Genomic DNA, 144,179 nt, shown 5'->3' with positions numbered 1-144,179 from the left:
CAGGTAATCACAGGTAATCCTACCTATGGTAATCAGCTCACCACCCATGGAACAATTTTATTCAGATTTCGCATATGTTTGAATCATGATCATTTCCAATTGACACTAAGGGCCTCATTATAAGGCTGGCGCTCCCGTAATGAAGAGGGCCGGTACGGGACCGGCCCCCTTCATTCCGGGAGCGCCGATTACGAGCTTCCCATCGCGGGACCCGGATCGCACACCTGGTAAAACCAGGCATGCTTTCCGGGTCCCGCAAGGGGAAGAGGGAGGCAATAACGGCCAGATGTAATCTGCCCATTATTACCTCCCTCCCCATTCGCATTGAGCCCTATGGGGGCTCAAATGGGAATGGGGATGGGTTCCTGCAAGGAGGAATTACCGGGTCCTCCTATGTCGGAGTAACCCGGTAAGTCCCCATTGCAGGAACCCGGTAATGGAGCCTGGAACGGAGGCAGCAATGGAGCTAGTAGCTCCATGGCTACCTCCATTCTCGTAATGAGACCCTAAATTTTTAAAGTCATTTTGACCTATTTTGCTCCTTTTTGCTAACTGACCATGATGTTTTCATAGGTGATTTTTCCAATTGGAATTGATATTTTGGGGATTTGTGGATTGTTCTTTGATTTTAAAGACAAAAGTCCTTCCTCCAGGACCAGGTTCCTGGCATCCAGCCTTCAGATCTCATCTGCTTACTATCAGAGGGCTTTAGAGTATGAGAGTCAGTTTTACCCATTTTTAATATCACATTGGGAAAGAGGAGAGATATTAAAAAGGCAGATCATTTATTTTATGAGGCTGCTTCATGCGAATGTATATGGTATTAAGAAGGCAGTTCATTTTGTGATGGGGTTTATTGAGAATTGACAAGCTATTGAGAAGGCAGTACATTTTATGAGGCTGTTTAGTGAGAATTGATGAGGTAGTCTCTGAAGACTGCTTTGACCAAACACTTTCAGGCACTTGAGTGCAAATTCTGGTTGTAAGGCTTGATTAAAGTGAGCTTAAGGAGTTCCCATAAGGATGTGTTTTCGGCGGGGAGGGGCAGACACTGGGTGGGAATGGCGATAGGGATTAGCATGGTCATGGGCATTCAATGGGAGAGGAAAATAACCAACCAACTCCTACAATCTTTTTGCCCCTTCTCACATGACATTTTTCCCTATCTGTACTCTGCAACAGTTTCACATTATGTGTGGCGCTAAAGTGCCACCTAATAGCCCAAACTAAAAAATGAGAGCTAGTCTCCTGAAAGGACTGTAAACCCAAACCCCAAAGTTCTATAATAACACAGTTCCTGGTTGGGGTTTCCTTTCCTGGCTGATGTACCAAAATCACTCAATTATTAATGTTGCAGGGTTTTCTCTTACCAGACCATACCATGCGGGTGTCCCTCTGGGCAGTGACTGCTGGCCTTGTCAATGAAAGCCTGTTGAATCCAATTCAGCCTGAAATATCCCATTTCCTGGTGCCATCTGGAAACAAGAGTTAGTAGGAACATGTTCCAGGAAAAGGATAAAGCAAAGATGCCACAGAGGAGGCTGCTGAAGCACAATTTAGGTGAGGGTGACCTGCAGGTGCAGGTGGCTAAGGTTATCACTCATGCGGATGAGCTGTATGGAATCCGACAGTGAAGGACCTCTGGCCAGAGGAAGGCTGCCATCTGAGCGAGCATACGGGACAAGGTCGTGTCAGTGGGCATTGTCCCATGGGACAGTGAAGAAGTGGAATAACCTGAAGGCCAGAGTCTGCAGCTTCATCGCCAAGTACAGAAGTGAGACTGCCGCCGCAGGAGGTGTCCCAGTGGAACCACTCACCCTAGCTCCTTGGGCAGAAAAGGCCAACTTAATCTTCCATATGGAAGGGATAGTGGGGAACAGCAGTCCCGAAGTGGGAGCAAGCAGCCAAGGAGATGCCAGTGAGTCTTTAAGTTCCCAATCCCATGTGAATGCACTGGCCAAAAACATGCATCCCCCCAGAATAGATGACCCCAATGCTCTGTGGAATGGGCAACCACATGGCAATCAGAGACTACATGCATGTGCAAGGGAAGGTGGGGTACTGTTGTAATAGACATTCATCGAAAGGGGAAATGGAATCATGCAAAGCATCCATGTGTGCTGTGAAAGTCCAGGTTGTGAAGTGAAACCCATGCGCCACAACAACAAACCATATTGGCAGGCCAATAGGCAATGAACCCATTCATGTGCCATCGGCATCCTCATCAGACACTACTCCCACTTTGCATTAGCTGTACTCATTGGCTTGCAACCGAATATGTCACTAATACAAAATGTGTGTAGGATGAAAATACTTCATGTTGCATGAGTGTCTTGTTAGCCCACTTACTAGTAGGCATGATGGCTGACAGCCCAGGAGACCTCCACCGCTGGCAGCACATCTCCCTTTCCCCTACACAGGCCAGTCATGTGAGTCGTAGGCAGAAGAGCAGGAGGGAGGCACCAAGGCCACCTGACACCAGCCACATGTTAGTCGTGCCAAGTGTGCAGACAGCAACAATCCCTACATGTGTGCACAGTGGCCCCGCCACTAGCACTGCACCTGGGACAGAAGGCACTGCATGCATTGCTGAAGGCGCAGCCACACCAGCAGCTGTGACTGCCATACCAGAGCCGGGCCCAGTGAAAATCCAAGAGGAGCTACATGGCACCACTGTCACACCTGCATCACCCATCTTCCCCCTGACACCCTCTCATCACTTAAGGCAGACAGCTATTACCAGCAACAGGCTGAGTGAGACACAGGGACTGATGGCACGCAAGAAGATAAGGAGGATGGCACTGGCTTCAGGTCGCCCTGCTTAAGCCCTAGATTCTACAAAGTCCACAGCAGCACTCACTGGCTGCAATCTGGGTGAGGCTGGACTCCATGGAGCAGCCACAGCTCCCTATAAAGAAACTTGTGGAGCTACAGGTGCAGCCCTACAGACCATCAGGGACAGCCAATGAGGATTTCCTGGTCCTTGAACCTCCAGTGTCAGCAGCTGTCCATTGCAACTGCTGCCATCATATCTGTGGACCAGAGGATGATGGAGTACACAGAGGGCATGTCGGCCTTTGCCGAATCCACTCATGCTAGCATGCTCCGTCCTCATGATGCAACACATACAGGCCAAGGAATCAGAGCTTTTCAGCTCCATCACCCCCACAGAGGGGTCATTGCCTGTGACTTCAAGGTGGTGCTCATTGCACAATCTGGCCCAAACAGTGCCTGAGCAGGCTGGCAAGGGCAAGAGACCATGAATGTGATGTGACGCTCTTTCACTGGGCACAAGGGAGGTGGGTGGAAAGGGCTTTTGGGGTTTGGGGAGGAGGGTGGGCATGGGTGTTGGGGATGGGTTCTCAGCACAGTTGATAATTAAAAAATACGTTCACTAGAAGAAATGTGAGGACAGTAATTTTTGTGTTAATGGGATTTGTTCAAAATGTGCATATCTGCTAAAATGTGATGGATGTGAAAAGTAAAATGTCTAAGGAAATGTTTCTATTGGTTCTTGCCAGACCGCATGTCCGTCCCTGGCTGTCTCATGCTCAATGTGCGGCAGCACTGCACCTGCAGACAGTGCATCATTGTCTGCTGGGCGTGGCATGTCTAGATCAGCGGGCAGGGGGACATTGCGCCTGAGGCAGATGTTGTGCAGCATGGCACAAGCAATACATATCTAGTACATCAGGGCCCCTCCATTACTATCCAGGCACCGAAAACGTGCCTTTAGCAGGCCAAAGGTCCTCTCAATGCAGAGCTTGGCCCAGACGTGTGCCACATTGTAAGCCAGCTACTGTGGTGTATGACGATTAAGCGCAGGTGTCATCAGGCAAGGGAGCTGGGGGTAACTAGAGTCACATGCAAGAGCATAGGGCACCTGGGATGGTCGCAGTGTTTTGAGGATGCGTTTCATGGTGCATGTCTTGTTGATGGACGTTCTATTGATGCAGTTATGTTGCATTTGTTCAACATGGTTTTCATTTCCAGTAATTTAATAATGTGTAAAATATTTTTGATCCGCCAAAAAACGTATTTATTTTAGTCCACTGAGGGGGATGTTTGCAGAGAATCATAGACTACTTTAGTCACTACCCGATAGTGCTCAAAAGCTTAAAAGAAAGGGGGACGTATGTGACGATGCTCCCTTCTTGGCTCTTAAGGTGTGTATGAGGGTGGCTAAATGGGAATGGGCTTCACCACACACTGCGTGATGTGGGGCCCGGGTGGGGTGTTGCTATGTGGATGATCCCCTGGTCTCCCCAACAACAAATTGAGCCTGGGTCATGGGACTGCCACATGACCTATACTGCCGCTCGTAGCCTTTTAAGAAAGCAGACTCTGAATTCTATATTGAAATCTGCAGGCCTTATCAAAGAAGACCTTCATCTCTAGACCACGTTGGTACTACTACAAAGCTTGCCAAAACAGAATCCCTCAGAGACAGGCTCGCACTACCGTTGAGTAATTGCCACAGAAAGTGGAGCAGATGCAGTTTCTCCTGGCTCCACTCGTGGAGATGAGCGTGTGTATCCCAGCATGAACGCACAACTCTACCAGTTCTAAGATAGCAGGCCATTTTTTTTGCACTTGAGAAAAAGTTGAAAAAATCAAAGCAGATAGCCATATTAAGGAATTAGGTTGCTGCATCAAGACTGAGCATTCAACCAGCACCTGAATTGGGAGGATTGTCAAACCCAGCTCCAAGTCCCTACTGGAAGCTCGGCCCAGAGTGGGGCCGGGGGGAAGGAAGTTGTATAAAACAAAACACGCAGGCAGGAGAGCAGTGTGAGAGTTTGGAGTAGCAGGGCAACAAGTGGAGGAGCAGAGGTGTTTGAGGCGCAGAGGGAGTCGGGGGTGCAGGGGGAGTTGCTAGTGTAGTAGGAGCTGGAGGAGTGGGAGGATGGGAGACCACAAAAAAGAATAAAGGAGGAAAACAAAAAGTGGAGGGAAGGAATCAGAGGAGAATGAGGGAGGTGGAGGAGGGCAACATAGACAACCACCGGACGAGAGGAAGGTGGAGAAGTTGGAAATAGAAAGCAGAGGTAGTTGGAGAGACGAAGCAATAGAAATGAGAGATGGGGACAGTGAGAAGTCCCTTTGAAGCATAGAGGGAGGGTCAGATAAAGAGTAAGATAGCACAAGCCTATGAGAAATGGAAGGAGGAACAACCATGTGAAAGAACCTCGAAGAGGTTAGTCAGCATCCAGTTAAAAGGCTAGAAAAGAGGCCTAAGATTAGATTCCTGGGCATGAGTGAGCATTGGCTCAATGAGAGGGGGAGCAAGACTTGGTTCCGGGCCCTAGGACAGACAGATTAACCAGAACCCAATCAGGCAAGTAAACATTATCCTTTTCCTAGAGCTGAAACAAGAGCACCTGAGCCATATTGGAAACACTATCCATTCAGTGTCTACTCAGGGTGGCAACCTCACTCACCAAGACATCATTCAACAGATACACTCTATACAAATGATTGTAAGTGACACAGGGGAGAATTCCAGAAGAGACTGTTGGAGAACCATTTTGCCAGTCTGACACTTTTAGTTAGTCCGACATGTACATAATTCCAAATAAACATGGTGAGACAGATCCTTGAGCTGCATCCTTTGTGGAGTTCACTTGGCTTTATAACAGAAGGAAAGGCGAAAGTTCATTAAATACCAACATCCGCCAATCAAATTGTATGACCTCTTAATATAATACAACAAAAGGGTGAACAACTTGAAATAAACGTCTATGCAATACAATGAACGAAGAACAGTGTCATTTCAAATGTCCTATGAACAGCCCAATTCATCCCATCTGACACAAAACATATTTCCAAACTTTTACATTATGCAGTGGGAAACAAATCTTACATTTGTGTCTTTAACAGAATCAAGACTTGCCTATAAGGTCTTTAGAAAACCTTCGTTCTGTGGGTGACCAGAGAAAAGCAAAAGACTCATTTAAATCTTACTCACACTCTTCACAGATGGCATCCTCAAATCAGTCAGGTACCTTCCCAATATCCTCCAGTAGAGCTTCAGCTGGAACCCTCAGGAATCCATAGTTACCCTAGTGTGCAATCCTGCCTGAATGAAAGCCCAACATACTCAAGGGGCCTCATTACAAATCTGGCGGTAACCCCGTCGGTGCTACCAGCCGGTTGCCGCCGGACTTGCAATATTTACCGGCGCCTGGTTTGCCGGAAACACCAGGGGATTACGACCCTGGCATTCCGGGAAGGCAGGCCCTGGTTAATGTTAATCCCCATTCCCATTTGAGTCCCATACGACTCAACGGGAATGGGGACCAGGGAAGCATTGGCACCATTCATTACGGTGCCAGTGCTTCTGTGAAACTCTGTGGGCGGGTACCGTTCTGCCTGCCAGGTCTGACTTACTGGCTTACTGGCACCGGACTGGCATGGTCGTAATGACGCCCAATGAGTCTGTGTCAGATAAGAAACAGCATTATGGGGTTTCCTGACTGCAATAAGCATCTGCCACCTAATATCCAGCAAGATATCCACGGTGCTCATTTCATAACATTTCAGATAGGAAACCACAACTATCTGAGGCTGATCTGTAAAACTGGGTGAAGTTATAATTTGAAAATTACATTTCATCCTTCCTGAAGTGTGGAAGGTCATTTCAACCAGGGCATGAACCTTCACAGGTAGGTCGAGGGCATATGTTGGCCTAGCATCAGATACATTTCTGCAGACCACTAGACATAAAAGCATTGTGAACTTGCAGGACAGAGCCATCCTGGATAGCGCTTCACAGTCCGAATACCACTGAAAAAGGTTTAAACCCATGTTCACATCCCACAGTACTGTAAATGTTGGGCCTGTTGGGCTGATTGTATGAAGTATAACACACAAGGAATCCGTGAAGAACACAATAAATTGATATTATTTAGTGTAGAAATAAATCAGGCTATAAAACGACTAACACTGACCCTAAACAGAAGTCCACCCTACCCCTGACAGGGAGTGCTGTCCCTAGGTCCGCAGTGGAGTGCCGCCTGTCTAAAAGAAAAGAGGATATATAGATGACATCATACTAATCTTTGAAGGGAAAGAAAGTGAACTAAACTCCTTCATCGTATGGCTAAATGAATGTAACCCACACTTACATTTTAGCCATGAGGCTAGTAAACTGGAAATTCATTTCTTAGACCTTCACATTATGACCAGGGAAGGTAACCTAATATCTAAGTTCTATAAAAAAAAATCTACAGACCGTAACTCTCTTCTGGCATACACCAGCTACCATCCTGAGATTTGCACGACAATCTCCCCTTCGGCCAATTCCTGAGGTACAGGCGCACATGCACCAACCCAGACGACATACTGATCAGGCAGGCTGTCTTAAAAAACAACATTTGCAGAGGGGCTATCCAAAGATAATTGTGAGAAACACATATAAAAGAGCAAGAAACATTTCCAGGGACATTGCCCTATAACAGTGACCTAAACCACCGCCCAGAGGTGACATTGTGGCCTTCTTAGATACTCTCCACTCTTCAACCAGCTGAAAAGAGAGATTAAAAACCTCTGGCCGATCCTGAACACGGGTTCTACCCCTCTAACTTTCCTTGTTTTGCGATCAAACGAAGGCAGTACCCGATAGACTAGTGCACACCCTGCAAAACAGAAAACACTGAAGACAAAATGAATGGACAACAGATATTATGGCCACAGTACCATTGGCAGGGCATGCACCAAGTGGACGGTGTTCTGTTTGTTGACAGACACGCCGGAGCACCAGCATCGATATTGGTTGTAAAACCCTATGGCTGCAGAAGAGTTTTACCAACTGCAACAGCACAGAGGTGGTATATCTGCTTACGTGCCCATGTGCACTACGTTATGTAGGCATGACTGCGCAACCAATAAAAAAGAGGCCTCTTGAACATAAGTCATGTATAAGAACACACAAGTTGGCAGAACAGATGGTATCCCATTTTGACGAGATGGACCATAGTGCAGAAGATTTTAAATGGACCATCCTAGAAAAAATACACCCAGAATGCCGTGTGGGTCATTTCAAATCCATGCTGCTAAAAAAAGAACAACAATGGATATTCTGCCTGGCTACCTGCAGGAATGGCCTCAATGAAGAAATTCAAAGGCACGATTGGCTGTCATGCAATAAGGCATGTATAGGCACTCAAGACTGGTACCCATTCACACGTCTCCAGCGTACATCTCCCTTGGTATTTTCGTGGAGTGCTGTAGACAAAAATGTGAATTAATGCAGATTTTGCATAGGACTGACACACCATATCAATTACCAACTCTCAAAAAACTGTATTAAAAAACGGTATAATAAGTAAGCATAGGAAATGTATCACAGCCTTTTTGATACAATTGACTGCCCATATATGATTGACCGCCATTGAACTGCTGTGTGGTCTACTTAAAAATAGGAGAATCTGGCAGAAATTACTGTATGGTTTCTCCTCCTTTCTAATATAGAGGTACGGTGAGAAGGCATTGTTGCTCTAAATAGCTTTGCTTTCCCTGACTGTTATGTTGTTTACTTTGAGCAGTCTCACCTGACTGTTGGGATTGAATCATACGGGCCACGGGAGAAGACACCCTTATCCTGACATGCAGTATTGCAGCTACTCAACTACTTTCCCAGGGCACCACTTGGCACCCTCGCAGACCACCCACTACCCTGCCAGATAATCGACGATGGCAGACCAAAACTACCTCGCTTTCGCAGAGGAACTAGTAGAGGGAAATTTGGCTAATCCCTCCCTTGTGGGAACCAATGCTACTATACATTCACTTACCAACACAGATGATTGGAATGAATTAGAGATTCTAAAGAAAAAACTGATAAAGGCTGAACTTCGTGGGGCATTATTGACAGAGTATTTCCGGGCCCATGCAGCACCTAGTGGCCTGATCATCTGCATTGAACCCAGAAATGCTCTGGAGAATCTGCAATTTTGCAAAAACTGGTCGTTTATTTTCAATAAATATACTTGCGATGGGTTGATTTTGATCATCAACACAGCGAAACTGTGTCTGAGAAGTTGATGCGTGAACTAAAAGAAACACTGGACGCGATTAAAAATTGTATGACTCTCCAGAACTTTAAAACCAAACTGATTGCAGTAGAAGCAAGTATGAAAGAGTTTAGAAACCTGAACCTCTGCCAAAAAGCTCATTAAACTTAAAAAAAAGTCTAACAGCATTCAGACATATTTGTATCTATCCCTACACTTCTGAGGACTGTTATACAACAGAAGCCAAGCAAGCAAGAAGAGATGCTTCCTTGCAAAACCCACAGTATTCTTATAGAGGATATACAGTCACAGTCCTGGTAATCCGAATGGAATTACTCCAGCAGTAGCTCTGACGAGGAAACACAAGCCGGACCCTCACTGGAAGACCCACAACAGGGTCGTCAGGTGCACTTCAATGCACAAGGGGACAGCAATATTGAAACCAATTGCCCTTTTTTAGACCAGCATAGCAACAACAGAGGCAGACAGCGGCGGCAGACCAAATACCCATGAGTCACCCAGAGCAGGGGCGGGGGATTCTACACCAGACCCCACATTGATCGTCGACTTCTCCACATACTCCCTTTCTCAAGCAGAACCAAAGATTTTACAAAATGGCCTTTCATCTGTGCCTACTGCAAAGTACGATGCCTTTCAAACAAGGATATAACTCACACAATGGATGCGAAAGATCAGGCTTAAGCAATTTTTTGGTACCGAAGAGATGGATGTACAGTCTGACACCACTGGTCTACGACCTCCGTCACTATTTTTGTCTCCATCACACATCAATACTCCTGAGTCTGTCACCTTTGAACAAGCTCTGTTTAAGAAAACTGAAGATCTAGAAAAAGAAATTCCCTTTGCTCACAATAACTGTTTCAAACAAGAACTAGCTGCCCTTACCGAATAGCTAAATTGAGATTAAATCGGCTGATAAAGGCGGTGCCACTGTCATTATGAGTACAACCGATTATCACAATATGGTAAACTCATTGCTTTCCGACTGCAACAGCTACTGGAAACTGCCCATAGATCCTACTCCAGCCATTGGGGCTCTGATAGCTCTAATTATCGAAGAAGCAGAAGCCGAAGGCTACATCAGTGGAAGAGAAGATGCTTTTCTCACACTCAGTCATCCACGAGTCCCGGCTTTCTGTGCTTTACCCAAATTCCACAAGGGAATCTATCCACCTCTGGGACGACCCATTGTGTCTGGCATTAACTCAATACTGTAGGCTTTATCCCAATTTGCTGTCTTCTTCATTCGATACGAGATTCCAAAAATTGAGTCATTTGTGAAAGACTCCACTGATATGTTGAATTTCTTGAATACTTATACATTTGATACAGAGACCCAATGGCTGGTCAATAAGGATATTGAGGCGCTCTACACCAAGATCCCTCAAGTAAAGACTTTAGCTGCATCTATACCATCTTCTTAACTCAACCATTAAGTTGGGCGATATGCCACCAGGATTCATAGCACACTGGCAGAAGTAGTCCTAACTAGGAAATTCTTTCTGTATGAAGAAACTTTCTACCAACAGATTTCAGGTACAGCCATGAGTGCAACCTTTGCCCCGAGCCTGGCCAACCTGTATGTACACCTTTTTGAAGATGAACACATATATCCAGTGACCAATCCTTTCATGTAGCATCTCGCCATTTGGCATTTATATTTAAATGACATCATACTAATCTTTGAAGGGACAGAAGGCGAACTACACTCCTTCAACGTATGCCTGAATGGATGTAACCTGCGCTTAAATTGTAGCCTTGAGGCGAGTAAACAGGAAATTCATATCCTAGACCTTCCCATGATGGCCAGAGAAGGTCTATAAAAAATCTATGGACTATAACTTTTCTGGCATATACCAGCTACCATCCCGAGCTTTGCAGAACAATCTCCCCTTTGGGCAATTCCTGAGGTACAGGCGCATATGCTCATATAATAACGTTTCAAATAGGAATGCACATCCTGCTGAGGCTGATCTGGAAAACTGGGTGAATATATAATTTTAAAATTACATTTCATTCTTCCTGAAGTGTGGAAGGTTGTTCATATGAAGGCCGATCAGCATTCTGTAAACTAAGGGTGTCCCCCAACTGGACTCCCATCAACATCATCATGCATTGTGGAAATGACAGAATGAGAAGAATGTGTTGTTCTGTGAGCCTTGCATTCCTCTGCTAACCAAGCCAAGAAGTTCAATAATACCAGCAAATGTGCTGAAACCGAATGCCCTCCATGCTCAAGGCACCAGCGAGTCCACGCTGACCAAGCAGATCTGCAAGATTTGCAAGTAGAGAGTGCTCAGCTATCTTTAGTAAGGCACTATGTCTTTCTCAAAAGAGCTAGTATTTTCCAGTGTGCCTGAAATCCTCCCTATCTTCAACACTAATGTCTCATGCCTCAACATTCGAAGTGAAAGACCTGAGTGATCTCTCAGGAGAAAAGGACTCTGGGGTAGTTTATTGGAAAATCTTTAGATAGTTCTAGTGGAACTGGATACCGAACATGTGTGGCCCAAAAAAGACAACACCAGTTTGAGTTCTGCTAACCCCTGATGCTCATTTTCAAGCTTCAACATCTTTGTGAAGAACCAGTTTGCAGAGGAAAGCCTGAAGGGCAGTCTCTCGAACTCCCAGAAACAATCCCCTCTGAAATTGTAGGAAGCAACAGTGAGGTTCTAATAGCGGAATCGAGAGGGTGGGCGTCCTTTAGTCCAAACTGTGCCAACCAGCCACTGGAAGAAGGGTGTGCCTGATGATATGGATGCCCTCCGTTTTTAAATGGCGATACACGATAAAGTTGTTAAAGTATAAGCCATTAAGCACCAGTTTTACTTTTTGCTTGCGCCGCGCTTGAAAGAGATTGCTGAGTAATCCCCTAGGGTATCTGACTGAATCTTATGAATAATGCCTGAGATTAATTCCAGTTGGAACCCCTTTAATGTTTGCACACCTAGGCATCCCTTCACAGCACATTCCAATTCTGAGCAAATTGTCCTGTCCAATCCTGTGCAAGTTAACCTCACCTGTTGTTGGGGCTTGTTGTCTGTCCAGTCTTCACCAACCATGACCAATGCTGCTCTTACCCAAGTAGAGGAAGAATATACCTGTGTTGGCTCCTGCCAATACTGAGAATCATTCCCACCTGCTTGGGGTCTTCTTTCCGGTTGGAAGCGACCAAGGGAGTGGACCCTTCATCTTCTGTTTCTGTAGAATATTTTGGATAGGAATTCCCTTTTAATGGAGCACTGTACTTCCCTCAATGCCATTGTTAAGGAGTTGCCAAGAAGATGATCCTGGGCGGTAGGCACACATCCGACGAGGCTAGCTTCTCTAATCTCTGGAATCTATTTGTAGCAAGATAAACTTATGCCTTTTTAAAAAAGAATTATTTTTGTTTTTAAGTCGTTGCACAAATCAACCTAAAGCAACAAAAACTCCCAATGATGCCCCTTACACCGTCTCCCCCACTAGAGATCTGGTTCAGACAGGTTTCATTATTGATGGTGAAACGCTAACATCATTCATTCTATGTTCAAATTTTTAAATCTTTGGCGGCACAAAGGCAGTATGTAGTCATCTTTCAAGAAGGACAGAACATGCTTCGAGTTCCTCTTAAAGACAGCATGGTCTTGCTGTATCGAGTATGTTACCCACTCTAAAGCAACATATTCCTATATCTTTCGTATCCAATCGTGTTCTGTGGGAACTTGGTAGACCTTCCATCATTGAGTAATTAGCAGCCATGCCAAGTATTTTAGACACTAACATTTTTTTAGCTCTGGAATGAGAGGCTATCTCTGGGTCCCACATTCCCAAAAGGTAAAAAGACACAGACTCTGGGAGCGGACAAGTGGACATCTTCTGAATTGAAGCTCTAATTGCCTTCCAGAATTCATGCAACTTTGGACATGTGCACCATTTATGTACCCAGATCCCTTTATCATTTCACCCCGCCCATCAGCGGGGCAAAGACTGGGGGAACATCTTGTGGAGTATAGTGGGGGTGTAGTGCCATTGTACCATCATCTTATACCACATTTCCCCAATCTGGATTGGCCCAGCCTGTTTGGGAATATTTCTCCATAGACATTCCCATTGCTTTCTGGATACTCCCTGGTTGACTATCCCCTCCCACCTACTTGTATTCAGCAATTCTATCTCAGTAGCTCTTTCCAACACAGTTTCTACAGTAAAGAGATTAGGTTTCTAGCACGTGTGTGGCAGCTGATATGGCTTCGATACATGTTTGCTGTTCTATCTACTTTGAGGAGCCATAATATTAAATCTAGAGGCCAACCAACTATTCCTGCACACATGTTAGTTCAGATTCTTGCTAGGTTATTAATGAACCATTACCTAATTACCAAGATCTGTGCTAGTTCATAGAAAAGCCTACATTTAAGGAAAGCAAGGCCCCCTCTGTTCCTTGGTGCCATTAGGACTATGTGCAAAACCATGGGCTTCTTACCCCTCCAGACTAATGCACTTATGTTAAGTAACTCTTTAAAAAAGGAATTGGCGATCTGAATCGGTAAGGCCTGGAAGTGTTAGAGGAGTCTCGGGAGGATTGTCATTTTGATAGTGGCAATCCTTCCCAACCAAGAAATGTATATGGGTCTCCATCTAAGGAGGTCAGTTTTAAAATTCTGTAGTAGCATAGGGAAATTGTCTCCATATATTGAACTAAGACATTAAGTGAGGGTAATCCACAAGTATCCCTCTGCCGCACACGTGAAAAGTGAGCTTAAGTGCGTCTCTGGAGATCGTGTCCTGGTAATGCTAGGTTGAGGATTTCTGACTTATCACGATTAACCTTTAGTCCTGCTACCGCCTGAAATGCTTGTAGTTCCATTTGTACCACTTGACGGGAGTTAGGTGAATCAGACAAGTGTGAGTAACATGCCATCCACAAATTTCTCCCCCCCCCCCAAAGGGGATTCCCTTGATGTCATCCCGCTTCTTAACTGTGTTAAAATCAGTTCTAAAAGAATTGCAAACAGAAGGGTGTTAGGGTTCAGCCCTGCTAAGTGCCTCTTCGCAAGAGGATCTTATCTGAGATGCTTTTGTTTACCAGTAGGCACGCCGATGGGGTAATATAGTTCACATGAATCATTTGTATACAGGATTCTCCAAAGCCCATGCATCTAAGAGTAGTGGACATGAATAACCATTCCACATGGTCAAAAGCCTTCTTGGCATCTAAGGCTAGGAGGACCGTCAGGGTAGCCTTCTTTTCCACCTTCTCAATAAAATGAGCCACTCTGCGATTGCTGTGAAAGGTTTGGCTGCCTTTCACGCATCCTGCTTGGTCTGAGCCTATTAGTTAATACCTTTCTATACATTTTGGCATCAATGTTAATTTAGTGGGGTCCTTTTGTGGCTTAGGGATTAAAATGATATTGGCTTCTTCCATGGACGGTGTAATCCTTCCTGAGGCATGGAAGGAGTTGATCAGGGCTGTTAGTATTGGTTTCAATTGACACCCACATTTTTATAAAACTGAGCAGGATGGCATCTGGATCCGGGGATTTATTGCTAGGAAGGTTTTTTTATGACTGTGATTAACTCGTCCTGAGTTGTTTCTGCTTCTAGGTATCCCCTCAGATCTTGACATATGTGCAGGAGGGACATGCTCGCTAGATACTCGCTTTGGGTTTCACGCGAGCAAAATTCTGAGGAGTATAGCATTCAGTCAAATTTGACAAATTTGGCTGTAATTTCCTTTGTCAAAATAGTCCTCGTCCGTTGCTCATTTTGCTTTTATCATCTTGGAGCTTCTTTGTTCTTGTAGGGCACTAGCTAATCGTTTTTCCGGTTTGTTTTCCTTAACATATTATAGTTATTGTATGTGCAATAGCGCTTTCTAGACTCATCAGGTTCTCATTAATTTTAATTAAGGCTTCCAGTTTTCTGTTTTACTGATTTTTACACGTAGATACAGACAAAAATCAATCTGTTTTCTGTCTGTAATTATTTATAAAAACGGAAAAATTGGGAAAAACGGAAAAACAGGTCTTTCTGTCTGGTTCTCTATGATCTTACTCGTACATTGCAGGCCAATCGCATTGCAGATTGGCAGCATGGAGAGTATAAAAGCTGTATACAAATAGCATTAAAGTTCTTCAAATTGCTGACAGCATATGGCAGCAGCAGTCACAGGAGCAACCATTAGTTATGGAAAAAAATATATCTGTATGTGTGCTTGAATAAATGCATTTTGTTATTCATATAAAAGCAGAAAAATAGTGGTTGCGAATTATCTTTGTGTATGACAAATAAATAAATACAGTTAAAAAAGGCCACAAAATAAATATGGATAAATACAAACGTAAATGGCAGAAAAATAAATACCATAAAACCGGGAGCCTTCATTTTTATTGACCTGTGGATCCTCTATTGGTCCTACGGTTGGCTCTGGATGGATTTCTCCCAAGCACTTCCCTTAGCTCTTGCAACACTCTTTCTCCCTCTGGGGTCTGCTCTAGGGCCTTCAGTTGCTTCTCCTTTTACAATTTTGGTGCTGTCAGTTCCCCACTAATAACCACCTTGAAATCGTCCCAGGTCACACTTTCCAGTGTGAGGCTTAATGGGATATCTGCAAAAAAGTTCTTTATCTTGTCTCTTAATTTTTGAGACGTGATTGGGTCTGAAATAAGTTCCACCAGGAAGCTCCGTTTCCACATCCCTGTGCTCTCTCGAGGGAGGGAAGATGTCTCTTACAGCGGGGCGTGATCTGACAGGGAGAAATTACCTATTATAGCCTCAAACACTTTGCCCATAAGTGTTGTTTAGATTCAAATGTAGTCAGTCCTAAAGGACTTTTGACTAGGAAAAAAGATAAAATCACATTCCTGATCCCTCAACTTTATCAATACGTCTCTAGGGTTTAGCCTTTCCATACTCCTTTTAAGATGTTTAAACATCACCCCACTGCTCCTGAGCCTATCTTGACCTCTGTCAAGCATTTTGGACCAAGCCACATTGAAGTCGCCAATCAGGATTAGGTCACCCTCTGCAAACTCTCCTAACTGGATCAGGGTCTCAAAGATGAATCCCTCTTGACCTGAGTAAGGAGCATACAAAGTGGCGATAGTAATACGTTGCATCCCCATTTGCACACATAAAAACAAGAAGGGCCCATGTGCTTCTTCTCAGACTTTGTCAACCTTCAAGTCTACATTATCCTGCAAGGCTACAAGGACTCCACATGTTTTGCAGGTCGTAGTTGAACAAAAGACTTGTGTGTATTCTCTAAATTTCACTCTATTCCGTTCTACATGGGTGGGTTTCCTGTAGGGCAACTACGTCAGGTCTACTATCATTGAGATAGTAGTCCACTTTCTTTCTTCAACAGGGAGTTAAGTCCCCTTATGTTTTGAGTTAGTATCTAGAATGTACATCTTTATGTTGCGTAACCTGTGTATGGGCTTCCTTAGTTTGTGAGTTTCTACAATTCCCTAGTGCCTCTTCACTCTAAGTTAGCATTAAAAATTCAAAAATTGTGCGGTCCCCTCCCCCGATCTCCCTTACACCCACCCAGCTTCTCACCAACCACCCCCAACAAATTACAAATCTAACAAACCTAAACTTGAGGGTAATGGTCCCTTCACCATAAGGTTCCTGAGCAACCTAAAGTTCAGGTATGGACTCTGATGACACTGCAGAAACTACATTTTGAAAGGCACCTAGGGCCCTAAAATTGATTCAAGCAATAACTAACAAGAGGCATAGCCTGGATTGTCTAACAAGTGGGGCCTGGAACCAATGTAGTGCAGCCCTCCCCAAGGGGAGCCCGTAAAGAGAAGGAAGATTGTACTCTGCCCCTGGCCAAATGAGTGACCAAGTGTAGCGAAGAAGCCCAAATCATTCTAGGTGGGTTCGGTGTGGTCACCCCTCCAGATATTTTTTAAATAATGGGTTAAAATGGCACATTTTACAGGACACTTTTGGTGATAAATTAGGTAAAAAGCCACGGTTTTGTATGGTAAATCCTGGAAAAAAAATCCATTGGATGCTGTGACGAATCCCAGGATGTTGTGACTGCTTCTGTAGGGATGAGCCCGTTCCCATGAAGGCAGGGAGGTGAGGCCGCTAACTGATAGTCCATCTGGGGGTGGGACTCAGCTGTGGATCTCATTGGAGAATGCGGTACCCACCTAACACCTACACCTCTCCTTCACCCCCACTCTCTCCACCCCTACCCTCCTATACCATATACTTCTATGACATGCAAGAAGTAGAAAGGACTGAGATGTGGAAGGAATGGAGTTGGCTATCATGAAGATCCAAGCCAAGAAACTGTTACGATGAAGAGGTGCAGTTCCGCAGGGGTCAATCCGAGGAGCTTGCAACTAACGACCATACTGGAAACCAACATAAAAACTGACAATGGACTCACCATGAAGGCAGAGCCTCATGGGGGTACTAAGAGCATGGCAGACACTCAGTGTGGAAACCCAAAGGGTGAAAATGGAACGCCACAAGGCAAGAGATGAGGTGTCCCAGGGACACGTGAAGAGATGGAGAACTGAAAGGCTGGCTTAGGAGAACGCCAGCATCGCAGCACTGCAGGACCATGCCGTGTGGCAGAGAGAGACCCGCCGAACAGGGTCAGAAGGCACAGAGGCACTGCAGCATGCCAAGGAGAGTCGCAGAGTGCCAGCAAGCAGGAGAGAGACACAGGGAAGCCTGCGACTGCCCAGAGGGCTGCAGCTAAGACCCTTAATGTATTTGGGTGGCTGAGCCTATGGTCGGGGACCCCCGAGGGTACAAGGAGTCCTTAAAACAGAGGTGCATGGAAAGTGGGGCAAAGAGGATAATGCCTACAGAACATCAACAAGAATATAATGAAGACACTAGAAGGCAGAAAGTAGGATCTGGACATATCACGTAACAAAGTTACCTAATCTTCTTTGTGACAGTACTTGGAGAGAAGGCAAGCCATGGCTGTAAATTTCAGAAGAGGGTGTGAAGAAAGCTGTGAGAGTGATTCCTGTGAATGCAGTACTTGGAAGGAGAGTAAAACAAGTCTGCATATGAAAATAAGAGACTCTAAAGAGAACTGTGAAAACAATACATATAAAAACAGAACTTGGCTTGGGAGTAAACAAAGTCCATGTTTCAGAATAAGTACCTGGTAGAAGGGAACCAGGTCTGCCAACCAGAGCCAGGGACCCACCACGGTTTGGAGAATTATCCAAACCAGTCTTCTTCATTGCAATGCCTGGTTGAAGGAAACCAGGTTTGCCAACCAGGGTCAAGGACCCACCACAGATTGGAGGAGTATCCAAACCGCTCTTCATCCTCGCATTGTCTGGTAGAAGGAAACAAGGTTTACTATCCAGGGTCAAGGACTCATCACAGTTTGGAGGAGCATTGATACCACTCTTCTTCGTGGCAGTACCTGCTAGCAAAAGAAACCAGGTGTGCCATCCAGGGTCTGGGACCCCCAAAGACAGAAGCCATAGAAAGGAAGAATGGGGAAGGGGGACACTCCCCCGCCAATTGTTGAACTTTGTCATAAACATGAGGAAAGCTGGCGAAGGGAGATATTCCCCTAACAGTTGATGAACTGTACCGGACACCTGAGGAAGGCAGACATTTCCCCAACAGTCGAGAAGTTTGAGAGCCTTCAAGCAAGAACCTCCTTTTGTCCAGGAAGTCATCTCTCTGGAGCAGGAAGATATATTTTATTTAGTTTAGCACATAGTGGGAGGGACAGCGATAGGATTCTGGCATAGAACATTGGACTTTGTCACTTTGGACATCCTGACTGTGATATTATTATTTTGGTTGAGGCAGGGATACCCCTCTTAGAGTTAGGGCAAGATAGGGTTTTCGTTTCATTGTTCCACTTGAATAAAAGTCTCTATCAACCACTATGACCTCTCCATGTCAAAGTCTTACTTCTGCACCCTTACGTATGATGTCAGGAGTGGGATTTGGCCTGGTTGATACAAACTGGGGAACCCTAAAATTTACCAAGCTTACAGACAAATCAACCACACCAACAGTAGCCCCCTGGGAATCAATTGGGTTCGACCTGTGTAGTAGCCAAGACTGTGCTATAGCACCAGGAGAAAAACAAATAATACCAACTGGCCTAATTCTGACTCCACCTTCTGGTACATATATCTGGTTAACGTCACAATCTGGGTTTGCCTGGAGATATAGATTGGATGTCATAGCTGGGTCGTTGGTCCCGATTACAGGGGTAATGTCAAAGTTCTTTTGCAGAATTATGGAAAATACTCCTATCTTGTTAAAATTGGGGATAAATTGGTCCAAGGGATCTTGGAAAGGCAGTATTCCCTGAGGCTTTAGAAGTTCCAGACCAAGATCACACCGAGAGAGGAACAAAAGGATTGGGTGAGGCTGACCACATTCTAGACCCAGACTCAGAAGCCCCGAGCCCTAGGACTGACCACCAAGATATAGAAATAATACCAGCAGAATGATCCGATCTTAGCTCAGGCCTTCCTCAAGGTAATGTCAGAAGAGGAAGGAAAGAAGAAAAAGGGTCCTTTCTTCTTTGTCAATCAAGGGTTATTGTACACAGGGTATAATACCACTGATGAAATACCTCAGTCCCAAATAGCAGTCGCGAGATGTCTCAGCATGGTGGTTCTGCAGACTGCACATGCCCACCTTACATCTGGACACTTAGGGGCCTCTAAAACCCAAAATCAAGTAGTCAGCAGGTTCTTCTGGCCCGGAATTTTTGCAGACATCAAAAACAATTATTGACATGCCCATTGTGTCAAAAGACTGTCCCACAGAAACCCCCCCCAGCACCCTTGCAACCCCTGCCCATTATAGACATCACTTTTTCTAGAATAGGGATGGGTATTGTCGGGCCTTCAGAATTTTCCGAACTTGGGAATCGTTATATACTTGTCATATTAGACTATGCAACCTGTTAGCCGCAGGCTTTCCCCATGCAAATCAATACCTTGCAGAAGATATTGAAACATCTCATCCCATTTTTATCCCAGGCAGGCTTCCCTAGAGAAATTATTACTGATCAAGGTACGACGTTCATGAGCAAGATCAAGGCTGAGGTGAAGGAAATCCTTAAAATGAAAACCCTCCGAACATCTACATATGCCCTCAGACAGATGCATGGTTGAACGGTTTACCCAAACGCTCAAAAGGATCCTTTAGAAACTAGTCAAGGCAGATGGGAGAAACTAGGACATGATGCTTAGGGAGACCTGAGATTGGAGGGAAGAAATTACATTACCCCTATCCTAAACAGTGCAGAGAATTAAAGAGCATTTGGCTCTGGTTAGGGATACAGTAAGTTCCAATCTGGGCAAAGTCCAAGAAAATCAAAAGGGCCAGTATGTGTCACGCCACTTACCGGATCCACGGGTCGGTGTCCTCGGGTCCAGCAGGCTCCCTCGTGGAGACTCTATCCACGCTGGCGAGTCCATCGGAGTTCCCCGATGTGGGTTCCCGGCTCCCTGGGCGCCACCTTTGTTGGTGTTCTGCGCATGCATGGTCATTGGTGTTCGACGCTCCGCGCAAGCGCAGTGACACAAGCTTGCAGTCCAAGCCTCGGTTAGGCCCCCGGGCTATTTTAGGGCTCCGCAGGCAGGGATCCAACGTGTCTCAACGCGGTTGGTTCCTGGCCGTGTTCTTCGCTCCTGGGATTGTGCCTGCCTTGCTTGTGCTCCCAGTTCCCTTTCAGCTTCCTTGCTGCTCAGACCCTTTCTTGCCCTGTGGGATCCCCTCCTTGCCTTGCTACTAGCTCTTGCCTGGGTCCTTCCTTGTTCCCTGCCTGGTTCTTTGGGATTCTTCCGGCTTCCTCCTACTTTTCTGGGTGTTGGTCCTGAGGTTGGCTTGTGTCCCATTCCTCTCCTGGTTCCTTCCTTGCCCTAGTGGGTCTGCCCTCTCTTCCTTCCTGGCCTATCTTCCGCCTTCTGCCCTGCCGGTATCTGTGCCTTGGACTTCATCTACACCAGGATTCCCTCTGCAGTCCTGTGCCTTGGACTTCATCTTCACCAGTGGTCCATCAGAAGTTACTACCATCTCGATCTGCATCATCTCGCCTGGCTATCAGTCATCCTGAGCTGGCACCGGACATATCGCCTGGCCTTCTCTGTCAGTGTTTACACTGTCTTGACATCACGATAATCAGAGAAGCGCCATCCGTGGCGTTGGGAGCTGGTTCAGCCCTGTCCTGTTGGCTACTGCCAGGAGGGTGCTGGATCGGTACCTTGCATCACTCATTCATCTAGTGAAGACCCACGGACAGACTGGCAGCCTCATCCCCTCGCTCTCCTGGAAGAACAGGTAGTCAGCGGTCACGAGATGCCTTGTATAACAGATTGAGACAGCTATCTTCCAGTCCAGACATGGATGAAATACAGGAATTGCGGTAGGAACTCCGGACCCTTCGCTTTGAGATGACCGCTCATCACCAAGAAAACATCTCCCTTCGGCAGGCCAATGGTCAAGGGTTGAATATTGCTCCACAGCCGGAGAATGCTATGGCCCATACAACTCCCATGAAGTTCGATGGAGACCTTCGTCGAGTGGCAGAGTTCTGTAACCATTGCAAGATCCATTTTCAGTTCTGATCAGGTCACTTCACTCAAGACAAGGCAAAGATTGGTTATATCCTTGGGAACTTAACCGGCAACACTCTAGCCTGGGCTGCTCCCCTGGTTTCCTCTAACAGTCCAATAGTCCTATGTTAAGTGATTTCCCAGCTTTTGAGAAGGCCTTCTTGGACATCTTCAAACTGCCAAACTTGGCATCAGTCACTCAAAATCAGCTGTTGGACATTAAACAAGGATCCAGCGATATAATCACCTACATCAGTCGGTTCCGTCAGCTGGCAATGGATTCTCAGTGGCCTGAGGTTACGCAAAAGACCTTGTTTCATTGTGGACTACGTGATGAATATAAGGACAAATTGTTACACATCCCGGAACCTGATATACTCCCAGCATTGGTGGATCAGGTCCTACGCATCGACCACAGGCTTATGGAGAGAAGGAATGAACGTCGTCAGGCGGAAAGATGTCAGCCTGTATTGTTAGCACCACCTTCAGGGTTGGCGGGTCCGGCCGACCTAGGTCCTGAGCCTATGCAGCTGTGGGCTATCCGGGGATCTTTGTCTGAAGCAGAGAAGAAGCGAAGGCGTTCGCAAAGCTTATGTCTGTATTGTGGAGGTGCTGGTCATTATCTGGGGTCCTGCCTATTGCGCCCTCCAAGGAAGTCGGAAAACTAAAGGGCCCGCTGTGTGATGAGAAGGCAGCGGCGGGACCGTTCTTCTGCACCAGACCTTCCACCCATGCAATGTGTGCCCTTGTTAGTTCTGGATGTTGGGATTGCATAGCCAGGGAAAAGCATAAAGACAGTGGCTCTTTTGGATTGCGGAGCGTCAGCAATTATATTGATGCAACATTCGCAGTTTCCAATGGCATACCTCTTCACCGCAAGGAACACTCAGCAGTAGTCGAGGTTATCGATGGCACCCAGCTGTCTATAGGTCCTGTTTGCCAGCATTCTGGGCAGTTACCCTTATCGGTCAAGGGGCACCAGGAACTGATATCTTTGGATGCGATAAAATCTCCCTTCTTTCCGGTGGTGCTCGGCTTGCCTTGGCTACTATACCACAACCCACAGATTAATTGGACATCCTGGAACTTGGTTTTCACTTCTGTGCGCTGTTCTCAGGAATGTTGCTCCCCAGACGCTTCTCCAACGCACTTTGGTGAGCGTTCGTCCTCTCCTGGGAATTCCTTAGTCCGCCTGTGCGCTACCCAGTCCATTCCGCAGGAATACGCTGGTTTTCTCGAGGTGTTTGCCAAGCCTGAAAACATACCGCTACTGCCTCACAGGCACTATGACTGCTCCATCGACTTGTTACCCAATGCAATCATCCCTCATGGCAAGATCTATTCCTTGGCTCCATCTGAGAAATGCGTCTTACAGGAGTACATCGAGGATTGCCTTAAGAAGGGCTACATTGTGCCTTCGAAGTCCCCTGCGGGATTTCCCATTTTTTTGTGAAAAAAAAGAAGGTACGTTACGCCCGTGCATTGATTACCGTCAGCTAAATGAAATCACATGCAAAGACAGATACCCGCTGCCGCTCATTCGTGATATTATTGAGTCCTTAAAATCTGCTTGGATCTTCCACAAATTGGGCCTAAGAGGGGCCTACCACCTGGTCCGAATCAAAGAAGGAGACGAGTGGAAGAAGGCCTTTAAAACTCTATTCGAGCACTATGAGTAGAGGGTAATGCCGTTCGGCCTATTCAATGCCCCGGCTGTATTCCAACGTTTTATGGATGTCGTCTTCTCCGATCTTGTCAGTGTGTTAGTATGGGTATACCTTGACGACATCCTTATATTCTCTTCTAGCCATGAGGCGCACATCGGACATGTTTTGAAGGTCCTTCTTAGATTGTCCTCTAAACATTTGTATGCCAAAGCTGAGAAATGTCAGTTTCATCAGGAGAGCGTGGAATCTTTGGGTTATGTGGTCGGCAGCACGGGAGTTTGGATGGATACTGCAAAACTACGTGCAATACAAGAATGGAAGCAGCCACACGATTTAAAGGCACTTCAGCGGTTCTTAGGCTTTGCAACTTTTTATCGGCGGTTCATTCCCCATTTTTCCCACTTGACTGCGATGCTGTCTCATTTGACCAGTGATAAGATACCTTTCTTTTGGGATTCTCAGGCTGAAGAGGCTTTTCAGGATTTGAAGAAAGCCTTCATGACTGCGCCCATACTGAAACTTCCAGATGATGAGAAACCTTTTCTAGTCGAAACTGATGTGTCCGACTATGCCATTGGCGCAGTCCTGTTACAGCGAGATCCAGATACGGAGGTGGAACATCCTGTGGTTTACTATTCTCGGAAGCTATCATCTAGTGAAAGAAATTACACAGTCATCGAAAAAGAACTCCTGGCCATAAAAACAGCCTTTGAGGAGTGGCGGTATCACTTGCTCGGTGTAGATATCCCGTAGAAGTACGCACCGACCACCGTAATCTCCAGTTCCTATGTTCCCTGCAATGTATAACATCCTGACATGTGCATTGGGCCTTTTTTTCTGTCAGTTTGATTTCCTTGTGACTTATATACCTTGTTCCCAGAACTTCAAGGCTGATGCTCTATCACGTTCTTTGGAAAACGACATCGAGAGAGCCAACGTCAATGAACCACTGATTGCCTCTAAGCATTTTCTGTCTATGTTGACCCCTCATCTTCAGCAACTCTTGGATGGTATATGGACAGATCCAGCCAGGTTTAAACTGCTACAACAACCGGAGGCCTGTGAACACAATGGGTTGTTGTTCTTCAAGGATCGCCTGTATGCTCCTACTGCTAGTTTGCAGAGGACTGTCCTTCAGAACTGCCCCAATTCTGTTGTCAGTGGTCATCGCGGGGTCAAAGCCACTCAGGAGTTGATGACCCGACAGTTCTGGTGGCCGGGATGGGCCAGCCAGGTTATACAAAATGTCGATTCATGCCACATTTGTGTTCAGGTAAAGACTTCACGCAAGAAACCTCTAGACCTTCTGCAACCCACTCCTACGCCGCCTTACCCATGGCATATCATTGCCACAGATTTCATCGTCGAACTACCGCCCTCGGGTGGGAACACATGTATCATGGTAGTGGTAGACTGCTTCACTAAAATGGCTCATTTCATTCCTTTTCCGAGTCTACTGACTGCCTCCCTGATGGCACAAAGATTTTTACACGAGGTGTATCGCCTTCACGGTCTGCCCGAGAATATTCTATCGGACTGTGGTTCTCAGTTCATCTCTTCTTTTTGGGACCAGTTGTGTCATCATTTGGGCATTCAGCGGGCTTTGAGTTCTGGATATCATCCCCAGACCAACAGACAAACCGAGCGTACCAACCAAACTCTAGAACAGTAAAATGCCACACAGGTCAACTGGTTGGAATGGCTAGACACAGCCGAGGTGGCATATAACAACGCAGTTCACTCTGCTACTGGACTTAGTCCCTTTGTTTGTTCCATTGGAGTGCACCCCAAACTGCTGCCTGTCCTTCCTGCAACGCCTAGCACCATTCCTACCGCTGATGCTATGGTGTCCATCATCCGTGAGCAACATCGTCTGGTGACCAGTACCTTAGCAGATGCACAAGCACGTATGAAGGCTCAGGCCGACAAACGGCAGACCCCCGAACCCGAGCTTCGGGTTGGTGACATGGTGTGGCTATCCTCAAAGAACCTGCCGGTCCACAATTTTCCCTTCAAGTGGGCTCCCCGTTACTTTGGCCCCTTTTTGTGTCCTGAGACATGTGTCTCCGGTGGCCTTTCGTTTGCAATTGCCCCGCTCTTGGCACATACACCCTGTCTTCCATGTCTCCTTGTTGAAGCCATGTGTGCCTGATGTTTTTGGTCGCACCTGTTCTCGTCCTGCCCCAGTTATGGTCCGAGGGGTCCCTGAGTTTGAAGTCCAGGAAATCTGCAACTCACAGATTCGACGTGGGGTGCTTCAGTTTCTGGTCAGCTGGAAGGGCTATCCGGCTTGTGACCGTACCTGGGAGCCTCATTCCTTTGTGCATGCCCCACGTTTGGTCTGTGACTTTTTCCTTCACTTTCCCTTGAAGCCTGGTGCCCCGGGTCTGACCGGGAGGGGGTATGGTGCCCCGCCACTTACCGGGTCCAGGGGTCGGGGTTCTTGGGTCTGGCGGTCTCCCTCGTGGAGACTCTATCCATGCTGGCGATTCCATCGGAGTTCCCCGGTCTGGGTTCCCGGCTCCCTGGGCGCTGCCATTGCTGGCGTTCTGCGCATGCACGGTCATCGGTGTTCAACGCTCCGCGCATGCACAGTGACACAGGCTTGAGGTCCAAGACTCGTTTTGGCCCCTGGGCTATTTTAGGGCTCTGCAGGCAGGGATCCAACGCATCTCAACGAGGTTGGTTCCTGGCCGTGTTCTTTAATCCTGGGATTGTGTCTGCTGTGCTTGTGCTCCCCAGTTCCCTTTCAGCTTCCTTGCTGCCCGGACCCTTTCTTGTCCTGTGGGATCCCCTCCTTGCCTTGCTACTAGCTCTTGCCTGGGTCCTTCCTTGTTCCCTGCCTGGTTCTTCTGGGATTCTTCCGGCTTCCTCCTACTTTTCTGGTGGTTGGTCCTGGGGTTGGCTTGTGTCCCATTCCTCTCCTGGTTCCTCCCTTGCCCTGGTGGGGCAGCCCTCTCTTCCTTCCTGGCCTATCTTCCGCCTTGTACCCTACCGGTATCTGTGCCTTGGACTTCATCTACACCAGGATTCCCTTTGCAGTCCTGTGCCTTGGACTTCATCTTCAACAGAAGGCCATCAGAAGTTACTACCATCTCGATCTGCATCATCTCTCCTGGCTATCAGTCATCCTCAGCTGCCACCGGACATATCGCCTGGCCTTCTCTGTCAGTGTTCACATTGTCCTGACTTCACGATAATCAGAGAAGTGCCGTCCCGTGGCGTTGGGAGCTGGTTCAGCCCTGTCCTGTTGGCTACTGCCAGGAGGGTGCTGGATCGGTACCCCGCGTCACTCATTCATCTAGTGAAGACCCGTCGACAGACTGGCAGTCTCATCCCCTCGCTCTCCTGGAAGAACAGGTAATCAGCGGTCACGAGACGCCTTGTATAACAGTATGATAAAAAGACAAGCACTCACTCTTTTTTTCATTGGAAAAAATGTCCTAGTCCTCCTTCCCACATCAGAACATAAGATGCTGTCCTATTGGTACGGTCCTCATGAAAAATCTAAGAACATGTCTTAAATCACAAGTCTACCACATACATCTCTTAAAAGAGTGGAGGAATGATCCTGTAGAACCATCCTCAGTGGTAATGACCAGTCTGTAAACTGAAGAAATTGGGTGCCTTAATTTAATAACTAATGACCTTCCTCTTCCACAATGGAAGAATCTCTAAGATCTTTTGAATCTGTTCCCTGATGCATTCAGCTGTCAACCCGGGAGAGTCAAAGGGATCTATCACCGTGTCTGCACACCACTTGCAAAGGTTATACATTTAAGACCATACCCAACACCGGAGGCTCAAAGGGGAAATAGTCATTCAAGAGGTGGAGATGTTAGTCGATGATATTATAGAGCCATCTCAGAGTCCATGGTCTTCACCAATAGTCTTGGTAGCCAAACCAGATCAATCGTGGTTGTTTTGTATGACAAAGTTGAATGCGGTGTCCCAGTTCGATAACAACCTGATGCCAAAGATTGACAACCTCATTGATCGGCTGGGCACCGCCGTTTACATCTCCATGATTGATCTGACCAGGGACTATTGGCAGGTCCCTATGAACCCTGAAGATAAAGGCAAAATGGGGTTCTCCAACCCTAGAGGACTATTTCAATTTAAGGTCCGTCCCTTTGGGCTTCACGGTGCACAGGCCGCTATTCAAAGACTAATGGACCAATTGCTTCAACCTTATGCCAGTTTTTTGTGGGGCCTACTTGGACAACATCATCACACAAAGCCAAACTTGGGAGGAACACATGATTCATCTCTACCAGATCACACGGGCCTTACGACTGGCTGGGCTAACCGTCAACCAAAAGAAATGCCACCTTGCTTAGTTGGCTGTAAAGTACCTGGTTTTCTTTGTGAGTAACGGGATGGTCCATCCCCAATTAGAAAAAGTTAAAGCTGTGAAAGAATCTCCCATACCTAAGACCAAACGGGACTAGGGGTCCTTCTTAGGGCTAGTAGGCTATTACAGAAGTTTCATTCCCAAATTGTCATCTATTACTTTATTCCTAACCCGTGGTAGAAGAGTACCAAAAAAAGTAGTGGAGCTGTGGTCTCGACAGAGGAGAGGGTAGGCAGAAGCATAGTTTTTATTTTTTATTTTATTGTTCATTTATAACACCATACCAGCGAGTGGTTTCTAAGCGCAGGATTGGATTTCAAACCTGTGGTGCGCTGCGTTGTCTTGTTTGCAAGACAAACGCGTTGCCACTGAGCTATCCTTCCTCCAAGGAACATGCAACATGTGAGAAGGTGTTGCAGCTGGGGCACTGCAATAGTCCAAGTGACTTGTAACTAATGCCCTATTACAACTTTACACTTGTACAAGGACATGAATGGACAAATCATCTGTACAGAATGTGAATATGGTTGTAAAAAGTAGAGGAATGGTAATCAGAAAAAAATAAAAGTAGTGGAACACCGTTCCTGACCGTTCCCACTCACTTCAATCACTGCCCTGTAGTGGCGTTTCTTTTTATAGTTTTATAGGGTGGTCGATGCATTTTTGTCACTGATGAGTCTCCTATATATTCGACTAAGAGTTGGGAAAAACGATTAAATGGTTTTATTTAGAAGCTTTTTACACTGAAATAAGGTTCATGGAAAGGCTGTCCTCTTCCCTGCTCCTGTTCGCCGTAGCACTCGAGGTACTGGCTTGTTTCTCAAGGCAAAAACATGGTGACAGAGGCATTAGGCTTAGATTCCAGTTTTCATATTTATGGATATTTATGGATAATGTGTTGGCATATGTCACTGATTCTGAGTTACACTTTGGACAATTATTGACGTGTAAATACATTTGATTATTTATTTTCTTAGCTGGGCGCTTGGGCCATACCTCCCTCTCTCATCTAGAAGTAGTAATTGTCACCCTAACCCAGGCATCTCTAGTGACTTGGTTAGTATATACAGAATATTGACCCTACAGTCTATTTTCTAAGCTAGGTGTTTGGGATGAGCTAAAGGCAATTGACTTCGCTATGTAGACTCCCTCAGGTACTTTCTAGATTAGCCCCATGCTATCAGTTTGTTAGTAGAGGATCCGAGGATGTGCATTCGGACATTCTGCCCCACGCAGTTTTCTTCCTCTCATGGGCTCTGATGTTCCTCTCCCTGTCTCGGTTCCATGTGTTAATCTCTCCACAAAAATATTGGCATGTTTTTTTTGCATCGCTATTAACCCATGGAACCTGCGGGGGACACCCCGCAACCCTCATATTTTTTTAAAGGGCGCCGGGGACCCCGCCACAACCCCTGCTCCCATTTACCCCATAAATTATCCCCACCAATATTATCGTCTATGGCCGTTCCTGACAACCATATATATGGTGATGTTATTGGTGGGGATATTATTACCTGATACCCCTGTCTCTACATACTACTCTACCCTCTCTATTCTCTGATCCCAACTCCACCCACTTTCCCTGCTTCTACTCCATGTGTCTGCCTTCTCTGTCCTTCTAATGTCTCTCATTCCTTTTATGATTTACCTCAACCCTTCAGTGTAACTACTCCCTCCTCCACCCTACTGCTTCCTCCTCCATACTGCTAGTCCCGCCCCACACTACTACTCACTCCTCCACACTTCAACTCCCACCTCCACACTACTACTATCACTCCTTCCCACCTTCTCCCTAGTCACACCCCTTTCACTCTCACAACCGCTTCACATTCACTCCCTACACTCCCTCTAATAATATCTCTCCTTGGTGTTACAGGTACACTCACTACTCTTTGCTATCCTTCCTCATACTGGTCTATTAGTCTGCTACTTTCTCCTCCTCTGTCCTGACACAAACAACCCAAAATGTCAGTTTCCTGTTGTCTCACTTATACCCTCCCCATCTTCTGATTGGTTTGCTGATCTAGGCCAATCTGGGCCTGTCTTCCCTGCCTGGAAGGGGTCAGTGGTCGTATGAAAAGAAGTAGTTGAACTATGTTCCCAGCTGGCCTGCACCCATTCCCCACAAAACCCATCACCACGCCTCCTCCAACACACAATACAAACCCCCAAACACATGCAACTGCTGTTTAAAGGAACATTCAGTCTAGTACTTCTTCCTACACTTTTATTTTAAAATGAAGCCATTCCGGAATGGTTTCTTTTTCAGATAAAAGTATTGGAACAGTAAAACCTAATTTTAAAAAGTAGAGGAGTACCGCTCCCAACCGCTCCTGCTCACTTCGACCACTGTTCTTAACTATTAAACTGAAAAAAGCAGAACCACAAAAGATAAAATGGGGAAAGGAAGATCAGGACTGCTTTGACTGTATTAAGTCGATTGTGTGCAGTGAACCCATCCTAAAAGGGCCCAATTTGAACAAGGAGTTTGTCCTCCAAGCGGATGCCTCGAAGTTGGGTCTAGGAGCAGTTCTGCCCCAAGTCTATGATAGAACAGAACATCCTGTGCTGTATATGAGCAGGGAGTTATTCCCTAGAGAAAGAAACTGTGCCATGATAGAACTAGAGGCCTTGGCAATCAAATGGACAATAGGACATCTCCGTTATTACCTCACCGGGAGAGAGTTCAGCCTAGTTACTGACCTCTCCCATCTCCTGTGGCTCAGCTTGATAAAAGACACCAGCTCTTAGATTATGCATTGGTTCCTCGACCTACAACCTTTTTGATTTAGTGTGGAACATCACCTGGGTAAGGAACAGGGGAATGTGAATTTCCTGTCCCAATTTCCTTTAGGAGATGAGGTAGCCAATATTGTAAGTGGAAGAATATGTGACGAATCTCAGGATGTCGTCACTACTTCCATAGAGAGAGCCCCTTCCCATGAGGCCAGGGAGGTGAGGCCACTACCCGATAGTCCCCCTGGGGTTGGTACTCAGCGAGTGGCTCTTATGGGAGGGGAAACCCAGCATGGGACCAGTGATGACTATCATGGGAGAACGCGGTGTCCACCTAACACCTACACCTCTCCTTTATCCCCACTCTCTCCACACCACCTTCCTACCCTATATACGTCTATAACATGCAAGAAATTGAAAGGATTGAGATGAGGAAGAATAGGGATGGCTGTCATGAAGATACAAGCCAAGAAACTGTGATCATCAATCAGAGGAACTTGCATGAATGGTCTAGATTGCAACTACAGACCGTACTGGAAACAGACATAAAACCTGACAACACACTCACCTGAAAGGCAGATCCTCCCTGGAGAAACCAAGAGCGTGGCAGATGTTCACTGCAGAGACCTGGAGAGGGAAACGGAACACGGAAGGCAAGTGGCAAGGGATCCCGGGGACACACAGAGACAGAGAACCAAAAGGCTGGTTGGGGAGAAGGCCAGCATCGCAGCACTGCAGGACCACGTGATCTGGCAGAGAGAGACCCGCCGAACAGTATCAGAAGCCTCAGAGCCACTTGTAGAGGACCAACTGTGTACATCTGCAGGTGATTCCGCCCCCCTGCCTCCCCTGTATTGGAGACATGATATCGTGCCATGCCTGACACCACCTTTAATACCAATATCGCAGCGTTTGAAAGGAGATACCCGTTGAGACAACACTACCAAATGTACCCTCGACGTGATGATAACCTACAGGAGGAAGACCCAGAAGGAGTATAAAAAGAAGCTAAATGGGTGAATTGATGATGTCATAAAGATGTGTGCAGTATATCTCAACATAAAGAGGTATGACAAAGTATGAGGCCTAACTGACAAACAACAACGGAAGAGGTCAAATGAATTATCAACCTAAACAAGAAGAAGACTATGAAGTAAATAAGATGTTGCAGAAAACAGAACTTCAACACTTATACAGATGCTGTAATGTAAGGTAGATGAAGTCATCACAGAGGCCAGCTATAAGTAGTAAATAGAATGCAGAGGAAGCCACCATTGTACAGAAGTGGACATTGGTATTGTGAAATAAGTAAGCCAGAAAACCATGAAGGGAGATGGAAAGTTGTGTCGCAGCTGACTAGCAGGCTCATGGAGCTCCGTGGCAAGGCTGTCTGGCCCAAAGTCAAGACTGAAGAAACCAAAGTCAGCTATCTATTCTGAAAATGAGCGAGCAGGCAGACGATGAATCCTCTCTTGTTAAGGTGCAAGAAAGAACACCAAGGATGCCAAGTTTTAATTAATTTTGAGCATTTAAAATGTACAAAATGGACAGGATCGTGGTCACCTGTCACGTGAGCCAAGGATGGAAATAGAGTTGGAACTTGGAGTCCCAGACACGATAGCGAGTGCCCTCACTCCTGTGCATTCCCAAATATGAGACAATTTCATGGCAGAAGGCATGGGCAATGAGAGATGCAGGGCTAATTGGGTGGTGAGGTAGTATCATGTCCCATCTCCCTGCAACTGGGTCTGGGCGTATGTGCTGCTAAATTAACCGAATGTTCCAGACAGGGCACAAGCGTGCCAACCAATTATATTAGTCCATATAACGAAGGACCTTAGAGTTTGTAGGACCAATGAGAAACTATGAATCTAATGTTTTGGAAAATGACATGTTTTAGAGGTAGGCATACATTGTCCACCTGATACTGGACAGCCAGTAACAATCCTAGCTCCTATACAATTGTATATCTAGATGTTACCTTTACCAATCCCGGCCCTTGATAGGTTTTCTCACTTTTGTCACATAGTTTGACGTCATTCTTAAGCATTATCACTAAAAGAATAGTGGAAATCATCGAGAGACTGAGCGTACGTTCGTTGATGTTCGTTGTAACCTCATTGTTTTAGATAACTGTAAATAAAACAGTACTTTGCCATCTTCCTGAGTTGGTTCCCTTCTTTGGACTCACAAATCCCATCCATTCCATATGCATATTCCTAAGGGCCATATGCTCACACTGCAGCTTGCCAAGGAGAGCCGCAGATCACTGACGAGCAGGAGAGAGACACAGGAAGCCTGTGACCGACGGGAGGGCTGCAGCCAAGACCTTAAAGGTATTTGGGTGGCTGAGCCTATGGTTAGGGGTCCCCAGCGGGTACAACAGCCCTAAAGGCAACAGTGCAAGGAAAGTGGGGGAAAGAGGATAAGCCCTACAGGGACATTACCAACATTATCATTAAGACACTGTAAGGAAGAGAGTAGGGTCTGTGACCGTTACAGGAAAAGGACATATCACGTAACACAGTTACCTAACCTTCTTCGTGACAGTACTTGAAGAGAAGGTGACCCAAGGCTGTCAAATATCAGAAGAGGGTGTGAGAGTGATTCCTGTGAATGCAGTACTTGGCGGGAGTCTTCATAGGAAAATAAGATACTGTAAAGAGAACTGTTAAAACAATACACATAAACCCAGAACTCGACAGGGGAGTAAACCAAGTCCATGTTTGAGAATAAGTGCCTGGTAGAAGGGATCCAGGTCTGCCAACCAGGGTCAGTCACCCACCACGGTTTGAAGGAGCATCCAAACCACTCTTTTTTACTGCAGTGCCTGGTAGAAGGGAACCAGGTCTGCCAACCAGGGTTTGGGGCCCACCACGGGTTGGAGGAGCATCCAAACCACTCTTCATTGCAGTGTCTGATAGACGGGAACCAGGTTTGTCAACCAGGTTCAGTGACCCACCATGGTTTGGAGGAGCATCCAAACCACTCTTCTACATCACAGTACCTGGTAGCAAAAAGAACCAGGTTTGCCACACGGGGTCTGACGAGAAGCGAGGGAAAGGAAAGTTGGGGAAGGGAGACTCTCCCTCACTACTTGTTGAACTGTGTCATAAACCTGAGGAAAGCTGGGGAAGGGAGACATTCCCCAAGAGTTGATGAACTGTACCAGATGCCTGAGGAAGGATGGGGAAGGGAGGCATTTCCTCAACAGTGGAGATTGAACTTTGAGAACTTTTAAACCAAGAAATGCCTTTTGTCCAAGGGATGGAAGATGGAATTGCACCAAAAGACAGAGAAGACAGAGAAAAAAAGAACAAACAGATGTTTTTCCCACATTCAGTATAGCTAGAAAAGACCAAACCTGAAAATACTGAATTAGGTGAGAAGGAGTTGTGGGGTGTTCCCCACTCCCCTATTTCAGTATTTTCGAGTTTGGGTGTTGCTGGGGTGTCCCCTGAATACAGGGAAATAAATGGAGGGACACATTTTAAAAAAACAAAAAGCTCAAATTGCAAAATGCGGCAAAGTGGGCCTCAACATTTTGCAATTCAAGCTTTTCGTAATCCTATATGATCTCGTACATCCATGGGAGACATCCCTCTGGAGCAGAAAGTTATCTTTTGTTTATTTAGTTTTGCCCAAAGTGTGAGGGACAGAGATAGTATTCTGACATAGGACTTTGCACTTTTTGCTTTGGACATCCTGACTGACATAATTATTTTGGCTGAGGCTGGGAAACACCTCTCAGAGTTAGGGTAAGATACAGTTTTCTTTTCGTTTTTCCACTTGAATAAAAGCCTCCATCAACCACTATGACCTCTCTGTCTCAGAATCTTACTTCTGCACCCTTACATTGCCAAGACACCACCAATGCACAGGAGCATTTTCCAACACATTTTATAATGCATTGCCCACTATATGCTAGTAATCTGCAAGGGTAAAATATGTTCATACTGATTGTTCGCATACATGGCCATGCTAGTGCACCTACATACTCCAGCACTCCTACATAAAAACATACTCATGTTTGCATTCCCATAATACCAGTAATGGTACTATAATAAAATATGTTCATGCAGGCTCTGCCAATATATGCCAGCATGCCCACTTAAGAACATACTGCTGTTGGCTTTGCCTTAATGCCAGAAAATGCCAGTAAAAAAAAGCGATGTCACTGTAAGAAAACCTGTCCATGCTGGCAACACAAATCTCCCTCTCCCCATATAAGAGCACTGACAATATTGTATTTGCCCTGTAATGCCAGTAGAAAATATAATGCCACAGTAAGAAAACATTGCCTTGAGGGCTGCACAAATGCCCCCTCCCATGTACGAACACTCGTCATGTTGTCTTTGACCTTGACACCAGTAAAATAAATACTATACTGCAGTAAGGGAACATACCCTCCCCTCCCACATGTAAGAAACCTTATCATGTTGCATTTGTCCCTGAAGGGAGTACAACATTCTGTGCCACAGTAGTACTCAGCCAGCACCACTGCAGTAAACTCCACCCTAAACCACCCTGGCATGGAGTGCCTACTCAGCTCGAGCTCAGCGGAGGAATTGGGGCTGATACAAGTCATCTGCGATGTCACGGACACCTTCATTGGATCGGGTGTCTCAAAGACAAGGTGGTCAAGTTACACATCGACATGACCATACAGCTCCAGGTGGCGTGATAGCGGAGAATGTCATTCCATATGCGGGACTTGGTATCGAAGGAACTGTGTGAATTGGAAAAGGCCAGAATAATCAAAGAAGTAAAAGGACCCATCCCTTGGGTCTGCCCCATGGTTGTGACCAAGAAGCCCAATCAACCAGGGAAAATATGAATTTGCATTGACATTCGAGTCTCGAACGCTGCTATCATCCGGGAGAGACACATTACCCCAACGCTGGACGAGATCATTGCAGACCTCACAGGGTCCAAAGTCTTCTCGAAGATAGACCTAAATGCAGGTTACCACCAGCTCAAACTCCATAAGGACTTCAGATACATCACAATGTTCTTGAAGTACTTATGACTGAGGAGATACAAAAGACTAAACTTCAGTATCTCCTTGGCACCTGATGTTTTACAGCAGACAATACAAACAGTCTGACACGGTATCCCGGGTGTCTTAAATGTCAGTGATGACATTCTCATCCATGCAGAAAACAGAGCGGAGCACATGAACAGTCTAGCAGCAGTCCTTGACTGACTAGACAAAGCCGGCCTAACCATCCACAAGGAAGAGTTAACCTTCCTTGGCTACATATTTAACAGTAAGCGCATGTCTGCAGACCCCACGAAGGTTGCCAATATCAAGGGAGCGATGCAGCCCACCACGCCCACAGAATTGCGCAGTTTTTGAGGAATGACACATACTGTGGGAGGTTTATTAACAACCTGGCTGCGATTTTGGAACCACTGCGACTACTGACCAAATCAGCTGCTAAATGGGAATGGAGCAAACACTGTCAAGATGCTTTTGAGTACATCAAAGAGTCCCTGTTTGCCAGCACCACCTGTCATGATGCCTACCCCCGGGGGTCCAGATCAAGTCCAGCAACCCCAGAAGCAGGCATCAAGTTATTCCAAGCAAGCCCAACAACCCCTGCTAGGGGCTATTTGGGTACAGTCCTGGCGTCTATGGCGCCATGCTGATATGGAGAGTCAGTCCTGGCGCCATAGGCGCCAGGCCCATAGATTAAAACTTACCGGATGCAGACCATGCTGCAAACTTACCTGATGCAGACCATGCTGCAAGAGCTCCAAGCCAAAAGAGGCTTGGAAGGGACTACTTTATCTAGGGACTATTTTTTACTCGGGTGGGGTCGAGGAGGAATACTTACCTGGGACTACTTTAGAGGCTATTTAAACCACGCCCAAAGAGCAGCACACGCTTTGCGTTATTCTGCATCCAGCAGTGTAACGCTCACCGTGTCTGCAAGTCTGCATCCAGTCTTCTGCCACGCCCGCCTCGAGTCTGGAGCTCCTAGAAAGAGGGAGAAAGAAGAAGAAAAGGTTAGAACAAGAGCAATACCTTTGATCCTTACCTGAATTCCTGATCCACCGCGCCTTCGAGCTGGAAGAAAGAAGTTATTTTATGCGCGTCGCCTCGCCTGCTGCAGCGCCGCGCTCAACTCACCGGCCTTCGCAGCATCTTCACAATCCACCGCATCCTTCTGCATGTTCCCGCCGCACTCCGGCACCTAAGGGGAACACAAGAACAGCAAGGTAAGCCAAGGGAATAAACAGAGGCAATATTAGTTACCCCCCATAGACTTAGCTGATTTTACCGCTGGGGGTACAATTCCTCTTCACGGGTCGGCGCAGCCTCCACCGCATCTTCGCCGCACCCCAGCCCCTAAGGGGAGCAAAATGACAGCAAGGTGAAACGAGGGACAAACAAGGGGAATCCTTCTCACCACAATAGACTTATCTAATTTTACCGCCGGAGGCATTATTCCCCGAGACTTCATAATTTCTCTCAGCACCTGAATAAGGGAGAAAGCCACAGGTTACATACAGACATTATTTTATTGAACTGTGTTGGACTGTACAAATCCTTACCTGAATGTTACCGGTTGCCACAAGGAACTCTTCGCTAGGGTCAAGCTGCAACCTGCAAGGAATCGGACAAGAGTGAAAGTCAGACATTTGAACTCTTATGAACTATATACTTATGGCATCTCGCCGGAAATCTCAGAGTCAATATTGTTCTGGAACTCACCAATTCCTTCGAACCAGTGAAGCAACTGGTTATCTACGCGCCCCTGTGCCCAATGCAGGATGGAGAGCTCATCTTTCCAAACCATCAGGTGAGACTATAAGAGGGGACATTAAAGGCGATCAGTGGGGAGAACAGCGGGGGTGGGGGTTAACACTCAACTCCACGGGTGGTTAATTCCCTTTCTCCATTTGCAGAAGAGTACTCCTACGGGCCAAGCAAACGAAGGTAGGTGGGCCAGTCCAGTCTGTCATCTCGGCACTACGCGTCACATTGGTGGAGACCGCAGCTGTCCAGTTCAGATTGATGCCCCTGTGGGAGCCAGGTGAGCGTAACAGAACGCGAAGCCTACCCACAAATTCCCACCCGGGCGTTATGGATACCTCAGAAACTGACCAATTGGCCCAATTACTAGGGGAACTGAGGGCTGAAGTGCATTCCGCCCGTCAAGAAACCAATGCTCTTAGGAGAGAATTGATTTTGTCAAAGGAGCGAACTGATGACCTTGCTAGGCAACTACTGCAAAGCCAGGCTGGACAAACACCCCTACCAGGACTCGGGGGAAATCCAGCTCCAGTGTCATCAAGTAACCCTGTGCAAATAAACCTACCAGGAACTATTCCATTAGCTCCGCCCGAACGCTTTGCCGGGGACCCCAAAAGGTTCGCCGTGTTTATGAACCAATGCCGCTTGCACTTTTTATGCAACCCTGGAGCCTTCCCAAACGATCAAGCCAAGGTAGCCTTTGTATTGTCATATCTCAGCGGCAGTGCAGCTGATTGGTCAATTCCACTAGTTAATCAGGATGACCCAATTCTTCGGGATTTTCAGGGCTTTCAAATGAGCATGGAAAGGCACTCCCAAGGACAGGCCCTGGATAATGAACTTTTGTCCCTACTACAGAGTAACCAGGACCTTCTATCCTACATCGCGCCCTTTAATAGGTTGATAGTGGAAACTGGATGGCCCGAGGTAAAACGAATCACGTTATTTCATCGAGGGCTTCGAGGAGAACTCAAGGATGTCTTGGCTCAAGTTGTGAACCCACCTCAAGACTGCGCTGAATATATAGACTTAGTGGTCCAGTTAGATCACAGACTTCAGAACAGAAAGGCTGATCGAGCCAAGTTTGAGAATCGGGTGTTGGTCAAAACCCATGCTAACCCCAAAGGAGCAGATGCTTCAGAATCCATGCAAAACGATGGGGTTAAAGGACCCTTAACCCAGAAGGAAAGAGAAAGGAGACGGCAAATGCAATTGTGTCTATATTGCAGAACTTCTGGGCATTTTCTACGGGATTGCCCTGTAAAATCACCCAAGAAGGTGGTAGGAGCTGCTGATAAAAGCCATATGGAGTCAGACTCGGGAAACGACCACACCCGACAAGCGTAGAGGTCCGCTTGCCAAGCTTGAAGAAGGATACTCAGACCTCGCATTTCATCATACCAATGGTCCTTATAGATCCAAGGCAGCCATCACGTATGCACGCAGTAAGGGCCACAGGTTACTTACAGACATTATTTTATCAAACTGTGTTGGACTATAGAAATCCTTAACTGAATGTTACCGGTTGCCACGAGGAACTCTTCGCTAGGGTCAAGCTGCAACCCTCAAGGAATCGGACAAGAGTGAAAGTCAGACATTTGAACTCTTACGAACTATATACTTACGGCGTCTTGCCGGAAATCTCAGAGTAAATATTGTTCTGGAACTCACCAATTCCTTCGAACCAGTGAAGAAACTGGTTATCTACGCGCCCCTGCGCCCTATGCAGGATGGAGAGCTCATCTTTCCAAACCACCAGGTGAGACTATAAGAGGGGACATTAAAGGCGATCAGTGGGGAGAACAGCAGGGGTGGGGGTTAACACTCAACTCCACGGGTGTTAATTCCCTTTCTCCATTTGCAGAAGAATACTCCTACGTGCCAAGCAAACGAAGCTAGGTGGGCCAGTCCAGTCTGTCATCTCGGCACTACGCGTCACATTGGTGGAGACCGCAGCTGTTCAGTTCAGATCGACGCCCCTGTGGGAGCCAGGTGAGCGTAACACCACCATGGCATACCAAGACACCCATCTACAAATAGAACTATACGTTGATGCAAGCCCAGCTCGACTGGAAGTTATTTTGCCGCAAAACTCCTGCATGGGAAAAATTCAACCAGTGGCATATACATCCTGGGCTCTGACCCCCATGGAACAACGTCACTCTCATATCGAGAAAGAGGCCATTGCCGTGCTATGGGGTTGCAGGCATTTTCACTTGTACTTGTACGGACAAAAGTTCAGAACACAAACGGATGACAAGCCGATAATTTCCATCTTCACATGCTTTGCACCTCACCCCCAGGTAAAGATTGGGAAGTGGCTGTTGCAGTTACAATAGTATGATTTTCACCTCCTATACTGAACAGGAAATGAAAACCCAGCTGATTTCCTGTCCAGACATCCCTGTGCTGCAACAGCGGCAAAAATAACAGAGTCCGCTGAGACAAAGGCGCACATCTGCCTGATCATACAAGCCATGCAACCCAAGGCAGTCAGTGTGACTGATATCGTGGAAGCAACAAACGCGATACTGACAGGGGGATGGAATTCCTTTCTGCAGAACAACCACAACTGCACCACAGCAGCAAAAAACTTCCTAGCTGGGGTAGTCATGGTTTAAATTGTCCATCACGAGTGAAGGACTCATATTTATTTATTCATTTACTTAAATAGTGCCGGGGCTCATATTAATTTTATTTATTTATTTATATAGTGCCGGTAACCCACGGGCATCAGGGAGCACAAAAACACAGAAAAACTTTCAATAGATGGGACAGAACATGGAAGAGAAGATTTAAAAGTTACTTAGTAGATACATATTAGCCCTTTTTAAACAGTAAAGGTTTCAATTGGGTACAAAAACTATTAAGATTTTGTTCCATTCAAGGTTTGCTTGGGAGCGCATTCCATATCTGAGCGGCCCTCGTTCGGAAGTCTCTGCCAAGTTCTCTGGCCTTTCTGAATCAGAGTGTTTTAATAGTTCCCAAGTTAGCCGATCCAAGAGCCCCGTTCGGAACGTAAGAAAATGTCCGGATCTTTAGGTACTTTGGGGCATGCCCATAAAGGCATTTGTGAACAATTTTAGCTGATTTGAAGTTGATACGAGCAACAATGGGCAACCAATGGAGGGATTCTCTCCCTGCGGAGCTATGTTCCCATCTAGGGATGCCCTTAATGATCCTGACTGCATCATTTTGGAGAATTTGCAGTCATTGGATACATTTCGTTCACGCCCCAATTAGCAGGGAGTTACAGTAGTCAATTACAGATAGAATAATGGCTCTACCGATTGAGGCACTGTTTTCTTCTGAGATAAAAGGTTGAATATTAATGATGTCAGCGTTAAAGAATACCGCTAGGGTCTGACTTTATCTGCAACTGTGATAACAGCATCTTTAATACGCCAATGATGGTATTAATGATCCAGTTTAGCACTAGCCCCATACCGTTACCACTCAGCTTGCAAGACAGGATCATCACCCTCGCACACGAAGGCCATCAGGGAATCATCAGAATGAAGGTGCGAATACGGAACTGAATGTGGTTCTCACAGGTGTATGCCAAAGTGGAATAAATTGTGTTGTCATGTCTCCCATACCAAGCCACAGGTGCTCCATCAAGACCTGAGCCAATCAAGTCAGCCCTGAAGGGCACCTCATAATGGGAAGCAGTTAGCATTGATTTCTGCTCCGTACAGGAAGGGGTATATCTCCTCATGGCCATCAACGTTTATTCCCGCTATTCAGAAGTGGAGGTTATCTCATCAGCACTTGAGAAGATGTTCGCGACACACAGGCTAATCAAGTCCATCAAAAGTGACAATGGATGACCTCCACAAATGCCACCACGTCATCAGACCTCGATGGCCCCAAGATAACGGGGATGCCGATCGGTTCATGAGGACAATCACCAAGGTCCTCCGGATCGCAAAGTCTCAGAATGCCCCATGGAAATTTGAACTAACACTACATGCATCAACTGACACTCCCCCTGGCTGACCTCTTGTGTGGCACTACGCTAAACTCATCCATACCACACCACTGCTGCAAACAAAAGGAGGTACATGATCCACGGCACACACATGTGAACAGAATCAAAGCTAATAAACAGATGAGTGACAAACAGCGAGCCAAGGAGTCCCACCATAAAGTCAGGGGTGTTAGTCCTCCAGAACACCTCAAGAGCAAAACTAGAAAGCCCTCATGTCTCCCATGTCAAGCCACAGGTGCTCCATCAAGACCTGAGCTAATCAGGTCAGCCCTGATGGGCATCTCACGATGGGAATCAGTTAGCATTGATTTCTGCTCCGTACAGGAAGGGGTATATCTCCTCATGGCCATCAACGTGTATTCCCGCTATTCAGAAGTGGAAGTTATCTCATCAACGGCGGCAGAAGTGGTGCTGCCGAGCACTTGAGAAGATGTTCGCGACACACAGGCTAATCAAGTCCATCAAAAGTGACAATGGATGACCTCCACAAATGCCACCACCTCATGAGACCTCGATGGCCCCAAGAAAACGGGGATGCCGAGCGGTTCATGAGGACAATCATCAAGGTCCTCCGGAAGAGAATCTAATAAACAGATGAGTGACAAACAGCGAGCCAAGGAGTCCCACCATAAAGTCAGGGGTGTTAGTCCTCCAGAACACCTCAAGAGCAAAACTAGAAAGCCCTCGACACTACTACCGGGACAGTAACTCGACGAGAAGGGACCATGATAACCACTGGGCGAGGAAGCGAGTCGATAACAAGAAATGCATCATGGTTCGAGAGAATCCCAACAACAATGTGGAGAGAGAACTTTGATCAAGCAGACGAGAGGGGAACAGAAGAAGAAGAAACCATCAGAGTCGGCCAAGATCAAGAAGAAAGAATGGGGCACATACACCCACGGGAAGAAGGAGCGTAGCGACCAGCCTTAGTTCCAGAGGAATTCCAGCCGGCCAGCACTCCACCCTAGAGGGGGGCACAGCAGCACAACAGGTACCACCTGAGGGTGGCACCAAGGCCCCCAGGAAAGCTGGACTGTAATGTGAAGGACAGTAACAAGGGCTAATTTGTATATAGTTTGTCATGGGAAAGAAGAGGGATGTTATATCTACACCACGTCAATGCGCACGGCGGGACGTGGAATAAACAGAATGACGTTTGGACTTCTTTGCGGAAGCCGACACTGCACCTGTTTGGGAGTGTTTTCTTTCAGCGCTCCTGCAGCCTGCCATCGCTCCTGGCAAACACACACGGGGTAGGAGCTAGCAGGAACCTGTGGTTCCAATGGAACAATGGCTTCATATACAGACTAAACTTAGTTTAAGAATGATCTCAACAATTAAGTTATCATGAGTTCCCAAAGGACCAGCGGCTAGGTTTTGTGTTTAGGGCGTGATCTAGAATGTTCCAGAGTGCAAGACCTTGCACTTTGATCTAACGGCCCGTGCTGTTTTGAACTTTTGCTCATGAATTCGCTCCAGACGACCTAAGTGCTCACCTGCTGAAAGTAACCTAACAGTATACAAACATACAATAACCTAAATATTAGGGTGAGAATGCACCCGTTATCACTGATCACTATCAGACATGTAGAGAAATGTGGCGCGGAGAAATGGAGTGCTTCTCTCAAGAGTGAGAGCCAGGAGCAAGGACCCTGGCATCTCCTGCATGTGGGTGTAGGACAAGTACTGTGCTTAAACATTTACAACAGCCTACGACAAAACAGGTAATGCATGGACGTCTGTTTTTCCTCTTGGATGATGCTTGTGAACGTATTTCTTCTAGTGCATTTGCAGTGCTCAAGGGCGTAAGGTGCACGCGTGTGGTGTAGGGAGACTTTGCTACTAAAGGGTCTTCTAGGCTGGCCCAGAACCTTGGTAAGGCTCCAGGTGGGTAGAATCTCAGGGTGTCCTCCAGTTGATGCTACCATTTTGTGTAACTCCCCTGGTAGTGCTTATGCTCGGCGCACATGCCCCTTCACGTGGAGCCCTTATTGTTTCTTTGAGATGAAAAGTGTAGAAGCCCCTCCTTAACACCTAGGTCCACACACCCTCCACTCCCCACCTGACCCGGCCCTGGGCGATTTGCTCCCCCCTGTTTCGTGCCCTGGTGGCTTGTAGATCCCTTGTTGCCAGCATTCCCGCCATCCCCTCCCTGTGGTGAGCGCCCCACTCCTATGTATTGATCCCTTGAAACCTGCATCTGTCACTGTGTACTTCCCCCTTGGCTTGTAAAGTGCTCAGTTGCCGGCACTTCATAATTACCCTAATAATAATAACAGTAAAGGGGCTGAGGGGCTGCTAAATGTTCCAGCACACACCAGGGCACTACCAAAGCTTAGTGAAACGGAAGTGAGGAGGACGGCATTCTTTTCTTGTCTTAAGAAGTCTTTCTTCTGATACCAATGTGGGACAAGACCCACACAGTGTTTCATTTAAAGATCTCAACATTTGCTTTGCACATTGCCGGATGCATTACAGGCACATCCAAAGAGGAAACATATTTTCCTCATTATTTCTATTTGTCTTCTCTAATGAGCCCTGCACTTTAATATGTTTTCAGAATGTGCCTCCAGGCTTCGTGGAAATCCCGCGGCTGGATCCAGGCAGACACACCCACAGGAATCCACTCCTACCTGAAGCCACGACGGCCTTTTACTGGGGCTGGCGGCCAGCCCTCCTCTACTCCTTCTGGAAGGTTCCAGGCAGAGCAACGCGTGCCCGGACACACTGACGGACAGGTGGCTTGTTGACTGCGAGATCTTGGCAAATCCAACGGCAACATGAAGGCCCTGCACATCTTCTTCACAACGGTCATCTTCATGGCCGGCGTCACAAGTAAGTCCCCTCATTCCAGAAGTGGCAAGGGGGCGGTGTTAAAAAAAAACTCCATTGGTTTGCCCCAGCAGCTTTTTAGCGGCTCTAAAATGCATTGTATTGTTAATCGGAGTGACTGTTGTTGCAAGCGAGCGAGATATGAATTCACTGCAGAGCTAATTGACTAACGTGCTTTGTTAGCTGTCACATTCCAGGAAATACAGTGTTTAAGCCTGAGGATTATTAATGCTTTGTGATCTGTTCATTGTTCCGTTCTGTTCGCCTCAAGTAGTGACGGTTGTTTCACTCTTGTGGTCTGACTTCGTTGCAGCCATCTGCAGGCGCTTTGAGAAGATGGGTGCAGGCCCATGTGAGAACCCTCAGGCGGTGATGTTGGGGAATAGCCCTCGCGTCCACCATCAGCCGGAACTGTGGCTGCCTCCAACCCACCGCCAATTCACCTTTTCGTTTCCGGGTCGAGCTGTACAGTGGATATATCCCAGTGAGGAATCGCACCTCTTCTTGGCTTTAGCGACCCATCAGATGTGCACTTCCAAAACCCTCTGCATACAACAGGGGCTACTGTGTACAGCTGAATTCACACGGCGGGGGGGGGGGGGGGGGGGGCGGCGTGGACGGCGGCGTGGATCTCGTTATATCCCATAAAATCCTGGGCCAGGTTAACCACTTAATGACCTATACCAATTCACACCCTTTGAAGCCATCCCACCGAGCAGTATACTTCTACACGCCAAGGTCATTCAATGTCATCTTGCGGGGCCCCCACCTTCTTGCTTTTACGTTGCTAGGGTTTAACCCTACCGCCCTGTCCTTGGGGTATGTTAGGCGCTGGGGCGGTTACATCATGGGTCACTGCTCCTAGAAGTACTGTGTCTGACCCCAAAGTGAGCAGGCAAACAAAATCCATTCAGAGAACTGGGGGGCATCTTCTACCAGAACGACTCTGTCTTTATCTCTTAAAGGACAGTCATTATAGCTCAGGTGGCTGTGCTAATAATGTGCAGCGCTATGAGGTCTTCTGGTTGGTCAGCACTACATATGTAAAGCGCTTTGCTGCTCTCGAGCTAGGTCCGTTCTCTAAACAATAAAATAATAAAATATGGATACTTTGATATACCTATATATATATCTATTTATCGAGATGTATATATATATATATATATATATATATATATATATATATATATATATATATATATATATATATATATATATATATGCAAATACACAAACAAATGCATACAAAAATCGACTGAGGAATATGTTAACTTCAAATTTAGTCATTTTCTTCAACAATTGTTAGTGAGCCGTTTCTAATTGTGTGTATGAGAAATGGGCGACTACACCCTGAAATAATCACACCACAATACATATGTGTCATGCTAATGGGGCATTATAGAATAAAGCACATCTTTTTGTAAGATGGCTTTGAATACCCATTTGCTGTGTAAAGTATCTCCCACTACAATGATTCGAAGTTTCTTGTGCTTTGGCTGTGTCACACTTGTTATGTCCGGGTAGATTAATCACACTGTGGACACGTAATGTAGGGTTTAGAGAAGGGTTCCTAGTCTGTGCACTAGAGGTTCATGTTAACTTCCAGGGTCGCGGCCAAGTCCCAGAACCAGGATGTAGCTGACCCCTGATCTGTGATGTGTGGTGCACGGTATTGCTAGCCCTGCTGGGGTGGGGGGTCTGCCCTGTCTGCGCCGCCTGGCTATTGACTTCCCTGGGCAAAAGCCCAGCTGTTTCACTGTCCCTCGGGGTGCTCCTCTGCCCCTGGCCGCCTCCTCCACCAGTCAGGCTGCTGTTGTAAGAAAGACATGGCCGAGCTGCTTCTGGCACACCAGTCCTCTCGCGGTGTCGCGCAGTAAAGCGCTGCTCATTGTATATAGGTCCTGTGGGCTTTCTGTACACCGTGAATATATATTCATTGTGTACGCGGTTTTATAAGGCGCCTAGTGCAAAACTTGAATTGCCTCAATGCGCAGTAATATGGCAGGGAAGAAGGGTTGCACGAGGAGGGATTGGGGCAAAGGGGAGGGAAAAGGAACGTCATCATATTGAAAAGGTCCAGTTAATCAGCCTCTGGTGCTGCCCCCCCCTTCATCTCGCTGAGCCCCGGTTCTCATATCTCTGGAACTTAGAACCACTTAGAAACTGGGCGAAAGCCGGCATGAGGTGCGACATAAGGGCACAATTGCGAGAATTCACATATGATTTTAGTATATATGAAATGTATGAAAAGACATTTTAGGTAGTATGACATTTTTGTATTTGAAACAAAGGATTATTTAATTTTTTTTTAGAGCATTAAGGGTTGATTTTTAAGGAATTGGTTATAAATATTGTAAATTACTATTTGTGTAATGTGATTATTCTTTGTGTGTTAAAGGGTTTTATGTTTAACCACATTAACACGTAAATAAAAAATAAAAAAAGGACAATTAATTTACTGCCACAGAAGAACACACACAATGATCATAGCAGGCAGCTTTTAAAAAAATGATTGTTATTTTTTTTAGCCTACAGCACCTGGCATTCCCAGGCGGTCTCCCATCCAGGTACTAACTAGGCCCGACACTGCTTACCTTCCTGGATCAGACGAGATCGGGCACATTCAGTGTGGTGTGCAGTTTTTGAGCGAGATTGAAAAATAATTCAACACATACTTTGTGAAATGAGTTCCCTTCATCAGTCTGTGTACTTTCAATGATGTTTGCATTAGTTAAGTTCGGAACACACGTGGTGCATGGCCAGAACTGAAGGTGGTCGTGCACTGCTGTGATGAAACTGTGCCCCTGCCTCCTATGACATGAGGATCTCCGAAGACGTGCAAGGGCACGTGCCCGCATCTTCTCGCCGCAGGTATGAGGGATGCTGTGAGGGGCAGGCACACGTGTGCCTGCTTCTCCAACTCAGTGCATCCACAGGCAACAGGGATGCAGTGCTAAGCAGATGTTGTTGTGCCTGCTTCGCCTCCCACTCCCTGTCTCCCCAGGCGGGAGGGATGCAGTGCTGAGCAGATGTTGTTGTGCCTGCTTCGCCTCCCACTCCTTGTCTCCCCAGGCGGGAGGGATGCAGTGCTGAGCAGATGTTGTTGTGCCTGCTTCGCCTCCCACTCCTTGTCTCCCCAGGCGGGAGGGATGCAGTGCTGAGCAGATGTTGTTGTGCCTGCTTCGCCTCCCACTCCTTGTCTCCCCAGGCGGGAGGGATGCAGTGCTGAGCAGATGTTGTTGTGCCTGCTTCGCCTCCTACTCCTTGTCTCCCCAGGCGGGAGGGATGCAGTGCTGAGCAGATGTTGTTGTGCCTGCTTCGCCTCCTACTCCTTGTCTTCGCCTCCTACTCCTTGTCTCCCCAGGCGGGAGGGATGCAGTGCTGAGCAGATGCTGTAGCGCCACCTCTCCCCTCTTTCCTTCTTCACACGTGATGTGGACATATATAGATACTGTACTGCCATCTATTTTGAGCTATATTTTTGTATGAAGCCGTGACAAGGTCTGTAAAAAACCAGAACACTAAATAAATAAACAAACAAACGTAACGATAATAGCAGTATTTACAAATGACCAACATGAAGCAATGTAATGTAATTTGCCATTTGTATAGCGCCTTTTCCCATTGGTAGGGCCTCAAAGCGCTGTAGGTGAACACCCTCGGGGCATCCAAGTCCACGGTGTGGGGAAGTTGATCAGAGGAGTTTAGAATGTGTGTTGCAATTTTAACCAAATCGAAGTTGGGTAGAGGTGGCCAAATCGCTACTAAATACCCATATCGCGCACGGGTGCTAGAATACCTCTGGATAGTAGGCGAGAGTAGGAGGCTCATTGTGTGTCCAGCTAGACCACATTTGCGTTGTGGGCAATAGCTGCAGTCAAGTGGCGGAGGTGTTGTGCGATAGATAGTTCATTGAACATGGTATGTGATCAGAGGTGGATTTAGCACTCGGATGACGGGCAAATGGTGAGCAGGCCCTACCATGTCCTGGGCCGACACCTTCCCATTCTCTTCACACTAGCCACAATGCCCACGCCCTCATCCTTCCTTGCTGGCAGTCAGGCACGCAGTCTAAGCACTCGCTCACTGGTTCCGGCTAAACATTTGTCATTGTTTGTGGGGGCCTAGTTCAATAAGATTGGGTCGCCTTTGCTTACAATAGGGGGTGGTGGGCATCCTTGGGTTGCCTAAATAACAATGGATGGATACATATGAATGCTCTTTAATGTCAGGGGCAGGTAGCCTGATGGGAGCTGAAACACCAAACTGCCACTGAAAAGATAGTAATTGCAGAGTAAAGGCAAAGAGGTGCTGGATGCTGGGTGATATCAAAGCCAGTCTGTAACCTGCTGTAAAGCGCACATTTAAAGACAGTGACCAGCAAAGTGCAGCATGTAACATTCATACATGGAAAAGTGCACATTTAATGCCATGAAAGAAATGTGTTGCTGTGTAGTAGCCCAAACAGGGACAGCTGCTTGGGTGCCCCCCTTCCCCGAGGGTCTTGAACACATACACAGAACAACAAAATCACACTACTGTGGGACTGTTAGGCATACAAGGCACTGATATGTTCTAATTTGTCTTCTGGACCTGTCCAGCAAAAGATATGCAGAACACCAATTTGAACAACATGGATTGACATGATCACACACGACATCACAGTAAATAACATTACAAGTTTCCGTGAAATCAGTATTTGGCCCCAGGCTGTGATTTAAGTACTTGTCTACATATCTTCCCAGTGATAGGTCACAAATATTCTTTCAAATTCGGGTTTCCAAAAACAAAATAATTCGTTTTTCTATCAATGCTTTGAAAAGTGCACAAATCCCATAAGAAACCAACCTGGCATTATATACATTCTTATAGAAATAGATCACGCAAAAAGACATGTATAGTTTTATTATTATTATTATTATTATTATTATTATTATTATTATTATTATTTTCACCACCCTAAATGCACAATTGCAGTAGCAGCCTGCAAAGGAATGTGGGCCTAAAATGAATATCATTTGGTTTTAAAAAAGGTATTCATAGTAAAAGAGAATAAAATAAGGTAATCTGCTTGAGCCATTAATTGACACAACATGCAGCGTTATACTCCCCTTCCATTTATTATCACCCACCAATTGCACCTTTTAAAGCACAACAGGCCTTACCTAGGTGCCCATGTGCTTGGGTCATCAACTTCTAATTGGTTTATTTAAATGAGGTTGATACAAAGCTGGGGGTGCTGGGGGAGCAGTGGGAAAGGCCCTGTACTTCCCTGCACTTTTAACTGTCACACAAAAAGTGTGAGCTGGGAAGACGCTGATGCTGCTTCAGAGGAAAAAAGCCAGGCCTTATTCCTGTCCCACACTTGCTGTGTGCGAGACATAGGACACGGTTTATGAAATTGGGATAGTCCCAAAAAATGTAGTATGGACACACCCATCCCTTTTCTCCGACCTTGGGACTCATCCGGGCTTGTTTAGCTGCCAACTCGATATAAGGTGAACACGGCGAACTCGCACAAAGGGGATTTTCGTCAGCCAGGTGGCTCTTTTTGGCCCATTTCATTACAACCTTATCTAAGTGGCTGCATTTTAATTGTTTCCCTGTTCATTTATTGCAGCTGTGACTGCGTATAGGCGGGAAGCTAAGGCAAGCACCTGCTCACCTCACATCACAAATATGCTCCTTTCCCTCATGCATCCTTTTTCTCCCATACAGCATTCTTTTTGCCCTCCCTCTTTTTTCATTTCCCCTCTACTATCCCACTCTTGCCTGCTGTTTTGGAACACTATGTCATCCACTGTTCTTTCATCATTCCCCTAATCTTCCTGCCTTTTTCTTTCTCCATTTCTGGCAAATGTTATTCGTGATAAAGATCCCACTCTCCTCCTCATTTTGCTGCTATTCGGATACTCACCTGCCTTCCTTCCCTCAATTTTTCTTTCCCTCATTTACCCACGTCACACACCATTTGCCTTAAAATTGCTGCAACTCCACTCTCCATACCTCACTCATTTGCCTCCCTCCTCTCCCTTACTCCTGCCCTCCTGCACTCTTCATTTCTCCGACTCTTTACACCTCCTTTATTCTCCATTCTCCTTACACTCCTGAACCCCCTGCTCTCTATTTTCCCTCCCTTTAATCCTCTTTGCCCTGCATTTCCCCTCACTCTGGAGACTCATTAACTATTACCCCATTCTACTGCCCTTGTTCATTCTCTGTACCCACCCACCCTTTTACCTCACCTGGCTCCCTTCAATCACCTTGTCTCCTGCCTTCCCTCACTTTCAATCTCTCACTCACATGTCTGCCCTCCTTAATACTCCACTCCCCTGTCCCATCAGTGTTCATGTTACCTGCCCCTCCCCTACCTTCCTTGCTCACTATCCTGCCCTTATTCCCTCTCTATTTCCATCCACTGCCCTGCAGCAGGGCCTTGTGGAGCTGGAGAAGATATGGAGCTAGTGGGGTGGAGATAAGGGGTCTTTCAAGTGCCACAAGCAGTACCCACAAAAAATGTAACCCCTAGTATGATTTTGGATTAAAAGGTGAACTCCTTTAAGTCTGTGATGTTGAATGATATTCAAGTGCGTGCAGTAAGAATACTGGGGACATGCACAAAATGGTTCTACATGATGTGGGAATTATCCTGTGATATCATCTCCTGTAATGTCCCTTGCCATTGCCCGTTTTATTGGTCATTGCCTTGAACCCTATCCTTTCCAACATCAGCTTCAGGCTTGATCATTCAATATTACCAATATTGACAGCAAAACCTTGCAAAGAGGCCCAGATGTCTCTAGCTAGAGTCAGACCGCTAAACACAGAAAAAAAACAGAACTACCACAAATGAAGAATTTGTCCCTAAAGTTCATCATTGTGCAAACCTCCTGAGCCCCCCACCCCCCCTCTAGGCTACGCCTCCATGGCCCGCCCACCTGGGGCCCTCTGTCCTTTTTGTCCACTGGGCCCTTTGCCTTAAATCTGCCACTGTGTATGATTGCCGGTGCGCGCAGGTGGGTGGCCTTGCCTTAGGCTATATTCTATAAGCATGGAGTGTGATACGTACCTGTGTGTTCTGGAAGGTTCTTGGTTTCGTAGATGTGGCATGGCTTCTTTCTGTCCTGTGGGCTGCTGGAGAGTATTAGAGTAATCTCACCTTCATTCGTTGATTACATAGAAGTTTGTTGTTGCCCCGGCCTACCTCAAAAATGGTTAACTAACCCAAAGAGGACAGGGTTCGTCAGGGTGCTGGGGGGAATCAAGTGCAAATTCTAGTCACGAAGAAGGAAGAAGAGGATGTTTAAGAGAAGAAAGGAAAGATGAAAGAGTCACAGCAGCTCTGACAGAGAAAAGAAGCGCTGTGTAAAGGGTTGGAGCCAGAAGCGGAAAAAAGAAAAAACAAGATTAACAAGGAACTGTTAAAAGGAACAAGTAAGAGTAGCGAAGTGTACAGGCAGGCATGAAAACCGACACCAGAGAGGAAAGATAAGGGGGCGAGACCAAGGCTACATTTGAAAACAATACCAAACAAGCATGGCAAAGGCAATCGTTTTGATGTTTACTGCTTTTCTTTGCATTTCGCACCAGGGTACATGGAGGAGAGAGCAAACCTCCAAGGGAGGAGGCCACAAGGGAAGCAGGTGTGCAAGAGCATGCAGAAGAGCAAAGGAGGAAGCCATTGAGAGAGGGTCCCATCAATGATGAGCAGGAGGAAACACGAATGAGGAAGCCTGAGAGTGGGAGGGTAAGAGAAAAAGGGAGGGTGTGAGAGGAAGGATGAGAGAATAAGGGCTACGAGCAAAGGTAAGAGGTGGAGAAGATGGAATGAGGGTGCAAGAGACGATATCATCAAGGGTGCCGGGGGGAGAGGTAGAGGAAGGGTGCAAGGAGGAAAGGTGAGAAGAGAGAGTGACAGTGGAGACAGAGAGAGTGACGGTGGAGAGAGAGAGAGTTGAGAAGATGGAATGAGGGTGCAAGAGACAATATCATCAAGGGTGCTAGGGTGAGAGGTAGAGGAAGGGTGCAAGGAGGAAAGGTGAGAAGAGAGAGTGACAGTGCAAAGAGTGAGTGACAGCATGAAGAGAGAGTGACCACACAGAGAGCGAGAGAGTGAGAGTGCAGGGTGAGAGAGTCAGAGTGGAGAGAGAGAAAGAGAGAGTTACACAAGCCAAGAAAGAGAGACAGCAAAAGAGAGTGACAGCACAAAGAGAGAGAAGAATGACAGCACAGAGAGAGAGGGGGGACAGAGCAGAGAGACAGAGTGACAGCACAGAGAGTGACCGTGCCGCCAGAGAGTAAAATTGCAGAGCGAGTGACAGCACATAGAAAAAGAGTGTCAGTGGAGAGAGAGTGACAGCAGAGAGAATGAGAGAGTTACACGAGCAGATAAAGAGAGAGAGGCAGCAGAGGGAGAGAGAGTGACAGCACAAAGAGAGAGAAGAGTGACAGCGCAGAGAGAGTGGAGAAGATGGAATAGGGTGCATGAGGAGATATATTCAAGAGAGCCAGGGTGAGAGGTAGAGGAAGGGTACAAGGAGGAAAGGTGAGAAGAGAGAGTGTCAGTGCAAAGAGAGAGCGACAGCGTAAAGAGACAGAGAGTGACAGCACAGAGATAGCGAGTGACAGTGCAGAGAGAGTGACAGCGGTGAGAGAGAATGAGAGAGTTACATAAGGAACGAAAGGGAGAGAGAGTGGCAATGCAATGAGAAAGAAGAGTGACAGCGCAGAGATAGAGCGACAGCACAGAGAGAGAGCGACAGCGCAGAGAGAGACCATGCAGAGAAAGAGAGAGACAGCAGAGAGAGAGAGACAGCGCAGAGTGAGTGACACAGATCAGATAGAGAGTGACAGCGCAGAGGGCGAGAGAGAGAGCACAGAGAGACAGCACAGAGAGAGACAGGGAAGAGAGAGAAAGTGACAGGGCAGAGAGAAAGAGCACAGAGAGAGAGAGAGTGAGAGACAGCGCAGAGAGGGTGAGAGAGTACAGAGAGAGAGGGAGAGAGACAGCACAGAGAGAGACAGTGCAGACAGAGAGAAAGAGTGCAGAGAGAGATGAACAGCTTAGCAGGAGAGTCAGAGAGGGAGATAGGTCAGAGAGAGGGACAACACAGACAGTGACAAAGCAGAAAGAGTGACAGCGCAGAGAAAGAGTGACAGCGCAGAGAGAGAAACAGTGCAGATAGAGAGGGAGAAACAGCACAGAGAGAGAAACACCACAGAAAGAGAGAGAGAGCGCGAGAGGGAAACAGCGCAGAGAGAGAACCAGCACAGAAAGAGAGAGAGAGAGAGAGAGAGACAGTGCATAGAGTGACAGCGCAGAGAGCGACATGTATGGCCTTGGTAGATCTGAGCATTTTAGAGTTGCTACGTCTACTACATAAGTCTGTGTTATTTCACATTTACCCATGCAACTACATTAATCTTTACCTGGAAGCAAAATAAAGTGTGCATGGCTAAGCCCATCTATGCGCCATTGAAGTTCCGTTCCCATACGCACATCCTCAGCCCTCTACCCTCTCACTATGTGACAAGGGTTCCACGTCCGCCTCGTCAGTACTGCACCTCTGCCTCCCAGTACTGCACTACCACCCATTTCTCTTCTTCCAGTCTGCATACTGCTGAAGCATTTCTGCCGTCTCACCCGAGTAGGTGGAATGTACACTTCAAAGCCCCTGCAGTCCCAGGAAAACATGAATTCCCACGGGAATGCCTTGCCAAAACCCTCTCCCTAAAAATCCCAGCTCCCTCGATCTTTATAGACTACCTTCAGAAATTGCTCTAGGACACTAATATGCGTATTTTTATTCTGTCAAAACCAGGGAAAGCGCCACCTGGCACCCTCGCACTAGACTCCTCCATCCCCATTTGCTCACCCCTACCGACAATAACTCCCTCTCCCTGCTCCCCTAATTACAGCATCCACAGCCACTAGTCGCCATGTTGAACATTGCACCTGTGTTGGATCAATGTGGTTTCTTACGGAAATGATTTGAATTCCTTGCATAGAATCGTGTGGTCGACTTCGTCTGTCAATAAGAATCATTAAACACATTATCAGCAATATTCTGCAAAAGTTTAACGGTCACTTTATTTTCCCTCTTTGATGGATGACCACATATACTGGAATGCACATCTGTGTGATGCCTGGCAGTGGCCTGTGCCTTCAACAAATGCCACCACCAAAGCCCCCCACGTCGCTATCATTTAAAATGTGGCTGTTTTATTTTTTTTCAATAGCCACCCACGAGTGGGTTTTAGGGTAAGAGGGCCTATAGCTAAAAGCAGCACCCTAATGTCACCCGAATACTTACTAGGCACTTACAGCTTAGTCCACCCTGTTGGCCTATAGCCCGTGGGACTGCCACGGGGTCCTGTGTATTCCCACATAGCGCCTTCTAAGGCAAGAAGGACGCAGAGCCTGGAGCACTCGTTAACACCACTTTATTCCTCGGTGTCTAGCTGGCACTCTTCCTGCCCATGTCACTTCCCTTCATTCTCTCTCCCTTGTCCCCACCCCTTCCCTGAACACTAGACCGTTCATTATGACAGCACAACCTCCCTCCTTTCTAAACTGGCAGTCCCCTTTACTCCATTTCTTCAGTAAGTCGATGGGGTAGCCCCCAAACCCTATGTGGCCTATCCTGTCGATCTCCTTCTCGCGACTCCACGCTGGCACCTCCCTTTCATCACTCTCCGGATCCTCAGCATCTCCTTGAGATGAGGCATCTGAATGATGAGTATCCTCTTTACTGTTGTCTTGACTCCTGTTCCTCCAATCACCTCCTACCACCTTCTTAAAGTGTGAGGAATTTCTTGTCACCTGCCTCCCACACTAGAGGTGGTGGCCTAGCCATCATCCACAAAACTACACTGGATTTAAGAGTATCGACCAACACCAAACTCGAGTCCGCTGAACTACTATCAGTCAAACTCACACTAACACCCAATCAAACAGCCACCCTTCACCTAATCTACAGGCCCCCAGACCCTGCAACCTCCTTCATCGGCGAAATCTCTACCCTCCTCCGTGACAATGCAAAAACAAACTCATAAATTATTATCCTTGGAGACTTCAACCTAGGACTTGGCTACCCCAAAGATCCCATTGCACTAGAGTTGGAAAACACCCTCTCGAACTCTGGCTTCACCCTGCACATCCAAGAGCCCACGCACTCCAAAGGCAGGTTAGTCAGCTCTAACTGCAATATTAATGTCCTGGCCAATACCCCTGCCTGTGGTCAGACCACCACATAATCACTTTTAATATTGAAGCTTCCGCCCGTATCCCGACCTGGATAGCGCCTGCTCTCCCGACCAGAAACAAAAAGGACATAACCAAGGAGAAACTTCTCCCTCTGCTACTCCCTTCGCTTAAAGCTGCCACTGACTCCGGCAATGACCCCACCACTCTAGCTGACATCTATAACTGCAGCATGCTCACAGCTATAGACGTTATTGCCCCCATCAAACTGAGGAAGGCCAAACCACGGGCACACCTTAACTCTTGGTTCACACCACAGCTAAGAGTACTCCGCAAAACCAAACGCTGTGCCAAAAATCGTTGGAAAAGTCACCCTTCTGACGCGCACAAAGATGGTTTCTTCTTGGCATCGCTCACCTACAAATCAGCCATTATAGAGTCAAAAAAAGAGTCCCTCAATAATCGCATCCTGCAAGCGGACTCCAATTCCAAGGAACTCTTTAAGATCCTAAAAGAGCTTGAAATTCCCGTTACCCCCCCCTGACACCTGCATTAAAGATAGCAAATGGTGTGGTAACATTCAAGCCGCGTTACTGAACAAAATCACCACGCTTCAATCTACCCCAGCTGGGGCCCTCTACCCTGACTTGCCCAATCTCAAACGGTTTGCCTTCGCTCCACTCACCACTGCGGAGATGGAAAACATTATCCTGAGGATCAAACCATCCAACTGCCAGGGTGATCCCTGTCCTGCCCCAATCATTAAGGAATTGGCACATGATCTGGCCCCACTTATCACATCCTTCATTAACGCTTCTGTTAAAACAGGAACTGTCCCTGACAACCTCAAGGACACATGGGCGATCCCCCTGCTCAAAAAACCCTCCCTGGACCCGAGCATACCTACCAACTACCGACCTATTACTACTGTCCCGTTCGAAGTTCTAAATGACAACGGCAAACTGGCCCTGTTACTTCTACTCGACCTCTCTGCGGCATTCAGTTTGGTCAATCACCAAATCTTATACAAGCATCTGCAGTCTGCCGCCCATTTCTCTCTGTCAGCTACGGCCTGGATCAAATCATTTTTGAGTAATAGTTCTATGCGGGTCTTTTCTCAATCTGCAGCTGCAGATCCTTCCCCTATTTACTGTGGCGTTCCCCAGGTCTCTTGCGTGTCGCCAACTCTCTATAATGTCTTTACAAAACCGCTCTTTTATGTACTTGACTATCTGGCTGTCTCTTATACGAATTACACTGACGACACCCAGATACTCATTCCCATCACTGGAGACTACTTGGCTGACATTAAGTCCCTGAATGATGTCTACTTGGTCATCCAAGCTTGGAATGCACAACACCAACTATGCCTCAACGATGACAAGACTGAGCTCCTCATCTTGGGCACTACGCAACGCCTTAGTAAACTTGAACCGTTTTACCAATCGTTTATCATCGATGGCAACACCATCCAAGTCTCGAAAGACACGAAAACCTTAGGCGTCTACCTTGACGCCACCTTATCCCTTTCCCGACAAACAAATGCAGTCAGATCTTCTTCAGCATACACCTGCAAACTCATTGCAGCCTGCAGGCCATTTCTGACAACGCCAAACACGGTCACACTGGCCAGAACCATCATCATGGCCAAAATCGACTATGGTAGCACCCTCTACCTAGGAACTAGCCAAGAGAATCTGAACAAATTGCAAATCTCCCAGAACAACGCCATTAGAGCGGCTCTAAACATCCCGCGAAACCACCACATCTCGGAATCTAGATCCAATCTACACTGGCTACCTGTCAAACAGAGAATTTCACTGAAAGCCTTAGGCCTTACCCACAAATGCCTAGCCAACCAAGCCCCCATGTATCTCGCCACGCGCCACGCTATCCCGCCACGCGCCTACCCGCCCTCAAAGAACCGCCCAGACCCACTGTTTAACTATCCCTAGGTTCAAACTAAAAAAAGCGGGTGGATCAAGCTTCCCTGTCCTAGCTTCCAAGCTCTGGAATGCTCTCCCCCTCACCATTACATCAGAAGAATGCTTTAGTGCCTTCAAGGCCAAAACGAAAGCCTGGCTCTTCAATCAGTCTTGAAACTCTGACTTCTTATGTACCTGGGAGCCCTGCCCCAGTAAAGTGCCTGCTCTAATCTCTACTTTGTAAATGATGTATATAGCTGTATGCTCTGAATACTTTGCACTGTACCTATAGTTTGAATATATGTATGCTCGTTATGTAACCATGTCTAAGTTGCACCCTGATGCCTCCGGGCCTTATGGTGCGCGTTACAAATAAATAAACAAACAAACCCGTCGATTGGCCCCTTTCGCAGTCACCATTGATCCTTGCTATTGAACGATCACCATTGGGTCCTCGTTAAAACGCTGTTGAGTGTTTGTGTGTCTGCGGTTGTCGCATCCCGACTTCTCATGCTCTCATCTGCTTGGTAAGTCTTTGTAGGCTTCGGGACATAAAGTCTTTGCTTGTGAAAGGGGACTCATAATTAGGGGAGCATGGAGAGGGGGGTATTGTCGGTAGGGGTGAGCAACTAGGGATGGGGGGAGTCTAGTGGGAGGGTGCCAGGTGGCGCATTCCCTGGTTTTGACAGAATAAAAATAGGCATATTACTGTCCTAGAGCGATTTGTGAAGGTAGTCTATGAAGACCGACGCAGATGGGATTTTTAGGGAGAGGGTTTTGGCAAGGCATTCCTGTGGTAATTCATGTTTTCCTTGGACTGCAGGGGCTTTGAAGTGTACATTCCACCTACTTGGGTGAGACGGTGAGACGGCAGAAATTCTTCTGCAGTATGCAGACTGGAGGAAGAGAAATGGGTGTGGGTGCAGTACTGGCGAGGCCGAGGTGCAGTACTGGCGAGGCAGAGGTGCAGTAGTGGCGAGGCAGATGTGGAGCCCTTGTCACATAGTGAGAGGGTAGAGGGCAGAGGATATGCGTATGGGAACAGACATTTAATGGCACATGGATGGGCTTAGACAGTTCACACTTTCTTTTGTTTCCAGGTAAAGATTAATGTAGTTTCATGGGTAAATGTGAAATATTTCCGAGTTAAGCGTAGAGTTGTCGGACTTGACCACTTGGGGAATGCCATATGCAGTAATCATCCTATACAGTGCAGGAATGACGTGATGAGCTGCTTTGGACCCCACTACCTGGGCTTCTGGGAATCTCGAATATTAATCCACTGCCACCAACAAATATGGGTTGCCATTTATTAGTACAATGAAATCGACCACTACCTTGTCCCGGAACCTGTTTGGTAATAATGTCATCTGTAGGGGCTCTGGACGGGCTGGTGGTGTTATGATACAGCACGTAGAACACCCTTTAAGTAACTGTTCCACTTGAGCATCGAGTTTTGGCAACCATACCTTCTGCCTCAGAAGTCATGGTTGACACAATGCCGCAGTGTCCTTCATGTGCTAGTTCCATCAACTGGCGCCTCAGTGCGGAGGGTATGACTAGCTTGTTTCTGATGAGAAGAATACCTTCTTCTGACATAGAGAGTTCCCTGTTGACTAGTAGCAGATTCTTGATGTCACTCTGGACCTCTTGTTGTACCATCTCCATGTTCTTCTTGGCTTGCTTCCATCTACCCAATTTGAGACCCTCCCCAATGGAAAGAAAGCCCTTTTCTGTTCTGACTCCTGTAGTATTCGTAAGCTAATCACCCCTTTTGGAACAGCTTGTCGAAGTGTATAATGAATGTACATGTCGGCCAAGGATGGATATGGAATTTCTGGCTTTAGTGGATGTCGGGAGAGGAAGTAATCCAGGTTCTTTTCTTTGCCTGGCCAATGTACTATGTTGAAGGCATATGTCTGCAACCCCAAACTCCACCATGCAATTCATAGAGGCCTTCTCACCTGACGGTTGCCATAAATAAACAATAATGCCAGATGATCAGTTATTATGGTGAACAGCTTTACGTAGAGGAACACGTGGAAATGTTCAAAGGCCCACACTACTGCTAGGCTTTCTTTTTCAGCCTGTGTTTTTTCGACAGACTCCTAATTGCATGTGATACTATGTGCCATCAGTGAGATGTGTCTTCATCCACTTGTGCCAATATGGCCGCTAGCTCTATCGTGCTCGCATCCACCATCAAATCTGTTCTCCTCGTCATGTGAAAATATGTTATATTTTCTGCAGCTGATATTCCCTGGCAGATATTCTTTGCATGCGTCTTGTACTTACATGTGGCTTCAAAGTATCCCTTGCACGGCAATGGTGACTTCGATCTGTATGGATATATGTCCACCTCCAATGGGAAAGGGGCTTTTGCAATGACTTTGTAGACTTCTTCTCTAATCACATTCACAGTGGATCGGTGTCAACAAGGAACTAATTTGCGAAAGCAATATTGGACTATGTTCTGTTGCCTGATCGTTTCCCAGATCGTACCGGTAGCGCTTGCGTCTGTGAGCATCCGCTGACGAGTTCAACCTACTGTCCGACAGAAATTGTTCAGTTAGGTAGCGTACATGTAGTCTTGTCCTTCTGGGTTGACATGATGAGTGAACCGTTCGTCTTTCCGACGTTCATCGTTCTTCTGCTGACCCTTCTTCCCGTTGTAGGCTGTCTTTGTGTTGTCCAGACGTTCTAGAGGCTGTGAATATGGCCGCTGATGCCGCTACTGTCCTTTCTTTTATTCTTGTGGCCGGGGGACTGCCTTCCTCTCTTCATGGTGGGTTCCTTGACATCCAGTACACAACCTTGAAATGGTTTACCCCTCCACATGCTGATTCTAGTTGTCCAATTGGCAGGCAGGATCCTTTGTGTGGGATCTTGTATCAGAAACAGAATTGTTCAGCTGGAACTTGTGACAATGTTGTGTTCACCATGGCTGGCGGTGAATGAGTGATTTTCGTTTTGCTCATTGCTTCCACCAGTATTCCCACTGTCCAATCTGCTTGAGCAAGCATCAATATTTCCTCCAGTGATCATGGCTCCTAGAGTAATTTCTTTCGAAAGTTCGGTACTGACATCCTGCAAGCATTTGTGATCTCAACGCTTCGTAGTTTGAGTAATTATTAAATACACAGGATTTCATTGTTATCCGTAGGCGCATCACAAATGTGTCCATGGTTTCCCCTTTGTCTTGCATCGTAGTGTGCAAGACATGTCTTTCATAATCGACATTTGTTCACAGTGTGAAATATTAGGTCAGCGCTGTTCTCAGCCCCCGAAAGTTGTCGACTGTGTCTTGGTACTTCATATAAGATGCCTCCTGTGGCTGGTCCCACCGCTAGTGTCAAGAGAAATTTCTTTCTGTGGTCATCCAGGGGGCCCAGTGCATCATCGTATACTTAAAAGTCCCTTACACATATCACCCATCTCGTACCATGTTGCTGATTTGTGTCTCATAAAATGCTCCAGGTAAATGCAGTCAGAGTGATTCATGTAGTTGTGCTTGAAATGGGTTGGGAGGGGTCTCTGCCACTGTGGCTGGAAACTTATTCTGACATTGTGGCTTTTCTGTTGTTGTTTCTTGAACTTGCTCAGGTTTCCTTGTTTGACCTGTTATTGTGGACCTCCTGCCCTCTTAGGCATATGTATCTGTTGATATGAGCCTTTTGGAAGTAGGTCATGCCCCTTTCTGTGCCGGACCCACTATATTCCGCGCTCAGTATCGTGTTGCCCTGCTCCTATGGGGTCTGACGTTGTCGAGGCTCCTATCAACTCCTTTCTTGAGTTCATGATCATCGCTGCACCTGTGGCCAACGCGCAACCTCTGCGCTGTTCGGCTTTTGTTCGGAATTTCACAGCTGCACCCGTGGTTACTCTGTTCCTCGCTTGCGCTGTGTGAACTTCACCGGCGCCACACCTGCAGTATATAACTACTGTGCTGGCCCCTCAACAGAGCTTCACTGCCCCCTGGGGCAGTATTGGGCATGGCGCAAATCACGTGCCTCGTCGCCAGCATTGGCCTGTACCCCATGGGACTGCCACAGGATCCTGTGTATTTCCACATGGCGCCTTCTAAGGCAAGAAGGACACAGAGCCTAGAGCACTCATTAACACCACTTTGTTCCTCGGTTTCTCACCGGCAGTCCTCCTGCCCACGTCACTTTCCTTCATCGCCCCTCCCTTGGGCCCCACCCCTTCCCTGAACACTAGACTGTTCCTTATGACACCACAGATACAATATATTAATTATATTTGTGCAAACAATTACTTATTTGCAAACAGATTCAAAATACTTTTGCAAGTCATTTGGTCATTTGAGTTTCTCGAAAGACTGCAGTAGTGGGTTAGGATATCTTTCCTGCCACTCTGTCTGGGGGAATCTCCTTCTTCCCCAGATGGGCAGACAGAAGAGCGAACAACAATACACAGCAGAATATGTAAAGCTAGCACCCTTTTTCCCATTTGAGGGATGCAATCCTTGGTTCATAGCGGTAACCCTGGTTGTTTGGGAGAAGAATGGCATCGGTGCCCAACACTAATGATGGCACCACTGGCAGCCCCCAGCGAAGACCATTCACGTTTGTCGAGAAGAACACCTATGGAAATCCAGGTGTGGAAGGGAAGCTGGGCAGTGGGGTTCCTGTGAGGCACCCGAGATGAAAGCCACAGTGGAGGGAAGGAGGATTGGCTGGACCCGTGGCTGAGGTCGCAGAGGGTATGAGAGCTCACCAAGGAATAGACAGCACTGCGGAGGGGGCACCCCGCAGCAAAACAAGCAGGGACCAGTAGCCTGTGGGGCAAAATAGGACAGGAGGGGAGAGGGGCAGATAACAGGCTGATAGGCAGCAACCTGTGACTCAGGGGACGCGCAACACCTCTCCCCAGCACCTGCCTCAGACACACGGTGCCAGAGAGCATGAGGGAAACAATGGGTCCATACAGAAGACGAGAAGGTGCCAAGCACCAAAAGCAGGAGGCAGGAAACACCCAGGTAGGGAACAAAAGAGTGCCTCAAGGTGCAAAGTGCCATCAGCGCCAGTCGGCCGGGGGCTTGTCAAAACCCCGCCACAAGCAGACATAGCTTAGGGCTAGTCATCCACAATATAATGAGCTGCTCAAGCAGCAGAAAAGTACAATCCTGTTTGGGACTCCGCAGAATACTTTTTCTTCCTGAAACATTGACCTGTTTCAACACTGTAAGTTTTGCCTTGCTCCGCTGCACAATTCTGAAATATTTTTTGTTTGCTGTGGAGCATTTTGGTCCACTTGGTATTAGACACTGTGAGCTTCACCTTGCTCTGGTGCAACTACAGACAAGTCAAGAAGGCTCGTGGAGTGTGCCGTGGATGATATTTATGTTGCGGGGATAAGCAGCAATAACAAAGCTGCTGAAGGAAGGAGGGTTTTCAACAAAAAAGAAGCAGCGAAGGTACGATACAGAAAGCAACTCACTGAAGAATTGCAGCGAAGCAGTGGAGAGAGCCAAAAGCAGCAGCCAGTGAAGACAAGCATCAGTTCACAAAGGCAGTCGTAAAAAACTCACTGATTGCTGTCAGTGTAGGCGGAGGAGACAACCAGGATCTCTGTACAACAACGGAAGCAAGCAGGCTCACGGGTAGCAGACGCCGTGCCATCTGAGAGAGAGGCGGTGAGTAAAAGAGGAGTCAGCGAGGGTTGCTGTGGAAACTGGAGGGCGAAACTGACACAGCTTTCTGAGCGGAGAGCTTGTAAATTGTTGCAGCAAGCAAGAGCAGAGTCTGGTATTTCTTCGCGACACGCGCAGGACGCATAGGTGCGTTTTTTCGTTGCTCTTAGTGCAAAAGTAAACACTGGTAATTTGAAACAGTTGAGTGAACAATTTGCTACTATTTACAAGAGCAAATAAATTTTGCAGGAGCAAAAATCAACACAGAGCCAACACTCTAGTCCTGGAACCAAGACCACGCAGAACAACAGAGGCTCGACCCGATAAGAAGCCATAGTGCAAAACTAGGAAATGGAAAACAAAAAAAGGTCTAAACTCATGCAATGGGGTGATGAAGCAGAGCTCATACACGGCTCGGCATGGGTAAGGAAACGCCTAGACAGCGGTTCAAATGAGGAGGAGGATGATGCCATCATTGTAGAAGAGGAAGCAGGGGAGCCACAGAAGAAAAAAAGCCAGGGGAGCAAAACCCATGTCACAGCAAAGAAACAGAAAGTGCCAGTGCCGGGAAGGAAGATCAGCAAGCCAGCTAAAAAGAAAGCCTTTATGACTGAAATGTTGGAGGATTTTGCTAATATGTATCGGGTACAGCAAAAAATAGTAAGGAATGCCAAATTTGATAAATTAGTAAAAATTATGACAGAATTTGGGGAGAAACAGCGCCATACCCACTGGAACAGAGGTACCAGTGGAGCAAGGGACCGGTGAGTGGGGGGCCTACTAATGGCTTGGGTAGGCCCCAACCAGACCGTCAATGAGATGCCAGGGTTCAGCATAACAGGGCCAGTGGCAGTGGCCCCAGGGATAGAAGTATGAGCGCCAGCACCTGAGAACAATAGCACGGGCACTAAAGCAGCAACTCCAAAAGAGCAGAGCGAAATGTCACAAACACACACCTAGTAGAAAAGCTAAAAACTTTGCAGAGCGATATTTTTAACCGGTTCAAGGGGTCATTGGCATGGAACATTGAGCAAGTGCTAAAAGAGACTATTTGGCAAAGGGGATGTATGGAACTGTTTTCATGACTCGAAGCTCAGCAAAAGGCATATGGTGCTTTTAGGGATCCCAAAAAGATTGAAGAAAAAATCATAGCAAGAAAAGCTCAGGTGGAGCACAACTGGGATAACTGGCTAAAAACATTTGCAATAATGGCCATAGTAATTTTAGAAAAACACCAAATGAAGGGGGAATATTAATTGCCTATATAGATAAAGTCAGAGAAGTTAAGGAGGTTTTTGGGGGGATGTATGGCTCACCTATGACAAGAGATTCAGGAGAGCTATGTCTAAATGCCCAGAGATAGAATGGGATGAGGTCCAGAATAATTTGTATGTACTAAACGGAAAAAAACCATGGTGCGGGGAGAAGAGCCCAACACAGGGTAAAACAACACAAATAAGCAGCATTAGTAACCAACAGTGCTTTCCACGGGATTACACTGAAAGGTGATTGGCTCATTTCCAAGCTTGACTCTTTTTTTCTGTTTTGAAACGCGGCATTGTTTCGGAGCAGAAAAAAATGCTATTAGTACCCTGGTCTAACGGGCGGGGTACTAATGGCTATAAGCCCCTCGACAGCGGGCCAATACCGCCCACATTTTGTACATGCATGCTTGTACCTACACTCCTTGCCCAATGAGCAGTGCCCGTTTTCAAAGTTCCAACAGGAAATGTTGTTCCTGTTGGTGTTTCTGTGGCTTGTTGTTGCTTTGGCTGCAGGTCTTAGACCTAGCCGGCCATGGCTGTTTCTTCCAAAAGGGCTGTTCGCTACGCTCGGGCCTGTAACTACGGCCTGGGGGCATTACCTGGGGTGATATTGGCCCGCTGTCTCTGGGCTTATTGCCACAATAAAAGCAGCGAGCAGGGGAATCAAAACAAGGGCGAACAGCCGTTTTGGAAGAAACAGCCATGGCGGGCTAGGTCCAATACCTGCAGCCAAAGGAACAAAAAGCCACAAAAACACCAACAGGAACAACATTTCCTGTTGGAACTTTGAGAAGGGGCACTGCTCATGGGGCAAGGAGTGTAGATACAAGCATGCATGTACAAAATGTGTGGGAAAACACACCAGCAGTGGGTGCACCCGACTACCTAACAGGGCCCCCAAGAAAGAGGAACAATAAGTGTTTGAACAACAGCATCATATTAACCCTGAGAATTTGCATCAATTTTGGCAGTTTACCCAGACAAGAACACCAGACAGAACATAGAGAAAGGTTTTCAAGAAGGTTTCAGCATTCTATTTAGAGGCAAGGAATCCTTGAAGATACCAATAAATCTGAAGTCAGCAAGGGAAAACCCAGAAATAATTAGGAAGAAGATTTTAAAAGAACTACAGCTATGCAGAATTGGGGGACCCTGGGAAAAATGCCTTTTAAAGAATACATATGCTCCCCGCTAGGCGGTACCCTAGAAGGAACCATGACAAATGAGCATGATATATCATTTATCAAACCCACAGGGACAATCCCTGATGACGGGATTCCAGAGACAGAAACGGCAGTGACCTACACCCATTTCCAGGAGGCGCTCAGAATTATGAAGAAATGTGGGGAAGGGGCGCTAATGGCAAAACTAGATATCGAGTCAGTTTTTAGACTCCTACCAGTGAACCCCAAGTCTCAACTTTGGCTGGGTTTTACATTTGAGGGGAAGTTTTATGTGGACAGATGCCTGGCAATGGGGTGCGCAATATCATGCGCCCTATTTGAGCAATTTAGATCCTTTTTTCAATGGGCATTCTTAAAGCAAGTACCCGAGGCACAGGAAGTGCACTACCTAGCTGATTTCATGATAGTAGGTCACCCAGGGACAGAGGAATGCAAACATTTATTAACAAAAATGGTGGAAAGGGCAGTACAATGGAGCATACCTTTGGCAAAAGAAAATACTACGAACCCAGCAACTAACATAATTTTCTTGGGCATAGAGATAAACTCAAGAACAGGGGAATGCAGGATTCCTGGCAAAAAGGTAGACGAGCTACTGGAAAAAAGTCTGAAACTTGAGAGGAAAGAACAAAGGCTCAGTCAGGGAAATACAGTCTCTAGTAGGAAGCCTAAACTTTGCAGCCAGGATGATACCGCAGGGCAAAACATTTGCAAGGAGCTTGGAGCTAAGGAGAAAAGGGTATCAAAAACCACATTTACATTTAAGACTATGGGAAGATATTAAAAAAGACTTACTGATATGAGAGGAATTCCTTACAAAATTCAACAATACAACAATATGGTGCACCCCATTGAAAACGATGAATAAAAGGGTGCTTTTCACCGATGCTGCAGGGAGCAAAGGTTTTGGGACAATTATGGGCCTGGCATGGTTCGCTGGTGAATGGCCAGATACTTGGCATGCAGCAGGTTGGACCAGGAATATTACCCTTATGGAGATCATACCAATCTGGCTGGCATTGCACATCTGGGGTGACCAGCTGGCAAACAAGGAGTTAATCGCCTGGTCAGACAACATGGCAATAGTGGGATTATTAACAGAAGGACAACAAATTGCCAACTAGTGTTAAAAATGTTAAAACCAATGACCAGGATTACTCTGAACAGAAACATGGTGTTAAGAGCGAAACACATTGCCAGGACAGATAACAACACTGCAGATGCATTATGTCATTTTCAGTGGAGCAGATTTCACCAAATGGCCCCAAATGCCCGGAGTGATAGGACGGAAGTTCCAAAAGGACTGCTGGGAAATAATGGCAGACAAATGAATGCTGCATCAACACTTACGCCGAATGGCCGGGCCGGGATGTGCAGCCAACAACAACACACACCTCAGACATGGCGGGCAGTAGGAGTTCACTTCGGGCACACAACACAGACCCTGCAACGGGATTACTACTAGATCTGGCCAAGAAGGCATTGGCAACCAACACCACCAACCAATATAGTAAGTGACTGGAAAAGGTACTAAATGTTACCGGTTTAAAAAATGTGGATAGGTAACTACAACAGATATCAACAAATTCCCAGAGTGAGCCTACAGGCAAGGGGTAAAAAAGGAGTGGGCAAAAAGTAATCTAACAGCAGTGGCATATTTTGCAAAGACCCAGGGGGATCAGATCCAACCCGCAGTGCATTAATAGCATATGGGTTAAAGGGCTGGGGGAAAATTGAAGGGCCACAAAAAAATAAGAGGCGCCTGTTGGCTAACAACCATAACACAGCTTTTAGATACAATGGGCCTCATTACGACCCTGGCGTTAAGGGTTTAACGGCACCGTAAAAGGTGTCGGCGCCGTTAAACCCTTAACGCCTCATTACGAGTTCCCTTTGCGGGACCCGATCTTAACGCCTGCTTTTAGCAGGCGTTAAAGTAGGGTGCCGCAAAGGGACCTTGGTGCTAAGTACGGCACCGTACTTAGCTCCTTCCCCATTCCCATTGAGCCCTATGGGGTGAAAATGGGAATGGGGAAGGGCCCATGGTGAATGGGGAATTAACGCCCCGCCAACCTTGGAATGGGGCGGTAATTCCGCCATTCACCATGGCGGACCTCGGCATGGACCATGGTGCTAATAGCACCATGGTTTAGCGCCGGGGTCGTAATGAGGCCCGATATGTTACCACCCATATGAGGCCCTACTGTTTAAAAGTGCTTTTATTCTAGCATATTTCGGGGTGTTTAGGGTGAGCGAGCTCATAGCATCACGCACAAAAGCCAGTGATGGTTGGGGATATTGGATCTAAGGGTAAGAGCGGACAGCATCACAATTGAATTTCAGGCATCCAACACAGGATGCAAAAGGGAAATAAATATTTATTGCATAGAAGATTTTACCAACTGCCCGGTGTGCATCACTAACCAATACAACGACCAACGTCCAATAATGGGGGGTCGTTTCCTGATTGATATGGACACATCCGCCCTAAGCCAGTTCCAATTTAAAGTAGTGCTCATGAAGGCCATAGGTAAGGCTGGGTGGGACACTAAGGAATATGGCACTCATTCATTCAGAATAGGTGCAGCAACCTCAGGCTGGCAAGGGGGGCTAGGGGCGCAACAAGTACAAGCAATAGGGGGATGGAAATCGGAATGTTACAAACGGTACATAAGATCTGAGCTAATTTAATTTTTCTCCACACACAGATCACAACGCTCCCCTCAAATCAGCATGGATAATAGGACACTCTTTCGTGTTCAGAACAGGGAGATGGTTTGAGGAAATGAAAGACAGGACAGCCTTTCAAAAGACCATCACGTCGTGGTGGGGGTACAGAGGCCTACATTGGCCAGACATTTACGACAGGCTAGCTGGCCTGGTGGCTTTCAGGTACCCACCAGAATTTCTAATTATACATCTGGGGGGCAATGATCTAGTGGCCATGGGTAGAAAGCAACTATTGACAGATGTATGTACCTCGCTAACGGGCATAGCCCACAACTGGAAGGAGACAGACATTTTTTATTCTGCAATATTGCCCACGAAAACATGGTTGGGGGCAAACTCGTATAAGGCCATTGATATAGCGAGAAAGAAGTTGAACAGATGGATAGAGAAATTCTGCCCAACCAGAGGGATACATTTCATTAAGCATAGCGCAATATATTTAGCAAACCCAGAACCTTTCCACAAAGATGGAACCCATCTGTCTAAAAAAGGGATGGAACATTTTTACAGGTAAATAATAGACAACCTGGCAGAAAGAGGATGTAGGTAGCAACTTTTGGGGGAACCTGGAATGCCGACAACCCTCCAGGTGTGGTGGCACGGGCCAGGGGGCACAACCCTGGACCCCATGCCCAAAAGGGTACATTATGTATTATTGTGATGATTATGATGATTGTGTATTGTTACGTAATGTGCACTAAAACCACAGCCTTTTATTGCCAACACTTACACAATGTTGTTTGGTGGTCTCTGAGGGAAGTATGGGGAACAGTCACAAACCTTTTGCTTCCACAGATTATAGACAGCGCTGCGGAGGGGGCACCCTGCAGCTAAACAAGTGGGGGCCAGTAACCTGTGGGGCAAAATAGGACAGGAGGGGGAGGGGCAGATCACAGGCTGACAGGCAGCAACCCGTGACTCAGGGGAAGCACAACACCTCTCCCCAGAACCTCCCTCAGACACACGGTGCCAGAGAGGATGAGGGAAACAATGGGGCCATACAGAACAAGAGAAGGTGCCAAGCACCAAAAGCAGGAGGCAGGGAACAAAAGAGCACCCTAAGGTGCAAAGTGCCGTCGGTTAGAGGCGAGGGAACATTTTTAGCTAGCAGGCAGATGAGAGGTGCATAAACATTGTGTAGTAAGCATTTCATGTGTTTAAAATCTGCTCGTCCATTTCAGTCGGCTTGTATGTTATGTTGCATTTTCCAAGAATTCAATATGTTCAGATGAGGTCGTATTTTTGTTATCTCCGCTCGACGCTGATTGAACAAATTATTCATTTATTTTGAGTTAGGTGGCAATGTTACAAACTGGCACTATTTGAAACGCTTTCTGCTTTTAACATCCACCGAATTTTGGGTCATGAGGGAGGAGCTGTTTCAGGACTACTACACGTATTGCATAATCCAAAAAAGGAGCACGTGCGCAAGCTTGCAAGTGTGTCCATCTTCATTCCTTGACACATACGCCCTTTGGCACTAGAATACGTGTGGGAGGAGCTAAGAAAAGAGGAGGCCTCCTCCTTTGAAGAGACCAAACAGCCTCAAGAAGCAGTTGCTGCTCCCCCTCGTGTGATCAGTGGCGTAACAGAAAATTTGGGGGCACCCTACGAGTCATGCTGAGGGGGCCTCTCCAACTATTTAACAAATGAAGGGTTGTGCCACTCTCTGTGCCAGCCTAGATTACCATGCTTGTACAATACACGTGAACGTGCTGCTCCAGGTGTACGACGCACACTGCACCAGGAGAAAGTATATATGTGTTTTAATGCATTATACAGCACACTTTCTGAGAAGAATTGGCTAAAAGGCCAGAGCATTTGCAATTGTTTTGTAGGGTAACACCAATTCAAAAATCCAATACATGCAAGTCACCAACAGTTTACAGGAACATTAATTCTTTAATTAATATAATGATTTGCTATTAAAAATGCCCTGCCACAATGAAAACATGTCCATCTGGCTGCACAATGTAGACCAGTCTAGACACGTAATACCATATTACAGTAAAGCATGCCAGACCACATTTAGACATACCTAGACTGGTTTCACCAAAATGCCAGTCGAAGCAATAACACTTATCATGGTTATTTTATCAAAGATGCCCAGAAATATATACTATGCTGCAGCAAGAAACAGCTAGACTGGCAGCACCCAAATGCCAGTCTAGGCAGGTAATTACAATTAGCAGGACTTCTTTATCAGTGATGTCCAGTTAAAAAAAGTCACGTCAACTAAGAAATGACTAGGCTGGCTATACCAAAATGCTTCTCTAGCCACTAATACCACATATCATGCCGGCTTAGCCTGGACATGGATGACCATTAAGATTTATTGCACAATCCCTGTCCAACCCCACCGCCCCCACACATCCCCTATCCCTCCCACCACCTACCCCACCCTCCAAATTCAGCTTTTCCGCCCAGATCTAACTCCATGTCCCTTTTCCTTGTCCCGGCACTTACGTATAAGGCTCCTTGCCTCATAGGCAAGTACTGGGATGAGGAAGAGTGGGACTAGGAGTAATGAAGATTATAAGTAACGAAGCCAGGCATTACCTCATGTCCCTCTACCTAATCCCAGTACTTGTGTATAAGTCAAAGTGCCTCATACATGAGAACTGGGACGAGGAAGAATAGGGCTATGAGTAATGAAGATTACCAATAAGTAACCAAGGGATTAAACACAAGTAGTGGTGCAACACCATTAAGCTGACTGGCCTCCAGCCCCCTACCCCTTGAAATGTTGGGCTATGTTAACTCGACCTGGCTGACCTACAGAGCCGTTGCCGGACAAAACAGGACACAGATGTTAAACGGCACCTGGGTTTCGCTGTTAACAAGAGCCCAGCAATTACTAACATAAAGCATTTCACTGTTAGTACCTGTGAAATGCATAATTCTTTAGGCAATTGAAATCTTGATGTGGGTTTAGTACTTGCATGCCAGGGAAGTGATTGGAAGGGTAGGGAGGGCACAGGAGACCGTTTAATCTCACAGCAGTCCATAAGTGGGTGCTTTCAGACTTAAAGGAGATATTTAACTGCTTGTAACATTGAAGCTGCAATAGAATAGTCTCATTAGAATGCATAAATAAGTTAGATGCCCCTCACAAATATATTTTCCCCCTCCCCCACCACCTGTGAAGTTAGCACCTCTCCCAACATTTGAAGGGTTAGCACCTCCCACCCCCATCCCTGGAATTTAGGTTTCATTGCGCCGCAGAACACAAGCACAAGCATACACACCATTCACCATACACACACATGGAAACACCCACCCACCCATACATTTAAGTGTGTACCCTTTCATCAAACAGGCACACCCAGGCAGCCACCTATACTTTTAAGTGTGCACCCTTTCACCATACAGGCACACACACCTAGGCAGCCACCCATACATTTAAGTGTGCAGCCTTTCACCATACATTCACACAGGCAGCCACCTATACATTCCCTTAAGTGCCAAGGATGAGTATGCTTGTCCTTTTTGCGTAGACTTGCATAATAGCCTGTCAGTTAAGGGAAGTGTGCACCCTTTCACCATGCACTCACACAGGCAGCCACCAATACATTTAAGTGTGCACCCATTCATTATTCATGCACACCAAGGCAGCCACCCGTATTATTTAAGTGTGCACCCTTTCACCATACACTCGGCACACACACTCAGCCACCCATACATTCAATTGTGCACCCTTTCACCATACACTCACACAGGCAGCCACCTATAATAAATATCATCGTTAGCAATAATTGAATATTTCAAATAAATCTGAAGGGGGGAGTAGAAGCAACCGAAAATTTTGAATACTTTGGAAAACAGCATCATCTGATGGATCCTTCTTTCGTTATATGTTACCCTATTTTTGAAAACACAGGAACATAATTATTTGCAGCCTGAATTTCATCTTTAATGTACAACACAATGGCCCATGTCGCACATGTCCTTAATGCTTAATATGTATTTTTGTAGAAATGACATACTCCCTAAAATGAGGCTCTTATTACCCAACTGAAATGGCAAACATTTTATCAGCCTTGGAAAGATGAACAGATGAGGCAGCCCCACAGCTTACATGATACCAGCTACACACTAACGTCCTGTGTTACTTAGGAAGCTTAAATAATTGACGTATGCTTCAGGAGGGAGGTGGAGAGTGCAGGCTGGTGGGAATGGCTTCAAGCAGACCAGTATGCAACTATTTAGATGACTAAAAGAGTATTATGAGGTGTATCACTCTGTGGTGCAGTTACTCGGAACATTCGGAACACTTGCAATACACAGAACACTAAATCTGCATCACAGGAAAAAAGTCACTGCAGAAGACCTAGGGTCACTTGCTGGCCATTCCTATTTTTTACATGTATTTCATACAAATCACACACAAAAATCCTATTAACATATACATATATATTTGTTAACAAAAAAGTTCATATATCACTATTAAAAAAATATACTTAAAATTCAAAACTGCATATCATTGAATCACTGTGATTCAAAATAAACTATGTTTGCTGCAATAGCCATTTCTAGATATACCTCCTTCTTTCTAACAAGATACATCCAAATTGGTACCAGACATCGGAACAGTCTTATAATTAGCAATACTGTCGATCCAAATAGATTAAATCTTGAGATTTTTTGTACTGCAAATGTAACTTAGTCTTGACATGTATATCATGTATTTCGTCTTGCACTCAACATGTTTCTGTTCATCAACATCGATAGTATCGAACATTCTTCAGGAGTCATTTACTAATCACACCCAACGTGTTAGCAACACAGGCAAAGATGTCCTCCACCATCCAGGTAAAATAGTGCCACACCAGATTACAAATATTATTTTTAAAAAAGTCAATCTTTTTTCTTTAGCGCTTGAATGCCCAATTCTTCTCAAAGACACCTGCAAGTGACATATTTCCAGTTATTCTAGACTTAAATGAATTAGAACCATCCCATTTTAGGTTATGGGGTATTCCAAAGATTATAATGACCTTCTTTGTAGTGGTAGCTTTCTTCCAATACTCCTGATTATTAAGAGTAGGAGGGACCACAACCGTCTGTAAAAAATCAGATAGGGTCCTATCAGTAATGAGGAGAGTGTTACAAATAATAATGCCACCACGGCAACACCCCCACGGACCCTGTGCCCGCAGTAAGTCTGTTACCTTTTTAGTCTTTTGATGTCTCCCCAAGACTTTGTCACAGCAAGATTAAAGTATGACGTAATTTACGTTTATCGACTACTGAGTCAGCCTGAAAACAACAAGAAAGCCATTCTGATTTTGGTCACATTTCAATTGCAATTTTAAAACTTGCCATTTCTACAAGGGAACAACTAACAGTTTAGAAGGCTCACTGATCGAAACTCGAACATCAATCCCAGTGGAACTCTATTTCTTCCTTCCTTCTCTGCTCCTCCATCAGTACAAATTGTACAAACATCAGCGTCCTGCGGGAGCATATAGGGTATACCAATTACCTATCTACTCAGTCTCTGTCTACCTATTGACTCTAAATCAACGTTTATGCTAAACCAACTTAACTTTTGGTGTGGAAATGAGATTGTATATCTGTGACACTGTGTATTTGATCACTTGCCCTTGTGGTAAACATTACCTAGGGAAAATGATTTGGAAGGTAAAAACACAAATCATTTAACATAGGAACTGCCTTAAAAATTACGTTGAGGAAGTGCCTATGATAAAACATTTTGTGAAAATGAACCAAAGATACAATGATTTAGGCTGGAAGGTGATCCAGTAGCAGAAGATCCAGCGCGGGAGTAATATAGATAAACAACTGTTGAAAAGGGAACACAACTTATCTTATTAACAAAAAGTTGGAAGGTAGGGTTGAATGAAGGTATACAGTGGCACAAGGTTTGGCAACGCGAGGGCCCAGTCAACCATCCATGCCTGTTTACTGGCCTATTGGATGGAAGAGGAATCCTCAACAACAGCACGGATAGCACAACATAGCTCATAAAGCAAGTTCATAAATGCTTCATGATCATAAAATCTCTATATAAAATTGTGATGTCCCAATCAAAAACGCCACAAAACGTCTGAAATGCAACAATTAGCTCAGAAAATCAGAACAGCAGATGAACAGATGCTCAGAATACCAGACATTCACAACTTACCACCATGCCAACATCCTAACACCAAATAACTGTCACCTCTAGAACTATGGGTTAGTTCCCTATCACTGTCTATCACTGTTCTTTCTGCTTGTTACTCCCATGTTGTCATCCTGATGCGCAGTGCTTCTTAAAACCCTTTGCTAACATCTGAATCCCTGATTGGAAAGTCAAACCTTGCTGTTTTTGCTTTTTGCTAGAAAGTCACATCTTGCTGTTTTTGCCTTTTGCTAGAATGTCACATCTTGCTGTTTTTGCTTTTTGATAGAAAGTCACATCTTGCTGTTTTTGCCTTTTGCTAGAAAGTCACATCTTGCTGCCCATTACTAAATTCTCCGTATTTTTCTTGTATACTGTTGCTTCTCTGTAACTTGCCAGCCCAGTGACGTCACCAATCTCTTTTGTCACACACCTACATGTCTTAGCCCCCCCCACAGCTTCTCCATCCTCTCCTCGCTTCCACCCCCATGTCGCTTTCTGTTTCTCCTATCTTTTTCAACTGCTTCTCCATTGACTAACCTTCCCTTCTCACTAAGTCCGGTAGGAAGAAGTTCAAAAGGATATCTTGACCCTGGTCTTCCTATCGCCAACACCTACTCCAATACTTCCTCCTGCAGACCCTCACCGATATCCTCTTTGTGGTTCCTTTGCCAGATCTATGGACTCTTCATATGATCTCTGTGCTCTGTTCTATCTCCTCCTCTCCCATTAATGGTGGCACTCGCTGGGAAATTCTCATGACTTCCTTCGACTCTTCTAAAGTCATCATTAATGTCTACTTTAATGGCACTGTCATGATCCAAGGCCCTCAGGCCAATCTTCTCCTCTTTGATAGGTGCTTCCCTCGCCTCATTAATTTCCTCGCATCTCCTGCTGTCCCCTCCTCTCCCCCTTTGGCTACCTTGCCCTCTCTCTCCTACTCCTCTGCCCCTCCTAGGGCTCTTTCTCCTCGGTAGGGTGTACCTCTGATCCGTACCCCTCCCCGGAAGATCTTTAAGGCCGGCAACCTTCTTCATATTGTCACTCTCATCTCTCGCTCTGCTGTCAAACACTCCTTTGACATCTACCACCTCCTTGATGAACTAGACCTTGATGTCCTTGGTCTTACTGAGGCATGGTTCAAGGCCAGCTCTATCTCCTCCCTGATGGCTAGAAGGTTCTCTCTGTGCCCAGATTCTCCCGGTCCGGTGGGGGGGTAGCCCTGATCTTTTCTGAGTTTGAATGCCTGGTCTGTAGGCTCTCTCTCTCTCTCTCCTACCCATTCTCTTACTGTGGCTACCATCTACCGGCCTCCTGGTCAAATCACCTAATTCTCTCTGAGTGGGCGGACCTCTCCTCCTCCCTCCTGGCCTCTACCACTCAACTCCTCCTCCTTGGTGACCTCAATATCCATTTAGACTCTCCTTGTTCCTCCTCTGCACTCTTCGGTGACCTCTGCGACTCCCTCTCCTAGTGTCTCTGCGGCATCTAACAACTCAGCCGAACTCTTTAAAATCTGCAAGGAGCTGGCCAACCCTGCTGCAGTCTCTACCCCTCCTGTTGCCTCCCAGGGTCTTTGCAATGCCCTTGCCTCTCACTTTGTCTCAAAAACCCAAAGCATCCTGTCCACCCTCTCCACCCCTGCCCCTCCTCTCCTATCTCCGTCTGTGCTTGCTGACCCTCCTTCAGCCACCCCCCACCCTCCTTCTTGTCCTTTCCTCTTTTCTCCCCTGATGAGGTCGCTAGACAAGTCCGATATATGAATGCCTTGTCAAAACAGGTTCATCCCTGTTTCTCTAAATCCATCAAGGACCACATTGACACCCTTGGTCCGGCACTTGCTGATTTTTGTAACCACTCCTTTGCCTCAGGATATTTCCCTTCCCCTCTGAAGCACTCCCTTGTGCATCCTCTTCTCAAGAAGCCCAGAGCTGATCCTTCTTGTCCGGTTAACTATCGCCCAATTTCCATTACTCCCTTTCTTGCCAAACTCCTAGAAAAGCTGGCCATCTCTCAGTTTAACCTTCATTCCAATTCTGCTGGCTGTCTCCATGACCACCAGTCTGGCTTCAGAGCTGCCAGAAGCACAGAAACTGCTCTCCTGAATATCCAGGAAGCTATGCTCTATAACCTTAACTCTAACATTCCCTCTGTCCTCATCCTAAACAATCTCTCTTCTGCCTTCGACACAGCCAACCATATCATGCTGCTCAACCGTCTCCGTGATAACCTCGGTATCACTGATCAGGCTCTGGCCTGGCTTACCTCTTTCCTCTCTGATCGACCCTTCCAGGTCCACCTTGGGTCCTTCCTATCATCTATCTTCCTCTCTACCCGTGGTGTTCCCCAGGGGTCTAACCTCTCGCCCTGGCTTTTCAACCAATACCTGGCAACTCTCACCCCCTGCATTGTCATTTTCTGCTCAAGTTTCCAGTGCTACACTGACGACACTCAACTCATTTTCAGGCTGCCCTCTGCTAACCTCCTCTCCCTCTCTCATCTCTGATTGCCTAACTGCCATTCAAGATTGGTGTGCCGCCAATGATCTTTGTCTGAATGCCAGCAAGACGGAGATCCTCCTCATCGGCACACCTTCACCATCCTTTCCCCTCACTCTCTGGCCGGCCTACCTTGGCCATCCTCCTCCTACCCCCACCTGTGAGGCTAAGAACCTTGGGGTCATCTTTGACTTCACACTTTCCTTCTCCGCCCACATCTCTGATGTCTCTAAAAAGTCAAACTTCCTACTGCACCTCCTCAGAGTTACTCTGCCTTTCCTCTCCTTCCCCAGAAGCTCATGGACTTCCAAGCTCTGTTTCTCTCTAGGTTGGACTATTGTAACAGCCACTTTCTAAATCTACCTGCCTCTACTCTCCGCCCTCTACAAATAATCCAGAATAGGACTGCGAGACTTGTCCTTGGCCTCAAGCCCTGGGATCGTATCTCTCCAGCTCTGAAATCTTTCTATTGGCTCCCAGTGGATGCAAGGATTAAATTCAAAACCCTCTGCATTGTCCACAAGGCTTTCTGGGGCCTGGCTCCAAAATACCTGCAGCTATCCCTCTGCAAATACCTCCCCTCACAAGCTCTTTGCTCCTTTACCTCTAACTCCCTCAGGGACAGTCGTCTTTCAAAGAAACAAGCTCTGTCTTTGGCTGGGGCCTCCCTCTGGAACAGCCTCCCTGCCATTCTAAAACTTGAGAACCACCTCCGGTTCCGGAAGTACCTCAAGACCTTCCTCTTTGCTTCTGCCTTCGCTCCCCCTCTCCCCTGCTGATCTGTTCTCTCTTGGCACCGTGCACCTGGCCACCCTCTGTCCTCCGGACCCAGGTACCTGCTCACCCTGCCACCCTCCCGCACTGCCTCCGGGCCACCCTTAGACTGGGGTCCGTATCTGTACCCCCCCTTTTCTTCCTGCACTTATCACACCTACCCTGTCTGTTGCCTTAAACCCAACACTTGCCGCTTGCTGGCTGCACTACCGTTGTTTGTTGCCTTTTTTATTTATTTATTATAATTTATCTGTTTCTCCTTTACTCCACACTTTCCACTTCTCCTCCCTTACATGCACTTTCTCCCTCCCCTCTTCCATGCACTTGCACATTCTCAATGTCACTGGGCCTATTCAGATCGTTGTTTTGTTCTCCCGTTTCCCTCCCTTGTCTTGTCGCGCTCTGAAACACTTGTGAACGAGCACAATAGAAATAAAATATTAATATCATTATCAACCAGTAAACATGTAAAGATGTCAACTACCAATTTCCACAGCAGGGGGCCCATGTTCTGTATTATGCCCTAGTGTTATTTATGTTTCTTCACCAATCACTGGACCACGTTTCTGGCCAAATACTCTACTCTCACATCTACTGGCCACTCATACTCAGATATGCTCAATCCTTTGTACAGACACCCTACCCACAGACTTCCTCTGTCACTTGTATTATTTCCCATGTAAGTAATTTCTGTTTGAAATGACATACCAATGCTCAATAAATATAACTACAAATATATACACAAACAAATATAAAACTGGACTAAAGGGTCTTATGGTGGGAATTCCTGCCCATAGGATGTCAAAAACCTGGCATATGAGGTGAGTGCATCGGCGCATGATGATAAGAGTTGGCATGTATCTGGACATATCATGCCAGGGCCCAGCATATGGCAAGAGCCCAAGGATACACACTAAGGCACCCACTGGCCATGTTATAGCAATACATGACATATGATGTGAGTACCTAGATGCTTTAAATGTTGTAAGCCCCTTGTCTGTCTTTCGTCGTTGTCAGGTGTCTTGTGATTCTGTCTTCACATACATACTGAACTATAGTAGCTCTTTCCCATATTCATACTCTCTTTATGAATATCCTTTTAACAACTGGGGGTTTGCTCAATTTTGTGTTAAATCATATCAGCTCAATCAAAACATATTACCCTTGGTGCACCCACCTGTGCAGAGTACATTTCTTTCACTAACATCTTCAAATAGCAAGATCCGCACATATCAGCATTTCCGCTGATGGTATCTGCCCAGGAGGCTATCGTGATAAGCAAACCTATCCGTATCTTTGCGATAGGTTTTTGCTGAGGTTTCCCCACCAAGGAGCAGCCTAACGGTGGTTATAGGCTCGCTTGCAGCTATATGCTCGCTCACAAAGCTATGAGCACGGCCAGTAAATACCCATAATGAAATAATATACCCATATACTCATGTCCATCCATCTGTACACTTGAAAACAGATGGAACCCAAACAATTCCAAAAGTCTGGTTTCAATAAAAGAGGCATTCTTTTGTACCACTAACTACACCTGGCGTTTTCTTGCTATTTTGTTTCATCTGTAACCCCAGTGCACTTTGTCAGCCCTGCAATGCACCTGTCTGGCATGTCTCTTGATCTGTAACACAAGAGAACTGCCCAATCGATTTTGTTATGTTTGTAACTATTGTAATTCCTGATCTTGCTCAAGCAAAAGCGCCCAGATACCTCCCGGTTAGGCGCGCTCTATAAATAAATAACTAAACTAAACCAGATATAATGAAATTACAGTCAGAATCTCAAATTCGTAACACAACTTGCTGCTTGTAACAAAAAACACATTTTAAAAAGACGATAACAAACATTGGCAAAGCAAGAGTTTTTGCTTTTGTTTAGGCATTTGCCAGGCGCTTCTTTGATTTGCACAGGTATTCGCAGACTGTGCCAGCTATTGCAGTGTATGGCTAATGAGTACCATTGTTCAGCACTTATTGCCTTGATATGCCCAAGTACTCAGATCATATGGTGGCGAGGTTGAAAGCAATCTCCCGTTTTCTCACTTGCAAATTTATTCTGCTATAGAGTTTAAAACAGCAACCGACAGTCGCACCTATACTACATTTTGCAACTTCATTCTTGGGGTGACCCACTTGAATAATTCCAAGTATTGTGCTTTGACGCAAACAAAAATAAATTTGGTTCCACCCAATCCATGGTCACAGAAAACAACTCCATCCCTCATTTTTGCCTGTGAGTTGGAAGTGTTTTCAAAGGGACATATTGATGTACACACTTGTTTACTGCTTTGGTGCGCATAGACGGTAGCAATCTCTCAGGCGTTCTACATAATGCATGCTATTTTGAAGAATATTGTCTTTTTTGGTTACCCAGCTCGTATGAATGAAAATATTTTTTTTTATTTTTATTTTTAAATGTTTTATTGGTTTAAAATGGACAACAGGAATGACCAAACATGGCCATAACCACATAAACCTTTAACATTACTACATCATCATAAAATATACAAATTACTTCTTCCAAAATGTCATAAAATTAAAAGTTATGTAAACCATTTCCTTAATCCTTTTCATTCAATTCCCACTCCATCTTTAGAATCCTTTCAATCATGTTCAGTACCGCCATTCTTTTCCCCCATAATAACCCAAGCCCACCAATCATTTGGACTCAGAGTGCTGTCATTCATACCATACTCTGCTAAGTAGAGTTGTCTAATTTCTTTTAGGGATTCACAGGCAGTTACCCAGTGACACAGTGTCTGCACCATGTCTTTATCCCTACAAAAGCATCATTGGTTGTTTTTATGGCCGGCATTTTCCAGGCCACAGGACTTCTGCTGTGGCTAGAGTGTTTAACCTGCACCTAAGGAACATATCACGGTAGTGCTGGGATGGAAATTGCTGCAAACATCTCGGAAAGGGCGTTTAAACCTTTCTTTTATGCAGTTCTCAGACAGCTCAATTTAGCTTGTTCACACTGTTCTAGTGTACTTATCCAATCCCCATACTGCAATTTTCGCTTCACCTTAGTTGGATTTGCAGCTAAATCGCTCGTACTGATATCATTTTGTTGTAAGATCTTTTCTATCTTCGATTTCCACTGTGTTACATATTTATCCTGGTCTCCTAATCGCAAAGGGTGCTATATCTGTTTCATATCTACACTTCCTGTATAAGGCCACTGATTTCCAAAGAGCCATAGACTCCAGGGATTGTAGTTTCAGTTCTTTTCTAATCTCAGTAATGACCGCCAGAACTGACCCTCTAATTTCTCCCATGTCTCCCAGGGCAGATGTAAAATAGCCTCAGATCCATAGGTCAGCACTTGTGCTATTTTCTGTTTATAAATCGACAGAATGGGGATCATTGTGAATCTCCCCAATTTCCTATGGAAGACTCTTCCCTGGTTTGTTAGAGTCGTCAGTCTAGATCTCAGATGTATGAGATGCCCCATATCATTTACATTTCTGTTGATGACGATCCCCAAATAGATCATGGTTTCCACCACCTCAAGGTGCTCATCATTCACCTTCCACGTACATTTCTCTACGTTCTTTTTATGGGCCGAGTTCATGGTAAAGACCTTGGATTTTACAACATTCATCCTCATGCCATTTTCCCTTAAATAGAAGTTGAAAGCATGCATCCAACGCTGAAGACCAATTTGTGTTAAGTCTAAAAAGACTAAGGCCCTCATCACGAGTTGGACGGTAACACCAGCGCTATTAGCCCTACCGCCAAACATCCATCGCTATTAGCGCCGGATCACGGGTTTGGTGGAAAGTTTAGTGCCCATTCGCCATTGGGCCCATTCCGGAAATTCCTCATTCCCCATTGGGCCCAATGGGGAAAATTCGTGCTATTACCGCCGGTGGAATTCCCGCCGGCGGTAAAAGTGCCAAAAATTGGCAAATTTGCAGCAGATTTCCCCCCAGCTCAGAGGTGGGGGGAAATCGGCCAAGGACATGATCTGGCAGACCCTTAAATGCATCGGTAATAGCGCTACCGCCGCATTTAAGGATTACCGCCAGACTCGTGATGAGGCCCTAAGTCATCATGGAATACTATCCAAGGTACTGCTGTACTATTCACCTTTGGTGGGAAAGCTATAAAATCTCTCTGTGAGTCTGCCAAATCTGCAATATACCAGCAGAATAGAAGCGGGGCCAAGGCACATCCTTGCTTCAGCCCTCGGTAGGTGGGAATTTATTGTGACAGATGACCTTTGCCAGACAGTCGAATCCTAACTGAGCTATTTGTATAAGCACCTCAATGGCTTCTACCAGGTCCTTAGGGTAATTCCATGCTCTGAACTTTGCCCAGAGCTTCTCCCTGATGATTCCATCAAACACCTGTTCGAGATCTATAAACGCTAAATATCCCTACTCCTTTGACAAATCCTGTTTGTCTCGTGTCAAGGATGCCACTCTTCTCGGCCTATAATCTCAGATCTCTCAACAGGACTGTTGCGAATAATTTTCTTATTGAGTGAAGGAGGGCGATAGGGCGGTTTCTTTTCGGCACCGCCCTATCTACTTCCTTGAAGATGGCCACTATATTAGCCTCTCTCCGTGATGATGGTATCTTTTTATTTATCATAATCTGGGCAAAAAGGACTGGTAGGAATTTACTTCATTGGGCGCTATTTTTTTTCAGTTCCTCATTTGATAGACCATTGGGTCCCCCGGCTTGAGATGCACTCAATATTTTTATCATCATTTCTGCAGCTAAATCGTCAAAAGTGAAAATCCAAGTTTGGGGCTGTGACTCTTCCACTTTATTTACTCTCCACCTTGGATCTGCGAACAGTGTTGTATAATGAGCTACCCAATCCATTTCCGACTCCATGCTAATGATGTTACCTGATCTAGAGGTACCCCTGCTATTTATTAGTTCCCACAAGTTTCCGGTGCTTTTGGCACACAACACTTTTAGCATATATTCAGCGTTGCTTTGCGTTCTCATAATCCTAGTGCCAATGCAGCAGTTTCTATACTGCTGTTTAACTAACCTGATTTTCTCTTTTTTCAACGGCTTATTCCCCTCTTTGTTTATCTGCCTAATAGACTTTCTCAGCAATTTTCTCCTATTTACCAGGGCCGGATCATAATAATGTTTCTGGCCCACTTGATTAAAGGTTTTCCTCACTCCTTGTAGGCTGAAGTCCCGAAGAATACCCTGATATTCCACCCAGGTAGGATCTGCTAAAGCAGAATCCATGTATCAATTTACAATCAACGTCACTTCATGCTGTTTTAAGGCGATTACCTCCCCTCTCTAATTCCACCTCACCCATTTTTTCATCTCTTTAGCTCATTTCTGATGGAGATAGCTAACAGGTCATGGTCGCTCCATTCCTGTGGCATGATATTAAACTTCTCCACCTTCTCTCTTAAATTCTCTGAGACGAAACAAAAGTCGATACATGATTCCTGCTGTCCGTGTTTCCATGTACATTTCCCTGGCATATCTCCCGGTGTCTAGCCATTAAGCATGAACATATTCCTTGATTCCATAGTACTCATCCACTCACTTTCCCTTTCATTCCATTCATTCTTATTCAGTGGCTGGCCTGTCTTAATAATTTGATGTTTAAATCCCCACAGATAATAATTTTGGCATCATCCTTTTCCCACATCATATCGTCAATTTCCTTTCCAATACATTCCACTAACTTAGTTTCCTTGCTCATATTAACATGCCAATAGATTTTAATAAAAAATATTGACATTAACTGGGACTTTTGCTTTTGTTCCAAAATCATCACCTGTACATAGGGGTTGGAACATTTAGCTTTAGTAATGGTCCAACCTGAAGTTAATTTAACAAGAGTTAAGAGGCCCGAATATGGTCGGCCAATTAGCCCCTTTGGGGCCGGGTTCAAAAAGGCAGCATACCCATCACCTAGGGGCGTAGTCCTCAACGAAGTCTCCTGGAAACACAGCACGTTGAATCTCTCACGATCCAGAATCTTTTCTGAGAACAATGATTGTGATCCCCTTGTGTTCCAGGAGGCTATCCTTAGAGTCTCTCCCTCCCCCTTCAAATCAACCTATTCTTCTTGGCCACCACTTGGAGCGCCCGCTATCCAGCCCCATGATTCTTCCTCTACAATTTTCACATCATATTCTGATATTTTCATGACTCCCTTTTTTCTCTGATTTCCAATTGTACATTTTAGTGATTTCAGATTTTCTTTTTCGGGCAGGGCAGCTCTTTCTTTTGAGGGTTTTCAACGTTCTTCTTCTTAGAGGTTTCCCTCAGAATCGTTACTTCTCGCCAATTTGCTCTTATCCATTCTTGACAGTCACTAGGAATGTGTCCTTCAGAGATAAAATTAGATCTTTCTTGGCTTGGGCCGCCAAGTGGAGTATAACCCAATCGGTCCTGTTGTCCAAGACAAATTCAACGATACTAATGTCTCTCGAGGATATCTGGTGGGTAGGTATAACATAATTCAAGAGGCGTAAGCAATTTCTTCTGTTGAGAACTGGAATGTCTGAGCTACCCACAATTCTCTCCATGTATATTTTGCAAGTCTCTCTCCTGGGGCTCTTAGCCCTTTCCTTTTTTCCCCTTTATTAGATTTCACGGGTGGCGCTTTTGTATTCTCTTTTGGCCATGATCTTTTTTCCCCATCTTGCTCCCTAGGTTTGGTGGATTCTTTGGCTACCATCCCCTTTCTCTTCTCATCTATTGTTCTAAAAGTTTTCAATTCTTGTGATGGTGTTGAGGCTTTGTAATTTTTACTCGAAATATTCAATTTCTTCTGAAATGGTTTTATCATTGCCTCTAATTGATTCTCAATTTTTGTCCACTCAGAGTTGCTGACCTGTTTCCATCGATCATCTTCTTCTGCCCTCTCAAGTTCTTCTATAAGATTGCTAAGGTCGGCTTCTGATAGTTTGAGCGGTTCCTCCTCCAGCGCCCTTTCACCCAGCTTGACCAGCTTCATAATCTGGTTCTCATCCCCAATGGCCAGTTCTTTCCAAGCTCTTTTTGGTTCTGGTATATTATCTCTTTGTGCGGGAGAGCGTGAGTTTCTTAAAAACGCTCTCGAGCCATTTGATTTTCTCTTTGTAGCAGGTGGCATGTTTTTTGTTTTCTTTAAACATTGCTTACTTTTCTTAGCAATACTAACCATGACTACCTTTAACTTCTGCCACTTTAGGAGCTTTGAACATAGAGAAGATATTTCCTTCTTTTGACAGCATCAGGGTACTTTGTTTTTCCTGCACTGTCCGGTGGGTTCTTTTGGACCAGCTCTATCCTGCTCAGTTCTCAAGCCCTCCAGTTCCATAGTTCTCGGTTTCTGCAATGCATTGATCTGGGCCCACATCCATTCATCATTTAAAAGCAACGCCTCCATCATAACAGTTTTTTCTGTTGTCTCCCTCCTAGCCAGATCACACAGATGGTTTTGGCAGTTAGTCGAGACCTCAGCCTCTTTGACCATTCTGGCTTCCATCTTATTTGCCAAGGCTTCCATATCCGTCAATTTATTAGATATTCCCAGGATCATGGTACATTGCTCCTGCAGCCCAGTTGCTATTGAACCATATAATTTAGTAAAAGGCAGGAGTGATGTTGTAAGAGAGGCCATCATGAGCTGTTGAAGACAAGCCCACTCCTCTGTTCCCAGCGGGGGTTTGCCCTTTAATCTACCTTTTCTTACACAATCACAGCATTGATGGGACGAACCCGATGAAGATGTAGACGAACACTGCAAAGGTGGGACATTGTTCTCTTCAAACACTGAATCCCCCTCCTGCATACCCAATGGACTGCTATTCTGAGCCATTCCCTCTGTGAACACTTCCTCATACTCCCTTTCAGTTGATCCTCCTAGCTCCTGTGTCCTGTCCTCTGTCTGACAGCTATTTCTCACCTTCTCATATTCTGTTTGTTGGAAAGTCGATTTATATTCGACCCAGCGTTTTAATACACCCTCACACGAGTTTTGAGGCTTCCTTTCCGCCGCCTCACATTCCACCCTCAAATCAGCTTGTTTTAGAGATGGCTCTAGTATACGTACTTGCTCATTTACACAGGTCAGACTTAAGCGTTTTTGATGAGCAGTTTTTTTTGTGAGTTCTGCAAGTTCCTTTAACAGGTGGGTGGCTAAAACCTTCATTCTGACCCACTTCCAGGGGCCTGAGCTCATTGAGTGTCCTCACATTACCTCCTTCCAACAATGGTTGGCCCTGACTCACAACCACTAGTGTATCCAATTATAAATCCTTTGCCCGATTTTGTTCATCTCTCTTTTTTTCCCGGCAAGCTATTAAAATTAGGCCCAATGCTGGAAATGGGATTGGACCCAATCCTCTCTTCTATATTGATGTCCCCTTCCGACAACACTTCAGCAGTGTGATCACTTTCATCCATGCTTAGTGCACTGTTCACACTGTCTGTGTCCAGCACTTGAAGGTCCCAGGTTTTTTCAACCCCCGAGGTGACCAATCCATTATTGGCCGAATTTAGGGGCAATTTTTCCCTTTCCCTCAAAGCATTTACAATCTTTCCCCCGTCTCTTGCCTCAGTGCTCGTAGAACATGTAGTCCGATCACTGACATCATTCATATCAGCAGCAGCCACCAATTCATTTTCACTTTCATAGGCAGGGTTTCCAGCCTCAATCACTTTAAGCATACCAGCTCCCAGCCTTATTTGTCAGCGAGTTCCTGTGCCAAGAGGACTCGGCGCCTGCAACATTTCTTCCCGTGATTCAGCTGCACTCAGCCGGCGAACTCTGTCAATCTCCAGCAATCTCCACCTTTGCTCCAATCAATGCCTGTTGGCCCACTAGTCCTTGTCTAGGCTAGAGACGGCAGTTCCTCCTTTCCTAGTGGAGCTGGGATCAAAGTATAAGAATCCCACAGTCTCCCGGCTACACTAAATATGCTAAGTGAGAGATTTTACCAAGGAGTTCAGTAGAATAATAAGGCACTCTTTACCCTGCGGTAGTCCGCACTGCATATTTACATTCAGTGGAAGCTCACCCGCATTCGCCGGTAGTTCACAAGGTCCTCCGCTCTTAATTTCCCTCAACGCAGTGGTTAACTCCCCTCCTGATTTCAGCAATAGAAGGTGCGACAGGCTTTTGGGCTAAACATTTCCCAAGTGGCTCCGTGGTGCTACTACTACCACCACAGACACCTCATGTAGGAAATAGAGGTTTAAAGAGGATTGTATATGGTCACCGGCGTCTGCTTACATGTACCGTCCCCCAACCCAGAAGACGGATTTAGAAGAGCCTTAGCAAACACAAGCAAATACGAGCAACTCCCCAGAGGGGGGCTGCTCACTCACTCGCCATCTCCGCCACCTTTGCTCACTGCCACTCGCCGCCGCCTATACCACGGCTGACAGCTTAGCTCGATACAGGGTTGGTACGGTATGGAACCGGTATGGAACCGGCACAGCACGGTACAACACGGCTCCTCTCTCCCCACTTCCTTCCTCACGAGACTTCTTTCCTCACGAACAGTTTAGAGGAAAGAACCTCACAATCACGAATGCAACAGAGTAAAGCCGCACTGCGAATCACGTACGCCCTCTCAAACACAGCCGCTTCCGACTCAATTCCCATAGACCTCTTATCAGCATTCAAAAGAAACGAAGGTCGGCACATTCATTCAGATGTAGGAATCAATATATGCTGGATTGGTGAAAAAAACTCAGTGGGTTAATGCATTCGTGGCAGGGGTTTGTAAAGTAATAGCATTTATTCACGCCATGGGCACGCCATGGGCATCTCAAGCACCTCCCCTTCTGTCATGTCCCATTCTTCAGTACTTATTGTAAGCCAGTAAGTGATAAACAGGTTCATTTGACAACCCAAGTGACAGCCCGAGCAGCCCGGGGAGTCCAGTTAACCGAGGTGCACACCGCAGTACATGCACACTTCTTAATCATCGCTATGTACACATGGTCACCTCACTTGCTTCGACACCACAAAACTACGAGGAAAGGACCTCACTACATTCACAACGTTCACTACGTCCATCCGTTGTTCACTCATTAGCTTCTCAAGCCACACCAAGCCGTTGGCCATTTCCAACAATCTGACAATGTTGGTACATTTTCATTGGCTAATGGTATTTCATTCTTGGCAAGTAAGAACTGGTGTGCTATGTGAATGTGTAGAACTGAGGTGGCAAGTGACATTTTATGGCTTGCTAGGTGCTTGCAACTTGAACATTTATCCTCTGATTTTTTGATTAATTTGCTCCATCAGTAGGGCAAGAATAAAGACACTAGAACAGCAATTGATGCAACCCTAAGAAATCTCATCTGTGCTTTTTTGTTGCATTCCAACCCACAGACTTGTATATTGTTATTCATTATGTTTCAATAGCAAATGTGAAAATGTAAAAAAAAGAAACCCATTTATTGTGCAACTAAATAGGCGTGCCATCAGTCTGCGGTGTGGCCTTTGTAGAGGATGAAGCAACCCTTAACACATCAAAGGAAAAGCCACTATCTTTTAGACATGGTGTTCATGACCAGAAAAAACACAAATGCACCTCATTGAATCGCTTGGTGTATGTACACTCATCAATTCTGCAAGTCTCTGTTTATGGAATGTCTATCATTATGGCATTAATATAGCGAAGAAAGGAGAACATTCAGGCAACATGGATCCAATTAAAATAGATTTCCCAAAAAAGATAATTCCTCAATATGAATTATGATGGGCGCTGCACTGTTGTTAAACTAATCTTGATATGTCTTTCCTACTTTTCGAGAATTTGTGCGGCACTCACTGCTTTCAAAGGCACTGACATTTAAAGCATCCTTGGAATGTGTAGGCACTTTTTATGTGGCACTTATTCCTGCACAAGGACTTCCAAACATGGACATGCCACATATCAACTGTACATATGCATGGGTCCCCCTTTTTGAGAGAATCACGAGACAAAATAGTCTTTCACATTATCAACGATTACCTCACAAAGTATGTCTTTCCACCACCATCAAGGCATGTGTGATCAATCAAAACTAAAGGTCAAAGAAATATCATTCTAATATATGCCCATTGATAGCCAATGATGTGCGAATGGACTATAGAAGTTCCTTGCAGGTACAGAACATTATTATATACATGACAGACACACACAGCACTTTAGTGTTTAAAAAGGACATTGGTCGCAGTGGAAAAAACATACTGTTAAAAAATAACAAAAGACCACACCACCATTTTAATTAAATCTGCTAATTAAATATTTGAGGATGCTCTACTGGTGCAATGTCCTTAAGCATTGTTTTTGCACATGTAGGAAATCCAGTTTTTAGAAGTTGGGTTTTATGAACAAGACTGATAAAGCGGAATGGTGAACAAACTCAAATTCCATTTTTTTTAGCACAGGTATGGTGACCCACTGTCTTTCTTCTCATGCAGGCCAACCCACGATGCAATTCACCCCCTTCCACTCGCATTGCAAAACCAGCAGTTCTTGTGCGTCACCTACCCCCATTGTCATTATGGGCCAGCACAGCTAGAACTGTCCTCACCTCCATGCCATTGATGCTGAAATGCACATTTCTGGGAAAGTATTTGGGGCACATGTTATGGAACATAATGCAAAGTGTGGCTAAATGCTGGGAGGCCCTTCAAATCTCTAGTGAGTCCTTTGTTGGACACAATCTTTACAAGGACTGTATAAGTTTGCAACCCAGGCCCCAACCATTTCTTCGTCCCCTGCTGTTCATTGCTTAGTGGTGGATGTGTGCAGGCATTATAGTTTGTTGTCTCCCATGAATCTTTGTTGGCAGCATGGTGCAGAAGTGATTGCCTCTTTTCAACAATTATGTCTTCTGATTGTCCACAATTGCAAGATGTCTACCAGAGATGATTACTTCTGGATTTTTTTAATTTCAGTAGTTCTTGACAGCCTTATTGTCCCTGCAGCCTTTACTTTCTTGGATAAATATTTTGACAGATGCCAAACGTGAAATTGATGCCATATCTGTGGTATTCAATCTCACATGACTTTGTCAAAACCCACATGTCTGTCGGTGGCTATTTGTTTGACTTGCAATCCTCTGGATTGAAGAAGATCAATAGATTTCACCAAACCACGCTTCTCTGTCACAACAGAGAAAGTACATTCTGTGACATGGACCACCAGAACAGCTTAGACTTCTTTTGGTGCACCAGCCTGGAGATGATAAGTGCAGTATGTAGCACTAAATCCAGGCCTGTCACACTGTCTTTCCCTGCTAATCAAAGTCTGTTTCCAGTGAGAACATAGCCCAGTGATACCTGCTCTTCTAGTGAGACATCATGTATTGCAGGGAAGAGGTATTTTCTCTGGTATTTGCAGTAGGAGTTCCTTAACCTGAATTCATGGCCTACTAAACAAAGTGCCCGCTGGAACATTCCCAAGCAATGGTTGATCTTACCATGACAGGCTGTAGTGTTAGTCTTTACAAGTAACTTAAATTACCAAGTTTGTTCCAATTACTTTTCTCTCAAAAACACTAAAGACTGACGTTGTTGAAATTCAAGTTTTCGATTCAAAACCCATAAACATTCATCCCTAAGACAAAATGCAACACAGAGTAACAGATATGTTAATTGCGAGATGTTCCCGAGGGTTATGTCAAATCTACTGACGTGTCTGCTGCTGTCATCCTGAAACATACAAAATCAGCAGGGCAAGAGAAAAAGGACACATTTTTTAAAAAGAGCAAGTTTCAGGGTGAAATTGTTACTACTCAGCCCAATCAATCCAAAGCGAGATTTTAGTGCATTGACGCCTCTAAATTGCAAAGCGCTGAAAAACGTAATAGTAATGCGCAAGCTAACTGCGTACGGCATGCATTCATACCGAAGACACTGAATTATTTTCTAAATGTTTTGTTACTGTGTAAGTACATGGAACACATGTAAGTACCTGGAACACATATTCAGGATTCTTTACCATTCTGTTCGACTCTGATTTATATTTTCAAGGTGCATTTATGGACTCTGAGAATAGTAATAGTTTATTACTGAGCTGAATGTTTTCTATGGATATAACATTTTCATTAAAGAAAACAATGCAAACAAAATAAAAGTGCCACCAGTAATAAATACATGGTGGCTCGTACTATGAAAACTCCTTTGTGTGTACAATAACAAACCTCTCTCTGGAGCTTGCCTAAAGTGACAGGTCATGAACTATGTGGCATCTGTTTAGTTGTTCACCTAATTAAATGAACCATGGAATTGGATATCATCTGGCACACTCCATAGACACAAACATCTGTAATCAGTTGCAACACAGCCAATGTCACAAATATTACTTGTAGCCTGTGTCAAAAAATAAATATTGGTACGACCAACCATCTGATAAGGGTACTCTTAATTGAACATAGCCGTTGCATTCATAATAATTTAAGGAGGTGTAGACTATGTGGAAGACATCTTGAAACGACTAGACACCTCCTAACCCAATGCGATGAACTGGAGGCCGAATACAAACTAGCGTATGCTAACCACTGCAACCTTAACCTGGACCAGTTCTGGAGCGAGCTGTTTGCTGCTAAATCGTCGGTCTTAAACCACGCAGCGTTCCACGTATGGGAGTTAATTGCCAAAAAACTTGTCATTATAGAGGAAGAAAATACACAGTAACTTTAAGATCGAGACACCTGGGGAAACCCCATGCATTAAAACGTATTTTAATATGTGTATTTTAATTTGATTGAAATTTAAAACGTGATAACAAAATTGACATTTGAATTTTTTATGTAAATGTGAAAAAGATGCTAGTAATCTAATAACACACGGGGGGGCGCTGTTGCGCACGTCGAAGATGCCCGCCTAGGTGGAGAGCTCCGGCTCGAGCGAAATCCTGTTAGCCCGAATATCCTTCCAGTCAGCAGCTGCTCGGAAAATATTTACGAAATACTGTGGCGGAGGACCCGAGGCAGTGCCCCTTAGAAACTGAAGCTCACCGACACTGGGATTGAGAAGATATTGGTCGGTGAAATCGCGGCGCTCAGGGAGCTGAGACGTAACCGCTGCTAGGCTCCACGCCGCTCCCACGCGAGCCCGGAGGGGGAGGTGCAGCCTACCAACATACGGGCGCTGCTGGGGGGAGGCGGCGCTCCGACTCCCCCTCTTCGCCGAACGAGAGCTTGGGGCAGCTCCCTTCGCATCGGGCCTGAGAGGGCCCCCACCGAGTGCCTGAAGAGGGCCAGGATTGCAGCACGTGCCCCGGACCCCTGCGGCAGAAGTCCAGCAGAGGAGCACTGGTGAAGTAAGTGGGCCGCTGGGGGAGGTGGGGAGCGCCGGGGGCCAACACTAAGGGGAGGCACGGCGGGAAGCGAGACACCCTGCGATACGGCGGCCGCCGCTGCAGGCTGCGAAGCACATAGCGCGAGAAGGCCCAGCCTGGATCTCCTGGACACGGGGAGTGAGCGCATCAACGAGACCGAGGCCTCCCTGCGTTGGCGGTGGCTCAGAGGAGAGGCAGGGTGCTTGGCTGGCCGCAGGGTGTGATATTTGCTTAACACACCGAGTACCTCAACAACTTAGAGAACTGTACTGTCACGATCCTTCAGACAGGGAAACACCGCCAGATAAATTAGCACTGGATCCTCCAGGTGCACTGTAACACAGCTAGTCTACCGCAAATAGACACAAATTGCTGGAGTGCCAGCCTCCGCACCTGCTGAACTCCTTCAGAAGACACCAGAAATTCAGGCATATAAGTGCTGAGAGCTGGGGGCACGATTGGCGGGGAGATATTGGGGACAGGCTGGCAACAGTGAAAAGACACCACTGCAGGATCACAGGGAAGCGAGGCGGGGAGACAGGCCGGAGCGAACATCTGACCGCTACAACACCAGTTGCTCCAGGGAATCATGTAGTGACCATATGGACGGCATACCCTGTGGCCAATGCCCGTGCATACGTCGGAGCTGTGTAGATCCGTAACTAGGCCCCTGCGGTGAAGATCTTTCGCCCGTAGCGACAAAGGCCCAGTTTCCCGTCTGTACTGCGGCGCACCCTGGATGTGGGATCAGGGCAAGGGCTGCACTGCCAACCTCCATTGTAGCCACAGTGGGCAATAACTGAACGCAGGGACAGCGGTTCCATTCACGTGGGAGAGCACAATCCACTCTGCAGGTGGTTACTTTGCCTAATGGGCCGCACTGAGAAGAAGGCCACAAGGGGCAGAAAGACCGGCCCAATGGACTCCTTTGGTAGCTCCCAGCCGCAGGTGACAACAGGTGGGGCAACACAAACACCGGAAAATCGAGACACAGATCCCTTGGACCGACTGGCAAAAATTGTGCAGAATGGGTTCCTGGCCGTCAATGTTAAATTGGATGACATAGTGGCGACGATTGGATCCTTGAAAGCGCGAGTGGAAAAGGAAAGCGCACGCATCTCGGAAGCAGAAAACAGGATAAGTGTAAATGAAGATGTGCTTTCGCAACATGGCCGTGATATAGCCCTACTCCAGACGGAGCTACGCAGGACTCAGAACAAGTGCGAGGATCTCGAATCCAGGTCCCGCAGGAACAATATCCGTATTGTTGGGGTGGCGGAGACATTTGGCAAAGGCTCCATGGAAAGGCAGGTGGAAGAACTACTGAAATCCGTACTGGGGGAAGAATCCCTTTCAAACCATTTCCTTGTTGAAAGAGCTCATCGCACACTTGCACCAACCCCCAAGCCGGGCGCTCCACCCCAAACCATTATTGCACGTCTCCTGAATTATAGGGACAGGGACACAATACTCTGGCTGGCCAGGGAAAAAGGGATACTGCACCATGAAGAAAACAGGATCCATATATATCCAGACTTTTCTGCGAATATACAAACACAATGTAGATCCTATGAGATGGTCAAGAAACAGTTACAACTCTGCAATATGCCTTATGCTTTAATTTTCCCTGCGAAAATGAGAATCCAACATGGAGGCAGGGCCCATTTTTTTTAAAACCCTACAGAGGCAATGGCATACGTGGAGGCCTCCATTCCACTGCCCCCCAGAGATCGCATAAGGGACCCAAATGTAAGAGCCGGCCCGGGTGGAGGCAGAGGAGATCCGATAGACGGATGAATTGCACCTCCTTTGCAGCAGTAACATGCTTTTCTTTCCGCAAAGTCAACACAGCTGTACTGGACTAAGATCGATGTTATCGGGCCGTAGAGTCTCCCATGTGGGCGACCAGATGGCTGGTCATTGGACGGCAACGAAGCACTCTCAGGAATGTTCCAATCAGTTATTTGGGTCCATCGTCAAGTTGGGGCAGATGATGTGGGTGGAGGGTGGGACAGGGCGAAAGGGGAAGTTTTTGTTGTTGTTATAACCAACCGGACAAGTTTAAGTCTGGGAGGAAAGTTTGCACTGTTGAAGATTGTTGGTTTGTTGAAATAAGGTCTCGCAGGTACTGGTGCAACCCTAGTTCTGGTCACTCATGCATTTATGGTTGTTATAATACATTGTAATGTGTATATATAGAAAATGGGTGACGGGTTGAAGATTAAACTAATGTCATGGAATGTTCGAGGCCTAAATAACCCAATGAAGGCCAGGAAGGTTGGTAATTATGTCACCAGGCATGGGCCCCACATTTTAATGTTGCAAGAAACACATGCACAGGGCTCGGTTAATGAGAAAATACTGGCAAAATGGGGCAAACAGCGCTACTACACGAATTATTCCACGCATTCCAGAGGGGTATGCACTCTTATTCACAAATCACTAGGTTTTATCGAAAAGAGCCACCTTGTGGACCCGATGGGCAGATATGTGTTGGTCTGGGGGGAAATTGCGGTGGAACACACGACCCTGGTGAACACCTATGGCCCCAATCTCGATGACCCGGACTTCTACTTACACATACTTGAGATCCTTGTTAAGCACCAAGCGGCAACTATACTATGGGGAGGGGACTTTAATGTGGTGCTCCACCAGACTCTGGACAGATCCGCCAAGGCAATCAGGCCACCTTCCAGGACGGCGCTAGCTTTGAAGCAGATCATCCAGCAACTATCCATGCTGGATGCCTGGAGAGTGCTCCACCCAACAAGCAAGCGCTACACGTTCTACTCTTCCGTACATGACAGCGAGTCACGTATAGACTATTGGTTCGTCCCCTCAAATACAACACACGCCCTACAGAATTGCGAAATCCTTCCCCGCACACTATCTGATCACTCCCCAGTGACACTGGACATTACTCTGGGAGATGCCCATAGGCCGACTAGAAGATGGAGAATGCCTAGAGATATATTAAAAGACCCAAACGTTGCTGAAACCCTACACACAGAAATTGCCAATTTCTTTGCAGACAACATCGGGTCTGTTGACCACATCTCGTCGGTTTGGGAAGCATTTAAAGTCTGGGCGAGAGGGGCCCTGATATCTAAAACTACGGGCCTTCTAAGAGACGTACGACGGGACCTGGAGAGGGTGGAGAAGGAACTGAACGTACTAGAGGAAGTTTACAGCCGGACGCACGGTGGAGACACCTTGGCTGAAATACACAAATCTCTTAGGGAAGTACAATATATAGCAGCCCCTGCAAGGGCTCGCAGATACGGGGAAGAGAATAAAGCAGGGAAAATGCTGGCCAATTTGGTTAAGCATGAAAAACAAATGGCCCCGATCGCATCAATTCACATGACACAAAACGTGATGATAACAAGCGAGCAGGGAATAAACAATGAATTTGTTGATTTTTACAAAACACTATACGCGAATAAAGATAGGAAATCCCCTGATGAGATCAAAAACTACCTTGCTACATTGGACCTCCCTAAACTTACAGAAGAAAATAAACTAATATTGGAGCAACCTGTCACGGCAGAGGAGATCACCAAGGCAATCAAGGGGCTTGCGTCTGGCAAAGCGCTGGGCTCGGACGACCTCGGAGTGGAATTTTATAAGGAATTCCGGGAAGAATTGGTCCCCGTTTTGCTGGAAGTGTGGGGAGAGGCCCTGGGTAAAAAAACTTTGCCACAATCGATGCGCAAGGCCATAATTACAGTGCTGCCCTACCCCCGACGCCCGCCACAGGATATGTCATCCTATAGACCCCTGTCCCTGATAAATATGGATGCCAAGATTTTTGCGAAAGTTCTGGCGAACCGCATGCTACCCGTAACGCCAATACTAGTACACACGGATCAAAGCAGGTTTATTCCCCAAAGATCCACTGCCTTAAACCTACGCAGGCTATTCGGCATAATGTCACAGATTAATCCAAATAAGCAAGCAGTAGCGATATCCCTAGACGCCGAGAAAGCGCTTGACTCAGTCTCCTGGGAGTACCTTTTTCTGGTATTGGAGGTATTCGGGGTGGGCCCGTATTTCATCCAATATGTCAAACTGCTTTATACAGCTCTATGTGCGAAAGTATGCACGAATAGGACTATATCTGAATTGTTCAAGCTAGGCAGGGGTACCAGGCAGGGGTGTCCCTTCTCCGCTATCCTCTTTGCCCTGACAATTGAACCCATGGCGGCGGCAATACGGTTAAGACATAACAACAGAGGCATAACGCTGAAAGGAGCCACCCAAATAATATCATTATACGCGGATGATACGCTGCTTTATGTCTGTGAACCCGACAAAAACATTGTCCCTATCATGACAGACATCAACGAATTTGCAGAGTACTCGGGTTATACGGTTAACAGTGCCAAATCAGAAGTATTCCCACTCACCCCTCCACAAAATGCCCAGCTCAAATGTGCGGCCTCAAATGGTCTGAACACTACATCAGATACCTTGGGGTACTGGTTTCTAGAAATAGATAAACCTTATACACTGATAATCATGATCGGGCACTACAAACACTTAACACTAAACTGCAGGTCTGGAGGCATCTCCCAATTTCATTACACGGTAGAATTGCCATTCTTAAAATGATTGTACTTCCAAAATTGCTATATCTATTTGTAAATATCCCTATATGGCCGGGGAGGGAGTTCTTCTCCAGGCTTAGATCCATGGTGGTGTTGTTTCTTTGGAACGGGAAGACGGCTGGGATCAGCTGGGAGAGAATGACAGAACCATACGAAACGGGGGGTATAGCTGCACCAGACTTTGAGCTTTATTACACAGTGGCACAGGCACAGCTTGCAAGGTACTGGTACGATGAATCGGACAACTCACCTCACACGCGAATAGAAGAATACACCACGATGCCCACCGACATTAGGTCGGTCATCTTCAATGCTCGACATAAGGACTCTTGTGAATTTGACCCTGTGAGCTGCACAGTAAAAGCCTGGGGAGCTATATATAAAAAACTGAAAATAGAGATCCCATATAACCCCGAAATCCCCCTGTGGAAATACCCTAACCTCCCCCCCACATTTGACACCAGTATACAGGAAACTTGGGACCCGAACACAGAGATGAAAGTGGGTGACATGTACATAGAGGGAAAATTCGTGACCTAGGCTGTGTTCACGAGGGTCATGGGAGGTGGGCAACTCCGGACACTATAGTACTACCGAATGAGATCCACATATCAAGCACTCTGGCCATCCTTCCCTGATGAACCCCCTTCCCACCCGTGCTTACAGCTGGTCACAACACAGGGTGGGCTGGGAATTTCCAAACTTTACAAGATAATACAGACTCACTCCTCTACGACTAATCAGGTGAAGGAGAAATGGGAAGCAGACATGAAAATGCCAATACCCAAAGATAAGTGGGCAAGATACTGCGCACTCACGAAGAGAGTGTCCCTTAATGCGGGACTGCGCCAAATACAGTTTAAAATCCTAAACAGACTGCACTATACCCCCGCCAGGATCGCTACATTTACGCCTGATGACCCAGGCAACTGCCCTATGTGTGGGTCCCGGGCAGCGGGATCCTATCATATGTATTGGGAATTTCCAGCTGTCGCACGGTTCTGGGAAAGTGTTGCAGATATGCTAACTGAAATTACACAGATCCCCCCACACTTGACCCCACAAAAATATCTCTTTGTAAATGTTCCGAGAAAATCAGAAGGCTGTTCAATGTGTCATGTGTCATAGCTAAGAGATGTATACTGAAAGCGTGGAAGAGCCCGAACACCCCCACCATGGACACTTTCCTGCGTGAGTTAACCTTCATTAATGAATGCGAGAAGCAGTATGTATTGACTCAACCAAGTATGAGTAGGCCAAAGGACATCTGGGGCCCCTTCAGGGCATACCTCTGTGATATGCTTTCAGACAACGAAACAACCATGTAAATCACAGATTGTTAATCATTCAATGGTAATAATGTTGTATATGCACTGTATACTTTGTTAATTGGGTGCCAATGTAACTGCTGAAACCATCAATAAAAAAATGTTTAAATAAATAATAACACACTATAAAGGAATTAAAAAAATAATAATAATGTAATGACTGCACTCAAGGCGATTTGTCACACACAAATATGGTTCAGATAATCGTAGGTGGAAAGTTGAGAAAAACGTAGGTCCTACCAGAGGGCATCCACCATTTACAAACAGGCATAATTGGCTTCAATGAAAATGTGGAATGGAGCAGCCTGACAACAATGAAGTGAACTACATGCTCAAGGGGTGCTTCCCAGAGTGAGACAGTGATATATGTAGGCACTCCTAGATACGGATTACATTTTCAATAATTGATTTTGAATTATTTTTTTGTTATTGCTTACAGTGTGAGCCTAGCTTGAGAGCAGCGGAGCGATTTACATTGGGAGGGGTGCCAACATTGTGCTTGGCATTTTATACAGTAGCACAGTACTGTTGATGGAGGGAGGGAGGATTTATTTGTATTTATTCAATAGGAGGCATCTAGGGATATCATCACATTTATAGAAACAACATAGGTCACCATGTGAACACAATATTGCTTGTATTTATTTATTAAGTCCTAAATGAGAGGATGTGACACTAGTTGTAGTCTCCCGGGTGTTGGAGTTGTTAATTTACAATTTAATTCAAATATAAATTTACCACAACAGTTTAATTGGATGATAGAACAATACAGAGCAAAGTAATCTAAGTGGCTCGTGAAGTATCCACCTGGTATGATAATAACATCGAAACATGTCAGGATACCATTAAGGTGGGGATCACTTATGCAGAATCAGATCTAGCAAATAGGGTCCTACTTCCAGGTGGACTGAAAATACATTGAACCAGTGATAAATTGTTCAGTAACTGATATAATGATTTCGTGCTAATACACTCTTCCAAGATGGCTCCCACTGATGATACAAAGGTGGAAAGAGTGTTTACTGTATTTCCATGGGCGGCCATGTTGTAAAAGGTCAGGTACAAATTCCGATGGAATGAAAAAATCAGCATCTGAGGTGATAGTCCCTTATCCTATAATACAGAAGGGAGCAAAAGTGCTGTCCACAGGCTCTGAAAGCAAAGAAGGACGGCATAGTAGCTTCCAAGTATAGGTGAACTCTGCACACAACCCTAAGGGTACATTGAGTAAAGGTGTAAAACAAAGTCCTTTTGATACTAAAAGGTTTGGTTTTACGTTCACAGATGGCTGGTGTAAAACTAACGACTAAGGTACCACTTAGATTCTTTCGTCATTTTCCATGGGGCAGTGCATTAAATGGAGTCATACAAGTGAGGCATGGTGCTTTATGCCTCCATTTAACGCTATTTCCCATTTTTGTGCATTTCCAAGGCATAGAATGGGAGCCAAGCAGTGTTTGCATCCCCGCTTTCTTTCCTTCTCCATCTTGGAAGAGCACCGGGTCTCAGGCAGGCGTTAAACCAAAGGATTGCTACGGAATACGACTCGCATTTACACCTGGTAAATCATCGTCTGCAAGTGTAATTTGTAGGCAGTTTATTTTTCTCAGAAAGTGGAGAGTAAAAGTGAAGAGTAAAGACAGGTGATTTTGACTTGATTTACTCTTCACAGTTACTCTCCACTTTGTGAGTGATGGAAATTGCATACAGTGGATCCAATGCCACGTAACTGCAAAGGTTGTCAGTCCCCTGCAAGCTGCATATTTGACTAAATGACCCCAGCAGTGCTTCTTTATGTAGACACCATGCCCATTAAAATAAATACAATATATCTAGTCTGCATAATTTGGCTTACAGTTATGGACACTGATGTTTGTCATAAGGTAACGATTGTGGTCCAGTAAATGATGTGCTTGTCTCCTTAGGTCCAAATCCAATATATGAAGAGACTCCACAAGAGGATGCTGGTCAAGAAGGTAAGCTTTCCTGTCCACTTATATTATTTTACAGAGCTCTGATAAGTGCCCTCAAGTAAGGTAAGGGGCAGAAACATGTTGGTAAAAATAACCCACATGAGATAGGTGCTAGATTGGAGTTGAAACCTTGTGGGTTTTACAGCAAACTATTTCAGAATTGGTGTATCACCTCCCTTTGTTTGAGAGCCTTAGTTCATGATCCGTAACCCAGTAATAAAAATGAGGGTTATAACAGAGGAATGTTTTTAATAACTGTGAGACCAGTATGTTGCTGTGTTTGAAATATTGACTTTTAATTGAGATACTCTATAGGTACCTGGGTGTTTTTTTCTATGTAGATGACCCACACATGTGCTATTCCCTGGTTGTTTGATGGCATAAAACATTTTGCTGGATTTATTTTCTGTTTCTGTTGCTTGTCCTTGTATTGATATCAGTAGCGTCCAGTGGGTTGCCTGGACTTTTCAGAGCTTTTAAATTTAAAGATGGTACATGTTAGTTTTCTGAGTAAACCCACTGTGGGATGGGAATGTGTCTGGACTCTCTTGCCTTCTCTGCTGTTTGGGCTTCGATAAGTATTTATGCACCACTCGAAGATGGCAGGCACAAGACAATGAAATGCCTGTGGGATTGGGACACCAACATCATATGCTTGTGAACAGCTAAACCTTTGTGAGTTTAACCGCAGCACATCAATGCATAGCGGACATATGCAGTAGTTGGGTTATAGGTGAAAGGGTCGAATCAAATGGACCGAAATACAATTGGTTCGAGTCAAAAGGACCTAAAACAAAAAAAATCGAATGTACATTTCGACCCCCCACTCACTGCAGTTTTTTGGCCAAAAACAAAAAATGTTATCTATATCAAGCAAAAAAAACAAAAATACATTTAAAAAAAAGCATTCGATTTTTTTGTTTTAGGTCCTTTTGACTCTAACCAATTGTATTTCGGTCCTTTTCATTCGACCCTTTGACTGGACACCCAGTAGTTGTACCACTGGTGAACTGCAGATTTGGCCAATCTGTGCTCTCCTGCAAAATGTCCAAGCAAAGCCTGACATCCTCTACATAAATAGCCCATTTTAGCATACACCTCAGATGCTCTTTACAGTTCGCCTGACCTACCACACACTGTTTAGGGTTTTCCCAAACTGATTATAGTCAACCCTGAAACAAAGACGTTTCCAAGGATACGTCTCCATGGCTTGGAACTACATCCACAACTCAAGTAGATGTCATGCAGGATGTCAGTGTAGGCGCTGCTGGCACTGTAGAGTGGAATGGGCTGGCAACGCAAGTATGCGTCCTCCCACTCAAGTGCGCGGAGGGGTAGTACGTACGGCTTGCTCACAGCTCTCACGGTGAGGGCACACTCTGGTGTTCAGCAACCCTTCAGAATAGATCTGCTGCACTCTGCTCCACCTATCAATCATCACTGGAAAAGTGGGGTCCGAATACCTCCAGGTGATTGGTGGAGCAGCTGGTGACATCAGAGTGGGCGGGTGTCGCAGTTTAAGAAACTAAGGGTCTGCCCAGAGAGTTCATATGAGAGTTCATATGATACTGCAAAGCAGTGAGCAACGATCTCAGGTGCATTTTCTATATTCTTTCTTTCTTTTGGGGAGGCTACTGCTGCTGTTGAGTATCCAGTTGATTTTTTTGTGTGTATATTCTTTATTTTCTATTACAATAACATATCTTATCACTCAGATAAATTCAAAGCTCAACATCTTAGTCGTGCAAACAATTTTCACAGGTCAAGCTCCCACCCTGCCCATCCTCCCACAACCGTCGCCTCCCCCCATCCTTTCCTTCGTGGTAGCTGGAAGTATGGCAATTACAGTCCAATGTGTTCATCAGGTGGCATTATACAGGGGCAGGCATATTTCTTTCTTTCCATGACTAATCCTCGGAGGGGTCATTGGCTTGCCAAGACCTTTGCCCGTGGCGTGTCCCTTTCACTAAAGCTTTTATAGTCTACTTAAGCATGTCTGAGCTGTATTTTTTAAGAAAGACCGCCCTTTCCATCTCCCTTGATGGTTGTAGGTCATGCAGGGACCCAGCGATGTTTTCTATTTCATAAATGTCTCTTGCTTTCAATGCCCACTGCCATTCATTCGGTAGCCTGGATCACTTACACCTTATTACAATCCATGCCCTCACCGCAAGAAGTAAGAAATGTGTCATGTGTGGCAGGCGTTCCCGTTCTTCATGCACCACCTCTACCCCAAATAATATCAGCAGCGGATCAGGACTGCGCTCTATCCCCTCGAACTCTTGGATCCAGCCCGGGTCTTCTTTCCAAAAGCTTTGTATTCTCGGGCACGACCACCACATGTGCCAGTAGACGGCCCTTTGAGAACATCCCAGCCAACAGGAATGATCTACCCCAGGGAACATTTTAGAGAGGTGGACTGGATAATATTGCCATCTGCATAAAGGTTTTACACCATGCAACTTGTACTGACATGCTATTGACTTTTTATGGGCATTCATGCATCGGTTCTTCCACCAACAATCGTCCAGCTCCCTGCCCGGATCTCTCTCTGATATATACCTGTAATCAGTCCTTTTGTTGTTGTAGAACTACTTTATGTGGTTTTGGTGCCCGTCACCTCTCTTTAAAGTTCCCCTTTCCACTTGTCAGACATCAGGACCCCCTTAACTTGTAGATATTTAACGATGGGAAGTTTCCCCAAGTGTAAACCTTCTTCCAGTACCTCCAAAGTGACAAACGTTCTACCCTTTACCACCTGTCCTACCCTTTCCAATCCCATTTTGAACCATGATTGGAAGCAAGTTGGTTCCTGGATCACGTCCCGAATGGCGGGGGTGGGGGAGACACATGTGACTTAAAGGCTATGGCCACATTGTAACCCCTTGCATCTGGTTCTTCACCCTTCATAATGACCAAAGTGGGCCAAGTATCCTATGCCGACGTGCCTTCCGTCGTACAGCTTTGAGTGGGGCCCATAGCCATTCACCTACCGTGACAGGGCACAGTAAATAGTTTTGTAACTCCACCCACTGTTTGTCCTTATCTATCCGCAGATGCAGAACTAATATCCTAAAGTGTGCAGCTCTGTAGTAGATATACATGCCCGGTAACCCCCACTCCTCCACTATGTTTGTTTATATCAGGGTGGTGTAGGCCACTCATTGTTTCTGCCCTTGCCATATGGACCACATGATTCTGCGTTTTAACTCACTAAAATGTTTCACTGGCATTCCAATAGGGAGCATTTGAAATAAATTAAAAATCTTTCAATACAGTGTCATCTTTATTGCGTTCAGCGGTCCCAACCAGGACAGCATTAGCCAGGACCAATCAGGACAGCATTAACCATTCACTGGCATCTCAATAGGGAGCATTTGAAATAAATAAAAAATCTTTGGATACAGTGTCATCTTTATTGCGTTCAGCGGTCCCAACCTGGACAGCATTAGCCAGGACCAATCAGGACAGCATTAACCATTCACTGGCATCTCAATAGGGAGCATTTGAAATAAATAAAAAATCTTTGGATACAGTGTCATCTTTACTGCGTTCAGCGGTCCCAATCAGGACAGCATTAACTGGGACCATGCTTTCATATCGACAAAGATGTTGTGCAATAGTGGGGGGTAGTTAGCCTCGTAGGGGTCAGCCAAGTCTCTTATGATCATTACCCACAAATACCTCATTGCTTTTAGCTTATGGGGATCCAAAACCTTTTCAAGTCCTCAACCGGCTTATCACCATCTTGGCTGTAAGGGAATAGGATTGATTTGTTAGTGTTTACTTTAAAACCTGACATGCTCCCATATTCCTTTATCTCCTGGAGGACACGAGGAATCGAACTAATCAGGTTTACTGTATGAAGAAGAACATCATCCGCGTGCATCCCAATTCTATATTCTGTGTCACCAATTCTAACTCCTTCCACTTCCTTGTCATGTCTAATTTGTGTCCTCAGTGGTTCAATCGGCAGGGCAAACAATAGGAGCGAGAGCGTGCAGCCCTGCTTGGTCCTTCTCCTCATACAAAAATCGTGCAAGCTCTTTGCATTTACCACAACTTGAGCAGTCAGATCTGCATACATAGCTTGTATTCCTCTTAAGATCTTCTCTCCAAAACCCTGCTTTCAGAGGACTGAGAATAAAAACCTCCACTCCATCCTGTCAAATGCTTTCTCTGCATCAAGGCGGCACAGCACAGGGTCTCCTCCACCTGTACCTGTGTACTCTATGAAATGTAGTGCACAGTGTATCAGCTCCCTCCCTGTCTCCCCATTATAAAAATCACTTGGGGTGTACTAGGCAAGGCGTCATCCCTTTTAGCTACGTGGCCAGTGTCCTCTTATACATTTTCGCATCTAGGTTTAACAATGATATCGGGCAGTAGGAATAGCAATACCCTTGGTCCCTTCCCTCCTTAGGTATGATGGAAATCATGGCTTTACTGAAAGAGGGCGGAGCTGTCCCTGTTTGAAGGATGTTGTTGAACAGCTTAACCAGATACGGGAGGAGAACCCCAGCAAACCTTTTATAGAAACCAATTGTGTATCTGTCCTCCCCAGGAGCTTTCCCATTTGGTAACCTATTAATTGCACATTGAATTCCCTCAATTGTGATCAGGCTGTCTAGAATGACCGCTTCCTCACTAGTTAGCTTTACCATCTATATTTCCCAGAGGTAATCCTCCAACCCTCTCTCTCCTGTATGGTCCTCGCTCATGTACAGACCCTCGTAATACTGTGCAAAGCATTCTGCCACTCCCTTCCGTGTAGTGTCTAACTGCCACATAGTATTGTGCACCCCTGTTACCCATCTTTCTAACCTTTGTTTCCCAAGCCTCGCCGCCAGTAGGGCATCCGCGTTTGACCCCTTTCTCATAATATTTCTGTTCAAGAAATGTAAGCTTCCTTGCCATGTCACCCATCCCCACTGCCTTCAATTCCAAATGCTTCTGCTGCAGGATCAGGAGATCCTCCGCTCCATATGCACCTTATGCAAGCATCCTTTCCTCTACCTCCAAGATGTCTCTATGAAGAGCCTCCTCCAACATCCTCTTTTCTTCTTTCCCCCTCACTTATCAATCGCCCTCGCCACGCGCCTTCCCAGCTTCCCACACTGTATATATGCTCACATCCCCAGTGTAATTAAGCTCAAAATATTCTTGTATCTCCTGTCGTAACTGTGTGGCATACTGCAGGTCTCCCCACAGCAAGACATTGCATCACCACCTGGAGTCATTTCTACTTGTCCACATGATATGTATTGTCATACAGACCATATTGTGGTCTGACCACCAAATAGGCCGTATCTCACAATGGCAATTTCAGTTGCTCTGGTGCCCGTCCAATGGGAGGTAATCAATTGATGTGTATGTTGCATGTGGTATGGAGTAGAACGTATAGCCTTTTTAGCCCCGGTGTGTAGATCTCCAAACATTGACTAAACATATATGGTCAACGGTCCTCCCAAAACCACCTACCCAATCCCTCCCCTCTATTGAGTGACCTTCTTTTGCTGAGGCTTTATCTATTCTGTTATCAGCCCAGGAGTTGAACTCTCCTTTCATTACCAGTTCTCCTTGTAAGACTATTACTTCATCAAGAACCTGGACATTGAACGCTGCTTGTCCCAGATAGGGGAGTACACTGAGGCAATCACCATGTGCATCCCTTCTAATGTGCTCTGTATCGCTATCAATTAGCCATCCATCAGTCTGGACACTGTTACCTGCGTCAGCCTGAGTCGTTTGTGCAATAGTATGCCCACTACACCCTTCTTGACACCACTAGACAGCCAGTAAACATGGCCTATGCCCCCTCCTCTCACGGGTTGCTCATCTCCATCTCTAATCCTTGTCTCCTGCACAAACATTACATCCAGAGCTGTGTTGCAAAATTCACATAAAACTAAAGATCTTTTCGTGGGCGAGTTAAGGTCTTAAACATAGAGAGATCCCACAGTCAGCCAGTGCTCCCCAAGTTTCCCGTAACCAACTAAACATAGCGTGAGACTCTCATCTCATCTTTGTCAACCGCTCCTGACCCCCCGTGAAGACATCCCCCAACTTTAAAATCAGGAGCCCCTTTGTCACCAGCTATCCTTTTGTATCCCCTCTTGTCCACAATAAAAATAACATAAACTTTACCACAAACAAACCAGTTGGGATCGTATTCCCTGAGACGCCCGCTCTCGTTCAGAGGGCTACCAGAGTTCTGCCATGTCACACTGGATCTCTCCTTCCTACTACTCTGTCCAGTGCTCTCTAGAGGACTAGCTGTTCCAGTATTTGCAATTCAAGGCTTTTTCACCAGAGAGAGTCCCCTTAGCTTCATTTATTTCTGGCCTCCTTTCCCCTTTTCCGTCGGTGAAGGCCAGTTGGAGGTACACACTGATCCTGTGTGTTTCTTGATGCAGGGCTTTTTGCCATCATTGTGTCTGAGTCAGTCGTCAGGTGACACAGGAAAAACAAAGAGGTGATGGCTGGAAGGTTTAGACTTAATCTTAACCACTGGAAATGCTCTGGGCAACCCTCCAGACCACCGTTCTTCGCCTGCCAAGCCATTACAGAAGGGAAAGACCATATGCAAATCAGGCTTGGCCCCACCCCAAAAGGGGCAGTCCAGCCCGAACTGCTAGGCCACATCCCTTCTGCACGAGACCACAAGCATCCCCAAACATGTTTCGCCCTTGTTGGGGCTCATCAGTGAGGAGTAGCTTGGGTCTCTAGGCCCAGCAGGCACGGGACCCACGTCTGGGCATACCCGTCCCACTCGGGGTGACATAGCAAAAACAAAGAGGTGATGGCTGGAAGGTTTAGACTTAATCTTAACCACTGGAAATGCTCTGGGCAACCCTCCAGACCACCGTTCTTCGCCTGCCAAGCCATTACAGAAGGGAAAGACCATATGCAAATCAGGCTTGGCCCCACCCCAAAAGGGGCAGTCCAGCCCGAACTGCTAGGCCACATCCCTTCTGCACGAGACCACAAGCATCCCCAACCATGTTTCGCCCTTGTTGGGGCTCATCAGTGAGGAGTAGCTTGGGTCTCTAGGCCCAGCAGGCACGGGACCCACGTCTGGGCATACCCGTCCCACTCGGGGTGACATAGCAAAAACAAAGAGGTGATGGCTGGAAGGTTTAGACTTAATCTTAACCACTGGAAATGCTCTGGGCAACCCTCCAGACCACCGTTCTTCGCCTGCCAAGCCATTACAGAAGGGAAAGACCATATGCAAATCAGGCTTGGCCCCACCCCAAAAGGGGCAGTCCAGCCCGAACTGCTAGGCCACATCCCTTCTGCACGAGACCACAAGCATCCCCAGCCATGCTCTGCCTCTGCTCCTGTAGTTACTCTGTACTCTTCCTGTCCAATTTCAAATAGCAGTGAAAGTGTGTAAGAGGACAACAGTCTATTCTTCTCGACAGAGTCAGACCTGACCGGTCCTGAAACATCTTGACCTTCGAGCCATCAAACTCCAGTTCATGTGTTTGCTTAGCCCTAGCCAATACCTGCATCTTTTCCTTGTAGTGGAGGTGCTTTGCTATTATTGACCTCAGACCACCTCCGTAAACCTTGCCACCTCTATGTGCCCTTTCTAGGAGAACCTCCTTCCCTCCTTCAGCCTGGAGCAGGAGGTTGACAATGTGATATATGATATGATATGGCATTTACGATGTGCCCATACACAAGTGTTTCTAGGCACAAGACAAGGGAGGGAAGACATAGGGAGGACAAGACAAAAGATCTTACTAGGCCTAGTGTCATTTGGATCGTGCAAGTGTGACAATAGAAGTGCAAGGGGAAGGAAACAGGGAAGTGCAAGGAAGAGGAAAAGGGGGAAGTACGATCAGAGCAGCAAGGCTCTGAGTAAGAGCAGCTAGGGCAGTACAGCTCTAGGTAAGTGCAAGGTGCATGGCGGATGTAGGGTTACAGTTACAGCTCCTAAGTGCACAGTAGGCCATGAGGCAGTGCAAGGAAGACTGGTCGTCGAGGAGCCTGGGACACTGTGAGACTCTGAGGGAACCAAGCAACCAGGTGGCACAGCATACAGATATATAAGCAAGGGTACAAGCGAGAGAGAAGGCAGAGGCAAAAAGGAAGGCCTTGAGCTGCTCCTGGAACTTCAGGTGGTCTTTCTCAAGTATGAGAGGAGCAGGGAGGCTGTTCCAGAGTGAGATACCTGTGGAGGAGAGAGATCTACCCACACTCTCTGCCTGGAGAAGCGTCTGACCTCAGAGATGTCTTGGACCTTCTGCTACATGTGTGTGGGTGTCTCGCCATCTCCTTCTTTTAAACCAATGATCTGAATGTTGTTACCCTGTTATCAATATTCTAAGTCACCAAGCTTCGGAATCACTTCCCCTTCCCTTAGTTTAAGGTCTGTTTAAACACATCTCCACTTATTCTACATTTAGGGCCTGATTCACAGAGCATTTTCTTATGGGATTGCGCCATTGTGAATCAGACCCTTAGTTGGTTGTTCTCGAGGCATTCTATTTTCCATTGGATCATCTCAACTTTACCCCGCAGGTCTGTCAGTGACGACTGGATGTCACTGCGGAGGGCTTCAATCTCTGCAAGTATGCCTCCAATGTCCTCCTTGGTGGCAACATCCACCACGTTTATACCGCCGGCACTTGTATCATCTCCTCCACAACTGCCTCCCTTTTGTATTTGTATAAGACTGCAATAGGCACTGTCTCCACTTCGATTAGCACCTGCCTCGGGGCCCCACGCTTCCGTCTATTCCCTTTACCACCCTGCTCTAAGGCAGGGCTTCATACAGCCTTTATGTAGTCAATGTGGGGTCTACTAGACCCAGATTTTCTTCTTCCGGCTAGGGCTTAATCATGTGGCAATGTGAAACCAATCACACGGCACCAGAGGGTCTAACTATCACCTCCTTTCCTAATAAAAAAAAATAAAAGCTTTATTTAGTTGTAGTGTGAACCGCAGTTGTGCATTGGAAACATACAATGATAACTCCAATTATGTCTATCCACCCGTAGATCCACGCCTTCCAACTTGTAGCCATCTGAGTTCACAAAATGTTAACATTTTAACAACCAGTCCTCCTGGACTCCCCCACCCCCCCACCCACCGCCCTCCCCAACTTTCAAATACAGGGGTGATGTTACAGAGTTCCTCCCATTGTCACTTGTTGCCCATTAGTCAAGTCTTTTGTCTTCACATTTAGGACCATTATCATTTCTCTTAGATCCCCCCTATAGAACTGAGAAGTTCCGAAGGATAGTGGGCCTAAAGTAGTTCTGTTCTCTATATGTTACATACTCATGAAATAGGAGCCAGGTTGCCATAAACATTTGTTATGTCCCATTAGCCAAGGCAGTCACTTTCTCCATTGCCATAATACCCCACATTCTTACCGACCACATGGCCATAATGGGACCCTGTTCAGTTTTCCAACCGTGGGCCAACGTGATCCTTGCCGCAGTGAGCTTATGAGTATCGAGAGCAGCACAGGTCCTATTGGCATCATATATACCCTCTACTGTTGCACCCAGTTGTACCACCGCTGGGTTAAAAGGCAATTGTGTATTAATTATGTCTGTAATATGACTCAGGATTTCTTTCCAAAAGATGCTTGCCTTAGGACAGGACCACCACATGTGCCCCAGATCCCCCACCGGCCAACATACCCACCAACACGAGGGAGAACTTTCAGGGGTTGATTGAGTGTAAACAGTGTGGTGTCATATACCACTTAAAGCATACCTTATCTACCCATTCTTTAATGGCTATAATGGAGCTTTTAAGTGTGCAGAGCCAAATCTGCTCCCACATTGCCACCATTATAGTAACCCCCAGGTCCTGTTCACATTTTGTCATGTATGGTAAGATATCCCCCAGTTTGGTGCTACGCATCAAGCAATATAGTCTCGAAACCCCTTTACCAGAGACCCCCTCTCTTATCGTGAGTTCTAGTCCTACCAATGTTCTGTTGGCTGCTTCCTTGATCACTCTATTCAAGATCCAATATCTGATTTACACATAGCGGAATTGCTCTTGCTCGTGACTTGGAATTTCGTTTTACACTCTTCAAATGATAATGGGCCTCCATCCTGAAATAAGACCCTAAGTGTTAGTGTTGTTTGTCCTGCCCAATTTATCAAAAAATGTGGATGTATCCCCGGAGTGAAATCAGTGTTGCCGCTCACTGGTGTGAATGTGCCCCACCCTGGCTTCAGTTTCTGGTCCTGCAATGCCTTATCCCAATAAAAGAGTGTGGTTTTTGTGGTGTCTAACAGGGGTTACCAGCTTCTCGCACCGCTTGTCTCAAGAAGCCCAGACTTTCAAAATTTTAAAGCTGTGAGACCTTCCTTTCTGGAGTACCTCGGGCTTGTCTCTTTACCTTTAAGCATTGACGCCAGTGTCGCTGCTGTCCCAGCTTACCTTCTCCCTCTTATTGGCACTGCTTCAATCCTTGCACACAAGGCCTCCAGACGGCATCCTCGCCACTGCCTTACAGCTCCGATTTGTGCCCTCCGGGTCTCTCTCCTACTTGTGGCGCACCATTGTGCTTTGCCGGGTACCTCTTCCCACGGTGCTCATGGCAGCTGTCTATTCCGGTAGCCAATTCCACAACAGGATCCCAGGTTGTGCATCCTGCATGTTGCTGGATTGGTGAGCTCTCATGCTTAATGGGGACTTGGGAGGCTGCACTCACCAGTTGAGTTATGCACCTTCACTGTGCACCCCCCCAGGCTGCTATCCACCTTGGATCCATCACGCAGATACTGCAGTGCCTCTACGAACCACGGCCCTGCCATTTGATGTTTCTGCTACTGTATTATGCGGACAATCGGGGAGTGCCATGTATGCTCCAAGCCTCCGGAGCCCCTGCTCACAGCCTCCCTGTCTCGTTCTTTTCTCCTGGCGACTTAGGCCGGGCATAGTGTTTTGTCGCTTTTCACCGGCTCGGCCTCCTCAGACCTGTCGACCGTCCCCCAGTAGGCCGTGGAACTACAGATCTCAATTGCCGGGTTTGGTTGTCTCCACATGCTCTAACTATCTGGGCCGTCTGTCCCCTGGTAGCTCCCATGCAAGTGCCTTTCAGTATTTCGTGATACAGCTGTGTGGTTATGTGAAATTTCATCTCATTAGACCAGCGGGCTCAGGAGCTGATGTCGAATCGGCCATTGTTGTCCACGCCCCCTCGTGGTCTCCGGCATTTTGATTTTTATTAAGGACACCTGTTTTCTCTCTCTGTCCCTGCCATTGTCCTAACTGATCCAAGGCACAGCAAAGTGAGTGAATGTGGTTGCAGTGCTCTATAAAGACTCTCCGGCAGTTTGCACAAAGTTGCAAGACTGCATGTCTTACAGCATTGCAGTGTTGAATCAAATTGTGCAAGACCGTCCATTAAACACTGAATTGGGTGCAAGCTGTTAGATAACAGCTGGTGCATACAGAATAATTGTCATCGCTTGATATGGCCTTGAGATGTCCACTTGCAGACCACTGCATTTTTAAAACAAAAGAAAAGAAGAGATGAGGATAATAGATTATAGATTTCTTTTTGCCTAGCACATAAAAATGTGACAGTATCGTATTAGAAGCACAAATAAAGCATTAAAGGAAGCCTGGTGAAAGATTGTTTAATGATGCAAAATAGATACTGAATGAGAAAATAATAAAAAGGACACAATGCAGAAACTGGTACCCTAAAGGCTTAGCAGGCCTGTGCCATTATGAAGGAATATCAGGAGAGGGGGAAGGACAGGGCTTTCAATGACAGTAGAAGAAAACCTGTGGGTGCAAACAAAAAATAGTAGAGGCCTTCAAGCTAGCAGTCAGGGCAAGAAGATCAGCCGATCCCAGTAACTTAAACATTGGTCAGGGTAATGTGGCGATCGAGTACTCCCCCGGGGCTAGTCCTAGTATTGACCATTCTTTCGAATGAGGAGGGAGTCCGAATGCGCAAGCTGAAACAGCTGAGTCAGCATCACAAAGACCAGGGATATTCTAGGAAGGCCATCGAGTAAATGGAGTGGGTTTGAGACCAGCAAGAAGAAACAGCTTGATCTCTAGATGGAGCAAGAGGGCGTCCTGAGTGAATGTAGTCGGGTTGCTCGGTAAGTAACATACATTAGGGAACATCGAAGCAATCCAGACAATCGACTATCCTAGGTGGCCTATGCCAGGTTGAGGACGTCAGAACTATGACTAGACAATGAGGCAGCCCTCCCTGAGAGTTCAGCAAGTGCTTGCAGCCAAAGCCTCCCCAGAAAGAGGGATTGCCTGCAACTTATTCTCAAGTAATGTACATATTCATTTGAAGACTAAAGAGAGGAGACCAGGATTCCTCTCTCTTTCTCTTCTCACACAGATCCACGCTCTGGAGCAGATTCTGGGCCTCACCATCTGAGAAAGCCTTTGTTCACTTCCACGAAGGAAGAAATAGAATTAATGCCTACACAGAATGGGCTTCCAACACTAAGGCTGGAAGGGCCCTGCCAATATACTTGGCAGAGATATTTAGAAGACTGTAAGACCTCTCTGAGAGGCAAAACAAAAATGCAGATAAGCAAACCCTGCTAGCACTCCCCCCTCACTAGAATGCTGACAAATGGCCTGCGGTGTGAAGAATTTCCTGGAGAGGACGAAACAAGATTGGGACCCTGTTTCTGCGAGAGCAAGAAATGAAACCAAAAATACAGTAGCAAGTCAAGTAAACAGCAGCTTTGGCTTAGCTCACTGTGATGCTTTAACACCAAGGAAGGGCTTGCTAATTAGAGTAACCCCTCCCCTCACAGTGATGAATGTAGAATACCGAGGAGGCACTACAGAAAATCAGGTAGAAGCAGAGACGCATGGAAATCACAAGGACCAATTGCAGGCCCTGATAAAAACGTTTTTGTGAAAGAGTTACATTATCTCAGGGATGATTTCAAGACACCAAGGCACTAAAGAGTGGGATCGAAATGTTGAAAAACTATCTTACGAATCAAAGCACAAAAGAACTGGAAGACTGGTGACATATGGAGACTAAGTCATCTAAAACCATTGATATGATATCAACAGCTTTGGTTGAAATAAGGGAAGCCAGAAATAGGCTCTGGGAAATCCCATTTGATTATAGACACCCATGCGCTTCAGAAAGCACTCAAACTGAATGGCAGGAAGACCTTAATTTATATGAAATACAATTGAGTCATAAAGAAATACAATGTAATCTAGTCACAATTAATCTATCAAGGTTAGACAGGCGCCATTGACTCCATTAGAGGTGATCAGAATTGGGCATGCAGGGATAGGTGTTAAGTCAGAAGGTGGAGGACACACAGAACAAGGCCAAAAAGAGAGAAAAGCTCACTTGGCCCTAGACACAGTAGGCGAGACAGTGTGGAGGGACGCAAACGTAGAAGAGAATTTACAAAATGTTAAGTTACTATCCAAGCTGATCAACTACCTCAAGATGAACTGCCCAAAGATGAAGAAACTGATCGAAGACTAAAGCCAGAAGGCATATGATTATAATAGTTATAGTGAAGACTAATGAAGAAGAGACCCAAACATCTTTGAAAAACTATCTAAGATGGGTATGAAATGATATGATATGATATGGCATTTAAAACGTGCCGATACACAAGTGTTTCAAGGCGTGACAAGGCAAGGGAGGGGAAACAGAGTGAGGACAAAAAACAGCGATCTTACTAGGCCTGGTGACATTCAGATTGTGCAAGTGCAAGGGAACGGTGAGGGGAGAAGTGCTGGGGGCGGAGGGAGGATGGAGAAGTGCAGGACAAGGAAAACGGAACAAGCAGTGCAGCCAACGGGTGGCAAGTTTGGGTGCTCAGAAGTGCAGACAATGAGTGTCTAATAAGTGCAGCAGAGGGGACTGTAGGGTTACAGATACAGACCACAAGTGCAGGGGGTACCAAGAGTCAGTGCGGGTTTGCAGCAGGACAGGCAGGAACCTGGGCCCGAATTCAGAGGGTGCCCAGTGCATGGATCAGACAGGAGATCAGCAGGGGAGATAAAGAGAGAAGGCAGAAGCAAAGAGTAAGGCCTTGAGGTGATTACAGAACTGGAGATGGCTTTGCTCAAGTTTCAGAGAGGCAGGGAGGCTGTTCCAGAGGGAGGCACCAGCCGAAGAAATATATCTGCCCCCTAACTCGTTGCTTGGAGAAGCGACTGACCTTCAGGGAGTTGGGGGTGGAGGAGCGGATGGCTCGAGTAGGAAGATATCTCGGTAGAGAGAGTTGGAGGTATTGCGGTCCCCGGCCCCAGAAAGCCTTGAGGACGATGCAAAGGGACTGGAACTTATCCGGTATCGGGTAATATTATCCCCATACATATGGTCGTCATACATATGGTCGCCAGGAAAAGGCTGGGCTGACATTATATATGGTGACCATATATATGGGGTCAAGTGGGGACATTTTGATGGAAGGTGGAGGTGAATACTGAAAAATGATTGACACAATCAGTGCCCAGAAACATATTCTGATAATCCAGGGAAAAGATAGAAGGCAGCACAACATATATGCATTTTTTGATATGCCTTTAGCGACAAATTGGCATTGGATAATCGGCAAGAGGAGTGGAGCACATGACTAAATAGAGAGAGGAGACTATGTGGATGTAATTAACATTCTAAGTTGGAATGTTGCAGGTCTTCTATATTACAAGAATGAACCTCACTTTCGGAATTTCTTTTTATTAATTATTAAAGTGAATATGGTTGTATAAACAACCTTTTACACTAAGGTTAAATACAATACATATTAATTAATGTAAACAGCATTTGCAATTAAAATATATGTTACTGAATCCATGTATTTAACATTGTGTGACATTTTAGTCTAAAACACATTTATATAAATGTTATAAATCAAAAATGAAATATTGCACTTTACATAATTTAAAAGGAGCACAGACTAGTTGAGGATTGCTATGTGCAATCTAAGGATTCCAACATTCTTTTGACCCTGAGCCGTATATGACATGCCGCAGATACCACAACAAGCGACTCAGCCGCGTATAGCATGCTCCAAAATTGGTCTGTCTCGTGTGACATAAATTTAGCGTAACCTTTGGCATAAAACAGGCTTAGAACTGTACAATGCATCAATATATGTCGTACTGTCTCCACTTTGTGCTTACATAAGGGACAAATACGCTCATCTTAAGAAATGCCCTTGCAGGCTCCAGTATTTGCATAAACAGGAAGAATATCAAAGCGTAAATACAAGATAAAACGTATCAAAACTGGTGTGTGCATTTTCACCAACTACTGCCGAGGTCTATAACCAAAAAGCCCTTGTTGTGCATAAGCAGTACATTTGTGCATTCCAGACAACAGGGACAGGGAAAGCACGCAATCATAATCCTTTGAACCCTAGTTACTTAAAAACACAAGAGCCTATTGTTCCGAGGTGCATGTTAAGGAAATATCACAGCAATGTGTGAGAACCAGGTTCTCCATATCCCTGTACCATGTACTATTGGTATAGCGATTGGCATGAGCCACAATACAGTACAGGAGTGAGTCATACTTACTCCCCCACAATTTAATATGTATCCAACACTTGGAAATTGATGTGATCCACAAAGACTGCAAGGATGGAAGGCCAAGTTCTAACCTTATGGCCTCCACCAGTACTGAGCACGGTAAACCTAATAAAAAGTGTAACATTTTGGTCTCCAACCTGGGTAGCCAGGAGGTAGCTTTCTTAGGTAATACTTCAAACGCATACATTAGTTCCGGTCTAATGGAGACCTTGTAGGTCATTAACTTTGCCTCTATAGAGCGGCCATCACATTTATCAATGGTTTTCCTAATGGCCAGGCACTTTTTCCAAGCTGTAGGGCAAATGATATCCGACAAATACGAAAAAGATGGAGATTCCTTAACATATATTCCCAGATACTTATATATGTCAGCTTTCACCAATCCAGTAATAACGTAGATGCCAACTAAACGTTGCACCCCCATAAGCCTTTTTACCAATAGGCATGAACTTAAGTTTTATCTATGTTGATCTTTAGGCCATTCTTTTCTGAGCAGGTATATCAAGCATTAAGAGAATGCTGGAGGCCTACTATAGCTGTTCTGTCCAATATGACAATGTCATCAGCATAGGTGAGGCGATTAACATCCACATGGCCAAAGTGGGGAGGATGATTATGCGCGGTATTTAATGGCATATCTAAATCAGCCATGTATAAATTAAACAGCAAAGGTGCTAACACTCACCCTTGCTGGAGGCCAATATTAGTGGCAAAGGATTTAGATAAACTACCTTCCTGTGAAAGCCGCACTCTAACATAAGTATCATTATGCAATTGTATTTTAAAATAGAGTAACAGAGAATTAATACCCTATTTGGCCAGTTTTTGCCACAATTTTGTATGTATGACACTGTCAAACGCAGAACTAAAATCAACAAAACAGAGATATAATGATGTTTCCAGGTAGTTGGAAATTAATGAGAATAAGACCTACATTGGGTGGCAGGTGCTAAAACGCTTTCTGAAATGGAACTGGTGTTTGTCCAGTAAACAATATGCCTAGGACCAAGCTGGGAGCATTTCAAGCAGGATGTTATCAAAAACTTTGGAACTGCAGTCCAACTTTGCAATTAGCCTATAACAGCTTGGCTGAAGCCGCAAGCCCTGCTTGGGTACCTGGAACAGAATGGAGTGGCGACAGGAGCTCGAAAGCTACCAGTCACACATATATGGAGGTAAAACTCTTTCAAGATACCAGCCCAAAGCTGAGGGTCTTCTTTGAGGATCACCTTACATAGACCATCAGGGCCAATTGCCCTGTAAGGCTTGATTTTTCTAGTTATGCCCACCCGGCCAATGTCTTTCACGTGATGTGAAACTGCAGACCCCACCATGGTCATGTCCTTATCATGGGTACCAATTTCCAGATTATCACAAAAATGATCTTCTATGTGTCAGGCCCATACCTCTTCGGTAATGGCACTGACCTCCAATGCCACCAATCCCGCTCTAAAGATCCGAAGCAGATGCTAGAATTTTTTGGAATCATGCGTTCGTATACAAATATTTATAAACTTCCATCTGGCTGTAGATTCTTTGAATTAATACTCATGTAACCAATATTTATATGCAGTTTTGACCTTAGAAACCATACTCTTTTCATCTGCGTAGGTCAGTAGCAAGCATCTTTTTAACCTGCGCAAAGCTGCATTTAATGCTCGTTTCTTGTTTGCTCACTTGAGTCCCACTGATATAATGTCTATTCTCATAGGGCCAAACAATGTCCATCATGCATTTCAGGTCCCAATGACAAGCTTGCCTAATTTTCCCACAGGATAGCCCACAATATTTAATTGAATCATTCAAACTGTTAATATTTACAGACGACCATAGGAGCCTGTTCCCCTGCAAATTCACCACAGGATCGGTTCTCATTCTTTTATAAAATTTGGCTTTGGCAGTTTTGCAGCCCATTCCTAACGTCACATGACCACTCTTTACACAACTGTGGGCCTGATTCACAGAACGTTTCCCAATGATATTGCGTCATTATAAACTGCTTCTGTGAATCAGGACCTGTATGTCTGAAGGTCAGGAGACAGATCTATTAAGGTCTGGTTTACAAAAATGAAAATCCATTCGACTAGTGTGGTTTTCATTTGACTAAGTGTAATTCATGTCAGACGTTTTGGTAACTAGTGGGATTAAATCAAATTCAGATAGTAGCTCGAGCCACTCCTTTCCCCTCTTGGGCCACAGAGGAAAAAACTCATCCGTACCTAATGTGGACATAACTGAAGTACAATCCATATTAAAATCCCCAGTTAAAATAATGCCCCCCCTTAGGATTCTGAGAGGATCACAAATATATAGTGTCAAGGACTACTTGCATGAGCTCCTCAGTGACAATTCCACCAGGTGGATCGTAGAGGATGGGGACTAGTGACCCTCCAGAATCGGAGAGGGGGGACTTAGTAACATGGTAGCAAGGAAATTGCTGTGTTCCTTTGCTCCTTCAAACAAGGTTAATGAGTATTCGAGGCCAGCTCCAATACAAAGCCCCCCCTTAGGGCATCCAGCAAGTGGTGAAGGTGAGAGACGTGAGAACGTTGTATAACCATCCAAAGTATAGTGGGATGTTAGCCAAGTCTCTTGGAATAAGAAAAGATGGGACAGTAAAAGTTCCCGTCGACCAAAGGGATTAGTCAGGAAAGAGTGGTAACCCTGTGTGTTCCTTGATAAAATAGAAAGAGGTTTCATGAGGGAGAAGCCCGTTCATCTGGAGAACTCCCACACCCTTTGCCAGCGACCCTGCATCCTAGTGTTCAGAAATGGTTGCCCCTGTCAATTCATAACTGGGGCACTGGGGTTATAATAATTACCATGATGTGTAACAGAACTATAATTTCCCGCAGTCCACGGATAGATCGATGTTTCTCCTACACCCACAGTCGGATAAAAGGTTGACACTGCAAAACCCATCTCCCCTTAGGAATCTCACAATGGAAGCCGCCATCAAATGTTTAGGCTACGACTACGATAGATCCAAAAGGCTACTTTTCATCCATTTCACCGGGCATAGCAAACCAAACGGTAAGACACTCAGGTGGATTGCAGATAAATGGCAAGGGCCATCAGTGCGAAGATGTCCATAGCAATGATTCAGATTCTGCAGCAGTGCAAGCAGTCGACATACGCTACAACAGCAAGAAGACAATTCAGCTTTTAAAAGTGTGTGCACATTACTCGACTATGCAAAACAATCCAAATAAGTGGAAGAAATTTAGCACCTGCTATCCATGGGACAAAAACAGGGGGCGATCCCTTATTACTGGTGGAGGTGAGTTAAGGCCAACATGGGTGCCAAGGGTGGGGAGACTACAGAAGATTGCAAGGATAGAATAGCTGGTGCAACGCCAATCTTAAAATATGACTTTGAGACTGGTGATGGGAAAGGGGAAAGCATTGTAATAATTTTGCTGTAAACAGGACCTGGTTTCAGTACTCAATACTATAAAGTTAGCATAGGCTCAATACATATACCCGCTTTTGATTCAGGGAAAATATCTTTCTTCATTGACTGTCTATTTGCTCCTGTGCAAGATTGGTCTTTGTTTCCGGTAGCAAGGCTGATAAGGTAACTTGAGAGTGATCAAAATCCCATTACTGTAACCCTGACATTGGCCCCACTGGGCGTCAAAGAGAGGAATTGTGAGTGTCCCTGTCTCTGACTGTTTATTAACAGGACCATGTTAAGGTAGCAAGAGTTCAAGTTACCTGATCGGGAGGATTGGCTGGCAACCCCAGCTTCACCAACTATGTAGGAAGTAGCTCTCCAGGATCTTGGAAAATCAATTAATACACCTCATAGCATTCCAGAATTAATTAATGAAAATCTGACAGGTAGTCCAACAGAGGCTTTAAGATTGCGGGCCAACAAGTCCCTGCTAGAAGCATGTTTGCCTTGGATCTAAAAACTTTCATATGCAGAGAATAAAATGGGGACTACAAAAACAAGCACTGTTAAAGAATTTTCTTGGTTTTGATAACGAATGGACGAGAACAAATACATCCTTATAAGAAGCGCTGGAGTATATCCAGGATAGTTAGAAATATTATATAAGAATTGATTAGTGAAAAGAAATGTGCCACCTGGGGAAGAAAATGGGATGGCTTGAGAAAGCAGCCAAAGACAGTACTCCAGAAAATGTGGCCAGCTGTTGGAAATGCAAACACAAATGCCAAAATGTTGCAAACAGAGCAATATAACACCAGAGGGACATCGACAAAGTCAATCTTGCCTATGACCAAGTGGAAGAAATGTGAGCATAGGTTGAGAACCAGCTGAAGGACAACTGGAGTCTCTTAATGGCAAAATGTTTTTTAGTCAAAGAAGTAGAACAAGCAATTGGCAGGATTGGATTTGGCAAGTTCCGGGTCCAGATTTCCTCCCCCCTGAGATGTTCAATGCTATATACAATGTGGGCTCCAAATCTCCAGAAATGCTTCTTGTATTGTGCTGCAGCAGGCCACTTACCAGCTTTTTTGGACGTCTAGCATTATTGTGCCACAGTTCAAGAAGGGGCCAATTGAAGCCTGCTGTAGTGCAGGTCGATTTCATAGATCTGGATCACAACATCTTGACTAAGAACCTTTTGTAGAGCGTACATAGTGGATTAGTAGAAAGCAATATCTTATCACCAGTGAAGGTAAACTCTAGGAAATACCTTTCTACTGCTGATAAAGCATTTATCCTACACTATCTGATTGAGGAATATAGTGTCTGAAAGCACAGACCACTGCATACAGCATTTGTCGATTTTTGCTAGGCTTTCAATTTAATTGACGGGAATCTGTTCTAGCAAAAATTATATCTTATAGGGACAGACCAGCGACTGCTACTCCTGCTAAAACAACTCTCCGTCCACTCACGCAAATACACTACGACCTGAAAGAACAGCTACTATGACCTTTTCACACCGACATAGGAGTGAAACAAGGCTGCTTATCCTTTTCAATATGTATATACACAATTTTGTGAGACTCTGAACAGTGAGGACGTAGACACTCCAAGAAATGGTGAAATATCCATTTCCCTGCTGTGATATGCAGATGATTCTGTCTTTATCACCAGGACAGGGGTGGGCCTGCAACCTTCACTGGAAAGCGCCAACACTTACTTTACAGAAAATAACATCAGGATAACCAATTCTAAATTCAGAACTGAATATGGGGGCACACAATAAAGAAGCAAAAAGAAACCAATACCACATAGGGGAAGCCTAAATAGTGTCAGAAGCTGACAAGCTTGGCTTGAAAAGGAACGTGCTTCTGACACGGCAAAACGGCTTGCCGAAAGATTCATTGGAGATACGAGAACGCAAAGAACATGAATGACTGGCACTAAGAATGGAGAAGGTGAGGTACCTCCAAAGGAAGAGCATTTTCATGAGATCCCTGGAACAGCAACCTTATGAGCAACTATTACAATGGCCAATAGAAGATGCAACTTTTGACCATTCTACGGATTAAGCTAATTTCAATAAAAGAAAAGGTTGGGGTGTACCTGTGTGACTGAGGCCAGAAGAGGAACAAATCTACTCATCTTTTCTTCTGCCTGTGGTTCCAGGGACTAGGGAAGAGATTTATTTCCAGAATTATGAGACAGTTGCGCATCAGAGAATGCAAAGAGCTGGTGATCTTCTCGCTGGGGAACCAGTTCGAAAAAGTAACAACGAGACTGGCAGCCTTTTTGAGAAAAGAACGGTTCATAAAACGATCCTGTCCTCAGAGTGCCAGCACTCGGATCTTGGCCTCAGTTTCCCAGCACTGGGACCTTGGCCTCAGTGTCCCAGCACTAGGATCTTGGCCTCAGTGTCCCAGCACTGGGATCTTGGCCTCAGTGACCCAGCACTGTAACCTTGGCCTCAGTGTCCCAGCACTGGGATCTTGGCCTCAGTGACCCAGCACTGTGACCTTGGCCTCAGTGTCCCAGCACTGGGATATTGGCCTCAGTGACACAGCATTGGGACCTTGTGCTCAGTGTCCCTGTGTCCCAGCACTGGGATTTTTGATCTTGACCTCAGTGTTCCAGAAACTGATTCTCTCCAATTGCTCTGAGACCTTAGCATCATGAAGTGTCTTGCAGCAATGCATTTGCTTTGTTCACTCTGGTGCATTGGGTTCAGTGTCCTAGAATGCAGTGATTATCCAGCAGGTTGTTTTTTTCATTCTCCTTTTTGTCCAAAGTGCTCCAGACACCTCTCAACTAGTTCCACTCTGAAGCTACACTGCTCGAATTTCTCTTGATTTCACTCTTGTGCCCACCCTCTTCTTGCTCTTAAGTGTGCATCGGCGGTTGCCCACTTGTCTCTTATCTGATTGGGTCTTTGCTTTCTCCTCTTTCACACAGCTCAGGTGTCTTGCTCCTCAAGTCAAACTGTGTTTCCTAGTGTGACTTGGCTACGACGCAGCGACCTGGGCTTCTACTCATGCCCCACTCTTGCTAGCCGTCAGCCTTTCTCATGTGTCAGGGGACACCCTCGTCCTCCTCCATCTCCTCTGCATTTATATTAGACACTGGATAGGCCTGATGGTGCTGACCCTTTTCCTGTGTTTTTCTTTGGATGTACAAGATATAGGAAAGAAGGCCTGGGATAACCCCTCTTCGGCTGTCCTGCTTGTTGCTTGCTTTCCTCTTCTTGCTGACAGATTTTATCCACCAGTGGTGATTATTGGATTCTGAGGCTTGAGCCTCATTACTCCATCCTCTCGGGTTGAGTGTGTAGTCGTGGGTTGGATTTCTTCATAGTCTTTGTGGACTTGCCACAGTAAGGCATTTTTCACTAGGGTCTTCGCCGTGATGGGCTGCGGGTAGCGGTCAAAAGGGTTTGCAGTGGTGGCATTGAGTCTCCCGATCAGAGGTTTCAGTCCTGTGTGTTACTCAGCTGCCACGATAAATACAGGGTACTGGTGACCCCGCCTTCTCCACATATGTCTTTTCAGTATATAGGGGTGCAGCGGGATGGATCACATGACTTCTCCCAGGTAAAACAGACTGCTGCAGGCAGCTTTCTCAATTCGGTGTGATGGATGATTCCTCACACAAGCAAGCGGATGCAAGTGGCCTGTCTTAGTGTGCGCGTTGCCCTGATGAAATAACTAGGGGTGCCTCATTCAGTAACAAATGGTAGCAAAGGAGTGATTAAACCCTGTTTCAGTTTGGGAAAGACTGCTTCAGCCTCTGATGTCCATTTGAACTGCGCCCCCTGCTCATTAGTTGAATAATGGGGGCTGTAATTCCTGAAAAGCCCCTTACAAACTATATATTTGTAAACCCTAAGAAGAACTACAAGCGGGTGCACCTCTATTTGAACTACACCCCCTTGCTCAATAGTTGCACAGTGGGAACTATTATTTGTGAGAATTCCTTTATAAATATGTTGGAAAACATTTGCGCTCCCTTAAACGGTTTGAGGTTCCTTCACTCAGGGGGTTGACCTCCTCAACCTTCTTGGAGTCCATTTGTATACGTTCTGTGGGAATAATATAACTTAGAAATCCTACTGTGCGGAAAGATAGGTGCATGTTTCCAGTTTGCCTTATAGCCAATTGTCACGCTGTCTTTGCATGCATGTATGTCCCGAAAGCCATAGCATGTACATAATGTCCAACGTCTTACCTGTGACTCTGCAGGGCCACCTCACCACCAATGCTGGGCTCCCAAGTGCGCTGGTAGATACTGCCCAACGAGTAACCCAACTGGGGAAAGTGGTTAGTTGCCAGTCTAGAATCTGCCCAATAGCCTTCTAAGACCTGGGAGCTTGATGTGTTTGTCTGTTGTGGTGTCCCTTTCACCTTGCTTGTCCTTAAGTTGGATCATGGCAAGTAGAAGCTTCATGGATCATTTAGCCTCACTGACTTATCACTAACTTATCAATGCAGTTACGCTGGTCCTAAATGTCTTTAAGGTAAATATGTGAGCAAGACCATTTCTACACTGTTTCATGGACTAACAAGCAAAGTCATTGGGCCTCATTATGACGCTGGCGGTAGCCGTGCCTGTAGTACAGTCACAGCTGCTGCCGGTATCAATTTTTTTCAGGCACCCACGAATGGGCAATTACTGGGTCATGCCGAGTTTGGCGGACCCGGTAATTGCCCATTTGCGGGTGCCAGTAATAAGGGACTCCCCATCCCCATTCGGACTCATAGGGCTCAATGGGAATGGGTAGGTTGGTAGCACCAGTACCGTTAATAACAGTACCAGTATTACCATTGAGTTCTGCCCACGGGTGCCGGTACGGCCACCTGGTCAGACCAGGAGGTTGCAAGGGCACCCTCGAGCAGAACTCGTAGTATGGTGGTATGGTAACAACGGTGCCGGTAGCGATACCGGTGCCGTTGTTGCCTAACCGCCATACTCGTTATGAGGTCCATCCTCTATAAAGTGCAATGGATTGTTAGTTGTTAGTGATGCAGTCTTAAGAGTTAATGCTCAGAGACTGGAACATGTACATTAGTAATGCGCTCTTTCTCTGTGAGATGATAAATGTAGCTTCCCCTCTTGACTTAAAAGTTCTCTGGAGCAGGAAGATAGGATGCGTTATTAAATGTTGTTTTTGCCCTCACAGATCAAGCGGACGAGGGATTCTCCCACAGCAACAATGAAGACGAGTTCCCGTATGAGGAGCAAGCAGGTAATCTTGTGAAATCCTACAAAAAAGCTGAACAAAATGCTGCTTTGGGGCAGGGTTTATATACACTGGAGAAACAAAATGGCCGCTGAGACTGGTATTCTCGTGGGAATGTGAACGACTGGACGCTGTAGAGGCACTCTCGTTCTTTTCTCTGCAATGTCTTGCTTCCTTCACCCCAGTAATAGATTCTGTAAAAATCTAACACACTTGACGTTGACTGACATCCTTCCTCTTTCGTAGGTAAACAGTTTGATGTTAACCAACATGCCAATAAGTTGGGCTTTTGGGGCTTAAAGAACATATTGTGGTGTGCAGAAACTAAATGATGTGGTGAGGCCAATGACCAGCTTGCTTTATTTAACTGCAATGCAAATTATATAACAAATCTCACACAGCTTTTTCTAGGTAAAGCAATCAAGCCAAGGCAAGGGGACACAACACTCGCAGCACAGCTCCTGTTCACGTTTACTTTCAGAGCATGCACAGTCTAGCCCCAAACTTAGCGTTCTCTGTCTTCAACTGCATGACCCGGAAGTACAAACGCAAGCACTGCGAACACTACAAAGCTCCCTTCCACAAAAAGAACACCAGAATATCCGGTGATGTCTCGTGGTTGCTGTGTGGGTTTAGTGCAGCTGTGATTGTCACAGGGACGTCATTAGGGGGTCACAGCTGCTCTCCCTGCTGTCTCCCTTACCACCCCTACTGTCTCACTTGCTACCCCTTGCCAAAGAAAAAAAGAAAATCTTTAAAAAAAAATGTAAACCTGTAGCCCATTTGTCAAGGGCCATTGGGCAGAGGAACATGGTACCATCCCATTTGGCGGTCACGCAACTAAAAGATCTTGGTAATATGGGCCTGTAGACACTGAAATTAACACAACATATGGTTATGAAATGTATATCATGTTAAAGTGATAATGTAACCATATTTTTCTTAGTCTACCGAGAAACAATACTATGTGACGCCTCTGCCTGTTTTGTGAAGGGGCGAAAGGTCGTGTGCCATCACTTCCTGTGATGTCACTTGGGGGTGGGAGCAAATTACACCACTTCCGATAATGTTATCGGAGGTCACGGTTCGTGGGATGTCATTTCCGCTCCCCCTGGCATTTCGGTGAAATGATGTCCCTGGACTGTGAGTGTTAACCTTGCTATGCTCCTTTAGGGGGTTACCCATACTTTCGCTCCTAGAGAGAGCTCTGCTCAGTGATGAGGCATTTTGCACTCCCACCTCAGAACTGCTGCCTTTTCTGGTTGCTAGCATCACAATCAGGACAGTCATGATTAGGTTTTATATCACAACCTAGTCTTATGATTGCCTGTTTTGTGGTGATTTTCGTTTCATAGAGGGCTATGCTCTCCAAACTCGGTTATCTTCTCCAAAGACATAGTTCACACCCACTCTGATCCCTTGTAGCATTTGACTGGACCTTGACAAAGTGTCTGTGATATTGTAGCTGAATGCTAGTGTGACCCAATCACCTGGATTTGCCTCTGGGTTTTTTATATGCATGGCTTTGGTCACTCAGTGGTTTTGAATCATTTGCTTCCCCTAGACTATAATATTTTTTGGTTGAAATGGGCTTGAGCCTCCAGGAGCTGCTCTATGTTGACAGTCTTATAACAAAGCGACATCTTTAAATCAAGACATTAAATGGGTGCTTTACAGGGCACACAATACAGGCTGCCTTTGTAGTACCCAGCAACGTCTTGGGAGGATAGCTCAGGGGCAACGTGCTCGCCTTACAAGCAAGACGACACAGTCTTATTATCTCATCACCATTTTACCCGATTGCGTCTGCTCTTTGTCAGTAAGGTGCTAAATAGCTTTTCAGTGGACATTTTGTGTTTTAGTGTCCCCTGGTCGCCTGTCCCGGTGTTCATAAGCAGCTATTAAACCCTTGCTGCTTTCCTTTAGCTCAATTGTAATTTAAGCACTCCACTGGGTGCCTGAGGCTGTTTATCCCAGCTATAGACAGGCTGCCCCCAAACATCATGTTGAAATGGACCACCATAAGACCTAACACATCTTTGGCCAGCCATGCCTACTTGCAAGCTGCGCATTTGAGGGCTTCGGCTAACTGTTTTTTAGGATGTAGTGAATTAGTTTTTTAATCTTTAATTTTTCATTGCCTCCTCTAGAATATCACATATCATGGCTCGTGTGTGCTAAGTCAAGGATGCTCACCACATAGTCCTTCACAGATTCACCAGCACTTTCCGGACTGGTGTATAACATTTCTATTTTATAGTGGACGACAATTCCTTTATCTTCACAGCGTTTAACTAGTCTCCTCATCGCTTTGTTAAAGATGGTGCCGTCTCGTGTTGTAGTGGTCAGTGGAACCTCCCTGAACCCCACCACACCCTAGGGCATTCAGCAGCCAGTCCTTGAGCTTGACATGAATGGTTGAGTCAGCGTGGCTACCCTTCATGATGATTGCATACTATCCACTTATGCCTACACTGCTGGTGCTGGACTGACTGTTGCACCGCTCCTTACTTACCTGTATATAGTCAGTCCCTTTCAGCTACTCTACTAGGTCTGTCCTGTCTGTTAAGGATTTCAATCAGGCAATACACCCGGGTCTCAGCCTATCATGCAATGCACACATGAAATACTTATTATTGTGTCTATAGGTTCAATATTCTGAGTGATATACCACTCATATCACACCCCTTCTCAAAATACCCCCAGGTCACAATGGACCAGGAATCAGGCAGGTTGGTAAAGGTAATATTTATTTATTTATTTAAAATTCCAATCAAACATAGGTTTTAATATATGGGGCAGCAATCACCAATGTGGTGACAATACAAATCAGAAAGTAGGTAAGGCAGTTGAATTCACTTATAGCAACACAGACTATAAAATACAGAGAAAAGAACCGTTTAGGCTTGTTGAAAAGATAGCGCTTAAGTTAAGATTTCCCCCCGCAAATTTCTCAACTCACAAAGAAGCAATTTTACACAGATGTATGTAAGCAGCAGGTATTCAGGAATATAGAACAGTGTACAGGGTTTGAATGCAATCTTCCCTCCCCCAAACAAGAGGGAAAAACATTTCAGAAAATGTACACTTTCAAAATGACATTTGAAAATAAGCTATAGGTTAAGTGAAAGTAAACACTTTGAATCTTATTGGAAGTTTGGAAATACTTTAAATTGAAAATCACACGTGTAAACTTTTTCAGAAATGCCAATTCCTGCCTAATTTTCACTAAACAGCTTTTAAGAAAAATGGGTTGAATATTTTTGGATGCGGTTTTTGGGAGAGATGTACCTAAAGGTCTTATGTTTAAGTCAGAGTTGAAATTAAGTCTATAGCTATTAAATTGAGGAAGTTATGCAAGTTTGAATGAGAGGCGTTTTTGGAGAATAAAGGTGTGAAAAAGAAAACACTAGGGCATTCAGGCTGGTTACCAGTTTGAAAACAGTAAGCGCCAGAGTTGATCTGCGGAACTAATCCCAGCATCTCCATGTCCGCCCTGAAGGACTCAGTCCGATTACCTGAGGGAGGATTTAAGGGTTTGGGATTTCACAAGACAAAAGGATTTTAAAGAAGTTATCACTAGCACAAGGGATCAAAGGCAAGGTTTCAAGACTGGGGTGACAATATTAGAAGTTCTTAAGTTAAAGATAGGGTGGGTTATATATTGGGATAGGACAATATATGCTACGGTTTACTATGATTCCTATTGATACTTACAGTCCACTTTAATTTTAGATTTTGGACCGTCAAGGGCTCTGATCATCACGGATCTGGTCCGCGGACAGCAGGGCACTTCTGGCGGGATAGATCAGCTGGGCAGCTCTGGTCAACTGGACTGGCACCTCAGACTGGACTGGATTGGTCCTTCTGGTTGCTGGACACGGTAGATCAGTGGGATGGCGAGTTTCAGCAGGCAAGCCTTAATGGTAGCAAGCCAGACTGCACCAAAATGTTTCCCTGAAGTTTTGGGATGGTTTCAGGATTTGGGCATAGCTGAAAAAGAGTTCAGCAATGCTGAGGCCTTTGCTTTGCAAAGAAATCTGGAATCAGGTACAAAGATGGAGAATTCAGGAACAAGGCACCACGTAGAAATCAGGATTGGGTCAGGAATCAGTGTGTCTGTGTGTTGTGTGGTTCCCTTATTTATCCTACCAAATGACATCACTCAGTTTATGATAGGGGCAGACTTACAACCCACACCCACAAGGCTATGTTTGGTCAAAGGCACAGTTCCCGCCTTGCTTTTTGCTGGTTGGATGACAGAAAGGGTTCTCATGTTTTATGAGATGGTGTGGAAACCTCCCACAGTTAATGGGACCAAAATTTAACTTTCCCACAAATACATATTTATGTACTTATGCCCTCTAAGAAAATTGTATACATAAATTACATATTTCGTGGGTCACATTTACATCCAACTCCCAAGTTGGTGGAACCTGGTTTTGTCTTTCTGTGGAATTTCAGCAATTTCAATCATAAAGGTTTGGCCTAACATTTCCTACTTCGGTACATATATGTGCAATCACCCCTAGGACATGGTTATACAATATTAGATTTGCAGCATTAATAGTGTCTGCTTAATTAGTCATTTTTCATAACTTAATTTCCTTACGCAGTAAGAAATCCTACCAAGTCTTCAAATGGCTAGCATAAGTTCAGATTTATATGTATGTACTTTTCACTTGTTTACTTATTTTTGCTGCCAATTTAAATGTCTTGAAGTTCAGTGGCAAATAAGCATTTTAAATCCAAAAATCTCATGTCAGTTTTTTTTCTTTCCTTCCCAAGTGTGAGCAAATGGCAAGTCCTTTGAAGTTCAATGAGAAGCCTCTTCCTGGAGAGTGAAGCATCCTGCCCCTCTGCTGGAAGTATGAGTGTCTAAGCCTTTTATTGTCTTTGCCTGGGGCCCAGACGAATGTCTAATGAGGTCCTTTGTTATGAGTATGCAAGGCCTCCCTACAACAATTAGCCTTTCCTGCCAGCAGTGAAGTGTCAACCTTTCCCAGGCTAAAGACTTTCAAAGCAGAATAATAGTTTTTTATAGTTAATTAACTCAAGACCGGGTTTAACTTTAAGATTCACCTAAATCTTTCATTTAAACATATAAAATGAACACAGTTTATAGGTGGATTTTTACATGGGTAATCTTTTGACATTTCTTAAAGAATTAAGCCTTTAAACAAAAACATGCTTTCACAACAGGCGATTTTGCACTTCATTCATAAAAAGCACATCAAGCTGCTTTCTTTATATCCGATTTTCCTATGCAGCACATGCACATTTTATTCAGCATTAGGTCTTCCCTTGAGTGCTGGGATTGTTTGCAGTTAGGATACATGTATCCTGCCTTTGTTTAGAGTTTCTCTCTGCACAGCTTATTCTGTTACTTATTGCAATTTTAGCCGCATTTTCCCCTTGGAAATGAAAACAAAGGTTCCTGGGTTGCTTTTTCCTTAGCTACATTTTATAGAGATGTCAGTCAATGTGGCCCGGTTCATCTGAGCCACCCTGGATGATCCTGGGCATCGCAGTACCCTTTTAACCTCAATGGTTCAATAGAAATAAATTGGGCACATGGGATTTTTCTTTTTTCTCGTGAAGAACACAGGTTTTTTCAGGTGTAAGTTCTTCTTCCATCAGCGAATGATGTGACCCGCTCTCCTCGCAGGCTCTTGTTGGAATAGGAACAATACCCCCCGTCTTCTCTCATGCTTTCTTTTCCGGCTTGGAGCGACACTCCGGATTTCTTTGGTTTTTCCTTCCTGGTCCCCGAGGAGGTCCTGCTTGGTTGTTAGGTACACTCAGTGCCAATAGCAGAAAAAAGAACACAACCCAGTTATGAAAATGTTATCAATACTGCCCTCCAATAGGGATGACAGCCGTGGGATACACAGATGCATTCAGTGACAATTTACACTATTCCCTGCATGTATTCAATGACAATTTAACATTTTCCAAGGTTTATGGATGCTCTCCCTCTGGGTTTTCTGTAGGCTCCTCTATTTGCCGCAACCGCAAAGTATGCCTTGGGTGGCAACTCTTTAGCTGATTTATGTGGACCCACTTGTCTTCTCCTGTCAAGTCACATTTGGGGATGCAGATTCTGTAGGTGAGGCCTGGGATGGTGACCTGTCCTCCATTTCTGTACTTTCATTTCCTACTGTAGCACTAGGGTTGACCGGAAGACTTTCTTTAGGTCTGCCAGGACCCTGAGATTTACTCTCCAGTTGGTACCGGGCTTGGCAATAACTGGGGTCCAAATTAATCTCGAGTTGGTTGAGGAGGTGACTGCCCATGTAAAAGGCGGAAGGAACACCTCGCACAACCCAACAATTATGTAGTATGCTTTTCTCACCTCTAGAAATTTTCATCATGCAACTGCTAAGCAGAACATGTTTGGAGCGGGGGATTTCCAGGCCCCATACCCATTGACAAATGCACTCAACAAGGGGCAGGGTCTGGTCTTTTGGGAGTTTCTTGAATAATACTTCACTAATGAAGCTTTCTTCGCTATTCAAGTCAACTTGGGCAAGGACAGACTCCTTCCCATCATTTAACTGAATCGGGAGTAAGATCTGTTCACCCTTCTTCAGAATGCCAGCTACACTTGGTGCTGGTTTGATATCAATTTTGGTTATAGAATTGGGATTTTCTGATTGTGAATTAGTATAGAATTTCAGAGTATTTCTTTCCAGGTTGGAATGCCACTTGAGACTGGATGGTAGGTTGATTTGTAGAAATGGAGAGGAGTTCTCATCACCAATTTGTTGTCCCACAGCAATGATGGTAACATCAGGGATTTAGATATTTTGAAGATAAAACTTAATTTGGTCTGGTTTTTGTTCAACCATGTGGCATGTGCCATTTAGACTAACATGGTTGACACTCTGTTTTAATTTGATTGGCCTGTGAGTCTGGGTCCAGAGTATCTTATTCAGATAGTCTATTAGGGGAGACAACCTACGGAGGATGTTATTTCCAAATAGACAGGGGGTTCCCTCTGGCACCACGACTATGACTGGATGCTTCATCTTGTGTCGCCCAATTTTAATTTCCAGCTCTGCAGATCCCTCAACAGGAATTTACTTCCCGTCGAAGTTCTGGAGTTGTCCAGGAAGAGGGGTGAGATGGATGTGGTATCTCTCCCCCCTTCCTATATTTAGCTACTCAAAGGTCCTCTTTGACAGCAGAGTTGCTTGGGATCCAGTGTCCACCAGCGCTGGAATTGCACATTGCCCTTGCACTTGTATGGAGGCATAGAATTGACCTTCTTTTTCCTCCAATGGGCAAAGGTAATAGGCATTCTTGGTAATCTGGGTGGTCAATTTCTGACTCCGACACCGGGCTAGTTAGGTCAAGAGTAGGTGTTGGAGTTGGGGAATCGGACAAAGAATTTTGACACACCACTATTTGGGGAGTTTCGGGCTCCCCTTTTTCTGATTCTGGGCTGTCCCCCACCCTTTTTGGAGGCAGTCAACAGAAGTGGCTGGTGTGGTTTGGGGTTCCTCTTGTGCTGGTTCTGGGCTGCCCCCCTTCTAGGAGGCGGTCCCCAGAATGGAGTTGGGTAGTTTGGGAATCTGAACAGGAAATTTCACACTCAGGGATTCAAGGAGTCTCGAGTTCCTCCCTTTCTGATTCTGGGCCGCCCCTCCTTTTTGGAGGAAGTCCCCAGAATAGGTTTGGGCATGATTCTGTGTGGGAGCTTGGGGATCTGCAAAAAAATTATGGCAGTTGGATGTTGGGGGTGTTTTGGGCTCCCCTGATTCTGATTCTGGGCCGCCCCTCCCCCCCCTTTTCCCTTTTTGGAGGCAGTCCCCAGAATAGGTTAGGGCAAGGTGGTTTTCTGGCTTATCATTCTGGGGTTCAATGATGGGAGATTCTAACTCCATCCCCACATTCACCCAGTCTTTATTAGGATCTCTCGGGACCCATTTTTCTTTGGGAGGAGTTCCCCCATCCCTGAAGGAGAAGATCTGTTTCCCAGAGTCCTCTGAGGACCACTGTCCTTCACATTGGAAGACACCAACCTCCTCCACAAAATGGGTCATTTTAGGTCCTTTATTTCTCCTACTCGCCCTCTGTTCCTTAAGTTGCAGACTTTCGGGGGCAGCAGATTTTGGTTCTGGTTCCTGGGTCTCACGGGGCTTTTCATAAATGGGGAAGGAAGCTTCCTCTAAGGCTTTACACCCCCTTACCCCTGTGCCTTCTCCTTTGGAATCGGTGAGTTGTCGGGGTTCTCTCCCCGTCATTGTTCTGGAGTACCAGACCCTTGGTTGGTGGAGTTCTGAGCCGCCATGTTCATCTGAGGGTTCTGCTGAGCCCTCAACATGCATCCTGGGACAAGTTCTGGACCTGGCGCTACAGTTGGGACACCCGCTCTGGCTGGTACGGGGGTCTCTGGTCCATCCTAGGTGGATCACGGGAAGGGTAGCTATCCCTTCTCCCAGAATATCCTGGGTTGGGATAGTTTGGGTGACCATCTACCCTTGTCCTCCCCTCTCCCGGATTGGGCTGTCTGGGCTCAGGAAATTGGGGAAAGAAAGGAGGGTTGTTTTGTTGGTTGAAGTTTTGAGGGTACTGGGGAAAGAAACTCAACCCAGCATTTGGGGGATTACTGCCCTCCTGGGGAAAGTTAGGAGGGAAATTTCCTGAGTTAGTACCTACCTGGTTGGATCCCCCCCCTTGGGCTGGGGGAGTCCACACATACCCCAGGATGGGTTTGTTGCCCTTGTATCAGGGGCTAATGTAATCAGGGGAGTTAGAGGTCCCATTTGTGGGATTACCTCCCTGACTACCTGTCTGGGATTGGCTCGAGGGCCTTCTGGTTCTTTGGCTGGATAGGTTCTGTATGGATATATTTTTAGGCCCCCCATCTCCAGATCTGAAATGGGGGCAACCTTCAACTCAGCCACCTTAGCAGCAGTAGGGGTATTGGCTGGGTTGGGTTTTTTATTGGTGTTCTTGCTATCTACAGGTTCCTGCACCTCATAAATACGGGTCGCCTGTTCTATGACCCAGTCCAGTGATCTCTTCTCGTGAAAGTCCCTCACCAGCTGAGTCATGATGTATTTGGGGAGTGCATGAAAAAAGGAGTTAATGAACTCCCTACTATCTGTGCGCAACCTCCTAGTGGACTGCACAAAGGCACGTTTGAGTTCCTGCACAAATTCTTTTGGGGCCTGATATTCCCCACACTGCAGATTGTAGGCCGCCTTGCGGGCCTATTGGGGATTTCTATGGACAGAGAAGTGTTTTAAGATGGCCGCCATGTAGGTGGACCATCTTGAGTGGTTCTAATCCTACAGCCCCGCAAAGAAGCTGGAGTACTCAGGGGAAAATGACCATTTCACATATTGGATGCAATTCAGATTATCTATCAAGTGAAAAGTATCCATCATCTGTTCATACAATTCAAGGTGTTCCCAGACTGAATACTTAGCATTTTTATGATAGGGAGTTATAACACTCCTAATGGCCTTGATCTGCTTCAGGGGATCTTTTTGCATAGCCCTCTTGATTTTGTTTGCCTTTTTGATCTTAGTCACCCACGTCCACTCATCCTCTGACTCAGAGGCACTACTACCAGAGGTGGCTATCTGATCCTCTAGGCACTACCTGATTATGCGATCTTGAGAAGGGCTTGCACAATGTGGGGGCCTAGTTTCACTATGCCAGTGGTGCTCAGAAGAGTCTTATGACTCTCCCCTGCTACCAGGGTTGGCGGAGTACCCCCCCCCCCCAACTGCCCTCTCTGGGAAGAGGTTTTAAGGATACCCTTTTTGGGCTTTATTTCCTGGTGTTCCCCACCAAATTTAACAAACTGATCTCTTGGAAGGTAGTAGTTTGTTTTCTGGATCCAGTTCCCTGACTCTCCCTTCATAGGTGTCTCCCTGATCTGAGATGTTAGCCCTAACATTTGGGGATCTGTACAGAGACGCCCGTCCCTCCATTTCTGGGAGGCGCTGATCTGTCAGTCCCATTTTACCAGTTCTGTTGAAGTCTACCATCCCCATTGCCCCTGGTTCATATGCGCCAGTGGACAAGAAGATGGCAGAGTCCATGGTACTGAAGGGGTTAGGGTCCTGATGTTAGGATCAGTGGTTTCTCTATCCCTCTCTAACTTTTCTCTTTCAGCCCCTGTTCCCTAATGATATGCACCAATCTGAGCATTTTGTTCCTCTATCAGGACCTTACTGGTTTCGATAAATCGCTCTTGCATTGCTATCTGTTGGTGGAGCACATCATTCTTTTCAAAGAGAGCCCCATTGTCCCTCTGCGCTTCCTGCCTGATTTGAAAATACTGGGCCAATTTCTGCTGCAGGATACTCACCTCCTGAGTTTTAGCATCATTGGTCTGGGTGTTCTTTTCCAGAGCATCCTCCACCCTTCTCATGTGCTCTAGTAGCTTCTCATATTTGGTTTTTAATTCATTGAGTTCCTGGAGGGCCAGCTTTCTTCCCTCTAGCATGGTTTTTAATTGGCTCACTTCCTGGCCTAAGGCGGCCCTCTCTTGACTCAGGGTGCCCCTCTGGTCAGCCAGGTTGTCCCGTTGTTTTTTTAATGCACTGGATTTCTGGCGCTCCTCATCAAATTCCTCTTGAGTGTGGAGGTCTTTAATAATTAATTTATTACTCTCCTCTTTTAATTTGTCTATCTGGTCCTATAGGTTAACTATTTTCTCTGTGCAGGCTCTATTAAACTGTAATTGTTGCACCAGTTCCTGTTGACTCTGTTGTAAAGAGTCCACCCTTTCCTGACACTCCTCTTTCAGTGCCTGTAATTGGGTGTCTTGCTCTGCCTTCTCTTGCTGTAGGAGAGCCAGATCTTCTTTTAATTTTGTAACATACTGTCTAGACTATGTCTCTAATTCTGGCTCTTCTGTAGCCTTTGCCCTGCAGAGTCTAGATCCGTCTGGATTCTTTCTAGTGTTTCCACTTGATTCTTTGCCAGAACTATATTTTTTGCATGCTTTTTTTGCATTACTCCTATGTGAAGGTATAGCTAGGCCGCTATTTTGGCAATTTTACTCTGCTCATCTTTCACCTTTGGGGCCATGTACAGTTCACTAACAGCTTGGTGTAATGGGCCCTTGTCCTGCCATGTATCCAGGTCCATGGCAGTGACCTGTTCTTTGACTTCCTGCAGCCAGACCTGGTCATTCTGTTCTGGCCACTGACCCCTGACAAACAGTTTGTACAGGGGGTGTTCCCTAGCCATATTGATTTCTACTGGGATCGCCATTTTGGAAATATCAATTTCTTCATGAATTATTTCAGGGTTGATTTGCTTTTACTTTTAAAAAGAGGCCTGATTTTGGAGTATTTATTTTGAGAGGTGCTTGTACAGTGTGGCACAGTACACCAACCAAACAAGGTGTCTGTAACCTACAGGTCTGCTGTGCTAGACTGTCACGGGTGGTAACTTGAACCCAAAATCACAGCAGAATCCCCCAAATCTGTTAAGGATTTCGATCAGGCAATACACCCGGGTCTCAGCCTAGCATGCAGTGCACAAATGAAATACTTATTATTGTGTCTATAGGTTCAATATTCTGAGAGATATACCACTCATAGCACACCCCTTCACAAAATACCCCCAGGTCACAGTGGACCAGGAATCAGGCTGGTTGGTAAAGGTAATATTTATTTATTTATTTATTTATTTAAAATTCCAATCAAACATAGGTTTTAATATATGGGGCAGCAATCACCAATGTGGTGACAATACAAATCAGAAAGTAGGTAAGGCAGTTGAATTCACTTATAGCAGCACACAATGTAAAATACAGAGAAAACAACCATTTTGGCTTATTCAAAAGATAGTGCTTAAGTTAAGATTTCCCCCGCAAATTTCTCAACTCACAAAGAAGCAATTATACACAGATGTAAGTGAGCAGCAGGTATTCAGGAATATAGAACAGTGTACAGGGTTTGAATGCAATCTTCCCTCCCCCAAACAAGAGAGAAAAATGACATTTGAAAATGGCTGAGCAAAACCATGGAACGTGTGCAAAAATCCTTAAATTGATATACATTCCTATGGCGCAACACTGAAAAGATGCTAACAATTATAAGCTATAGGTTAAGTGAAAGTAAACACTTTGAATCTTATTGGAAGTTTGGAAATACTTTAAATTGAAAATCACACGTGTAAACCTTTTCATAAATGCAAATTCCTGCCTAATTTTCACTAAACAGGTTCTAAGAAAAACGGTTCAAATACACTATCTTTGGATGTGGTTTTTGGGTAGGGGTGTAGCTATAGGTCTTATGTTTAACTCAGAGGTCAAATTAAGGGGGTAATTCATAGAATTCAGCGCACAAGTGGCGCACGCGGCTGGCGCACAGTGTGCGCGTGCGAATCCCTGCACCAGCCGCGTGCGCCAAAATCCATTTCCGCGTGCGCCAAAATCCATTTCCGCGTATTCATGGATTCCAGCCACCAAAACCAGCCGTGGCGCACAGTGGCGCAGCGACCCTGCAGCAGCGCCAGATACGCCCCCAAGAACGCCTCTCGCGCAGGGAAAAGCCATCAACATACCCAATCCAGCGCAAAGGGCAGCGCTAACCCTGTACCAGCACAGCAAGCGGCTACGTGTATCACTGGGGTGCACGGGAAGTACCTCACGCGATTGGCCCCGTGCGAGCAGGGTACGCGTATTTCAGGGGTGCGCGGGAAGTTCCACACGCGATTTCATCATGGTACGTGTATTTCAGGGGTGCGTGGGAATTTCCACACGCGATTGGGCCCGTGCGAGCAGGGTACGCGTATCTCAGGGGTGCGCGGGAAGTTCCACACGCGATTCCATCAGGGTACGTGTATTTCGGGGTGCGCGTGAAGTTCCACACGCGATATCAGCAGGGTACGTGTATTTCAGGGTGCAGGGGAAGTTACACATGCGATTTCCGCAGGGTACGTGTATTTCAGGGGTGCGCGTGAAGTTCCACACGCGATATCAGCAGGGTACGTGTATTTCAGGGTGCAGGGGAAGTTACACATGCGATTCCAGCAGGGTACATGTATTTCAGGGTGCGGGGGAAGTTTCACACGCGAAATCAGCAGGGTACGTGTATTCCAGGGGTGCGCTGGAAGTTCCACATGCAATTCCATCAGGGTACGTGTATTTCAGGGTGCGGGGGAAGTTTCATACGCGAAATCAGCAGGGTACGTGTATTCCAGGGGTGCGCTGGAAGTTCCACACGCGATTCCATCAGGGTACGTGTATTTCAGGGTGCAGGGGAAGTTACACACGCAAAATCAGCAGGGTACGTGTATTCCAGGGGTGCGCGGGAAGTTCCACACGCGATTCCATCAGGGTACGTGTATTTCAGGGTGCAGGGGAAGTTACACACGCGATTTCAGCAGGGTACGTGTATTTCAGGGGTGCGCGGGAAGTCACACACGCAATCTCATCAGGGTACGTGTATTTCGGGGTGCGCGTGAAGTTCCACACGCGATATCAGCAGGGTACTTGTATTTCAGGGTGCAGGGGAAGTTACACACGTGACTTCCGCAGGGTACGTGTTATTCAGGGGTGCGCGTGAAGATCCACACGCGATATCAGCAGGGTACGTGTATTTCAGGGTGCAGGGGAAGTTACACACGCAAAATCAGCAGGGTACGTGTATTCCAGGGGTGCGCGGGAAGTTCCACACGCGATTCCATCAGGGTACGTGTATTTCAGGGTGCAGGGGAAGTTACACACGCGATTTCAGCAGGGTACGTGTATTTCAGGGGTGCGCGGGAAGTCACACACGCAATCTCATCAGGGTACGTGTATTTCGGGGTGCGCGTGAAGTTCCACACGCGATATCAGCAGGGTACTTGTATTTCAGGGTGCAGGGGAAGTTACACACGTGACTTCCGCAGGGTACGTGTTATTCAGGGGTGCGCGTGAAGATCCACACGCGATATCAGCAGGGTACGTGTATTTCAGGGTGCAGGGGAAGTTACACACGCAAAATCAGCAGGGTACGTGTATTCCAGGGGTGCGCGGGAAGTTCCACACGCGATTCCATCAGGGTACGTGTATTTCAGGGTGCGGGGGAAGTTCGACACGTGATTCCATCAGGGTACGTGTATTACAGGGGTGCGCGGAGAGCACCACACGTGAATTGCACATGTGGGCCCTCCCAGGTGTTCCCTCTACACCCTCCACGGCCCCTGCAGGTGTCTCCCACCACCCCCACCCCCCAGCAGTGCAGGGGCACCCACCACCAGGCCCCCACCCATGTCTCCCACCACCCCCACCCCCCAGCCACCAGGGGCAGCCTCCATCAGGCCCCCACCCATGTCTCCCACCCCCCACCCCCCAGCAGTGCAGGGGCACCTACCACCAGGCCCCCACCCATGTCTCCCACCACCCCCACCCCCCAGCCACCAGGGGCAGCCTCCACCAGGCCCCCACCCATGTCTCCCACCACCCCCACCCCCCAGCAGTGCAGGGGCACCTACCACCAGGCCCCCACCCATGTCTCCCACCAACCCCCAGCCACCAGGGGCAGCCTCCACCAGGCCCCCACCCATGTCTCCCACCACCCCCACCCCCCAGCAGTGCAGGGGCGCCCACCACCAGGCCCCCACCCATGTCTCCCACCACCCCCACCCCCCAGCCACCAGGGGCAGGCTCCACCAGGCCCCCACCTATGTCTCCCACCACCCCCACCCCACAGCAGTGCAGGGGCACCCAACACCAGGCCCCCAACCATGTCTCCCACCACCCCCACCCCCCAGCCACCAGGGGCAGCCTCCACCAGGCCCCCACCCATGTCTCCCAGCACCCCCACCCCCCAGCACTGTGGGGCACCTGCCAGCAGGCCCCCACCCATGTGCAACTCATGTACCCCTGCACCCCACCCCCCACCCATGTCCAACTCATGTTCCCCACCACCCCCATCCCCCAGCCAGCAGGGGCAGCCTCCACCAGGCACCCACTCATGTCCAACTCATGTACCCCTGCACCCCCACCCCCCAGCACTGTGGGGCACCTGCCAGCAGGTCCCCACCCATGTCTCCCACCACCCCCACCCCCCAGCAGTGCAGGGGAACCCTCCACCAGGCCCTCGCCCATGTCCCATCCATGCCCCCCTGCACCTGGGTCCCACCAATCCCAAATCATGTCCGTAATGGCCATCCTCCCCTGCCAAAAGGCCCAACCAACTATCACATCCACCCACATATCAAAGGCAATTACATGTTACACACCCAATGTAAATAATGCAAATGAACACATGTCTGCCACACACAATGGCTGCAAGTGAATGTTAAAACACCCAACATGACATGCATGAAAGCAATGAGATGATACGACACATTGAAGGATGAAAATATAAATGTATTTAAAATCAACTTGAATGGAAATGAAATGAGAAAAACCACAAAGCAAAACAACCAAAAGAAGATGAATGTCCATGAAAAAAATCAAAAACACACAGCACAATCAAAATAAATGGTGTCCAAAGTCACAGTCAGAAAAGAAATCCAAGGGTAAATGATAAACAAAAACCATTGCTCCATGGCGATGAAAAAACTCCATAAAAAAGAAAAATCCATTGAAGAACTATTTACAAGATAATCCCGGGTCCATGAGCCCAACCAAATGAAACCTAACTATGACAACTAACTAAAAACTGAACTACATACAAAAATGTGGCGCATTGTCCAATCGCAACCAAATAAAAAAAAAAATAAAGGAAACCTAACACTAACTATATAACTATATACAAAGGCGGCGGGCAAGTCCAGCGGCTCACTCCGTGGTGTTCTGGGCCAGGGCATCATCGAACTCCTGTTCGATGTCCCGGAGGCGGTCCTGTTCCATGGCCCCGAGGGTCCGCAGGGACGACGCCGTCTCCTCCTCCAACCCCCTGCGGATTGCCTCGAGGCACTCGGCCCGCCTCAGGGCCCTCCGCATGGAGTTCTCCGCCCTGACCATTGTGAGCCGCGCCTCTTCTGCCCGCCGCCGCTCCGCACCCATCTGCTGGCCCAACCGCTGCCACACAAGACACACCCCGTCCTGGGTCCACCTGCCCTCCGGCCGATGCCTGCCCCTCCGATGTTGAAGGCCCCGAACCTTCATGGCTCCCACCACGTTGCTGCTGCTGCTGTGCCTCTGCCCGTGCACTGCCTCCTGCTGCCTGCACATCCTCCGCCGGCTGGGGTGCAGTTGTTGATGTGGCCACCCCTGCTGGACGTCCGACTCCCGACTGTGGCAGGGATGCCTCCTCCACCAGCCTGGCCGCACCGTCAGAGGCAGCTCCACAGGGCACCCAGGTGACTGATGGGTGGGAAGATGGCACAGAGGAAGACTGGCGCGTAGGGGGTCCAGTTGAGGAGGGGGTCGGAGCAAGCCCCATCAGACGGAGGAATCCGGCCTGGGTGACCTGTCCCAGCAGGCTGACGTGGTCAACGAGCCATTCGAGATGACGTGCAGTCTCTTCATGAAAAGACTGCAGGTCACCTCGCATGGCCTGTTGATGCAACGCCACACCAGCCAGGACAGGCTCAACCCGGACCTGGATAGCCACGTCCGCAGGCAGAGGAAGGCCAGTTGACGTGAGCTCATCCCCTGCCTGAAAACGGGTCTGGACGTAGGCAGGGACAGGATCGGGGACAGGAGGCAGCACAGGCCACCGCCGAGGTGCCTGTGTGCAATCCTGTCCCCGATCCTGTCCCTGCATCCTGTCCCTGCATCCTGCACTGCACTACTAGCACCAGTGGGATCCCCACCTCCAGACCCCGTCTCTGGTGCTTGCACGGCCTCCTCCTCCACCAAACCCCCCACCAACCTGGATGACTCCGTGCCATCTTCCCCTGTTGGGCCCTGTGGGGTCCCAGCTGCCCCTTCTGCTGCCGAGGAGTCCAACTCCAACCTCCGCCTCTTGGACCTCCCCCCGGCAGCTGCGGCCTGGGACGCGGCACCGGACTCCTCACTCCCCGACGAGATGACAACCTGGGAGGGGAGCCGGGCCTTGCGTCTCCGGGTGGCGGTGGGATCCCCGCCGCTGTGCTCCACAGCACCTTCTCCACCCTCTTCATCAGTTGACGCTGCAGACAGGGAGAAACAAAACACAGGCATCAGGGCACTGTACAATGGACACATACACACATGACAGTTGTACATGAGTGGCATTGGCAAACCTCAGACATGTCATCACAATCCCCAACACACATGTCATTACAACTCGCACACATTAGCCATACCACAGCCATATCGCAACTGCCACCACTATCCATACACATACAACAGCATGAGCAGCCAAAGGTGAGCCAGACATCACATGCAACACAGGAAGTGCACCACAAATGTACACACACCACCACACTTGCATGCATGTGTACACATCTGCCAAGTGTCGCACTGTTCAGACGGGCATCCATGTCACATCTGCCAATCAGGCTTCCACATACCGCTGTCACATGCATCCATGTTGCATCACTGTTGCACCCTTGTCAAATACACACACATGCACATGTGCACAGTGCTGATACATGCAGCCGAAAAACAACATACATGCGTGACATCACGGACATGTCTACTTACATACACATTCATCCAAACATGTGTGCCCACACAACTGCATTTGGCATGCAAGCCTACACACACAAGCACCATCCATGTTTCGCACATTACAGCCCTCGCACGTGTCAGCCCCACGGCCCTGTACACCCCCACCCATACTCGACCCCATACAAACAGATGTGCAACCTGCACACTACTGAATAATCACCACACGCACTGCTCACAATCAAGATGCATGTACACTCACCGCTCGACTCCAGACGGGTCTGCTTCTCAAGGACCTGGACGTGGAGCGCTGGGGATATGCGTTCCAGGACCCTCATCTGTTCTTCCGACAAGTGGCCCCGGCGCCCCTTGGCATCCGCTGCCTTCAAGAGGCGCCGGGCCTTGTTCAGGGTCCTGGACCTGAAGTCCTCCCAGCGCTTCCTGACATGTTGTAAGTCGCGGACTGCCACCCCCTCCGCGTTGATGGCAGTCACGATGTCAGTCCAGATCCAAGTCCGTCCTTCCTTGTCGGCGCGGGAACTTCCGAAGAGGGCATCATACTGCCCCAGGACTTGCTCCACCAGGACACCAACTTCGGTGGCACTGAAGCTGGTGCCCCTCTGCCTCTCTGGCCGGGGGTTGTCAGTGGTCACAGATGGTGTTTGCCCCGACATGATAACCCCAGAGGCAGGAGTGGGTGGGCAACTGGGTCCTGGGGCTGGGCTGTGGAGCGATGGAATCCCAGTCGGGAGTCTTCGGTTCCAGCAGGGGTGGTCACAGCAACAGCACCCCTGGCTGATGTGCAGGCAGCAAATGGCAGTGCACGTGGGCAGCAGGCAGTCAGGCAGCAGCAGATGGCAGGTGGGAGCGTGCTCGGGGCTCTGGGGGGCAGTAGTTCGGCCTTCTGGGCAGGAGTGTGGTCTTCCGTGTGCTTACTCGTGGCCAGCTTGATACGGAGTGATTTGTCACGTGAAAAATCTGCACGTCAGCGTGTAATTCGAGGAAAGGCCAATAGCGCGTAAGCGCGTCTGCACGCATATGCATTTTCATTGGACAGAAGGCCCCTCAAGCACAAGCGCCCCTGTGACGTTACGCGTACAGACGTGCCTGGGCATTTCAGCGCGCGTGAAAAACTGCACGTCCGCGTGTAATACGAGGAAAGGGCCATGCGCGTAAGCGCGCGTGGAAACTGCACGTCCGCGTGTAATACAAGGAAAGGGCCATGCGCGTAAGCGCACGTGGAAACTGCTCGTCTGCGTGTAATAGGAGGAAAGGGCCCATGCGCGTAAGTGACGTGACGCGCGCGTGCGTTTCCCTCAGCACGGGTTAAAGGTGAGCGGGCCCAGCAGTTCGCTGTATGTGCCTTTCGTGGAGACCGACGTGTGTTGCTGCTTCCTGTTGTTTCGTGCGCCATCACAACTTCACAGCTATCAAGGACGTATCTCTTCTTTTGGCGGGGGTATTGGCTACGCGTGTTTTTCTGCATCGCGCTAGTCAGACGGTGAGTCGCACACGCTCTTTTTCCAACTGCGGGTGCCCCTGTGCATCGCACCCATTTTCGATGTCATAGTAGCCTGCATGTCCCACGCGTACGCGTTATTCGTGTTACTGGGTGCCACCGCGTACTGCGGGAGGTGGAACCCACGCACGTAGGCTGCAGGGTTGCGTGCACGGTTTTACTGCAGTTTTGGGGTGCCTGAGCGTTGCGTGACCCGTCACCACATCACCGAGGTCACATACAGCCTTGCAGGTGCAGGGGGGCTGTTAACATCTTGCTTCCCACCCCCTCCACCCCAATTGCCCAGGTCAATTGTGGTGTACACCTCCCATTGGCACCACTCCATCTGTGCCAGCACTACTACATCTGTGCCATGGTTGGGAGGCCACCAAAGGTGAGGGGCGCCTCAGCTGGGTGTACTCCTCGTGGCGGGCGTGGTCGGGGACGTGGCCATGGTGACCAGGGAGTAGGGGGACTCCAGGGTGTCCAGGACAGCCACAGAGGGGAAAGAGGCAGGGGTGCGCCACTTGAGCACAATGTTGTGCCATGTGTCGGTGCAGCCATGCCACCACCCCCTGTGGTTCCGGGGGATGCAGCTCCTGCATCTGGCACTGGCACCCATATGACCCGGCAGTCCGTTCCATCGACTGCCACAGGCCCAAGGGTAGTGGTAGCTGCAGGTGCAGCTGTGGACACCGCCACCCAGGCTCAGGGTCTGCCAGCGCAGGCTGCGTTGGCACTTGAAGAGCCCTTGGTAGATCGCCAACAGGCCAGGGGGGAAACCATAGGGGCAGGCCGGGCTGCTCAGACCAAGACACGTGTCCCTGGGTCAGTCATGTCATCTGCTGCCCCGAACAGCCGGGTGTTGGCAAGTGCAGGGGCAGATTCACCCAACAGCACCTCCGGTTGTGAGTCTGCCAACCAGGACCGTTGCGGCCAACGACCCTGCCACAGCTGATGTTGCTGCGCAGGGTCCATTAGTGGGCACCCAGCTGCCAGTGACACAAGTCAGGCCTTTGGTCATCCCTCCACCTGCCACTCCCTTGGCTCAATCCACCGAACCCACTGGCCATACTGGTCAGGGCAGCACAGGCTGGGACCCCACACACAGCCACGACCTCCTGCACGTCGAGGAAGAAGCCTTTCTGTAAGCAGGAACTGGACTTCCTCGTGGACTACGTGCGGGGCCACAGCCGTGACATGGTAGTGGGTGCCAATAGTCAGACCACGGCTGCCCAACGTGACACCCACTGGAAGCATGTTGCAGAACATGTCAGTTCATTCGGCCATGAGGTGCGCACGGCGCAGGAGTGCAAAAAGCGTTGGAATGACATCAAGCGCAGCACTAAGGCCAAGCGTGCCTCAAATTACAACTTGACTCTGGTGACTGGCGGTGGGCCTACACCAGAGGAGGAAGAACTCACTCCGCATGAGGCTCTCGTTGCGGAGTTCATACCACCTGAATTGGTCGAAGGAGTGGGAGAGAAGCTGGACGTTGATGCCCAGTCCAGTG

The sequence above is a fragment of the Ambystoma mexicanum genome, chromosome 4p, assembly GCF_040938575.1.
Source record: "Ambystoma mexicanum isolate Mex_15411 chromosome 4p, UKY_AmexF1_1, whole genome shotgun sequence".
Lineage (NCBI taxonomy): Eukaryota > Metazoa > Chordata > Amphibia > Caudata > Ambystomatidae > Ambystoma > Ambystoma mexicanum.
This window is presented reverse-complemented; position numbering follows the sequence as displayed.